Raw genomic sequence first — 144,179 nt, forward strand, 5'->3', positions numbered from 1 at the left:
AAATTTTAAAGGTTATGCATACAGATTCTCTGTCTTCCAGTAAGTAGTCAAGCCAGTATTTCAACGTTAAATTTGCATAGGGTGCTTTGGTTTTTAGTTGTTAAGTGTTACCTGTGACCAGTTACCAAATGAATGCGGTGGCAATGTTACCTCTTTTGCTGGTACAAGGAGGTTTTCCCATTGACAAGTTAAAAAGAAAAAAAGGGGGGGAAATACCGTACTGTCTTTTGCCCTTTCCCCTTGTTTCCAGCCTAAAAAGAACAACTACCTATCAACATAAAAAAACAAAAACAAGAACAGATGAGGTAATGAACGAAGATCTGATGTTCATATATATCTGTTGTAAGGCCCTGTAACCCGCGTAAAGGCATATGGAGATGTGGTAACCGTGGAGTTTGTGGTGAGAGACATGGTCCTTTGTGCGAGAGACCTGATGAAACGCAGGTAGGTTGGCTCCAAATTTTCGTTCAGTTCAGCAGGCTCCCGCTTCACTTTTTTGCCATGCACTTTCTGAGGCACATAATCCGGACCGTACTTTTCGCAGTCCTCCTCTTTCTCCCTTGCCTTCTCCGCCATCTTTGCCTCCCACAAAGCTAGGCCGTGCTTTGGCTCGTTCATGCTTTTGTGCTGGTAGAAGACGAGCGATATCCTTGTGGGGTGGTTCCTGTTAGGGTTCTTCAGCGGGGTCGTCGCGTGGAGCTCGCGTTTTGCGCACTCTATGAGAATTGACCCGTGCGACGGGGCGACCGCCACGCCACCTATATCTGGATCCAGAAAGCTCTGCTCGTTGTCTGACCAGACGTCATCAGGATCTTCTGGCTGCTGGAGCACCTCAGTTTTATTTGCGCCTTCTTGGGAAGCAGTCCGATTGTGGTTAAAACCTGGAAGCATGTTTGACAACCCATTTTGGTTATTCTTGTTCTGGAGGTGGAGTGGATGAGCAGGGCCACTGAACATACCCGCGGCAGGGTGGTAGTCATGTGTTAAGTGCGGAGGAGGGTAGAGATGGTCGCCATTTTTAGTCATGTAGTCCACACTTGGATTATTTAGATTTGATTTCAGTCTAGAGGCGATATCCATAAAAGGACCATCAGCCTCATGTGTGGGGTAAGGGGGGAAGGAACCGGCATGCTGAATATTTGGTCTAATTGTGCAACTGTTGATCGCGTCTACCTGCACATTTTGGTTTCCATAATTCAAGTACCTGGGCCCAAAGTTCTGGTTGTTTCCAAACCTATGCTGATATAATGTATGAATTGGAGGTAGACTTAGCTTAGATAGAGAGTCTTGGCTCTGATACCTAAACAAGTCCATATGCTGAGGCTGAGACGAGTAGGAGTTGTAGTAGGAGGAACAGTTCTCCAGAGGCAAGTTTCCATTGCATTGATAATGGGGATATTGGTTATTTTGACCCAAGTGTACAGAATAGGGATTCACAAGACCAGGAGAATTCAAATATGCTCCTGCAGTTTGCGAAGACGTTGGGTAGATATTCATGGGGCTGGACCCAGCATAAGGATCTGAGGCATGTGAAGAGTTTGGATATGGATTGGCTGGATTTGGCAAACCCATGTAGAGGTTTGTGGGACCTGAAGCAGTGTATGAGTTGATGTGGTTTGACTGAGGTTTAGTAGGGAGGGCATGATGTGGATGTTGGTAGAGCTTCTGCTGTGACATGGCTGGTCCTGAAAGACGTAACAGATCTGTGGAAGGGGAAAGAGAGAGAGAGTAAGAAATAGCTTTAGGAGGAAAGAACACCAATTATCACAGGTACAGGAATCGTTTTCTGGCTTCTTGTGTATTAGGAGAGGCACTGCTACTCCAACCCCTGAAAGATGTTGGTGCAGCTCAGCACAGGAAAGTTTTCCCCTGCTATTAAGAACATAAGTAACACCATCATGGGTCTGTCCAAAGGCCCATCTGCTCCAATATTTTGTTCTCACAGTGGCCAATAAGATGCCCGTGGAAATCCCACAAGCAGAATAAGGAGACAATAGCATTCTCCTACTTGTGCTCTTCGGTGACCGTTATGCAGGAGGCGCATGCGGTCTCAGATACTGGAGATAACATTTCACCATCATGACCAGGAGCAACTGATAGCCTTATCAGTGCATCTAAGGCTGTGCACATATTGCCAGCTCTCTTTAAAAAAAAAATTTAATTAAAGATTTTCTTCGTTTACAAAAGTGCGTGCATTATCTCTTTTTCAGGTTGTGTTTCCTACATTTGTTGTGAGACATTAGTGTTATATGCAGTATAAAGTTGGGGAAGAAAAGGGGGAGGGGAGAAAAAGATACTCAGTTGAGAAGTAGATGGCCCTACTGAACATCTTTTTCTCAATTCTGATCGAAGCTGATTTAAAGAGAATGCATGAATATGCAGAATTTCATAACAAACATCAGGATAGCTACGGATTATGGCTAGTGTCATGCACAAAGCACTTCCCAAATCAGCAATGAGAGCACACTGGTTATAAAGAGCAGTGTGTACACAGCCCAATTCCCTTTTAAACCTGCTGGTGGTTGCAATCACCAAATCTTACATTCGTTAATTCCATAACTCAGCTATATGCTATGTCAGTGGTTCCCATTTAACTAAGTACTGTTGACCCCTTGTTTTTCAAAAGCCAAGCTGTGGACCCCCTACTTTTGAAATATCTATGGCTGTTTTTGTTATGCAAATGGTGCCATTGACCCCCTGAGTGTGTTCTGTGGACCACCAATTGGGAACCACTGTGCTATGTGAATAAGTACATTCTTTTGTTTGTCTTGAAGATCCCAACATTCAGCTTCACTCTGGATTCTAGCATTATGAGAGTGGGAGAAGATCCTCCTAGTCATTTTCTCCACACCACTTCCTTTGACTTCCTTTCCTTGCTTTCTTTCTAAGCCCAAACTTGCCCCAAATGAGCAACATTTTCTCATAGGTAAGTTGTTCCAGACCCTTGATAATTTTGGCTGCCCTTTTCTGTGCCTTTTCCCATCTATTGAAGAGAAAACAGGGATGCTGCCTCTTCCCAGCCCATCCATAAGAACGTAACATAAGATCACCCTTTGCCAGGTCACACCATCTATCCCAACATCCTGTTCCCACAATGGCCAGCTGGATGCTTATATAAAACCAGCAGGTAGTGCTTGGGCCCGCCATCTCCCAGTTCTCAGGGGTGGTTTTCAAGGACCCAAGGAGGCTGCAGGAGAGAAGAAAGCCCCACTGCTTGCTTTTCTCTGGAATGAACTGTCTGTGACCTCCACAATGTAAGTGCAACACAACCACCCCAAACCCTCCTGCCTAGCAAGTTGTTAAGTACGGTTTGTCTTGTGAGAGTAAGAAAGTAAGCAAGGAAAAGTTGTACAACAAGAACACCACTGTTTGCATTTCTCCGTGCTTGACATGGCTAGGGAAAGAACATCCTTAGGAGATGCTTTTTGCAGCTTATGTCTTGTTTGCCCACATAAAAAAGTAGGAACCCTGAAGGCTGTAAGGGCATTTCTGCACACTAAGAGGTTGTTCAGTCTTCATACTTATTCAAGAGGCCCATTCATTTAGAAGCCTAAGGGCCAACCTGGATATGTTAAATGCATTGTTGCTATTCTCCCCCCTTCTGCGCACTTTAGAAAATGTAAATGGCACCTGGGGTAGCTGTAATAGGTGGGGATGGACAACATAAACCTTAAAAGCTCCCCTCTCAAATGACGCTACTTACATTGGAATGAAAGCTCCCACTATATGCATTTTTAAAAAAGTATATATATTTAAGATCACAGTAAGATTGGCCCTAAATAACCTCTTGAATTATTGATTTCTAACATACTTTTCACATGCTTTATCAAGGAAAAGGCAGTGGAATTGTTGGTTAGCCCATTGGCTGCCTCCATCTGCACACCAGGTGAATGTTTCAGGAAAGCTGCTGCCAGTCAAAGTAGGCATTATTGGGCGATGTAGATGGACACATTGCCTGAGTTGGCATAAGCAAGTATGTTTAAACAACTATGGGTTGAGGTCTATAGCTTGAATCAAATACCGCTTTGGTGTAAGGAAAGGCAGTATACGAATACCTTAAGTAACTGAAACGCCGTCTACATATATTCTGAACAAAATAAAAAAAATTCCTTTCAGTAGCACCTTAGAGACCAACTAAGTTTGTTATTGGTTTGAGCTTTCGTGTGCATGCACACTTCTTTAGATACCTTCAGATATTCTGAAGTTGTTCACTAAAAGATGACACTAAAAGCTGAACACATGCATTGCATTCCACCTAACCTGCCTCACCCTGATCTTGAGTGTAAGTAATACAAATGGCACAGGAAACAGAACCATGAACCATGGTGCATACTCATTACAAACAATACCTGCTAACTGTTTTGCATGACCCGATGCGTCTGAGATGGCCTGCTTCTGGCGTGCTGCGGTCGACTTCTCTCTCTCGTGTTTGCTAGACCCATTATCCATAGCCGCAAGCTTCTCAGTGGCTGCTTTCTTAGCTTCCAACTTTTTTTGCCGGCAAGTCTTAACTGGCTCAGAAAGCATCCTTACTTTTCTCCGGAAGGAGCTAAGGACCTGGATGCTGCCGTTCCGTTTTTTCTCTTCCTGACCTTCTGCACTTCCGAATTCGTCCACATTGGAGATTTTATACAAAGGGAGCACATGCAATTGCTCATCTTCGGGCGTCTGGCCAATTTCACGATTGTCTTCTCTGGTGAGCGTACAGACCTGTTAAAACAATAAATGCCCTCTTAGCATGACAAGAACACCAAGGTCTGTTGTATGGCATGTGTTTCTAATGGGCTTATTTGCTTTATTATCCCATCCTTTCTGCAACAAAGGCAAGGTGGCATTCTCTCAATAGCCCTGTAAAGCAGGTTAGACTGAGAGAGTGGGGGACACAACAGCAGGGGCGTAGCAAGGGGGGGCGGAGGGCCCCAGGCAGCGCCACTGCTGGGGGTGCCCCCTGGGCTTCCCCCCTTCTTTTTAGGTTATTTTCAGCACTGCCAGGGTGGAGCCGCAGGGGCAGCCAGCGAGGAGGGGTGTCACCCCCCCCCTCGCTGGCCGCCCCTGTGGTTCCGTCCTGGCAGCGCCGAAAATAGCACCCCCTTCCAGCGGTGGAGCTCGGCATGGAGGCAAGGGGCGGGCCAGCGAGGTGGGGTGCCACCCCCTCCTCGCTGGCCTGCCCCTTGCCTCTATGCCGAGCTCTGCTGCTGGCTGGCTTGCGGAGCTGGAGCATGGAGAGGGGCGGGCCAGCGAGGAGGGACCATTGCTGGCCCATCCCTCTCCCTGCCCCGACTTGCGCTCCACCAAGGGAGCCCGGGCGGCGGATTCGGGAGTATTTGCAGTCCACAATGACTCCCGAATCCACTGCCCAGCACCCCTTCACGCCGCGGCTGCTCACGCAGGCACGAGCAGCTGCGGCACGAAGGGGTACCGCCGCATGGCACCCCCGGGCAGCCAAGGGGCTAAGAACGCCCCTGCACAACAGCAGTAGTGAAATATGACCGATCTTCAGGTGAGGCAGAAAGCAAACTGGCATCCAAGAAAGGGGATTAGCTCACATCCAGTCAAGGGTGACATTTCTTCAAATGACTGAAGCATAACAACACATTTATTACATTTATATCCCACCTTCCCTCCAAGGAACTGAAGATGGCATTCATGGTTCTCCCCGTCTTCATTTTAACCTCACAACAACCCTGTGAGGTAGGAGAATGTGTGACTGGCCCAAAGTCACCCAGTGGGGATTTGAACCCTGGTCTCTTGGGTCTTAGTCCAACACTCTAACCACGACACCACCCTGGTTGTCTTTAGAAGGTTTACTTAGGACCCGTAGTGATGAAGGGAGAGAAGGGACACTGGATTAGTTGGCATACCCAAAGCATGCTGTTGGGAGTTGAAGCACACTACATTCTGAGAAAGTCCTTTGGTTTTCTCAGCTTTAAAGGAATGTGCTTCCCTCTGCCTCCAACTGGGATCTTAAAGAGTCTCAGGGTTCAAATGAAGATGTCAGATTCTGCACTTTTTGCAGGTTAAACTTTCCATTCAGGAGCTGATTATAACCACATAGCTCTTGAGCTCTCCTCGTCTTACATTGTTTTGCTGTGTAATAAAAGCGAGGCTAGGAGCAAGGATTTTAAGAATGAACCCTGGGAATCTCCATCATCTTTTAATTAAAAGTCTGGAGGGTTTCACATTCCTCTTCATATAAGCATTTCGCCGTTCTCTCCCCCCACCCCCAACCCCCGACAGCCATCATGTGCCAATTTAATAGAAATACAGATTATGAAAAAATAATGAACTTAATAGAGGAAATTAGTTCTGCATGAGTACGGCTGCATGCATCACTGACTTACCAGTGTGCTGCCATTCTGCATATTATGCAAGTCCCTGTGAGCATGAGCACAGAAATCCAGGCAGGCAGTGACACCTGAGAACGGACGGCCTTCTTTTAAACCCAGACGGCACTCAGGTGCTCTGTGTTCATATTCAATCTGAAACAAAACGTGTTCGCACATGCATTACTGAAATATTCTAATTTAAAAATGCTGTATTATCCCAGAGGAAATCATAGTCTCAGCTGTGTTGATTATTATTTTTTTGACCTAGCTGGATTATTTTGATTTGTCGTGCGGAGTGCAGGGGCCAAGCAACCCCTCTGGGGGTATATCCATTACAGCGTTGAAGTCAAAACCTTGTAGGGCAAAGACAGTGACGGAAGACCGCCAGACTCCCTAAAGTCAGCACTGCTAATGAGCTACCAAGTATAAGATCTCAGGGATGGCCCAGTGAGGAGGCAGAATGAGACAATGGTGTCAGGTGTCAGGCATATGGAAGTGGCAAACTGGCTCCCTTGGACCTCCTCCTTACTGGGCAGGTAGGCCTGGCAATGCATTCTGGGTGAGGTGACCTGCAGAATTCCAGTGGTGCTGCTTTCTGTAGCAGCAGCTAGGAAGCCTGCTTAAACTTTTTTTTTTTTAGGGTACTTGTTGCAGCTTCCAAGAACCTTTAATTTTTGTTCTAAGGTTAGTGGGCTTTCTAGATGCCATGTCAGGCCTGAGGAATCTCTCCCTCCCCTCCCGGTGGTTCAAAGAGCCAGGAGAAAACAAGAAAGCTTTTAAATACGATTTATTCAGTCACTGCGGTAACAGACATAGAATTCCAGTCTTTATGCCATGATGGAGTTGCTCACTCTGGCTCCTCCTCCTCCCCCCTTCCCCCAACAGCATCAGGTCCTACAGAAGCCTCCCATTGCCAAATGTCGCTGCATACAATGTTCTTGTACTCTCAATGACTGTCGCGTCTTCTACGCTGTCTAGTGGCTGCCGTCCCCCTCCCTTAATTCTCCCAATTCTGCATAGCTTGGCTGCTCGCCTGTCTGTACCTTGTTATCTTCCTCATAATTTGGCTGAAATTCAAAGCTGTCTCTCCCCCCCTGTCAGCTACAGGAGAAAGGGGGTGGGGAGAGATCCCCAACAGCCCTCTGCTTCTTCATTTGAGTCCCTAACATGCCATGACAAACTGTGACAGCGGCAAGGGCACTCTCTGGGCCACCCCACCTAGGGACCTCCATGGCCCCTTCTCAGAGGAAGGTTAAGGCAAGGAGGAAGACAAGGTGTCATCAAGACCACCCATGTTGCTGCCACTGCCAACAGTGAAGCTAACTGGTAGGTGGCAAGGGTGAAGTGGAGGATACCACTGCTGCCACTGTAAAGAGGAAGAAGAGGGAGGCAGAAGTGGCATTGCATTCTTCTTGTGCCTACTACTTTTGACTCTTGGGGAAAGTGATTTGATGGATAACACCAAGGTCCATCTAGTCCAGCACTTGCCATCGGTGGTGGCCAGGCAGATGCACAAGCTGGGGTGATGGAGAGAGCTATTCCATGTCTTTAGCCTTGTAATGTGGATGCCACAGGCCTCCAATACATACTCATAGCAAATTCTCTTGATTTTGGAGCTTTTCGAAGTCAAAATGGCACCACCCAAGTATAGGAGGAAAGAATCAGCAGCATCAAAGAGCCCCAATCTTTGGGTTCCCACATTGCAAGGGTGCCAACTTGAATAAAATATTGAGGGGCCCAGGTAAGCCCTGCCTCACATAATCGAACACGGGATGTGGTGCACGCACACCACTTGAATGGCAATGCACATCAACTCTGGGGCAGGGGCCTCAAGCCCCTCAAATATTTTAGGGAGGGACAAAGGGACCTCGGCCCCTAGGAGTTGGCTCCTATGCCACTTGTGCAGAATTTGGTGGATTTTTAAATATATATATTTAATAGAGATTATGGGATAATATGGTGCTGGAGGAGACTCTTGAGAGTCCCATGGACTGCAAAAAGATCAAACATATCCATCCTTAAAGAAATCAGCCCTGAGTGCTCACTGGAAGGGCAGATCCTGAAGTTGAGGCTCCAGTACTTTGGCCACCTCATGGGAAGAGAAGACTCCCTGGAAAAGACCCTAATGTTGGGAAAGATGGAGGGCACAAGGAGAAGGGGATGACAGAGGATGAAATGGTTGGACAGTGTTCTCGAAACGACTGGCATGAGTCTGGCCAAACTGCAGGAGGGAGTGGAGGATAGGGGTGCCTGGCATGCTCTGGTGCATGGGGTCACGAAGAGTCGGACACGACTGAACAACAACAATGGGATAGTATTAGTGTTGTAATCAATGTATTGGGGCAATTCAAAGTATATAAGGAGCATCTCATGGAGTGACATTATACTGTGTGAAATGAAAAAATCCCAACCTAAGTTTACTAGCAGAATTAATTTTTTGGACCACTGCAATCAGTGCCATGCAGAACACACAAGACCAACTGCTGCCAGAAGCTGAAGAATTCTGGTGTGGGAAAGATCTGAACCCTGGGAAGTCCTGGGAAATTCTTTCTTGGGGATTCAGCCTTTACTTTCAATACACGATCACAAGAGGTCCCAAATAACTTCTTAACATATTTCATCCATTGTTCGGGTTCACATAATTAGAACTAATTTTTATCCCACTTTCCTCCATTATGGTAAGTACATTTACAACAATTCTAATTTGCATTAGTCACAGCACACAGTGCTCTTAGGAGTGGTAGCTATTTCCAATTAATTACTTTAAAATAAGAAGCACGTGGTATTTAAATGCACTCTAAAGATGTCGTTCAAGTTTTTTTTTTAAACTTCAGATTCCCAAGGTCTCTGCCAAAGACTTATTATTATAATGAAACTTAATGTGATTGCAAAATAAATCAGGTTGTTTTAGGGTTGATAACTAGCATCCCACCCATTTTTTTTAGCCTACCTGGTTGTTATACGCATCAGGTGCCAGTTTCTTGTAAGTGGGTGCCATCAGAGTCGAGAGAGTTTGCAAATTGGACTCCAGCTTTTCTTCCTATTTTTCAGTAAAGGAATGATTTCGCATGTTAACATTCAACTGTATTAAGTTTACATTGTAGTCCTAATTCTCCATTACAAGCCAAAAAAGGGGGAGATGGAACAGAGATATTGCAAGAGATTAAGTTCTTACAGATACAATATTCAATGCTTGTAAATTGGGAAATACAGTTAAGGTTATAAAACAGAGGAATTTTGAATTTGCAAGTAAACCAGGGAAACTGCTGGGTTGGCAGCTTAAAAAACGAATGAAGGGGGAATGAAGTGGAGAAAATATGAAAAGTGTGTTTCTGTGCATGACAAAATCGAAAATTCTTTCTAGTAGCACCTTAGAGACCAACTGAGTTAGTTGCTGGTATGAGCTTTCGTGTGCATGCACACTTCTTCAGATACACTGAAACAGAAGTCACCAGATCCTTAAATATAGTGGGGGAGTGGGGAGGGGTATTACTCAGAAGGGTGGTGGGAATGGGTGATACTTTCTGTGCATGTGTGTGAGAAGCGGAAGGAGGGAGGGAAAGGGTGATCCTGCTCACTTCTGGCATTGACCCCACCTGAATTCAGGCCCTGCCCACTTCCCCCTCTTCTGCGTCAGACAGAAGAGGTAGATGGAAACACTTGGAAATCAATACCATTCTAGGGTACCAGTGTTGTACTTTGTCAAAACTTAAGACCATCATCTGACACTTGGGAGTCCTTTTAAAAAATGGAGTCTTATCATTCATTCATTCATTCCCGACCCTTTTCCCTGACAAAGACTCAAGGCAGCTTACTGATAAAAACAAGAACAGCTAAAATCATTGGGGGGACGGGACACCAATAATTTTAAAACAATTAAACATGGATAGGATATAATCTATTAAACCATGCAAATGATTACCATAAGAAAGCGCCAGCCTTTGTATTCAAAGCAGTCAGTTCCAACAAGAACACCTGCACCTGCTGGCAGAAGGACAACGACGAGGGAGGCAGTCTTAACACCTCTAGGGTGTGGGTTCCAAAATCTGGGAGCAGCTACCACAACTAGAATAGAAACGCTTCAGAGAGTGCCACACATGCCATCTATTTAGCCCCTACCTCTCTTGGATCATCCCCCAATAGTTTAAACTTCCTGGGAATCTTGCTTCTGGCAAACTTGCACCCGTTGTAGTACATACTCCATGAGCAGCCGAAGGAAAAAGATGCGCCACAACTCTCGGGGTCCAGGCCTTGGCATGCGCAAGTTCGCCTAAGAAAGGAAAGAACTGCATTTGTAGCAACCTAAAAGCATAGTGCGGACACCTGCGAAGAATCCCTGCCTGGAATGTTTTTGCAGCTATATGCACTAAGCCCAACTTCTGCACTCCCCGAAGAACCTTTCAACAGGCCTTTAATAAAAGTTTGTTAGAAAGGAGAACCACCATTTGGCCAAGTGTCTAAGGAAGTCTTGGCCATGATGTTGTTGCAACCAGAGCAAGCTGCAGCCTACTAATCATCTTCTATGAAAAGCCTTTAGTAGTACCAAGAGTGGTTGTAAGTGAAGTCAATTGCTTGTGTTCTCACTTTATCTATAGATATTTGATACAGAAGGAAAACAACAACCTTCTACACGTTTGTGTGTGTGTGTGGTTTCCTTATAAGCTTCTGAAAACCAGCAGTTCACATTAAGGTTGCAATTCTATACATACTGTGAAGAAGTACCACTCAACTCAATGGGACTTCTTTCTGTGTATTCATACATAGTATTGCACTGTAAACAATTATTTTATTAAAAAATGAAAACCAAAGGAAGGCACCTTAGCTTTGAATTATATTGAATAGGTCCAGAGATCCCATGAGTGGTGGGACACTCATGAAATGCTCCAGCTGATAGAAGGAGGTAAGGTGATGTCTACTGACTCTCCTTCCTGCAACACCTCCACTTCCCAAATTTAATCCCAGTGGTTTTGAGAGATACCCAGAACATCATGGGCACAAGCCTGCTGGGGGGCTGCAGAGGGAAAGAACAGCCAAAAATTGCCTCCATCTCTTTCTATCTGCAGGAGGATCTGCAGATCAAAAGACCCTTCTGCAAACAGAAGGAACTCACCTGTTTGTGGAAAGGCCATGCTGGAGCCAATCCTACGTATTCACAAAATTCAAATACAGCTGGGACAGTTGTGCAAACCCGGTACACTATTTTTACCATGCCTTGGAAAGAGGTACCTTGCTATAGGGTATTTTTATTGGTCTTCTATGGTCCTGTCTTCGTTGGTATTGCAATGGGTCTTGTTAAAAGCCATCAAAGCACATGGCCAGATGAGCCATACAGTAATCCCACTTGTCTCACTAAAACTGTGTAGCTATTCAGGGCATTGAAGATGTATAATAAATACGTAGTAAGGGCAGGGACATCTTAACCATTGAGCCTACTGGCGCAACGGCCTGGAGGGTGCCCCCCGCCCTCCAGCCCCGCCGGCAGTGCCCGCCGGCAGCGTCCTCCGGCTGCCCGGCGGAGCATGAGAGCGGGAGCTGGCCGACCGTGCCGTGCCCTCTGGCTGCCCGGCAGAGCACGGGAGCGTGAGCCAGCCGGCTGCACCACGCCCTCGGGCTGCCCAGCCGCGCTGCACCCTCCGCGCCCGCCGGCAGCGCCCTCAGGCTGCCCGGTGGAGTGCGGGAGCACGAGCCAGCTGGCCGCGCCACGCCCTCCAGCTGCCCAGCGGACCGCGAGCTGCCCCCTCCGGTTGCCCGGCGGAGCACGAGGGGGCGAGTTCGCTGGCTGCACCAGGGCACCTGATATGCTTAAGACGGCCCTGAGTAAGGGCTAATTTGGAAAGACAATTTATGTCTATTGGAATACATTTCCATGAAACCATATGAGTTCCTTAGGAAAAGTGGGAGGGGAACACTCAACAGGAAGTTGTCTTCATAATATGACTGGGGCTGCAAAGACACAATACACTAAAAATACATCCTCCTCCCACAAAGAACCCTGGGAAGTGTAGTTTACCCTTCCCAGAGCTACAGCTCCCAGCACCCCAACAAACTACAATATCCTTTTTTGTGTAGAGGGGGAAATGTGTTTTAAATTTATGACATGTATGCAGACTGGGTAACTTCATTGAGCTAGGCACCACAAATGAAGCTTGCTCTCTATATGGTACTCTGTGTACTGGGCAGAATTTGTTGCAAGAACTTTGATGCAGAAAGGAACATTAACAGAATCATGGTAGAAATGGAACTAGACTCCAACCACTCATGCATATTGTCATGGCACAGTCCCAAAAGGGGTGTGCTGCAGAACTGAACGTGATGGGAACTGTGGCAATGATAGAAGGGAGGTGAAATGGGCTCTCTGTTAAACAAAGATGACTTTCTTGGTTACTGACAACATAAAGACAATAACTTCAGTGAGACCGATGACTAATGTCAGCTAAAAACATGAAAAGGAGAACATAAGATACATGACTTTAGTCGGAATTATTGTTCCCTAAATCTAGGCATTCAAGCTATAGCAAGATCACATTTTGAGAGAAACAAGTACATACTTCACTTACTCTTCATTTAGAGCACAGCGACGGTTTGTTAGCGTGCCATACTTCCTTAAAGTTTCAGAGAGTTCGGAATACAGCTTGTCTGCTAGGCTCCGAGAAATTCCTTCCCACACCAAGATAAGCACTACTATCACTGCTGCTTCACAGCTGTGGCCTGCACGTTCCCGTACCAAACAAAGGAGTTTTTCTTCAGTGCTACTTCTACGAATCACCTGCAAATACACCCCCCAAAATAAGTTTTCTGGTTTTTAGTGAGATGCAAAATATGATAGAACGTCAGCATTTACTTTTTTGTCTGTTTAAGGAAGACATTTATGCTCATATCCAGTCTGCCTGTAGCACAGTTTACTGCAGTGTTGCGTGCAGAAGGTTTTAGGTTCAACCCCTGTGATCTCAAAGTAGGGCTGGGAAAGACCCCTGCCTGAGACATTAGATAGATGTCATCCAGAACAGACAAGACTGGGTTAGATGGACCAGCACCCTAAATAAATACAAGGCATTTCCCAACTTTGGGAGGCCTTTAATTGGAGGTACCTTTTCAAAATATTCAGGGGCATAGCAAGTCTCTGCGCTGCTGGGGGCGGCGGCAGCGCAGAGGCACCCCCCCTGGGGGAGGGGCACGATGCGTGCGTCATGACGTCATTGTGACATCACGGCACACGTGGATGCCGCTGAAAGGGGGAATTTCCCCCTTTCCGCAGCTTTTTCTCGGTGGGGGGGGGAGGCCAGCGAGGAGGGGGGGCACGCTTGTCACTGGCATGACGCCCCCTCCTCGCTGGCCCACCCCTCGCACAGAAAAAAAGCCGCTGGAAGGGGGAAAGGGGGAGGCAAAGCAGGCGCTTGAACGCACCTGCTCTGCTTCCCTTCCCCCCCAGCAGTTTTTTTCAACAGGGGTGGGCCAACGAGGAGGGGGTGTCATGCCAGTGACAAGCGTGACACCCCCTCCTCACTGGCCCGCCCCCCGCCGAAAAACAGCCGCGGAAAGGGGAAAAAGAGAAGCAGAGCAGGCGCTTGAATGTACCTGCTCTGCTTCCCTTTCCCCCTCCCAGCGGTTTTTTTCAGCGGGGGGGTGGGCCAGCGAGGAGGGGGTGTCATGCCAGTGACAAGCATGACGCCCCCTCCTCGCTGGCCCGCCCCTCGCGCCAAAAAATAGCCGCTGGAAGGGGGAAAAGGCGACATGCCCCCGTTCGGGGCCCGCCCGCCGGGGCAGGGTGAGGGAGGGGCCGGCCAAAGTGTCACCCCCCCTCCCCTGGAACTCGGGACACCCCCTGCTCCCTTGCTAAGCCCCTGAAAATACTATACTTTCCATGGCTCAGTCCAATACTATTAGTAGGTTACATTTCATCTTAGTATACATTTTGTTTTGCAAATTTTGCATGATTGGGCAGCCATGAAATTTGAGATAACAGTCTGTGTTTAGGTATTTTTATTTATAAACTCATTTCAAGGTTATAATACCTCTTTTGACATCTATCCTAGGTCAGAGGCTTGTAATAAAAAAAACCAAATGGTAATACTCTCTTTTAAAATGATCTGCATATTTACAGCAAACAAATACTGGTATTCTTTGTTAAACTTAAAAAAAGGCTTACCCATTTAGCTATAGGACACCCTTGGGCACTTTTGCCTTCTTTCCCCGTATAGACAATCCGTTCTATCCTTATGGCTTTGCCTTTCTGTCCATACCTTTAAAAATCCAAACAAATGAATAAAAGTAAGTATTAACATTTGAACTGAGCAACAGAGATTCACATGCAGTATAGGTAAAAGGTAAAGGAACCCTGGATGGTTAAGTCCAGCCAAAGGGGACTACAGTGGTATCTCGGGTTAAGTACGCTTCAGGTTAAGAACTCCGCTTAGGAACATAATTGTGTTCTGGCGGCGCAGCTGCAGCAGGAGGTCCCATTAGCTAAAGTGGTGCTTCAGGTTAAGCACGCTTCAGGTTAAGAACGGACCTCCGGAACAAATTTGCCGCTAGATGAACGAAGGCCCCCTTAAAATATGGGAAATTTGTGTTGAAGAGAAACAAGACCTAGAGTCCAGAATTCAGCTAATTTCAATTATGTGTGCCTTACATATAATGAAATCTCATCTGCACATAGCATTTGTTTGGCTGCCACTTGATTCTAAAAACACAGAACGGGGGGGGGGAACTTGGCCCTCCAGATGTTTTGGACTACAATTCCCATCATCCCTGACCACTGGTCCTGTTAGCGAGGGATCATGGGAGGTGTAGGCCAAAACATCTGGAGGGCCGCAGGTTGGGGATGCCTGCTTTATGGAATTCAATGGATGGTTCTAGATTCCTTAGTGTAAAGCAGCAGAAGAAAGAAGAACTCTTAATTGTGTTGTGGTTTTTGTTTTGTTTTGGTGGGGGAGCCTGCTTGAGGTTTTCTTTCCTTGAGCTGCATGTGCTTTTTGCCATCTCCCCTATGTACCTTGGCATGTGTGGTGGCCCGACTGGGAATGCCAGGTCCCTTCCTGCTTTTGCAGTCAATGCCAATTCGCTAATTTGGCAGGCTGACCCTGTTGCTGGCATCTGCCTCAGAGTGGGCAGATAAGGACAGCAAGCCAGCTGACCTGTCAGATGTTGTGGTCCTCCAGTGAATAGCACAGTGCCCTGGGTTGGCAAAGCAGGAATAGCCAGTCTACCAAACAATTACTTGGGAGTCTGCAATTGTGGTCTTCTTTGTGTGCAAAGACCGTGTGTGTGTGTGTGTGTGTGTGTGTGTGTGTAAATCCTGACATGCACAATGGATAAATTTCAATCTGCCGTGTGCCTTAGCAAATCCATTACCGTTCTTCCATTATTTCTCTAATAGCAGCCACATTAGGGCCGGCTCCTAGATGGGTGTAGAAAGGGCCTTCGTCTTTTTCGATAATCTGTTCTGTTTAAAAGAAGACAGAAACAAACAAACAAAAAAGGTTAATGCTGTATGCTTTGGAAGATGTCTTTCAAAGATATTACATAGTAAAGCATGGGTTCACCTTACACACATACTTTGCTCACTTCAGGAAAAAAAATTCTAAATGAAATCTGTAACAAGACCTGTATGCACTAGACCAGGGGTCAGCAACTGTTTTCAGCCGTGGGCCGGTCCACCGTCCCTCAGACCATGTGGTGGGCCAGACTATATTTTTTTGGGGGGGGGGGAGGGGGAAATGAACTAATTCCTATGCCCCACAAATAACCCAGAGATGCATTTTAAATAAAAGGACACGTTCTACTCATGTAAAAACATGCTGATTCCCGGACCGTCTGCAGGCCGGATCGAGAAGGCGATTGGGCCGCATCCAGTCCACGGGCTTACCCCTGCACTAGACATATGAGTAAAACCGACCCCAAAGACTCTTGGCAGGTCATCTGTGCACCAGATCATTCATGGACTGATAGCAGGACTAGGGGAAGAGTTACTTGGGAATAGTTTTTTTTTAAACTTTTAAAAAGCAAACAAATAGGGAGTGATTGTACCAAACAAGAGAGTGAGCAACATTTGGGGCAGTTCTAATGCATAATGCCAGACGAACAATTTTAAAAAATAAAATAAATAAGGCATGGTTAATACAGTTACTGTAATAGGGGCCAATTAGGATTTTCTCTGTTCCCGTTACCATCAGAAATCAATGAAAGTTATTGCTGTGGAACAGCTAATGGAAGAAAATCAGATAGGGCATATTCTCGACTTTTGATATGTCAGCACCTCTGCTTATTGCTTTTTTGTGGTGCAGAAATACTAGAAGGTAAAATCCCTTTATTACAGAGGCAAGAAACCTATGGCCCTCCATATGTTGCTGAACTACAACTCCCTTTCCCCCTGACCATTGGCCACACTGCCTCGGGCTAATGGGAGCTCCAGTCCAAGAAGAACATCTGGAGAGCCACAAGTTCCCCATTCCTGCTTTATTACATCTGGTTCGACCATAAATAAAGGTTGGAAATGAGTCTAGATTTTCATTGATAGTATTAGCCTTTTAGCTTTGCAGCAGTTCCTGCTATCTATATATGCACCCCAAGGCCCAGTTTTTAAATTAATAAAAGGTAAATTGGGGTTCAGATAAATTCCTTTAAAACCATCTGTTGAAAATGCAAATGTCTCCGTGTGGCCGGTTCTATAAAGGCAGAGCAAAGTTTTGTACAAAGCGTTGAAAGATTCTCATGCATGTGTGTACACTATTCTCATTATGGTGCATACACGGATGGCAACTGTTCAGGCCCAAACTGCATGCATCTTGAAATGTTTCAAATGAAATGGGGCAAAGGGGGGTACAGTAGAAGAGGATGCCAAATGTCCTGCTGTTCTTCTGTACTCCATAGCCAGATGCCAATACAGAGAGAGAGCCCACCTGGAGAAAAGGGGGAGCGGCTGTGAAGGGAAGAACCACAAATGTAGGATTCAGTACCCTCAGACCATGCCCTTATTTATTACATTAAATCACACCTCTATCCCTTTGCTTTACACGTGGCTAGGCCAAAGGTCTTTTATGAAGACATTATCTTCCATTATGCGCAATTTGGGCTTAAGTCAGTGATGGCCAAACTTGGCTCTCCAGATGTTTTGGGACTACAATTCCCATTATCCCTGACCACTGATCCTGTTAGCTAGGGGTGATGGGAGTTGTAGTCCCAAAACAGCTAGCTGGAGGGCCAAGTTTGGCCATCACTGGCTTAAGTCATTCTTGGGTTGGGCGAAACAAGGTATTATCCCAGAATCCTTGTTGTGCCATACCTTCAACTTTTCCATCTGATCTGATATCTATGTACATACAAGGAACGTTAGAATCCTCAAAGCAGTGATACATGGAACATCATAAGATAAGCATACCATTTGTGGTTATTGCCAATATGCCAATTTAGGAACTGAATGGACTTTATCTCCTGACCATCCACTGGACTTTAATTTCTCTTGATATGTTCTGTTTGCATGATGGTCTATGGAATTACACTTTGTGAGATATTATATGTTGAATTGTGTTTGAAATAGAAGTTACATAGTCAAAAAAGCCTGTTACGTTGTGTGTGTTGTTACCAGGATTGTATTTACATAACCTAAGGTTTAGTAGTGTTTTGCTTAAGTCATTTTGTAACAACGCTTTTCCAGTGTCCCAATTCATCTTCCTCATTTTACTTGCACAGGTTATTTCAAAGATAGTTTTCCATTCTGTTCGCCTAGGAAATCATCTTGCATTTCTGGCCCTGCTCAGGCGATACCTTGAGAAGAGAAATCATACCTGCAAGAATCTCAACTCCACATGTGCCTTCACCTTGTCCAATCACACCCATATAACATGCTCAGAATGTAACAAACCAGTTATCTTTTTTATGCCCATATTTGATTGTGGGGAAATCTAGACACCATAAACCACTCCTAGAGAAAAGTGGAGAGTGGATCATGGAGTCAGGATGATTCCCCAGCCAACCACATGTTGTATATAGCCTCATTCAACTCACAGTATTTTCCATGAAGGAAGCTGAAGGACAGAGTGGCTGGAACTACAAGAGCCTGAGATACTTATAATTTTATGGAAAAGAAATTCCAACCTGCGAACTGAAAAATGCAGTATGGGACATTTGCCGTATTTGAGAAGACAAGGGAAGTCTTCCCTATAGTAGAAAGGGGAGCAGGGTAAAGTGAGGAAGGGAGCTGGTTAGGCTTGGAAAATTATAGCAGAATGGTATTATCCTATTCATTTAAAAACAAACTCTGAAACATCAAACTCAACTCACCAACACAGCTACATGATGGGAAATCATACTGAGTTTTGATAGGTGTGTCCAGTAGGTTTTTCACAGGAGTATCTAATAACTTGGAAGGTGACTCTAAAAAATGATTGAGAGCTGTTCCAGCAGCCATTCTTTTGGTTGGTGTTTTTTCACTGGGATGAATGGGCTGTTGATCTAAAGAGGCTGCGTGGCTGTTGAAATCTGCAGCGGTGGAATTCCTTGACAGAATAGTGATGGGTCCCACAGTTTCAACTTTCACATGTTTTGGTGATTTGATAGTAAGGGACTTGTGATCAAAGGGCGTTCTGACCTGAAACTGTTTCAGCTGTTGCTCCATGGTTTCGATTATACTCTTTTGTTGCATGTTCTCACAACCAAAGTGCTGAATCTCTTGTTTAATTGTTTTTTTCCACGCTTTGTTCTCCAGCTGCCCAGCTGATGGAGGGGTGCAGACATTCAACTTGGAGCCAGCTTCAGCTTTAATAGGCTTGTGTCCCACACCGTGACAGGTGTCAGATTTGTTTTGTTGTTCTTGCCTGTTTAAGATGTGACACCTGAGAGCAGCATGCTTCTGAAAATCCCTTTGAGGTTGAGTTGGAAGATGGCAGCCTCTCTGATCAACTCCTGCATGGGACGCCGATTGCTGACTATAGGGTACGTACCTTTGCTGAATCTGGGCAGGTTGCGGGCTACACATGTTGCTGGTCAAATTAGAATATCCCTGTGTTTGCTGGAAGGGTAGTTGTCCAGCTGAAGTTGGTGGAGACTGGGAAGCTTCTTCCTGAAAGCAATGGGCCACATCTTGTTTGGGGGCCATACTGTGTGTGTAATATTGCATATGCTGTAAGTCATGAGTTACATTTTCTGCAAAGAGCTCCGTGTTCATAGGATTTTCTTTTTTCTCAGAGACTAAGTGCATGTTGTTCAGGTAGGAATGCTTCATAACAGTATTTGCTTTAAAAGCATGATTGTAAAGGGAATCTTTACTGTTCATATCGGACACCAGACCTGGCCTGACCTGGGAGTTTTGCATTGGGAAGTCAGTTGATTTGAAGTAATTGTTTGCAGTTTCAAAACATTCTTCCAATTTAAGCTGACTGAAAGATGCCCCTTCTGGCTGCTGCTCTTGTCTGCTTTGGGAATGAGGAAAGGTCTGAGGAAGTTCTCTGCTCTTCATGTGCAATGATTGTTGCTGGGAGCCCATGGTTAGCTGTGGACTGTGTGGCAACTGTGTTGGCTGGGTCTGGAGCATCTGTTGCAATATATGTGAACGGAGGTATTGTTCATTTTCCAGTGGTGGAAGATTTAAGTGCTGTGGCTTTATTTGTGCCTCCAGGGACTGTTCAGTGTGGTGTTCAGCTTGCGGCTGAAAGTGGAAGTGCTTTGCATTTTGCTGCTGTTCGTGGGATTTTAGCAAAGTATCCATCTTTGTAGGCTGTGGTGAGTGCTTTTGGAATTGCATTTGCTTCTCAGCTGTAAGATGAGGTGGCAGCTGTGTTGCCTCACCCTTGTACAGTGCTGGTATCTGCTCACATTGTGTGATGTTCTGGTAGCAAGTCTGCCCTGTAACCTCCTTTGATGCATTGGGGCTCCCAGGATATTGTTTTGGATGGTTCTGATCAGCTGAATTTGACTGAAGCTGAAGCATTGTCCTTAAGAGCACCTCATTTGATTTTTGGGGAGACTCACTGGTGCGAAAGTGAGGGGAAGATATTCCTGTCCAAGATGTTTGCAAGTGAGGGTGTGACTGATGCATCTGATTTTTCACCAAGTCTTTTTCATTGCTAGTTATGGTCTCCTGGTTAATTTGGCCTAGGAGATGTTGATAATGTTGTTGCAACTCTTTACTGCTTCCTACTATTTCTGTGTCTTGAACCTGCGGCTCCAGTTTTGACGGCAGTTCATCAGGATATTGTTGCCTGATGCCTGATGCCATTGCGGAAAGCATCAGATCTCTTGTTTCATTGACAGTCTGTTGTGAAACCTGAACCTCTTGTTGAAGACCCTGTTGAGAACTAAGTGCTTGCTGGCAAAGGCCAGGAATTTGTGCTGCAAGCTCCCCCTGCTGCTGCTGCTCTCCATTCTTCTCTTTCTTCAAATGAGTCTCTTGACTTTGGGTCTCATAATGGTTATGCACTTCTGAAGCACTCATAGAAAGAATGCTGCTTATTTCTGGAAGAGGAGAAGAAGCTGAAACAGGAGGTGGGCTGAAATAACTCTTCTTGAACATAGGGTCTTGTTGGAACAAAGCACCATTTTCCTCTGCTGGCTCTGATGGTCTCTCTGAGCTATTGTTATGAGCTTTCATATTGCTGTTGGGATTTTGTGAGATATCTTGACTGGGTAGTGAGAAATCTTGACTGGGAACCTGCCCGATGTTTCCTGGAACATCCGTATTCTCTGTAGGGGACTGGCATGCATTTTCGGATTTTTGCTGCTCCAATTGCAGTTCTGGTTTCTGAAAAGTGTAGCAGGCTGGCAATATGGATATCTTACTGGCGTCTTCTGTGCTGTGGACTTCAGTGGCCACAGAATCTAGCACCTGAGGCAGCTCAGAGTTTGAGGTTTGTGGGGAGTTGATCTGCCCTGAGGTATGGGATGAATGTGGTGTGCCACAAGTCGATTCATTAGTAGCCTGTGTGTTTATGGCATTTGTAAGAGATGTGGTTTTCTGCATTGCAATGGACACATGATCTGGATTATACTGAGACAGCGTTTTCTCAAGGAGTTCACCATGCATGTTTTCCATAGAAGAGGCAGAAACTATAGCACCATTAGGCATTGACACCGCCTTGCTCTTGTAGAGCAAGGCAATGTCCCTGTTGTGGCAATTCATGTTTTCACTCTCCTGTTCATTCTGAACCTGGGGAGCAGGAGGAGTTTCTGAAGCACCACGGTTGTTTTTGGAGGACTGTATGAGAACTGAAGCTGCATCGTCTTCCATTCTAAAACCCACCAAGTCCTCCTCACTGCATGAATTGGGGACACTCGGTTGATCACTGCCATCCAAAAAGGTTTCTTTCCCTCCTTTTGCTTCTTCATCTTGTCTAAGCTTTTTGTTCTGGTGAAGCCCATACAGAGAAGGCTCACTGAAAGTGCGTTTTATCCCACCATTTTGCATATACCTGCCACAGTCTCTCTTTTCTTGCAGAAGGTCTGGGCTTATTCTGTTATTTGCATTTCCTCTTACAGCATGCTTCATTCCATAGTTGGCCTTGAAATGCAGCCATGTGTGGTCGCCATTGACTTCAACCTGGCCCTTCTCTGCTGGTGGGCTCCCATTCTGTAGCTTCACTGACAAAGGCTCTCCCTGGCAAACATGAGAAGGATGTGGTATTAGAAATGGGCTCAAACTACTGCCTTCAACATGGTTGGTTCTATCCTGTTCCATCTGGCCTACTCTGGGGCCATCCACAAGGCTGCCCTCCTATTGTATCTGAAAGAGAGAATGGGGGAGGGAGGAAATCCATGTTTATTTGATGCACGCTACACAAATAAGCACTTCATCTAATGCACTTCCCCTTCCTAGATCGAGAGCCTTATTGAAATTGTGACAGTGCCTAAAAGTGCTGGGATATATGTTATGTCAAAAAAATATACGCCTGTGCATCTTTCTTGGAGAACAGCAATGTGTATGGGAAGACTCTAGAAGGGGTCAAAGAATCGCAAGCTCTCTTTCCAAAAGAGATATATTACAATCAATGCTATAATGGAACTCAGCAGCTCTGAGACTGAACAGATGATTTAAAAAAAATATACTCTCTCAAAAGCAGTGAACACAGCTGTACAGATGTTTACTCTTTCATCAGGGGAAAAGACAGCACTAAACAGTTTTGAGCATTCTGAGGTTCCAACACCAAAGCTTACATCAGCACCCACAGAGAATTCGGAGTCCCAAGTATGGGAATCACAGTTGGGGGGGGGGCGGAAGCACTGCTACACTCATTGGACTGTAGGCATTGGAAAGGCCACTGTGAGAACAGGATGCTGGACTAGTGGACATTTGGCCTGATCCTGCAGAGTTCTGCTTATATTTAGAGGTCTGTGAGCTCCATCTCGGGACAAGCAGAGTTTCAAATCATGTGAAGTTTGTCATTAAAAAACACTGCTGCTAGTGAAATGGGATGTGGATGCTTCAATATGATTAATTAACACCTGCGTGTGAATTATTAAAACAGGATATTTGCATGCAATGATTGCTGCAGCAAAGCCACTCTTTGAAAATGTCACCCATTACACAGACTGCAGCAGTAGAACAAGATTGCTTGCTCCCTTTTCTGTGTGATGTTTGAATGCCGTGCTCCACTTTCCATGGTTATTTCTGCCTTATAAAACAGAAATTCAAATTTTTGCAGTTATCTAAAATTACCACATGTGAAGAAAAAACCAAAAAGTCTTAGAAAGTCCTCTGTATTAGATCTCTGCATTTAATAAGTGAGCTGGGGTGAGGCATTCTACACACTCGGGGGGGATTATTATTTTTCATTTGTGCCCTTTATCTAATATTGGGCCATAAAGACAAACCATAGGTGGAGGTGGAACTGTAAATATCCAAGGTATGTCCCTCTGCAAATGCAAGCTTTCATTCCAACAATTCCCATCCAAGCCCAAAATTCTGAATTGCATTCACACAGTGCACATCTAAAGTATGGTAAGCACAGCAATCCAAATTAATCCTAAATAGATCTCCCCCTTTACTGTCCTCCATGGGACAGGAAAGCAGCTGGAGGAGGAGAAGTGGGCAGAGGCCAGAGAAAGAACAGTGAGTGGAAGGATGTTATTTTCGCATCCTTGGGACCCCCTGGGAAACTCACTAGGCCTGCAGGACCCAGGTATGGAAAGTGTAGCTGACTGCTGAATAGGACACAGCTATAGGAAGCCCCATCCACCCCAAACACCAACGCAAGAGTTAGTGATGTTAACAGTTTCTAGGCACCCTTTGTGAGATTTTTGTGGGTGAGCTATGGGTTTGTTTGGGCCCTGGGTGGGTGGATAGAAACCAGGCGGCCGAGAAGGAAGGCATGTCAGAAGGATGTAAAATTGATTTTGGTTTATATTTATTAATAATTTCATATTTTTATTAATGCAACTGTATTTTTTAGTATTTGTTTAAGTTGTCTCATGTTTTTGTTGTCCATAAACTACTTATAGTGCATGCATATACATGTGTGTGTGTGTGTGTATGCGTATGCGTGTGTTTACACACATGCGTGTGTGTGCACACAAACAAGTAAATAATAAATAAAATTCTGGGGTTGAGAAGGGGAAGGATTGTACCAGTTTTGGATTTCCATATCAACATCTGCCCACCATTCATGGTAGAACAACTGAGAGAGAAGTTAGCCAATGCAAAAGTCAGTTGGCTTATTCAACTGAGTTTGGGACATGGCTAATATGTCCTTTAGAAAGGAAGAAATCACAGCCAACTTGAAGGTCATCTAGGGATTTCTGTTGGAGTTGGGTCACTACCATCCACTAAATTTTTTCCCCCTTTCCAAAATGGGGAATTAGCAATCTGGAGATAGCTGGACAAATCGCTCTCCCTTTTGTATGAAGTAAATTGTACCTCATCATCATCATCAAACCTTTTATTGGCATTACATACAAACATCCATTACATATCAATACAGAGTTATCGTACAGAACATTTACCAAAAAAGGAGAGGCAGAGCAGACTATTGTCACATCACTAGGTCTCCAGGGAGATCAGACATCTGCAATGTGTTTCGACGACAGAATGCTAGATAAAGATATTTGGCCACTAACTTGGTGAGCTCTTGATCATTCCCCAATAGTACAAAATGTATGACCTCCATTTGGGGATACAGAGTTGATCTAGGAATTGCTGGCGGAGACCAGCATATAGTTTACATTTAAGAACCATATGTGTAAGAATTTCCACCAGGAGGTCTTCACATGGGCAGATTCTTCCTTCTTCCACCATGCCCAAAAACCTTCCCCAAAGGAGGTTTGATGGATTTGAGTTGAATCTGGCCAGCGAAAATACCTTTCTTTCTTGAGGGTTAAGCAGAAATTCGAGATAACTGTGGTTAGTTTCATGTGCCCAGGAGAGTTGAAAGTAAAGAGGGGAGCATGTTTTCTCTTCTGCTACTGTTAGTTCCTGGTGTTCAATGTCCCACAACCTAGTTTTTATTATAGCCTTGGCAGATGGTAGGGACATTGAACGCAGAAGTTCCATTGACAGCCCAAGTTGCTGTACCTTTGTGTTAAACTGTTGTAGCCCTGGGGAAAGAAAGGGGTCTAATAAAACTTCGCTGGGGGGGGGATCTTTATCTGTTGTAAGGCAGATGTTTAACCAGCATAGAAGAAATCTCGTCCAAGCAACAGTCTCTACCTTGTGTTATCCTCCCTTTAGACACAAGACTGCATAGGGTACACAGCATGGGACGGCAAAAATCTTAAAGAGGAAAGCTGCCTGCACTCATTCTACCATCTGGGTAAACCCTGGCAGCCAGATTGGAATTCCATAGAGCAATTGAGCTATAATTTTGGCGTTGAAGACCTTGAGGGCAGAGGGAATATGTGAATTACCTCTTGTTGTGAAGAACTGCATTATGGCCTGCATAGACAACTTACTGGCATTCACTGCCGGTAAATTGTACCTCTTCCAAAGCAGAGTCTTTGCCCAAGTATAGTAATTTGTATTTCCTGCCCTCTTCAGTAACTGAACTCCAGCCAATATACTTATCAGCTTTACACACACACACACACACACACACACACACACACGACCAGCCATAGTTTATTAGAAATTCAAGGCACATCAGTAGCATCTGCAAGACGATTATTACATCTAGGACCAATTCTGCAGTCTAATCCATCATAATTATGACCGGCCTCTTTGAAGATGTCATGATGCATGACTTAGAACAGCACATTAGCGTGCAAAAGGGATAGGGATCGTATTTGTCCAATATGAATTTTAAATAATTCCACCCACACCAATTGACACTTTGTGGAACATGGAAATGTTGATATATTACTTTTCTCATATGGGGCATAAACTATTGCCAATTTAGACGTATGCTGCTACTGTTGCTTTTTAAAAGATGCCCAACATCTCTTTTCATGTGCCTTCAAGTGCACCACATTGAGAAAAATGCCAGACACTACTTTTCAAGGAGGGGGCCGGGACCCCTCAAAATTCTGTGGCGGCTGTGTGGACATGCTGTGCGATGTGCTCACCTCACTCACACACTTGCTAAATGACAGGGGCAAGCTGGCGTGCTTGCCCAAGACAAACAGATGCCAACAACCCTGACATTTTACTTCTGTGCATCTACTACAATTCTCTGTCCAGCTGCTCCAGAGAAGTGGACACGGGGCAATGGATTCAAACTACTGTACAAGAAAGAAGATTCCACCTAAACATTAGGAAGAACTTCCTGACAGTGAGAGCTGTTTGGCAGTGGAATTTGCTACCAAGGAGTGTGGTGGAGTCTCCTTCTTTGGAGGTCTTTAAGCAGAGGCTTGACAGCCATCTGTCAGGAATGCTTTGATGGTGTTTCCTGCTTGGCAGGGGGTTGGACTGGGTGGCCCTTGTGGTCTCTTCCAACTCTATGATTCTATGATTCTATGCTCATCTAATAAAGTAGGCTGTTGCCTGTCAAAGTGTATAGCATGGTGTGTCATGAATTTGCTATGGTGACAGGGGGCCTTTTGGTTTCCCTACTGTTACAGAATAGTGTGTTTATTTGTCTGGAGTTTCTTACACATTATTCATTTGCTATATTTATACATTGCCATTCAACAGACGGTTTTACAAGAGGACTACATAGCAAAATTGGTCCATACTCTAAAACATCTTAACTGTAAGATCCTTCACTACAATTTCTCTCTCTCTCTCTCTCTCTCTCTCTCTCTCTCTCTCTCTCTCTCAATTCAATAACCTTAATTAGGCATAACAGACTAGACAATTTCAGAACAGACATTGTATATAAAATATTTAAGATATAAACTCAACAAAGTAAGGCTTGTATTAATAAAATCTTTAGCACTAAAATTCACTACTAATCCATAAAAATAACTTCAAACTTCTCATAACAAACCTTAGTTAAAACATCAGTTGGTATAAATGATATAACAATATATCAATTCCGCATTACTACAGTCATACCTCGGGTTATGTACTTAATTGGTTCCAGGTCACTGTACGTAACCCGAAACGTATGTAACCCGAAAAATGCACAAAGCGTGCAGAACGCTTCTGCGCATATTGCGTGCGCAGTGGGTTACACTTCCAGGTTACGGGAGTTTGTAACCCGAAAAGTAAGCAACCCAAAGCGTACGTAACCCGAGGTATGACTGTATTTAATTAAGATCCCCTAATCCTCTTTGTGATGGCTTAATCTTTCTGCATGGACTGAGCTTAAAAATTGGCCACTATTGAAGTAATTTTATCATTACTATCCAATAGTAGTATTTGAATAGTTGGAAACGTAGAGGTAGGCCTGTCCATTTGTAAAGCATTTAATAATTGACTTCTAGCATTAGTGTCAAAATTACAAGAGAAGAAGATATGGTCCAATGTATCTTTTTTTTAAAAAAACAAAACACAAAACTGGATATTCCTTACACCATGTAGCTGCAGTTGGGAAGGTGGTATTGGTGGGTTTTGGTGAAGTGGTTACCTGAAGGATTGAAATGGCCACAGGGATAAAAAGGTCTCCCTGGAAATATACTAAACTCTCTTCTCCTCAGGAACATTCCAGAAAGGTTGGTGAAACCAAGACAGCATTGAATGGCATAAGCTGCTTGCTCAAAACACACTTGGGAATACATATCGGAGGGAACAGGTGCCTAATCTTTTTATGGAAACATTGTCACAGCAGCATACCAAGCATGGCTCCCACAGATAGAGAAACCATTCAAAAGTGTGATCTTAAAATTAAGTCCAGCAACAGATGCACAGAGCTGCATAGAAATTCAACACTGTAAAGTAGTAAAGAGGCAACGAGCCGGAATACCAGAGCCAGTTGATGTTCTAGTCTGTCTCCCTTTTCCTTCCAAAAGGCCTGTATCTGAAAATGCATACACTTTCAGTACTTATCACAGTAATAATACATATTATACTTTCCATTTTATTAGTCCACTCTCTTTAAGGTCTCGTTATATTAAAATGGCATGGGGGGGGACCCTGCCTACATCTGTACATGGGCATCCATGTGAATTTTTTGGTGGGCGTGGGTAAAGTAAAGCACTGAAAAGGATGGAGCAGGCTGGATTCCTTCATGCACACAAATGAGAAGAACTATACCTGTACATTTTTACTCCTATCTCACATTCAACGTATGCTAGAAACTTTTTCTTTTTAAAAAATGAAAGCTGGGAATTATTATTCATCTGGGGTGGGAGCATCCCCCCCCTCGCCAGATACGCATTCATCTGAAAGAAATCAGTCGCCCACATTTCACTGCTGGTTAGTTCTAGTCTTCGCCAACTAAGGCTTGGAACTACAATTTTCGAGCAGTTCCACAGGGGCCTTTTGTACCCCTCTCCCTCACTTTCCTTTTAAAATGTTTTCAAAGCTTTGAGAATGGCACGTTTGACTTTGTTCTGGCAGTTTGCCATCTACTGCCAATTCAGTTTCAGCTCCTAATCTTCCAAAGTACCTAGAAACCCAATTAGATTCAGTATAATTTTAGATGGCTGAAGGAGTACTGAGTTACTTCCTATATTTTCAGATATTAAGGGAGACATACGAAAGGTTAATGAAAAAATGACCCTCTGTCGATTTTTCCACAGAGTTCCCCTTCATAGTCTGCCAAAAGCCAGTCACAAGATGTTATTTCACAGATTGGTAATTGTCTCCCAAAAGCATGGATGTAACCATTGGTTCACAAAAGCACCAGTGTGGCTAAAATGGATTATTTCGAAAACAGGAGGGTTTTCCTGACTTTGGTTTGGGTGCTGAATGAAGCTTTTATGGACTCTATCCTGATAGCAATGCTCCTCCCCACCATTTTTAGCAGGTCACCAAGGAGCTTCATAAAGGGTGTTAGGATGAATAGAAGCATTAATCTTATACCTTTGCTCAACCATGGGAGTGAGGAAAAGATGTTGCTTAACTGGCCTTTTCTGAAAGCACTGAAATACTCTTGATGCTTTGAGACCCTGCAGATATATGCCTGGATTATAAAGGGTCTGGCCTTTATGGCGATGCATTTATAGAATATTGGTAGATAGGCTATGATTTGGCTAAAAACTAAGGGGAGTCAGACAGTAGAGTTCATCAAGGAACTCTGTACCTTTCCCCCTATAATCTGAACACTGCTTTGGAAACTTCCAGTTTATAGTTCACAACGAACAGGCATTTCTGGGAATAGCACTTTTCAAACATACCATTTACTTAACCTGGGGATAGAGATAGGCAAATACATCTACCTTGGTTTCTCATTTTTCCAATCTTGTTTTCAGTGCATCCCATTTCCACATACATCTACAATTCTTTTTCAAAGTCTACATGAATATTTGAATGCACTTTCATGCAACCTCTTCCAATAGACACATTTTTGTATGCAGTGTTGCCTAGTATATGCATTCGTGCAGGCAATTTACCCATAACAGAATGTATTTTAGCATGCACTTCACTTTAACATACACATTTTTGAGTGCACATGTCTCCTAATATGTAAAGCAAACAAATGGCTGCGTCACCCCTACTCTGGAGTACTTGTTTGAAAATCAATGAAATGCTACCATAGATTGCGCTGGTAGCTATGGCCAAAGAATGTACTAGTGTGGGATTTCATGAGTCTGATGAAGCCGAGAAAATATGTCAAGATTAAGAAATCTTAATTCCACAGGTGTGTGTTCAGTTTGAAATCTTTTAAGGCTGTAGCCCTGAAAGAAATGTAGCAGCAGCTGTTACAAAATAAATGAATAAATAAATGGATGACTCCCAAGCTGCATTTGGTAGCAAAGAGCCTTTGGAAAAATGAACAGCTGTGGATGGAAAAACATGAGATAGCCACAGAGACCAATTATTAATTAAATCTAAAAAGCCACTCCTTTAAATTGAAATGCATTGGTTTCAAAAGCATGTAGGGATTTGAAGCTGGGTTTCCTAAAGCCCAACTCATTACAGCAGTGTTCACGAGTAATCTTTTTTTAGGTGGGGGAGGAAGAGAAAAGAAACACCATTAGTACATGTTATAAAGTAAAGGGTAAAGGGACCCCTGACCATTAGGTCCAGATGTGGACGACTCTGGGGTTGGAGCACTCATCTCGCTTTATTGGCCGAGGGAGCCGGCGTACAGCTTCCGGGTCATGTGGCCAGCATGACTAAGCCGCTTCTGGCGAACCAGAGCAGCGCACGGAAATGTCATTTACTTTCCCGCCGGAGCAGTATCTATTTATCTACTTGCACTTTGACATGCTTTCGAACTGCTAGGTTGGCAGGAGCTGGGACCAAGCAACAGGAGCTCACCCCGTCGCGGGGATTCAAACCGCTGACCTTCTGACCGGCAAGCCCTAGGCTCTGTGATTTAACCCACAGTGCCACCCGCATCCATGTTATAAAGCAGGCTTACAAAGTGAATGGTATTTTTTTTTAAGGTTACTAAAACATCTTGTGTGACCTTCCACCAATTGGCCCCTGCACCCCAACATTTTCCATTATTTCCTTCTTAATGTCTGATTTCCCTATCAGAGGGAATTTTCATGCTTCCATTTTGTGCGTTGGTCCAACTGGTGCCCCTCAATTCCCCTATGAGGCAGCTTCCCTATGAGGAAATATGAGGGGCTTTCTTAGTTTGGGAAATGGTGAATAAAAGAGAACGTGATAGAGGTGTATGTTATGTATCTCATAATACTATACCTCAGTGTCATCCAATGGAAGGCTCAGAAAAGACAAAATATTTTTCCACAGTGTATAGTTAAATGACGGAATTTGCTCCCATAGGATGTAGTGATGGGCGCCAGCTTGGATGGGTTTAAAAGAAGATTAGATCATTTCATGAAGGATAAAGCTATCAGCGGCAACTAGCCACAATAGCTATGCTTTGCTTCTACGGCTGGAGGAAGTATGTCTCTGAATATAAGTGGCTGGGAATCACAAGTAGAGAGAACTGTTACACTTCTCATTGGCATTTGGTTGGCCACTGTGAAAACAGGATGCTGGTACTTTGGACTGATCCAGCAGGGCTCTTAATATTTTGTTATAGAAGCATCTAAGAACGCTTCCCCTGCCACACTACAAAATGCTCAAAGATTCATTGCTTTGTGTTGTTCAACTCAATTATTAAGTTCTCCCAATTTACTTTAAACTGCCCACTGCATGAAGATGTATGTACCTTCAAAACAGCAATGTTCTTATGATAAGAAACACCCACAGAGGCTATCTCCACTTCTAAACTAATGCTTTAAAGTGCAGTAATTCAACCATGCCGCAGGCATCGGAAGCTGCTGTACTGAGCAGGTATTTGGACAAAACATTAAATGAGACTGATCACATCCAGGCTGCATTAGGAAAGCGCAAAGTAGAAGTAAACACATCATAATGATGAAGGGCTTCAGTTATAATCAATTATTGGAATCACTGGCAAAAAGAGAGCGAGAGATACCTATCCCTGGAATATGACCACCCCTTTTCATCTAGAGGTGTTCAGCAGAGGTTGCTGTGGACAGTGGTACTGACATGCTGAGCAGGTTTGTATCATAAGTAAGGCACTCAAATTTTAACTCTGGCCCTAGTTTTTAACGTTCTACATTATGCTGCAGGTGAACTCAGCAATAAAACAAACACTGGTGAGGGCTCATGACTGAGCCTACCTGGTGACAGTGAAGGCAGCATAGAAGGCAAACTATGCTGCCTCCATTGTCTGGTCCAAAGGAGGTGGTAGAACAAAGAGTAGCTCACTGAGACTGGTTTGCAAAGCACTCCCTCCGAAGGCGCAGGTACATAGCTTACAGGTACTTCTGGATACTTTGCTGTCACTTGAGACACAGAGTGGCTTCCATCAGTCTTGGTTGGTGGCCCAGCTGCACTCCTATCTGGACAGCGGTAGACTAACTATTGTTCTCTATTCTCTGGTAACCTCTAGGCTAGATTACTGCAACATACCTGTATTATACATAGGACTGCCTCTGAAGATGGTTTGGAAACTTCAGCTGGTGCAGAATTTGGTGGCCAAGTTGCTCACCAGGGCAAGACTGTTTGAGCACATTACACCGATTCTGGCCTGACTGCACTGGCTGCCAATTAGTTTCAGGGCCCAATGCAAACCATATGAAACAAAGCCTTAAGTAGCTCAGGACTGCAATACCTCAAGGACTACCTCTCACCATATGAACCAATCTGGATGCTGCAATAACCATCTGAGGCCCTTCTTTGTGGGCCTCTTCTATGAGAGGTCTGGGGGTGTCCACATGAGAATGGGCCTTTTCTGTGGTGGCTTCCCATTTGTGAAATGCTCTCTCCAGGGGGGCTTGCCTAGTGCCTTCGTTACATGTATTTAGGAACCAGGTGAAAATGTTTTTCATTAGCCAGGCCTTTGGCAGATTAACATTCTATGGCTTTTAAAATGTGTGTGAGTGTGTGAGTGGAGGGGAGTTATTGGTTATTGTATATTTTGTAATGTAATTTTGTATTTTTCTGTTGTGAACCACCCTGAGATCATCGGACGAAAGGCAGTATACAAATTTGATTATTAATAACGATAATAAAACTTGCCATGAAACCCAGACCAACATGTGACAAGCACACTGTCTGCTTATCACATGTCAGTGGATGACAGAAAATTGTACAACTGTGAAGAGTTTATACTGTGGCCATAAACAAGTACGCTGCTGTAGTCTTTTTAGCAGACAAAGAGTATCATTTAGCTGTAGAAGAAAAGGAAATTTATCAAGAAAGGAGAACTGAAAGAAGATGGCATTTTCCAAGATAATAATGCCCACTCAAGAGCTCATAACCCACCTACTCTCAGCAGCCAGACACTAGAGAGACATCTCAGGAGTAAGCATGGACCAATGGTATCGAATAGTATGGGTAAAGGTAAAGGGGACCACTGACCATTTGGTCCAGTCGCGGACAACTCTGGGGTTGCGGTGCTCATCTCGCTTTATTGGCCAAGGGAGCTGGCGTACAGCTTCCGGGTCATGTGGCCAGCATGACTAAGCCGCTTCTGGTGAACCAGAGCAGCACACAGAAATGCTGTTTACCTTCCCACCAGAGCAGTACCTATTTATCTACTTGTACTTTGACATGCTTTCAAACTGCTACGTTGGCAGGAGCAGGGACTGAAAACGGGAGCTCACCCCATCGCGGGGATTCGAACCTTCTGATCAGCAAGCCCTAGGCGCTGTGGTCTAACCCACAGCGCCACCCACGTCCCTTAATAGTATGGGAAACAGCCTTATTAGAAAAACTAACCAATAAACTGTAACTGACATGGGGACAAATAGAAGAAGCTGCCTTCACCCCAGTATGGCTCTCCTGTATCACATACACAGCCCAACAAGACAACAACAAGAATCTGCTAAATCGGGTCCTCCATTAAAGAGGGCATGTGTTGCAGTGTGACCTGGCCACCTGACCCAGTGTTGTGTGTGGGTAATCCTGGAACAGCCACAACCCCTGATAGGTGGGTCCCACATTGTTTGGGTGCAATCTGGCCAACGGGATGCCTTGAAGAAGCAGCAACGCGGGACCTATATAAACCCATGCGAGGCTTACGAGCTTCCTCTTTGGGGCTATCGCATCAGAACACCCGCCCACCTCTCCCTATATTTAGGGCTTGCGCTTGACCTTGCTATGCCATCGTGTGTCACCTGCTTTTGGGGCAGGAGCACGGTAGGAATTTTCCCCACTTGGCTGATTGGCTGGTGCCATTTGGGTTTCGCCTGCCGTGTAGCAAATCGTCACAACTTGTAAGGTTGCAGATAGGCTCTGGTTCAGGTGATAGGCGTGGCACGTGACTGTGGCCACGCCTATGCAATGACAGGATATTGCATAGTCCTTGGTAAAGGAATCCAAGGACTCACTGGTTTGGCATTCCCCAGAAGGGATTCGGCCTGCGCCCGAGTCCAGGGGATATCAGGGAGGCTGTTTGGTTTCCCTCCATCAGCTGTCCCTGGTGTTCATCCATGGCTGTCCTACGAATGTGGCTCTGGGACAGGGCTGTCTGCATGGGTGCAGGGAGATAGACGAACCAGAACCTATGCAACCACTCACTTGATTGTAATCAATAAAGTTGTGGCCTAAATTTCAGCCAAAAACTAAACCAAATATCAGATTCCTGTGTGAATTTATTTCGGGGAAAGGTAAAAGGTCTAAACACGCAACAGTATACAAATCAATCTGGCTAAGCTGATTCACACACACCCCACTCACACATGAAAACAAAGTTCATCACAGCTAATCACGAACAAACAACCCATACCCTAGGCCAACCCCAACCTATCTCACCACCAAAGGAATACAAGCGAATAGTAAAAAGAACCTGCACAAGCGACGCTGACACAAAACCCCACACATACATTAAGTAGAAAAGAAGAATTGCCACCCCACCCCAACCCCATTCACCATGTCCCCCTCCACCTCTTCCCCCCTTTCTTCCTAATGTAATACTAATGTCTCAGCAAATGAAACTGATCTGTAGAAAATGTAACTTGAAAAAAGAAACATTGCACATACTTTTGTAAACCAAGAAATCTTTAATAAAAAATGTTAAAAGAAGAAGAAGAAGAAGAAGAAGAAGAAGGCACTTATCAATATTCTGATGCAAGAAAGAAAGAAAGAAAGAAAGAAAGAAAGAAAGAAAGAAAGAAAGAAAGAAAGAAAGACATATTTCAGATACAACAACAACTGCTGCACTTTAGGCTGCAAACACACTAATCAATTTATAACACAAAAAATACAGTTTTCCCCAATCTGGAATAAGTCACGCTCATTCACAGCCTGCTGCTTTCAATCTAGTTTCCAGTGCCTCCCCTTGATTAGGCCAGACATGTTTTCTCCTCTCTGTTCATGCCCAGACATACATGAAGAAGGAAGAGAAGATTGTGATCCTAGTAGCTGAGACCACCTACATCTATTTTCAAATGGACACACTGAAGTAATCAATCTAGAACACATTTTAATTTCTGTAATGAAACCAGTCTCTTAAGCACATTTCAGGGGCAAAAAAATACGCAATAGATCTAGTTTGTGTGCGGACTACATAGAAAGTCTCCATTGATTCTCATCGTGTGTACACAACCGTACTATCAGTATTAGAGCTGACTGCATAACATTGCACCTGTTGGCGTATCAGGTACCGAATGGGTTACCTACTGAGATGAGGTCACCTGGAGCTGGACCAAAATGCCCTTGCAGCAAGAGACCACTACAGGGTAAAAATCTGCTATTTTGGAGGAAGTGGGCAAACTCTGGCTGAATGTGCAGTGTACACAGCAAAGTTTGGGCATAATTATTTATGTTTGGATAGATGAATTTTCACATAACAAGCAGGCAGATAGCAGGACCTGTGTGTATCATGAATAGGTACATTACGAGGAGCTGTATTTTGGTTGCATGAACGGATCCTACTTTTGTGCAACCTGTAAATGATGTGTTGGGTCTGTTCACACAACCAGCTAAATGTGACCACGTCAGGGGCAAAGCAAACCTCTCTCCTCAACACATTAATTGTACCTAGATTGAACATATGAACTGGGCTACTGCTGTCAACACTGGAGGGGGGGGATATTCAGAATTTTATTTATTATATATATATATACACCACAAAAAAGATATAAAAAGTGGCTTACGACAATTAGAACATAAAACCAAACAGTAAAGACACAAAAAGTTGAAAACAAGTTAAAAACAAAAATCAGAATGAGGGCAATTGGTTTTGGATGGGATCACCCTAGGAAGCAGTCCTTAAAAAACAAACAAACCCACAGACGGAGCCGTGAGAATAGTGACTGAAAGCACCCAAAAGCACCATTTTCCCGCCCTTTGGACATGTTAATGGATGAACAGTTAGTGCAGCCCTAATTACAGATAGCTTTTTCTAAAAATGAGGTGGAGGGAGAATGACTTTCTGTATTTTCATTATGCCTGCAGGCTGAGCCAGTCAACCTAATATTTTTCAGTTGCTCAACAGTTTCATAAAAGCAGCCAGGTGGTACGCCTTACAAGACGGCTGATGTGAAACTAAAGCACTGCCCATAATGAAGACAGAAACGAGAAAGTGTGTGCACTCAGAGACCAGGGAAAGAACAAAGATGCAGATTGTTTCATTGGTCCCTTCTCATTTTAATTAGGGTCTTCTTGGTGGGGAAGATTGAGATTCTTTCCAAGGAAGTCCCTGGTTTTTTTTACACATTCTCATTCGCTCCCCACAGAATGAATAATCACCCTCCTGCTTTTTTTGCTCTGTGCTCATATATATATATATATATATATATATATATATATATATATATATATATTTACAGAAGACACCCACAAAAATCTAAAATCTGCATTGTTTTACAATTAACATGCTGAGTAAATGCAGCCGCATTCCCAAAGGATTTTGAGCGATGCAAAATGTCCTTTCACTGCGAGATACAAAAGCTGAAGCTTGTTAACGTTAAAGAAACCTGTGCTCTTTGAAGTCTGGAAACACTGAGTCTGTTTTCAGTGAGGGACTATTCTTCCCAAGGCTCTCTTGTTAAAAAGAACAAAAGGAGAGAAAAGCGCTTCCCCCTTTCTCAATGCGCTTTGGAGAATCTATTAGCTTTTGTGCAGAAGCATCAGCGACTGGCAGAAATTGCCTGCCATTTTGATTGGGCTGCATTAAGATACATTAATTGGTTGCCCACCGTCTCAAACCTCCCCTGTTTTTCTCCCTTTTCCCATCACCATCTCACTCCCATAACTCAGCTGTCAGAGATGCTTTCAGCACTTCTGCTCTTGTTGCATCTTGCAGACAGGACCCCCCCCCCCCCAATCCCTGGAAGAAAATAAATCCTTGTACATAATACACCAGAGATGTGAACCGGATATGGAAGACATTAAAATGGAGGGTATTGTTGTCCAGGCTGCTGCTGAACTCAAATTTTAAGAAGAAAAACGATTGCTCCGAGTCAGCTTTATGGCTTTCATGAAAAGGAAATAGTTTACACTTCCTCTGGTTTGTTTGCTTGTTCTTTCACCACTCAGGAAAGGGAGTGGGGAATCACAGAATCATCGAATTGTAGAGTTGGAAGGGCCCTTGAGGGCCATATAGTCCAACCCCCTGCAATGCAGGAATCTAAACTAGATCTATACATGACAGGTTGCCATCCAATCTCTGCTTATAAACCTCCAAGGAAGTAGAGTCCACCACCTCTCTTGGGAGTCTTCCACTGCCAAACAGATCTCAATGGGTGGACTGTGTGGACCCCACCCGTTTACCTCTCAGAGTTTTCACTCTCTCTTGAACTCTCTCTTCAAAGTCACTTTCAACTTTCCCTTATGGTACTTGATGACTATCAGCCTCATGAAGGAGTTAAAAGAAAGAAACTCTCATGTCTGGGGAAATGAAACATTTATTTCACCCGCCTGTAAGTTTTTGCCAGCCAACCCTTATGATGAAGACCTATGAATCAGGAAACAACTTTAAAAAGTAGCTAACTCTGAATAGTTTACTTTGGGCTCCGATAGGTGATCACTGTACAATTTCCAGTCCTCGTGCAATAGACATTCTTCACAGAGTGACTGTTACGTTGGAGAAATAGCCCTACCCTAACCCCTTAACTACAAGGCCTGCTACTGCGGCTTCTTAGAAAACTTTATCCTCCCTTCTCCTGTTCTTCTGTTGTTGCTGTGGAAATTCCAGCTGCCTTCCCGCTTGAGCCCTGGCTACCATCATTGCTCCAGGTGCAGGAGAAGATGGGGTTTTCCCCCCCTCCCAAAGGGCAGATATATTAGACAGAAGCAGGGCACATTTTTACAAACTGAAACTGAGAAGACTTTCCCCCACCATTGCTGCAGCAAGTCCAGCTGCTCGTTAAAGGGGGGAAAATGAGGTGAAATTGACAAATGGTTTCTCTCCAGGAATCCATAGAACAGAATAGCTGTGTGAAAGGCTGCCTACACCTGGGGAAATTGTACAGCTGTTAAATTTCACTAAAAGTTAGGTTATCTGAGCTCTGAAGAGAGGGTGTGGGTGAAGGAAGCTGAACATGGAAAATCTGCAAGGTGTATGACACCAGGCAAGCACCCATTAATGGCGAGTGAATAGAGAGTGGCTATTCAGTGTCAATATGCAGATAAATCCCAGATCTATTTCTCCATGTCACCTGAGACAGGTGAGAGTATGCAGGCCCCCAGAGCAGTGATGGACTGGTTGTTGGGCAATATTGCAACCAAGTGACAACAAGATGTAAGTCCTTTGGGATGGTGTTCCCAGTTCTGAGAATTAGATAATTTTCAGTCAGCACCTTTTAACACCACATATCCCCCCCTGCCTGGCAATCTGTTAATTAGTGCCAACACTTAGCCCACTTCTTAAAGAAGTTATTGTAATCATGGAACATGGCCTAAATAAAAAGTGCTTTACCACAAATCAGGAAGTGCTCTAGGAGAAATTGAATATATACAGGTGAAACTCAAAAAATTAGAATATTGTGGAAAAGTCCATTTATGTACTGGTAAGCAATTGTTTTCATTAGCTACTGGAGTTTAATATATGAGATAGACTCATGACATGCAAAGCGAGATATGTCAAGCCTTTATTTGTTATAATTTTGATGATTATGGCGTACAGCTGATGAAAACCCCAAAGTTGAAATTGTTAATTTGGGGTTGAATAAAGGCTTGACATATCTCGCTTTGCATGTCATGAGTCTATCTCATATATTAATTTCACCTTTTAAGTTAAATTACTTAAAGAAATGAACCTTTCCATGATATTCTAATTTTTCGAGTTTCGTGTGTGTGTGTGTGTGTGTGTGTGTAAAATAGATGAAAGCAATGGCATATTCAGGTGAAGTGTCCCTTCCCAGACTGCATGGCCATACCATAACTGCTTATATGGACAGGAGAAAGAGGGATATACAAACTGAAAAGAGCACTCTATCCCCAAAGAGCGAAGAGTCAGTTGCAATTCCACACATAGCAACAGCACCATAGAAATCATTAGCAGTGCTAGGAGCTGCCAGTCTGGAAGCTATCGTGTGCACAAGTACCTGAGAGAAGGCTACATTATAGAAGTGCATGAAGTTATTCAGGACACAGAAAAAGTGCAGAGAGAAAGGTTTTTCTCTTCCCTCATAACTCTAGAACTCGTGGAGATGCAATGAAGTAGAATGTTGAGGGATTCAGGAACGACGAAAACACCTCCTCAGGACATAGTTAAAATTATGGAGCAGTGATGGGCAACAGTTTGGATTAGAAGTAGATTAGACAAATTCATGGAGGTAAAGGCTATGAATAGCTACTAAACATGACCACTGTGCTCTGGCTCCATGCCTGAAGCAATATGCTTCTGAATACCAGGTGTTGGGGTTTGCAGGAGAAACATGTGCTGCTGTGCTCTTTGGGACTTCCACAGGTTGGCCACTGTGAGAACAGGATGCTGGACTAGATGTGCCATTGGCCTGATCCAGCATGCTGTTCTTATGTTCTTATAAACTACTGAATCCAATGGTATTAATTTGAGAGTAAATATCCCTAGTAGTGTTACTTGGGACCACCTACAATTGGATAAATTACTGTGAAAGATAAGGCATACACGTACTGCAGTTTGCATGTGCAAGTGTAATGTGTTCTTGAAAAAGTTTGTGTATACATGCTGGGGTTGCGGCGCTCATCTCGCTTTACTGGCTGAGGGTGCTGACGTTTGTCCGCAGACAGTTTTCCAGGTCATGTGGCCAGCATGACTAAGCCGCTTCTGGCAAAACCAGAGCAGTGCACAGAAATGCCGTTTACCTTCCCGCCAGAGCGGTACCTATTTATCTACTTGCGCTTTGAAGAGTTTGGATTTGGAATTGATATCCCGCTTTATCACTACCCGAAGGAGTCTCAAAGCAGCTAACATTCTCCTTTCCCTTCCTCCCCCACAAGAAACACTCTGTGAGGTGAGTGGGGCTGAGAGACTTCAAAGAAGTGTGACTAGCCCAAGGTCACCCAGCAGCTGCATGTGGAGGAGCGGAGACACGAACCCGGTTCCCCAGATTATGAGTCTACCACTCTTAACCACTACACCACACTGGCTCTCTCTTTGACGTGCTTTTGAACTGCTAGGTTGGCAGGAGCTGGAACCGAGCAACGGAAGCTCACCCCATCGCGGGGATTCAGACCGCCGACCTTCCAATTGGCAAGCCCTAGGCTTCATGGTTTAGACCACAGCTTACCGGGCACCAATTCCTATGTTCTTGATCGCAGAGTAAATGAACCAGACAGTAGAAAATGGAGGGGGAATTCAGCCATAATACTGTGGGGGCGGGGGTAAAGAAACAGTGTTTTGTTTGACTCAGTCTGTGTGCTCATCTTCCTTCTCTGAGCTAACTTTCAACCAACTGCATGACAAAGTGAGAATGCGGTTTTGCATTTCCTGTGGTTTGCTTTCTGAGCAAGATCTAAATCAAGAGGCAGTGAATGCTGTGGTCATTAATGCTCTAAAAAGCATGTGGATACAGCAAGGAGGCTGGAAAATAAATATCATAAGGGTGGCCTGCCCATCACTTCTTGTGTCACCTGCACCTATCACCACCATTAAGTACAAATGGCTGCTTTCCCTCTCTGTCCGCTCACAGTGTGAGCTCACCCGACAGTCAAATATGGGAGAGCTCTGTGGCTACCTCAGTTCTGGCACTTTCATTTTTTTCTCACTGTTGAAGACAGAAATGGGAAGGGCGGGGAGGCAGACCACAGAGGCAGCAGCCATACCACATTGCTGTGTTTCTCCCAGACAGAGAATTCTCCAAAGCACGCTTTAGGTGGAATCTAAAAAGGTAAAGGACCCCTGACAGTTAAGTCCAGTCACAGATGACTCTGGGGTTGTGGCGCTCATCTTGCTTTACTGGCCAAGGGAGCCGGTGTACAGCTTCCGGGTCATGTGGCCAGCATGACTAAGCTGCTCCTGGCGAACCAGAGCAGCGCACGAAAACGCTGTTTACCTTCCCACCAGAGCATTACCTATTTATCTACTTGCACTTTGTGTGCTTTTGAACTGCTAAGTTGGCAGGAGCTGGGACTGAGCAACTGGAGCTCATCCCGTCGCGGGGATTCAAACCACCGACCTTCTGATCGGCAACCCCAAGAGGCTCAATTGTTTAGATCACAGCGCCACCCGCATCCTTGGTGGAATCTAGACACATACAAAAGCTGCTCTGAAAATACATTGAATTTTCCATAAGGCTCACCATCGCCATCTAGTGTCTCATTGCACATTGCACTTAAAACACACTTAAAACTTTTTATAGTGGTACCTCTGGTTATGAACTTAATTCGTTCCGGAGGTCTGTTCTTAACCGGAAACCGTTCTTAACCTGAGGTACCACTTTAGTTAATGGGGCTTTCCGTTGCCTTCGCCACACCGCCACTGTGTGATTTCTGTTCTCATCCTAAGGTAAAGTTATTAACCCTAGGTACTACTTCCGGGTTAGTGGAGTCTCTAACCCGAGGTGTTTGTAACCCAAGGTACCACGGTATTTGCAGCTGCATAGCTGAGTCCTTAGTCTCAGTGTTCTCTGCATAAAGAAACCAACATAGGTACCATCCTATTCTCAGCCATCTGGGTCTGCCCTGCCTCTGGTCAGCTTAGCATGGGTCTTTTTCTCAGTGGACTATCACAGCTTCATCTGCACAAGCAGAATCTGAATGTGGTGTCATTTCTAAAAGGTCATCTAGGAGACAAACATGGGATTATCAAGGGAGGCGCTTCTGTCAATTCTACCCTCACAGGCACATTTGGTGGGGATGCGGGAAAGGGCCATCTTGGGAGCTGCTCCCAGATTCTGGAACTCTCTCCTTGGAGCAGCTAGATTGGCTTCTTCTTTGTTGTCCTGGTGAAGACGTTCTTGTTCTGACAGGCTTAGGGGAACTGACTGCTTTCAATGAAAGGACTGGTGCCATGCTGCTTTTATTGTAATTACAGTGGACCCTTGGGTTACGTTACCTTCGGGTAACGTAACTTTCGGGTTGCGAATGCGTAAAACCCAGAAGTGTGCAGAAGTGCTCTATCATGCTGCGTGCGTGCTCAGAAGAGGCACCTCTACTTGCAGATTTTTTGGGGTACGTACGGACCCCTGGAACGAATTACATTCGTATCCAGAGGGTCCACTGTATTTGTATATTTTGAACAAGATTTTATATATACATATAGTTTTAATTAAATCAGTGTTTAATGGTTTTTAGTTGATTGTTTCTTCTATGTTTCTAGCCATTTTTGTTTTTATATGTAAGCTACTTTGAGTTCCGCAGGGGGAAAAGCAAAGTATAAATAAATGTATCACCACCACCATCATCAAATTTATCTAATAGAATAATTATAACTCCCCACTTCTGCTAGCAGGACTCTGTGAAGCAGTTGAGCTACTGCTGCATTCACAGCCCAGCCACTTGTGAAGGAGGACTTTCACACTTTTTAAAATATAAAATTTCAAAGTAGTGTGGAAATGTGGAGAACTGAACTTAAGTTTGGAAAAATGAGAAATCAAGGGAAACTGAAAACAAATTCGCCCAACCCTACTCATAGTTTGGCAATGTTGCCGTATCTGAAAAGAGATGTTTGCTCTTTTGTCTTGATGTAGACGATACGCAGAAGTGTGTGTTTGTGTGTGTTTTAAAAAAGAACAGAACACAGAATATAAATGTTTGGGGTGATGAATCTGCTCTCCTGCAGATACTGTTGGACTACTATGGACTGATGCGAGTTCGGTAACAACCTTTAGAGGTTAGTTACCTTCAAGGTAAATGGTATATTCACAGGTTTCTCCCCCCCCCCCAAAAAAGTATTCTGATCATAGAAGATATTTTGGCAGTTGCTTTAGTAAAAACGTGGATAATAATTCATTACCTTGAGTGGAATGTTGGCCATTGTAACCGCCCTATGAACGCTCTATTGGAAGTGCATCAGGTACAGATCTAGATTTGCATGACTTGGACCAGCAGTTGAAACACAATTCCGTTTGTAATTGATGCACAAGTTTCTTCAAAATCAGATAAGGCTGACTGCAGGCTAATTCATTAAACAGTGGCTTGGACAAAGAAGCCTGCCAGGTTCAAGTAAGGACAGAGAAAAGTATGTGTCGTGACTAAAATGATAAATGAGGTCATGTGTTATCAAGAGGGAGGTCAGCAGTTGCATAAATCAATCCCTTGAAGCATCGACTCATGAAGTATCTTTTTTGGTTGCAAGTCTCCAATTCCTGCATGAGGAAATGGACGCGTTCCAAGCCGCCTGAAAGCAGGTCAGTTTATCTGCCAGTCTAGCCCAGTATTTATTGTTGTGACTGGCAGCAGCTCTCTGAGCAGAGGCTCATGCTTTCCCATCACCTGCTACCTTTAGCTGAAGATGTCACAAGTGACCATGACAAGCACGAAAAGCATCTGCCTTGCCACTGAGCTATGGCTCCTTGCCCGAAAACATAATTGGGAAACTATTAGTGTCCTGCACATTCACAAAAAAAAAAAAAAACCAGGGATGGCTCAACAAGTAGTGAGGTTTTTGCCCAAACAGGTACACTATATGAAGTTTATACTGAAATCCAAAGTTAAGATCAATGGTCTCATTTCAGTATCCATTCAGTGATGTCATCAGAGTGCTGTTTGGGGAAGAGGTCCAGGGCCCTGCAGCAGAACTGGCTTACCATAATTTGAAGTAAGTGAAATAAAATATACCGCCATCTCCCTTCCACACACAGGCAGAAGAGGAGGGAGAACATTTCTGCTTGTTTATTTTCTTAAACTCTGTGCAGTTTCACACTGGCATTTCCAATTCTTGCTTTTGTCCTCCAATAGACTTTAAAACTTGCGGCTGGCTTAAATGTTGCCTATGAAGTTGTGATGAGCATTGTTGTTGTTGTTGTTGCTGTTGCTGTTGTTGTTGTAGTAGTAGTAAAAGCAGGACATCATAGGATTAAAAATAAAATAATAATAATGAAACTTAACTTTTGAAAAACAACAACAACCTGATATTGTTTTCAACAACATGAATTAGAATGCTTCAGTGCTGTGGGGGCAACAATTTTTGAAAGTCTCGCTTTTCACAAAGCTCATGGACCTAGAGAAACACAGACACATAGGGAAAACATAGAGCTATTAAGTTCAGAAAAACACAATGCTTTGCGGACCCCTGATCTGACTGGTGGAGTTAACATCACACTTCAGCCTGGAAGTGTGGGAAAGACTCCCCAGTCACAATTCACTTGATTATTGAGCCCCCATACAGAGCTGATGTGCACCTCAGTAAAGGAGAGTCTTGTTCATCTCTGAGTACAATTTTTACAGATTCAGCTGTGCTTACAGTGGTTTGGATGTTTCCTTTAAAGTTGCTTTAATTGAATAGTTCTGCTTTTCTAAGCAGCACATCACAAATAGTAATGTGATTTTTCTTTTCATTCCAAAAGGTTAAACATAGGTGGATATTTTACTCTTTTCATTTGGTAATTGAGATTCATGAGCCAACTTTCCATTCAGGACAAAATTGGTATTCTTAGGATATCTGTGAATATTCTTGCCTCATATTAGTTGTCCCCTGAAGTGATACACGATGCAAGAGGTGTCAGATAAGCTTTTTAACTGTGACTTACGAGCAAACTTCTAGACAGGACACTTGCCTCATCTAAGTTGTTTTATTATTTCATGAAAAAAAACACTGCCAGAATATGAGTGCAGGAAATATTAAGAGTTCCAAATAATGCTCCATCGGATTCCTCATCTGTTGAAGTGAAAACAACGACTACCTTTTTTGGAATTTGTCCCAAATAATTTAGATTCTGGCATTTAGCTCGTCATCTGTAAAAAAATCTTCATCGGCCTTAAGCAATAAGAAAATATCCCCCCCCCCAAGTGTGTGTCTTGTTGATATTCTTTCTTCAAGCATGACTTGAGACTAACAAGCCATCCCCATTGAAACGAGGTGTTCTTGTCTTTCTGCACCCAGTGGATTTTGGATTAAGCTATCTTGTGCAACAACAAGAACTGCGTTTCTAACAATGAGCAGGGCTATATAATATCAAAGCTATTCAGAAAGCTAGATAAAGTCGTTAAGGTGGAGCCACGATTGTCAAGTAATTCAGTGAACCTGACTGGAAGAAGGTTTACAGCAAACAAAAAGAAACGTTCCTTAATGCAATTCACACTTCTAGCATTCATTGCCACAAAATACGTTGATTCTCACTATCTTCAATGGCTTTTTTAAGAGAAAAAGACCAAATCTGTGACATCTTAAAATAAAAATACTAATAAATAACGAAAACAATTATGATTCGTATCAGAGTATAATTCAATGTACCAATGTAATAAGGTGCAAGAAAATTCAAATCCATATGCTTCATTGGAAATTTATTTAATTTATTTATTTATTATTAAAATTTCTACACCTTCCTCCTGGTAGATCAAGGAGTTGAAGAAATAGAGTAGATCCTGCAAGCCTGTCCCTCTGTAAGCTGACTCAATGGAATTCCTACAGTAAATGCTCCAATGCTAATGTGTGAACATCCAGACTAAATTTCCCTGCTAGCTGCAGTTAAATCGGGTTGGGAGGCAGCACATGTGTGACGTCATGCATGCACAACTGCCCCCCAATGTTGGGAGCAACTTGGCGCATCTGCCAACACGCCCAAGAGCCCTCCCTCCACCTTCCCAAATGGGGAGGAGGAAGGAAGGCTCCAGAATCCTGTCAGAGCCCTGGCTCCTCCTTCTCAAAGCTCGGGAAGCTTCTGCCTGACTTAGGAAGGGAGACGCGATGCGTAGATATGTAACGTCAGGATGTCACGAGTACAACGTCACACCCCCCCATCACCCTTGCAAGCTGGCGCCTGTGGCCCTAACTGTTCTCCTGCCAAAAATTTCACCGCACACCACTGCTCTCAATCCACATGAAAATCTAACATCGATGCTTCTGCAGTGCAGCTGTGAACTTGACCACAGTTCAGCCTTGATTGCAGTATTGAGGCCTTGAGGTTAAGGTGGGATAAATTGGTGGTTAGCAATGAATCTAGGGGTGGGGAAGCCTTCTATTCTTCTGACAAGATGGAGTCGGTCAAAAGCAGGGCTGGTGATTGATGTGGCCTGAAGCTCCAAGCACAGCCAGAAAGCCACAAGTATTGTAGACGTGAGAAAGCCACCTTAGCCAAGGAACTCTTTATACACACCATCTACACTGCATGTCCTTGTGGTCACAAGGGGTGCTATTGTTAGCCTACTCTCCCCACCACAGTCTATCACTGGTGCAGATAAGCACGGATCCAGTTCACAAGTGGTCTCTTGCAAACCCCGGACATGTCTTCCAAGCCATGTTAGTGACACCAAATGAAACAAACAAGCCACAACTGATTATCTGAAGTCTCAGAGTCGGAAACTGCTTTCAAACATGTGGTGCCTAGCCCAATATAATCAGCTTCATTCATCAAGATCACAGCAAACAAGTTTTAAGGTAATCTCCAGGAAAGCACAAACTGTTCATGAAGCAGTTTGCCCCCAGTGCAGTTGTGCCAGACAGCATCCTGTAGATATACTGTACAATGAGTGTAATGATTTCTTTGGTGCTGGCACTAAAATGGCATAGTCTTTTTTTTTTTAACCCAATGTATGCAGCACTGCATGGGCTTTGTTTAATTACCTGCTTTCCCACTTCGTTCACACACCCTGTGTCGCCTAAAGAGAATTGTGCCAATGAAAATATGCAAGGTCTGGGAGCAAGCATCTAGATTCTCAAGTGAAAGGCAAACCTTCTTTTGCCCAGTCTTCATTCACAGATGTGCTTTGGCATTGTAAAGTCATGAGAGCTGTGAATTAGATCTATGCTGTTTCTTCCAGTACATGTGTAAGAATGACTGGTGTCTTAAAAGGCAATCATTATTATCCCTTCCTCCAGTTTCTCAGGATTTCATTGGTAGGATAGTAAATGCTAGCAGATGCCCTTGTATCCTAGTCACCACTCCTAGTTCCTGAAGACTGAGTGTGCTAGGACTCCTCTTTTGGGAAACAATGGGATATTGTGTTCCAGATCCAAATCTTGAAACAAACCTGCAAGTACAGGAGTTTCTCCCCCCACCCCAGAAAACAATACCCATGTTCAACTGCAGTATCTACATTGCCAATGTTCTCCTGCCCCTACTGAAGATTGAATTATACAGCCCATAATGCACGTACCACCAACATACCATATAATGGCTTGAAGTTTCTTCATACTAAGAGTCATGGATTTCCCACACAATAACAACAGATGTGCCGTTTCATACACACCTATCTCAGTACCTCCAGTGATCTCAGTCTGCAGGACAGCAATTAATTCTGCAAATGTGTGCATCTTGATCATGGATCTGAAGTAATCTGGTGTCTGTCAGCAGATACAAGGCTGCAGACAGAGTAATCAGGTCAAATTGAATCCAACAGTCAGCAAGCAACAGCAGAGGCAAGTCAGCAATCCCTGTCCCTTCCCTACCATAGTTCCCTACCACCCGTGCTATAGTAAGTTTCTATGCAGAAGTCAGTGTTCCATAACCTTCCAAATAAAGTATAAGATGCCAAATGCGCCCTCCCCACTTCATATTGGTCCTGTCTGGGTGTTCAGTTCACTTGGGTGAAGACTATCACATGAAGGAGATAGTCTAGGTTCTAAGAACTTAGCCATACAGCTGCAAATACAGTGGTACCTCGGGTTACAGACACTTCAGGTTGCAGACTCCGCTAACCCAGAAATAGTAACCTCAGGTTAAGAACTTTGCTTCAGGATGAGAACAGAAATCGTGTTCTGGCAGCGCGGTGGCAGCGGGAGGCCCCATTAGCTAAAGTGGTACCTCAGGTTAAGGACAGTTTCAGGTTAAGAACGGACATCCAGAACGAATTAAGTTCTTAACCTGAGGTACCACTATATAAAGTTTTAACTGCATTTTAAGTGCATTATACAAATGTGACACTAGATGGCGATAGTGAACGAATGACACACACACAAACACATATATATGCACATTTTTTTAAAAAAATGTATTTTCACAGCATTTTTCATATATATGTAGATTCTACCTAAATCACTTGGGGAACCTCCAAAAGTACAGAAATCTCCTTGCTTTAGAATGCTGCCCTGCAACTCATGGAAGGCTGTCAAGGACTTTAAAAAAAATGCTCTGAATATGCTCTGCAAAAAACCATTGTAAAGCTCACAATTGAAAATATCATTGAGCTGTGATTTCATCTCTACAGCGCCATTTGGAGCCAAAGTGTTATAACACATTTTTAATGCTGTATTTTGACTAATGTAGCCGAGTCGAAGGAGAAAAACATAAACTGGAGGATAAGGGAATTGTCAGCATGTTGCTCCATGCGGTAGTCTTCAATTAAAATATGAACTGAACACCCAAACAGGACTACTGTGTACAAGATTAAATGGAATATAGAGTTATTGGACATGCTGTTTGTCAGACCTAAACATGGGAAGTTATGGGTGCACATAAACTAAACCTGAACACTCATATTTACTGTAAGGATGGCCAACAATATTTGTGGCCCATTAATAGGCAGTACTGCTTGCTATGGAAGTGCCCCCACATCTTCTAACATAATCCCTAGAACCAAGAGAGTTTATATACTGAATTGCACTGAATTGTTTGACTTGCAGTCCTAAGGTTTCCTGGAGAGGTTCTTCCTAGTCTTGGCATTTGAGCAGCTAGAGGAGCCAAGGATTAAACCTGAGATCTTCTGCATGCAAAACATATGTCCTTCCAGCCAGCCCCTTTGCTGTGTTTGTAAGGCACGACAACAACAGGAAGAATGGATTTACTGCTCTTTCCTTCATCCCTTGGAATTAGGGATGTGTATGCATGTGAAGAATTTGTCCAGCTATTATACAGTAAAGCATCAGAAACAGAACAGAGCTTTCTTTAGAATATCAGTCTTACCTCCACTCATACTCCACGTAGCTTCAAGGAAATCCTTAGCAAACCACAGAAAAATCAACTGTCCAGCTCAAGCAGAACGCACTTAAAATAAAAGCTTCCATTCAGGTGGGCATGTTATCTTTTTATTCTCCCTTATACCACTTCTCTGAGCATCTGCTTCAAGAGCATTTCAGCTGTTTAGTAGGGAGACCACACATTACACAAACCACCGCATTCACAGCACAGTTTCCATAGTAACCATCTTATTAAAGCAGCCATCTGCTTTAAATATTAAACTTCATAAGACCATCATGGCTTTAAAACAATATCACATGTTCATGAAATATTAAAACAGGGAACAAAGGGCTGCAAAGAAGTACTTCTCCTGATTTTATTTTTTAAAAAAGTCTGATGGGTTATCCTGGAGTTTGTTCTGACTCTTTAGAAACATAAATGTGTAGATGTATAACAAATCCATAAATATACCTACTGCAAAAGCAGTGTCTCTCTCTGTGTGTGTCTCTCTCTCTCTCTCTCTCTCTCTCTGTGTGACTATTATTTTTGCATATTCACAGAGCAAGCAAACAAAAACTACATAAGTAGGGACTTTCCAAGGTTTTTTTTTAAAGCAAATTTAAACACATTTCATTTTAATAATCATTCATTCTTTATCACTTTTTAAGTACCATGAGCATTGCAAAAGAAGTGTTTGAGACAATGGGGAACAAGATAGGTGTCCCTCTCCTGCACTGTTATATAATGAATAATTTTAAAGGTCTCATATTGTGTACAATAAATTTACTAGGAGATCATCTGTGAAGGACAGAATTACAACATAATGTCAAGTCTTCTTTCCAAATAAAGTATGAGGTCTGGAACCTTGAATACTTTACCAGCAGCAATTCGAATTCAAATAGCAACCTGCTTTACTTAATGGTGACTTCAAGTTTAGATTTTATTATTATTTATTGAATTCATATACCTCCCTATACTCGGAGGTCTCAGGAAGGTTCACAGAAAAGATCAACATAAAAACCACAATATATATAATCAAAATAAAAAACAACCCAATAACACACTCCCCCCCGAAAAAGAGCCACATTTTAAAGGGGCATAGGATGTCCATCAGATCAACCAAAGGCCTAGTTAAAAAGGAACATTTTTGCCCGGCGCCTAAAGGTGTATAATGAAGGCGCCAGGCGAACTTCCCTGGGGAGAGCATTCCACAGACGGGGAGCCACTGCAGAGAAGGCCCCGTTCTTGTGTTGCCACCCTCCTGACCTCTCGTGGAGGAGGCACACGAAGAAGGGCCTCAGAAGATGATCTCAGGGTCCGGGTAGATTCATATGGGAAGAGGCAGTCCTTGAGGTATTGCAGTCCTGAGCAGTTTTATTTCACTGCATTTTGTCTTCTCTGCTTAAATGTAGTCATTTTGTTCACTGACATTTCATGCTGTTTGGTTATTGGAGGATTACTATCAAGTTTTGTTTTGTTTTGTTTTTTAAATACCCATAGAAGCAGTGAGTGATTTCTACCCTAGCCCCCAGAAAGCAATGGCACATAAGCAATGGGTCCTGCTCTACACAGTGTTTATCAAAGCCCAGCAAAAGGGTTCCTTTTTCAGTTTCCCTTCTTTTCTGCCCCATTGCTGTTCTTTCCCCACCCTTTTCTTTTGAAGTAAGGTTATCTAAGGCAATATATTCTTTTCAGAAAGTCAGATGCACCACTTCTTGAGGACTGCTCTGGAGTCATTTGGCAGTGAAGAACTTCAGAAATAAGAGGTTTACAACTCAAGACTGCTGTATTCCAAAAAGGAATCCTCTCTTCCTCTTGAACTCATTCTCTGTTTGAAGTCACAGGAACTTTTGCTTACATCAGTCAAGCAACTCAGAGGCCCATGAACCAAAGGCCACTGCTGTGTCCTGTCATGCCTTGATGCACTTTCAAGCAACATTCTTCTACCGATACAAAATTACAAAGTAGTCTCTCAATTCTGCCCTCAAATACCTAAGATCCACTTCTTCAAAAGCAAAGGAGGAATTATAATTCAGCTCTTACCGTAGGTGCGGCTTCTGCTAAACCAGCTATACAGGATTTCTCTTTCTTCTACTGTTTAGATGACAAACCCATGACAGCGTCTGTATTTATTCTGAGATATTAATCTAAACTGACACATAGTGCTTGCCTTCCGGCAGAAACCTATTTCCCAATGTCCTGCACATCTACCAATCCTATTCTCTAAAAATTAAGCTCTGTAGAATCCCCAACAATCTCCAAAGCATTCTGGCAGCTAAGTCCAAGGGGCAAAGTCCTCATGAGCATATTATTATTATTATTATTATTATTATTATTATTATTATTATTACCGCCTCACGTTGTTAATCAGGCTTTGCAATAATGATAATACCGGTGAAATAATAACAAGCGGTCTGTAACACTTCAAGCGAGGGCTCCCACGATTCCTTGATTCTCTGTTCTAAAACACAGCACACAGAAAACAAGTTGCCACGCCTAGTCTTCTCCCTGACATGCTACTCTTCTACATGTAGGGAATATTCTTCCCCATGCAGAAACAGCCATCCATTCAACCTGCAGATTGTATCTCAAGTCACAACACACAGAAATATATTTACTCAAAGAAATATGTTTACCGTCTCACCTGTTCTTATACTCTCAAAACAGTATGCATTTCTTTTGTAGTACTTTTGCGATAAAAACTGTCAGGAACTGTATCTTGCTAACCACATTGTTTCCCAATTAGCAAACTATTGTAGTCTTCCTGTTTTTTCAAAAGCCAAGCCACGGACCCCCTACTTTTGAAAATGTTGATATCACGGTGGCAGTTTTGGTTATGTGAATGGTGCACAAAACTGGGTTGTGTGTCTTCCAGAGCCATGTGAGAGCATGATGGTCCCAAAACACATATTTTTGGGCACCATGATCTCCCATGAGATGCACGTCTGGCCGCAACGTCACACATTTTTGGGCACTGTGCTCTCACATGAGAGCATGCCCTCTGAAAAATGGGATGTGACAGACAGTTGATGGGTATCTGTCATGTACCCCCTGGGTGGGTTACACAAACCAACAATTGGGGACCGCTGTCTTAGTAGATTCACAGCACAATCTTAACCATTTCTATTCAGGAGTAGGTCCTACTGAATTCAATTAGGCTTACTCCCAGATAAGTGGGCAGTCCTTACCATTCCAAAAACTTGTGCAAACAGTTGGGATTCTGGACACCATTGCATTATATGTAATTTTAGCATGCAATGTTAACACATGTTTTTGGCAGAATAATGCAATAGTAGAGTTGGAAGGGAGACCTGTTGGAAGTCCAACCACCTGAAATGCAGGAATCCTGCCCACAGCTCAAAACACATACCTTCTGGATAACGGCCAGACCAACTGTCCCACTGCTAAATTGTTTTTAAATTACTGGTTTCATGTTGTTGTTGTTTTAATGTAACTTGCTTTTAATGTTTGTTTTTATATGGCTTTTGTAAAGTGCTTGGAGTTTTTCTCCCTCAAGTAAGCAGTATATAAATTTAATAAATAAATAATTTTAACAAATAAAAATAAAATAAAATAAATAAAATGGTGCCCCTTCAGGCAAACATATTGTCTGACCATGGCAGTCAGCACTGTAGTAACTAACGTCAGACCGGGGGTGGGGTGGGGGTGGAGAATGGTAATTGGGTCCATTCATATGTCTTGAACTGAAACCTGTCAATTACATGAAGATGTTTTCAGGTTGTTTGAGTCAAAGTTGAAACTAAAGGTTTGGGTTTTTGTTTGTTTTTTAAAAAGAGAGAGAGAGTCATACCCTGGGAGAAGTACGGTACTTCAGGAGTTCCTTCACACATTTGAATGGATTAAGTGGAAAACACTTTGAGAAGGATGCAATTCTTTCACAGAACTGAATTCTGTATGCCAGTTAATGCCAAAATGTAAAGCTGTGTCTCCTCAGAAGTAAGGCTCATTCAGTTCAATGGGGCTTGCTCTCAGTTAAGTGGGCAGGGAACTGCAGCCTTGGAATTTCAATTCTGTGCAATGGCTTGCTGCTTGTTTTATTCCTCCTGTCTCTTTCTTAAGAAAACAGAGTATTTTTTTCATAAGGGTTTGGCTGTGGTTTTAGTCAGAGTGTATTTTTAAAGAGAGTGTAGTGAGCAGAGTACAGCAGACAGCATTTAAAATTAGCTAAATGCCAAGGGGTGGCAATAATTAATCTGCCACTGGTTATCTGATATCTATGAAACAAGAACTGAAACACATTAGCAGCCAACTCAGTTTCAGGAGGTGAACTAAAAAGATGCAGCGCAGATGACTGGCAGTTCCAAAGCCTGTATACATCTAGAGAATCTGAACAAAGCAAATCTGGAAAAAAGAAAAGATAGGTAATGAGAAGCAATTTCTGACAACAGAGCCATAGCAGTTGTTCCCAATTATTATTATTTTTTAAAAAAACCTTGCTTCACTTACATCCCAAAGTGTTACTTCTGGCTTGTTAAGAGTAAAGACTGTCAAGATGTGGTATAATTAATAACTGCCCACTCTCAAGAGTGTTTCTGGGAATTTCTTGCATTGGACATGCAACCTTCTGGTGATTCATGTAATCAACCAATGGGCAGCCTCCCAGTAACCCTTGTGCTCAGTGAGTGATCACCATTGATTAAATGAGGAGGAGGAGAATTATGTAGGCTGCCTGGAGCTCCTTGGAGAAAAAGGTGGGGTACAAATGTAGCAGATAACAAAGCAAGAAAATCCATTCATTCATCAAGGGACATGAGAAGTTCTATCATGGGCACCATCAGTTTAAGGATTATATATGCATCACATTCTTAACAGAGCTGCGAAGTAAAATTCTGCATTCACTTCAGGGTGGGAATCCAAACAAAATGTGGTCTCACGAATAGCTCATCACACACTCTTCATTGTCATCCTGCATGCACTGAGAAAGCTCAATAACTACTGTTTGTCTAATTAAGGACCCATTTTGGCCAACAGTTTCGTCATTATCTTACACACAGCAGCCCTGATGCCCCCACTGTTTGTTTTTAAGCCCAGCAAAACCACTTCTATTTACCCAAGCTTTTGGTCCTTAATTGGAAGGGTAACTGGCTAAGTCTGTGTCCTTTTATTTTTTTTACTCACCCCTTTAAGTGGGGTGGTAGGATTTGTCCCCCTCCCCCTACACACACCGCTTCCTTTTCTAAGATATTCGTGGCACATTTACAAACTTAATGTATGGCATACTGAGTGGTTGATTAGCCTGAGCAGATCCTACAGTCTTCATAATTAAAAATGGAAGTTTGCAAAAACCCTGATACCCACAACTGATATTGCACAAAGATAATCACACGGCTCCATGCATATAAAGCCTTCTGCACATGAAATCCATATATGGAACTGTGGAATGACTCTTTTTTTTTATTTCCCACCAATACCCGTTCTTTCCAAAATGCAATTGTAAAAGTGGCAAACGGATTCTAATAAAGAATCTGAGACAAGTCCCTTTCTGAAGAATATGTCACAACACGAGCTCCTTTTATAAAATGTTCCAAGTCACTACACACTTGAAGAAACGGAAGCTTACGGCGATGAAGAAAATGCCATCAAATTTATTCTGAATTGCATGAAACACTTATTCAGGCTAGTCAACGGCTGCGTGAGTGAAGTTACGTGCTCACATACCCAACGTGCATTTTCCTAGCATGTGTGTTTCCCCACCTCCCGCCCAACTGCTTTGTTGAGTCTACGCCAACATCCGTGATCCAGGTCATTTTAGTGAGCCTGACACAGCACTTGCTAGCTGTTACATAACTGCCCTCAGGAATTCTGGGATCGTGTTTGTAAACACTACAGCCATGTGCGCACAGCCACGTTGCGAGACATCAGAATGTCCTGGAATGCCTGCTTTCGAGGTAAGCCCTGACACTACAATGTTTGTACATCCGAGCTGCGCTGCAAGGCGAAGACCAGCGTGTTCCAGTCTATTTTGCCCTAGCAAGTTTCATCACCGGTGCCCGCAAATGGCCCACAAATGTCAATCAATTCATGCTGCCAGGCATTTTTCTCCCAGAGAGAACTTCAAGGCAAGGTCTCTTCAATTCAGGGACCAAGAGCAGTGCTTTCTACTTCCAGCGTTGGTTGATCTGATATATACAATAGGCAAAGAGGTGATATGAGAACCACAAGGATACACAGACATTTAACAGTATAAAAGCAGCACCACAGAACCAAGCTTTCGGTGTTTAAAGGAGGAGGCATTTAACTATTTCCACTCATTACAATTGTATGGAAAACACACAAACAAAGCTCTATCACTTCCCCTCTTTTTTAGAGAAGCTTTTCTTTTGAAAAACAGCTGAAGGGGTTCACCGAAAATGTTATTCATAACCATGTACATTAAATGTTCTACTAATGTATCCAGGCAAATGGAAAGAAGGGGGGGGGAGTGAATAGATTTGCCTCTGCCAAGCTATTTGAAATGCAGCTGCGAATCCCATTTGCTTTTGACCTTTACTGCAAGAGGAGAGAAAAGGATGGAGTTAAAACGTTGCTAAGCCCTGCTGAGTTTGCAATTCTTCAGACCGTTTAAGCCAGGAATAAGAAGGAAAATAGGCGAGGCCCGCCCCAAACGAAAACAAAGGGAGAACCTTAGAAAAGACAGCAATATTTTTTTATTTTGCAGTAAGGTAACATGTCATTTGGAAAATCAAAGAGAAAACAGTTCTGTAGCTCTCAGCAACCAAGAAATAAAGTTTCAATAGAAGAGATATAAAAAGTGTGGGGTTTAACCATAATGAGACACAACCTCAGCGTACACTTACTTGGAAGCAAGGCCCATTGAATAAGGGTGTTCTAATTAATGAATGAATTTGTTAGTTGCTTTATCTTGTCCAAGGCAATCCAAAGGGAATTACAACCAACCCACGAAGCAGACGAAAACAACCCCAGCACACATAGATGCATCAAAACCAGCGGGAGGAAATAGATTTTTAAAAATCCCACTCAATTCAAAATTATAACTCTCATTTGCCCACAAATTCTTGGAGAGTCTAGGAAAGTGAAAACAGGGGGTGCCAAGAGGAGGATGGCAAAAACAAACAACAACAACAACCACCACCACCACCTTTGGTAAGAGAATTTCTTTCTAATGCAAATATTTATCCAAGAATTGCTTGGATCCTATGAGTGAGCCTATGTCTCCAACATTCACAGTTGCTTCCATCCTTGAGAAATATGGATCACTCATGAGATCCAAGCAGTTATCAGAGAAAAGGAGAATCACCTTCCCAAACTGTACCGGGTATTGCTTCATGAGAACATTCCCACAGACCTCCAAGAAATTAAAGACAACTGCAGCCACTCTCTTCTGAGTAAGCATGCTTAGGATAGCTGCATGATAGTCTTTGCGCCTGTGAAAAGCGTTTGCTAATGGATGGCTAAAATGAATATGTTCTGAGGTGGGTGTATGAAATGGGTGTTTGAAAGTTAGTGCCGCCATATGTGACACACTGTTTCGATCTGTGACAGCACACCCTGCTCAAACAACTATGAATGTGTAGCAGCTTGCTCACCTTAAAAAAAAAGGTAAAGGACCCCTGACAGTTGTCCAGTTGCGAACGACTTTGGGGTTGCGGCACTCATCTCACTTTACCGGCCGAGGAAGCCGGCGTTTGTCCACAGACAGCTTTTCCGGGTAATGTGGCCAGCATGGCAAAACCAGAGCAGCGCATGGAAACGCCGTTTACCTTTCCGCCGGAACAGTACCTATTTATCTACTTGCACTTTGGCATGCTTTTGAACTGCTAGGTTGGCAGGAGCTGGCACCAAGCAACGGGAGCTCACCCTGTCATGGGGATTCGAACCGCCGACCTTCCGATCGGCAAGCCCCAGGGCTCAGTGGTTTAGACCACAGTGCCACCCGCGTCCCACCCACTCACTTTACCACACCTCAAACCTGTAAAGCATTAAAAAAAAAACCATGCTTACCTTCAACCGTAACAAGAAAATCACTGCAGTAGCAAAAAGTTTGCCTGCTCTTTTGGTTGGAAGAGTTAAAATGTGTAGACTACCATTCTGGACAGCTAATCTGCTACAGCATGCTCTTCTGTGGGATTTACGCAGTCCTACTGTGTGTATGCATGACTGCAGTCTGGGTTAAAGACTGCTGATTGGATTGTTTAGCATTCCCCCCCCCCCCATAGATCCAAATAGCAAGGACGCACCCAGCATTACTTTCATATGTTTGCAGTTGTCTGCAGACTATTAGTCCTTTTGGAAAGCAGAAACTACGTCTACTCCCTATGGCACACAAGGTTTGCACTGCCCGGTTCCAGTTCTTTGTCAAGCGGTGAAGCTTCTATTTTTGGCTCACCGCAGATGACCTTGTTGTAAGCTACAGAGCTGAATGTCGCCAAAACAAAGGAGATTATTAAAAAAGAAGAAGAAAAAGCAGGGAGGGAAAAGAACCCTGAGTATTGTGGAATACTCCAACCAGCCTATAACAAGGTAATGATGGCTGTGGGCGATAGTAAAAATGGAGGAGAAAGTAGACCATTGCGGGCGAACGCTGCCGACTCGCGTACTGTTGCACCCGCCAGACTGTTACGCAACAGCTCTTGGGAATTCTGGGAGGGTGTTTGTAAACAGTCAGACATGTGCGCAAAGTCCACGTGGTGCTGACTGAGGCTGGATCGGAATAAACTCTGAATGGAAAGAGCAGCTCTGTCTGCAACATTGAAGGGAAAGCAAGCTGGAGCCATGCATCTCGGGGCCTTCCTGGAGAGCAAAATGTTGCAAAAGTGTGCATCCCATCACAGTGGCAGATATTTCCCAGAACAGTTAGCTGCTTTCTCCAAAGCAAGGCGAAAACCTGTGCCAACTATTGAGGAAAGAAATCAGAAGGAACTGTATGAGGAGTGAACAAGCTACGATGTAACTCTCTGTAACTCAAGTACAGGCAAAGGAACGTTAGCAATAGATTTAAAACAGGTAGGCTTATGAAAATAAAGAACTGATATACTGACTGCTGTAATGAAGATACTGAAATTTATTTTCAATGTTTCAGCTTTCACACAAAAGAAACTGTGGTTTCCAATAGGGTACCTGGTCCTATCTGCATTAATTTCTAATGAAGTCCCTTGTGAGTTCATGAGTATTTATTTCCACTTATATAGACTTGATGGTTGCAGCATTTGGGTACAGCGAGTATGAAACTCTGCTTGAATATATTTTGTTTCTCCATCCACTTTACCCAGAAACCTGGAAGGCTGCAATCTCAAACTGCTAACTTGAAAGTGACTTCAGTCCAACAGGGCAATACTTGTCAATATGATTTGAGCAATGCAAGAAGTCATGAACTCGTCCTATCTTTGAACTGGTAAGCAACCTACAGATGCCAAGTCTGAAGTAACGAATGGCCTCATTGCATGTGGTAGGTGATGTACACAAGTCACAGGTTTAATAAAAGAAACCAGAGCCCCTTGTTTGTTGAAGTGGCATGCCACAACCTTATCCACCTAACTGCTACTTTTAATTGTGGTTATTACTTCATAGTACAATTATTTTTGATAGAAGCATGCAGAAATATTGGCACTTCAAGAAAAAGACAGGTTGGGTTGAGGGCCCCCCCCCGATCTGTTTGGTGTTCTTTTGGCTTCAAGTCTTGCATTCATTCATCTGCCATTAAAAAGCCATGGCCTGAGGCAGCCTTACCAATGAAATAAGTTAAATATTTGGGATTATTCACTGAGCTATAACAGACAGAAATGAAAATTAAAGCTGTAGTGTGGAAATCTAATTTCAAGAACTAAGGCCAGTTTACCTGGCATCACAGATTTGGATTAGCAATGTTGAGTTTTTTTAATGTATGCATACAAAGTCACCAGGTAATATTTTCCTGTATAAAGTTATTGGGCTTTCAGTTTCTGCCTCTAAAACAACTTATTTCAGTAGGCTAAGCACTGAGTGTTAAACCTATTAGAAATCTGCAGTAGAACATTATCTATATCTACATCTACATCTATATATCTCACAACACATTTTCAAGCTGAGTTATGGACATTTCACTTTTCAAGGGAAACCCCTTTACACCTCAGTGGACCAGCTATGGACTCCTACATTCTGGTACTTCCACATGCTAAGTTTTTTTTACCATGATAGTAGCATTCTTGTGCAAGGCAAGGCAGCATGTCAGATATCCATAAAATAAAAAAAATTCCTTCCAGTAGCACCTTAGAGACCAACTAAGTTTGTTCTTGGTATGAGCTTTTGTGTGAAGAAGTATCTGAAGAAGTGTGCATGCACACGAAAGCTCATACCAAGAACAAACTTAGTTGGTCTCTAAGGTGCTACTGGAAGGAATTTTTTTTATTTTTTATTTTGTTTGACTATGGCAGACCAACACGGCTACCTACCTGTAACTGGAGATATCCATAAGTTAGACAAATAATTCATCAATACCAGTTAGTCCAAAGGTACCAACAAGGTACCCTGCTTGGCAGGGGAGTTGGACTGGATGGCCCTTGCGGTCTCTTCCAACTCTATGATTCTATGTTTAGCTCATGGGGACCAGCAGCCTTGTGCAATGCCAGCAATGGTAGCTCCAAGCCAGCATGGTACCAGGTCTCTCTTCTGTTACCCACTTCCTATTTCACTCAGGCTTGCACCAGTCAACAGTGGGGAAGTGGATGCCCAAGAACTAGAACTCTTTCCTTCCACTTTCAAGTTCAGCAGTTTGGAGCAGGCCCTAGCTCCCATGTGCAAACAACAGGGTAAAAATATAACACAAACAATCATTATTCCCGGTTAGTACTGCATTCGAGCCCAGATTGCCTTTCATCTTGAGACATAGCTCATGCAGCCTCCACAGCTAGCTTTCCAGTGGGTCCCTTCAAACACAAGGATTTTGTGGAACAACAAAGCATTGTAAGCCACCCAAAGAACTCTGGTTCTGTGATGGCACAGAGTTGCCATAAATACCGGTAAGTAAACAAATGAGGGATTATTATAGGAGCAGAAATATGCACAATCTAGCATTGCTATTCAATCTTCTCTAGCACAACTATTACTTTGTTGGATTACAACTATCTTTTTGGATCTCAGCATCTCCCTTTACTCTATTCACCACTTCCCATTCTATATACTGTACTAGCTTAGTGAAAAGGAAGTGATGTAACAGGAGTGAGTAATCTATATTCCTCCAGATGTTGTTGAAACGCATAATCCGTTACCACTGGCCACATTAGCTGTGGCTGTTGGGTATTGCAGTCCAACAACATCTGGAAAGCCACAGATCCGCCCCCCTCCCTGTTTGTATAGACCATTAACTATTCTCTCAGTGTGATCACCCCCCCCCCCAAAAAAAGTGCATTTAGGCTCATTTTACAAAGCACACTTTCTGCACAAGACTCTAGCAAAAGCTTCACAATTCAATCAGAAACTCGAGACCAAATGTCTATCTAGACCTCCAGCTGACTATATGTGCAGGGTAAAGGAATCATTCCAGAATTTTAGACAAGAGAATTAATTATCTGTGGCTGCAAACAAAATAACTTTCTCCCATATTCTGCTGCCTGCTTGGCAACTTATTCTCTGTAATACATTGTGCAAGACCTGAACTAAACTGTCATTTGGGGCAATTCCAGCCAAGAGATGTATATTTACTGTAGGTTCCTCACCTTCACCCCGGTGTGGTTCCCCTTCATCATACACACAGCCCAACAAGACAATGACAAAAATGTACCGACAGCATACAAGTCAATATGGCTAACCTGATCAAAAACACTCACCCACCCCACTCACACAGGAAACCAAAGACCTACGGTAATGTCACAGTTCTTTCAGATGAACAAATATCAAGCTCTACACAAGAGTTTCTTATGCTAGAGCAGAGAACAGAAAATGTGCAAGTGTACACTATCACAATAATAAATGCATTGGTACCAGTATATCCAGTTAAGTAATAAGCCCTCTCCAGGCCAGTACTCTTCCTCACCCTTCTACATTGCAGAGATAATTTTATTTAGCATTTCAGGAAATTCTCCATTGTAGTGGTTTTACTATCCTGATCTGCGGTGTATGTTACATACACTGGAATCATTACACAATCAAGGGTGGGTACAAATCGAAAGAGAAATTAAAACAATTCATCAAACATTTCTAAGGGCAGGTTCATATAGGCAAGGACATCACTTGGTTATGGGATGCCAATGAAAGTATGAACGGACTCCATTTAGAAACACTTATGTACCTGTTATATATACACACATCAGTGGTTGATTCACACATGCCAGTCAGACCACCCCTGATCATGTGAACTAGACCTAAGAGTCCATGTCCATAGATCTCCACACTGCATGTCCTCTATTCCACACTTCCTTCTGTGAATAAGCAGTCACAGCTGTCCAGACATTATTACCATTACAGCTATAGGGGAACCCAATAAAATCTGTTTAGTTTGCTTGGGGGCAAAAATGGCAGGTGATACACCTTTCTTGACAGAAGAACTACAAGGTGTAATTCAAAGTCTCCTGCACATGTAAGTATTTTTAATGCCTGGCAATGGCAGGTGGTGGAGCTCTGCAAAATGTGTGGAGCTTTGCCTTCTCCATTTACATGATGTATATGGTATGGCTGTTTATGTATTCAGGGCTATTGCGTAGGATTTCAGCCACAACCTCCATTGTTGCCTATTATCTGGAGTTTCAGCAAAACTGGATTTCCTTGCAGATCTGCTTTAAGTCCCATTTTCCTTATGCAGAGGAAAACAATTTCAAATGCCAACGATTAAGAACAAGAACAGTTCTCAACTGTTCTAGAATATATCTACAATATTGGCTGCATTCACACACCATGGTAAACCGTAGGACAGGGGACACAGGAAATGTACTTTGATTGCTGAAGCTCCATGATTCAATCTCTACCATCTTCAGGTAGGGTTGGGAAAGACTCCTGTTTTATACCTTGTAGAGTGTTCAGATAAATGCTCTACTTAAACTGTTGCAATCCTTCCGAGAATCCAGAAGGCGGGGGAGTAGGAAGAAAGGCTTACATCAGTGGTATAATGCATATTTTGCAGGCAGAAATCCCACGTTCAGTCCCTAGGAATTCCGGGCAGGGCTGGGAAATATTATTGCCTTAAACTCTGGAGAGCCACCACCAGTCAGTGTTGAATGCTAACCTAGATGTCCCAGTGGTCTGACTTGGTTAAGGCAGCTATCCTATGCATTTGGGCTGGGGATGAGGCCAAGGGAGTAGTTTGTCAGAAGCCAATTCATGATTTTAGGGCAGGGTTTCCCAAATGTGAGTCTCCAGCTGTTTTTGAACTACAATTCCCATCATTCCTGACTACTGATCCTGCTAGCTAGGGATGATGGGAACTGTAGTCCAAAAACAGCTGAAGACCCAAGTTTGGGAAACCCTGCTTTAGGACAATAGCAAGGCTAAAATGGGGGTGGTCCCAATTCATAGCACAGTATCTTCATGAGTAAACTAGACATGGGTTAAATCAGTCACCAGCCCTTACAATTTAGGTTTCTTAAATCTTACACTGATTATTAGAATCTTCACAACTACATCTATATCTGTGAGATGTTTTGCTATTTCTATACCATCTTCAGTTAGTGAATTTTCAAATAAATTTAAAAGCCTTCCAAGTTTCCAGAGGTCAATGAAGTGGATTTGTTGTTACCTGCAGTTCAGATTAAAATTACAACAGAACTATAATAGGTATGTTCAAATCTCTCTTTAGCTTCTCTCCATCTCTGATTCACACTGCAGTCAGTTTTTTTATGATTCATAATGCATCCCACTGCGTTTCAGAACCAGATCAAACAAATAGCCTTTCTAGATGATGTCATAACATTAAGGATTGGCAAAATGCCTTCACAGCAGCCAGGGAGAACAAGACAAATCAATAGTTGATCTTGTTTGGCAACTACAATTTGAGATTGTGTTTTCCAGCATTGTTCAAAAGAACCACCAATTCTTTTCAAAATTTGAGATTATGTTTTCCAGCATTGTTCAAAAGAACCACCAATTCTTTTCAAAACTTAGCAAGGGCTCAAAAAGTGGACAAAGGGGGGAAAGAGTGAGAAGAAAACAAAGGAGAAAAACAGCACAGATGGAGTTAGCATTGATCTTGTACCAAAGCTGACCCAGTTGTGGCACTGATTGTTATTAAAAGGCTATGCTACAGCAATGGTAGTTGTGAAGAATGCTTTGAAAACTCCAAAATGCCACCACATAGAATTCTTCTGGGTGGTGACAGACACAGTAAATCTAGAGTGCCTCTGCCCATAAAGACATAAGTGCTAACTTCTGAATTGGATTAAATGTCTATCTAATCTAATCCACTTCTGACTCCTAGAGCTCTCAAGCAGATGCCCTTGGGAGGTTCACGAGCATGGTGTTCTGGGAACAGCCATTAGCCATTCCTTAAAATTTGGCTCCAGTATCTAGTAGTCAGCGATATTTTACCACTGGGTATGGCACAATAGGCATATTTAGTTGTTATGGACAATAGCTAATGATATATTTACCTTTCATGAATTAATCTAACACCAGGGCCCACCTTGCCACATGCAGAGGCTTTCAAAAATACCTCTGGGTGCTTGAATTCCATAGACATATCCAAGCTCAAGAGTGCCCTGGAGAAAACAGCCGGGTATAAGTGAAATAAACATGGAGAATCTTCATCCCAGAGCAGCCATGAACCAAGAGGCCTTACAGATTTCCAGTTCCTAGAAGTTTAAGTTGCAATGGCTCTACTTGGTGACATGGACATAACAATCCCTTTCAAGCAGATTGAAACAGAATAGCCACTCTGTTTCGTGCATGTAACCTAACAACTTTGTAACCAAAGTGTTTATTACTATAATGCCATTGGCAACCCCTTAGGAAGTACAGTCGTACCTCGGAAGTCGAACAGAATCCGTTCCAGGGGTCCGTTCGACTTCCAAAACATTCGGAAACCAAAGCATGGCTTCCGATTGGCTGCAGGAAGCTCCTGCAACCAATCAGAAGCCCCATCGGACATTTGGCTTCTAAAGAACGTTTGAAAACCGGAACCACTCACTTCTGGGTTTTGATCGTTCGGGAGCCGATTTGGTTGTTCGGGAGTCAAGGTGTCTGAGATCCAGGGAACGACTGTACAGAGAATACAACATGCATGCAGCCCACATCTGCATGGTGGGAAGTCACTAGCAATATATTACATCCATACTGCATCATCTGCATGAGCTTCCTACTGATTTCAGGCCCAGTCAAGGTGACAGTTTTGACCTAGAGTCTCATGTATGGCTTAGTAGTGTCATGCCTGCATCTTATCATGATCCTCAACTATCATGGGGAAAACTAAGTTTAGCAACTAAGTTTAGCATCTCACACAGAGAGGCATTTTTAGCAACTGCTTCTCAGAAGTTGCTCAGCAAAGTCACAGTTTTTCTTCATCTAGTTGTTGGGGAGTGTGGGAAATATCTGTTTGAGTCTCATATACCGGTATGTTTACCTACCCTTAAACAATTGACTAGCCCACAAATCTACTGACAGCAGCATACACACATTCCACTCCAAAAAAGTAAGGTTCTGATGAACCACAGAATCACAGAATGTGGAACAAGAAACTTATGTACATTTGTCTGATGGAAACATGAAAAAGATCTCTTTGCTCTCTTCAAAATCAGCAATATTGCTCTGTATAGTTAGCTTATCCTTGCAGGGAATTAAAAGTGAATGTACTCCCCATCACTTTAAGGTTCCATTCCTCCTTTGTGCATTTATTATCAAGAAAGAAATTATTTCTCAATCTTCCATTAGCATGTGAATGCTCTAGAGTTGGCACGGACAGTGAACAATCCCATGGGCGTTGGGGAAAGTTGTCTTGTTTTTTAAGTAGTCAGTGGTTTGATCCCAGACTAGCAGTGAAGTTCTACATGTGTCTATACACGAGTAACCTTTAATTAGTTCAATGAGAATTACTCTCAGGGTAATTGTGTTTAGGAACACAGTCTGTTAGCTGAACTTGGGTTCCACTGAAATCAGTGTGAAAAGTTAGCCATAGCCTAAACCTCAACAAGTTAATAGAAATAAAGCACAACTAACTATGGGTTGGTCCAGCCCATAACTGGACTGTGACGTGTTATTGGTTATAACTGCACTGTGTCAATCAAGTAGCATCCTAAGTAAAACAGCAAACCCAGCAGAACAACCACTTAGGCAAGCTGCAACAAAATAGTGCAGTTTGCCATATGTACATTTATGAAATCTTGAGGACAGAGATGCTTTGAGAAAGGCAACCAGTTTTAGTTGGTCCTGCAGGAATAATGTCCTGATTTCGAATGGCAATTTCATTGCTACACATTATTTTGAAACTCAAGACAATCAGTGTGACTCTAAACATGTTTACTTAGAAGCAAGCCCCACTGAGATTAGGATTGCAGCCAACAGTCACTTCACATTGCCCTTTTGCCATTCAAAATTGTGTAACAATTGAACAACCATAACTATTTATCAGGGCACAACACTTTTGGCATAAAGAAGTCTAAGACTAGGAACCTCATTTCAAAATGAGGTTTGTATATGCATAACAATACAGTAAGTGAAAGGTCCTAAAAGTAATAACAACAACATGCTTTAATCTCTAGAAGGGCAAAATTCTGATAAAGTTGTTCACTGTTTATTCTGATGATATGCAGTAACCTAGAACTCTCATTGCATCCACTAGGATGTTCAACATGGAACTTTTAAAGAGACAAAAGTCATTCAACTCTATATATTATGTATACATGTTGCTAAGCTAAAGGTTTTATCCTACAAGTTACACAAGTAAAGATTTAAATACTTTTGAGGCAGGATCTAGATGTGCTTACGGGCCTTACCCTTACTAAGTGCTAGATGCTACAGAATCTGTCACAGAACATTAGTAATGTATTTATGGTAAAGGTAAAGGTAACTGACTCCTGGATGGTTAAGTCCAGTCAAAGGCGACTATGGGGTTGCAGCACTCATTTCGCTTTCAGGCTGAGGGAGCCAGAGTTTGTCCACAGACAGCTTTCCAGGTCGTGTGGCCAGCATGACTAAACGCTTCTGGCACAATGGAACACCATGATGGAAACCAGAGCACACGGAAACACCATTTATCCTCCCACCAGTGGGTACCTATTTATCTACTTGCACTGGTGTGCTTTCGAACTGCTAGGTTGGCAGGGGCTGGGACAGAGCAAAGGGAGCTCACCCTATCGCAGAGATTTGAACTGCCAACCTTCTGATCAGCAATCCCAAGAGGCTCATTGGTTTAGACCACAGCGCCACCTGCATCCTTTACCATATTTATGGACTACATGATGTGGCAAATGAACTTATGAACTGTGCTGACTTGTTACCTGCTTTCCTAGAAACCAGTGTCATGCTGATACTCAGTGATCCTAAGCCGAGATACATTTGTGTGCACCAATATGCATGTAGCCCAAGACTGTAATTTGGGATAGAGACCAATTTCACTGACATGCAAAGAGAAGATGAGCCCACTTCCATATTGTGAATGGAAGCTGTACTGGATCCCCAACCAATCTGTGGTGTGGAGTTCCCAGCTGAGAAAGAGAATCTGTGTGCAGAAGCTGCTTTTCAAAGGTTTATGATTATGGAGCAAGTTTTCCCATTGCAGAGAGAGAGGTCTGGTAGGTGGATAGTGTTTCTTTAAAGAAAACAGCTATTTTCCACTGTACTTCATACGTGTGTCACTAACTTAATAAAACAACCAATTATTATCTGGGAACATATCAAGCAGCACATGAGAACAATGCATACTGCTATTTTTATTATTACTGAAAAATAACAGAACAATGTGAGGAAATAATGAACTTCTTAAGCTTATACCAAAAAAAAAAAAAACCAACCCTCTGCTGATGTAACCAGAAAAAGTCCAACAAAGCACATTAACCTTTGAGGGTAACGTGGGAGTGTTGCAAACATCCCTTTCACTTCTCAAAGCAGGCTGCAGCTTGGACACAAGCTAATTGAGTGAATTTGTTAACCTCAGAGATAAGAGTGGCAAGGGAGTATCAACAGGTTTGTGTTGGGGGAGGTTAGGTGTTTTTTAGGTTTTTGTTTAAGACCAGGCATGCATTGGGTATGGGGTTGTTTCTGCCTTCTGATCACCCCCCCTCCAATAACTGAAGCCTGCTAATTATGCTTGACCATTAACAACCATCTGCTGAATTTGTTTTTACAAATAAGCTCTGTTCTATTGGCTTTAGTTCTCAATTGAAAGTGCCATCACGGAATACACATGCAATTCCACAAATGACTGTAAGGCTATTGCTATTCCTCCTCTCCACCCCTCTTCCTGGAGTGTCAGCCTGCCATTAAATGCCAAATACAATGGCCTTATTAGCTACCAAACAACCACCCACTGACCTTCTTCTACAGAGGGAAGGCATCTTTTCCTTCATTTTAAACAAATGCATTTGTGAATATATAACAGCCAGACCAAGTCCTATTCTACCATTGTCACCAATCTCATGGTATCAGGTTTTGTATTTGCATACTCACCATCGAGGGGAAAAACATATCTCAAATGAGATCATCAGAGTGAACGTTTCAGTGGAAAGCTGCTAAGCTCCTTCCATCCCCACCACAATCAGTTTACAAAGGCAAATTTTATATAACATACACCCAAGTACTATTGCAGAAAGCCTGCTAAGTGGCAAAAAAAGAAACACCTCCAATTCGATTAAAGCTCCCATTACAGATATAAACATATGACCTATGGGAGTGATTGGAATTAGGTTTAATGCTAAATAATAAATACAAGAAGGCACAACGTTTTGCATTTGACTGGCACATTCCTGGTAGATTATGGTTTTAGGTAGCCTTGATCTCGTTAATGGCAATTATTTTTAAAAGGGCATAAGGAAGCTTCCCCCGTCGTCCTCCCAACCCCACCCCCCACCCCGCACACCCACCCACATTGAGTAACTGGCTCTCATCACCGGATCCAGCAATTACGAAGCCAAGATAGCACAGAGAATTGCAAAGGTGGAGAAAAGAAGCTGGGGAGCAAATGTCCTCTCCGATTCTCTCTTCCTTCCCCAGGATTGGGGGGGGGGGGGCTTCACTTTCCTTCTGCGCCCCTGACCTTGCCGTCCTGAAAACTCCACAGACCCCCCTCTCTCTTGCCCCCCCTCCCGCCCTCTCTCTTGGACTGCGCCTGCCTTTGTGTCTGCTTGTCACTCACCGGTAAACCAAAGAGAGCTGATTCATGAAAAGCACAAAGCCGAAAAAAAAACACTTTCACACTTAAAAAAATCTCTCTCGCACGCACGCACGCCTCTCTAACCCGCTGGGTCCAGGCAGAACGCCCCTGCCCTCTATGCAAGGCACCTCTCATGAAAGAGTTTGCTTTTGCCCAGAGAGATCACAAACCCTCTTCCACTTTATTACTATTATTTTTTAATAAGGGCATATACTCTTAAAGTTTTGGTCACATAACCCATACCATCGATTTTTATTTTTATTTTGCAAAGCGACCTCCGCAAAATTGCTTCCCCCAAGTCCACTTGGGAGTCTCTGTCCAGAATAAAGCCCGGGACCGCGATTAAGAACTCCGCACGTGGTAAGCGAGAAACACACGTTTTAAAGGGCGCTGCAATTGGGGGGGGGGGTAGAGTGGAAGCGAAAGAGGAGGAAAAGAAGTGCAATTTTATAAGAAAGAAAGACAAAAAAACTTAAAGCAGACGACTTCTCTGTCCAGCAAGCACAAAGTGGGGGGGGGACCTCACCCACCCCAACCCACAGTAGCCTAAAACAGCAAAGTCACAAGGTCCGAACGCTATACACATACAGGGGAAATAGAGGGGGGAAGGAACCCTAAAATAGCTTCGAATTTTTCTATTTGTCAGCCATGTTGGCGAAGCTGCTGTAATTTTCTTTTCCATTTGGACCCGCGGAGAGTTGTGTGTGTGTGTTTCTTTCCCTAAAAGTCACACCAAGGAGCCCCACGGGCTACTAAAGGAGGTCAGAAAATGGAGAGCGTTTCGGAACGGCGGGGAAGGGAAAGAGACAGAGAGAGAGAGGGAAGAAGAAGGAGGCAGAGAGAGAAGCGCGCCTCTGACCTCTTTCCAGCAGTCCCCTCCGCCTCGCCGAATCCAGCCCCGAAGCAATCTGCTCTCCCTGCTAACCAATCCTAAAGGGCAGCCATCTTGCTTCCTTCTGCTCCTTTACGAAAGCAGCCTAGCCTCCGCATCAATATTCATAAGGCCGTTTTGACGTCTGCTCCCTCCTCGCTCGGCGGAGCCCCAGCGTCGCTCCCAGCGGCGGACGTGACTGCCATCCGAACGAGGGCGGGAGAGGGGGAGGCTGCTGCTGCTGCTGCTGCTTCGCCGTCTCCCCAACAACGCCAGGGTGGGCGGGCGGGCGAGCGAGCGGGCTCGGGCTACTGGCAGGCAGAAACGCGAGCCTCTCCCCCACTGGGGACTTTCCCACACAAAGACGTGGGAGACTTTTTTTATTGGGATATATACATCTATTGGGTTGTTCTAACAGGGGAGCCGGATAGGGAAGGGTGGCGTTGTAACGAGCGCGGGGGGTGTTTGGTGGATTTTTTTATTATTATTATTTTTAATCACTTTTTCGGTGCTAAAACCAGAAGGGCAGGAAATGCCAGAAAGCAGTCGTGTGTTTTGTGTGTGTGTGTGTTTTCCACCCCCCGCCCTTTTCTTTGCTGCTGCACTGCAGCCCCGATAATGTGACACAGTTGCAGACAAAGGACTCAAAACAAGGAGCTGTCATTCTTAACAGATGTTGTTTCCTGGTTAGGGAGGGAAGGAGCGCGCGCGCCTGCTCTCTCTCTCGCGCGCGCATCCCACTCCCGGGCCCTTTAAGCAGCAGGAGGCTCTTCTTCCCACAATGGCTTGCTTGCTTGGCAAAGCGAACTTCGTCTCGGGCGCAGGCCCCGCCCCGCGATTTGCATATTCATCACTCGCTCGGGCGCCATGGCTGGAAGCGCGGGCTCGGCGGTGCTTTTTAAAGGGCTTGCTGCGCCCAAGTTCTCCAAAGTCCGCGGGTGTTTCTCTCGCCGCCGCCGCCGCCCTCCGCCGCCGCCGCTCAGGCCCACTCCTGTTTACGCCAGGCATGTGAGCGCACGGGGAACAGCACGTGGATGGCACCGATCAAGGTCGGAACTCTTTGGTGGTTTGTGTTTTGCTGCACACACAGAAGAATCCGTTGGCTCAGAGAGAGTCATGAGGGATCAGCCCAGTCCTGGCGATCAATGGGTCCGGGGCATGTTTTAACTGGACTGCATGTGCAGCATATTCATTGAAAAACCACCCTGCGTTTATTTTCAAGAAGTTGTAAAACGAGAACAGACTGGTGTATCTGAAGAAGTGTGCATGCACACAAAAACTCATACCAAGAACAAACTTACGGTAGTTGGTCTCTAAGGTGCTACTGGAATGAATTTTTTTTATTTTTTTATTTTGTTTAGACTGCCTTTTGTTGCACTTTAAAAGAAAAAAGGAGGAAAGAGAGAAAAGTTTTTTTGGAATGTCGTCAATGTGTGGTCACAAAAAGGGATGGATATAGAGCAATATCTTCCTAAACCATACTCGGAGTAAACCTATTGCAACCCATAGGCTTAAGTTCCACCGAATGGAAATACAGGATAACATGGCAGATGTTGTACAATTGAAACATGTATTGCACAGAAATACGCACAAGCATTAGATACAAAAGAGTAACACTGAAGCAGTACATGACATGGAGATAGTTTGTTGCTTTGAAACTTTATTTGCACATTTGTACTGATACAGTTTGTGTTAATGAATTGTTTTGGTTTAAAGCATTTGTATTTTGCTGTAGAATATAACAGAACAGGCATAATAATAATAATAATAATATAATAATAATATTTTTATTATTTATACCCCACCCACCTGACTGGGTTTCCCCAGCCATTCTGGGCAGCTATACAATATATATAAACAGCAGGTGGACTGTCATTCTTAACCATATTTCATAACCATACTGAATAGTATCTATATACCCATATAATATGATATATGATATGTAATAGGATGTTATATAATGATATGGTTATTATTATGAACTAAGAAGAAGAAACACATGAGGGTGTTGTTGTTCAGCTCGTTCGGTCGTTGACCCCATGGACCAGAGCACGCCAGGCCCCCCTATCCTCCACTGCCTCCCGCAGTTTTGGCCAAACTCATGCCAGTCCCTTTGAAGACACTGTCAACCATCTCATCCTCTGTCGTCCCTTCTCCTTGTGCCCTCCATCTTTCCCAACATCAGGGTCTTTTCCAGGGAGTCTTCTCTTTCATGAGGTGGCCAAAGTATTGGAGCCTCAACTTCAGGATTCTGTCCTTCCAGTGAGCACTCAGGGCTGATTACTTAGGATGAATATGTTTGATCTTTTTTGCAGTCCATGGGACTCTCAAGAGTCTCCTTCAGCACCATAATTCAAAAGCCTCAATTCTACACATGAGGGTTAGATGTACAAAACACTGGGCTTCACCACTTTTCTATTGATTGCATAAACTAAACTGACTCTAAAGGTGCAATCCCTAAATCCACTTACCTGGGAATAAACACAATGATACTTCCTTTTGAACAGATGTGTATAGATAGGACTGCACTCTACAAGGAACAATCCCATGCACCAGAATCTGGTTTAAAGTTGCAACAGATCTAGGACCCATTCAGCAGTGGGGCAGATGCTGCTGCTGTTCTGCATAAGCCTGGCAGAGGGTAAACAATCTTTTAAAATAGTGTGTCATACCGGGTTGTCAGGTCAGGATGTGACTGAGGAGAATGGATTTAGGATCCAGCCGAAGTACCCCCTTTGTGGTCCTGTCTCTGCCACTCCCCCAGAATGCCCCTTTGGAATTTATATTAGCCTCAGCCCTGCCACCTTTGGTTCAGCTGGCTGAGTCAGAATAAGCAAATTACATCTGCATAAAGGTAAAAAAGGTAAAGGACCCCTGGACGGTTACGTCCAGTCAAGGCGACTATAGGGTGTGGTTGCTCATCTCACTTTCAGGCTGAGGGAGCCGACGTTTGTCCACAGACAGCTTTCTAGGTCATGGGGCCAGCATTGACTAAACCGATACTGGCACACAGAGGACCGTGGCGAGTGCCAGAGCGCACAGAAACGCCATTTACCTTCCAGCCGCAGCGGTACCTACAGTATTCATTTACTAGCACTGGCATTGCTTTTGAAACTGCTGAGCCAGGGTTGGGGAGTTAATGCTGGCTGGGTCCCAGCTGAGCTGGAAATCCCAGGAGATCTTGCAATAGGATTGCCCTTTGGATGTGTGAACATAGGGAGCAAGTCTTTCTTTCACAGAACCTTCGGAATTCCCTTTATTTAAGGAGGCCTATGTGACTTTCATTCAGAGCTGCATGGCTAAAAGGTGCAGAACCTCCTCCGTTCCTTTCTTTAGAAACTTTCAGAGACGTTGCATGATCACTTCCTCCTTTGACAATTTATTCCACTGCCTGACTGTTCTTATAGTGTCTTGACAGGATTATCAAGACCAACCCCAAGACTTGGCCCTCCAGATGTTTTGGGACTACAATTCCCATCATCCCTGACCACTGGTCCTGTTAGCTAGGGTGATGGGAGCTGTTAGTCCCAAAACACCTGGATGGGCGAGTTTGGGGGTGCCTGATCAAGACAATCTAGAACAGGGTGGTCCAATCTGCAGCTTGCAGACTGCTTTTGGCAGACCTTGGCAACATTAAAAAAAATACATCTTAAAGCCTTTAAAAAATTAAGCCTTAAAAAATTAAGTCTGATTACTTGAAATATCATTTAAAAATATTAAATATATTAAATGTGTATTTATTATGCATATATTTAATTAACTGTATTGTGTATATTAAATCATATTAAATATATTGCCAACACTTTAATTTATGGTGTGGAAATATATTTCAGCTTGTGGCTCATGGGATCTGTGTCAAAGTACTCCTGTAGTCCACTTGGTGTGAAAAGTTGGACCGCCCTGATCTAGAGCAACTTGGTTGCAAAAAAGTGCTGTTTTAACCTGTTTTATCCAATCTGAAAACTGTTACTGTATCCTCCATCCTTTAATCACTCTTTTTTCTAAATTACATATAATCAGGCCATGATGCTATGCATGTTTGCTTGAAAGTAAATCACACCGAGATCAATGGGGCAAATGTGGATAGATTAGTACGCACACAGTTGTAATAAGTGCTGGTTATGACCCCTAAAACCCTATGTGGCTTGGCCGCAGGCTACCTGGAAGATTATATCTCCCTATACAAACCTGCCTGGCTGCTAAGATCCTTCGGTGAGCACCCATCAACATCTGAGGCATAATTGGTGGTGACATGAGAGATAGGCATTTTCTCTTACCACAACATACAGGAGGAAGCCTGATCAAAGATTATGGATTGGATCCATACTTATGCTACAGTCCTAACCCAGTTATTGGGAGTCAGTCCCATTGAATTCAGAAGAACTTACCTCTGAGTCGACATGGTTAGGATTGCACCGTTAGTCATACATATCACTTGGCCATTGAATAATGAGGTTAACATGACCAGCTTAAGCACCATTGGTTTAATGGTCTGCTATCAGCATGACTAGTCCTCACCTGACTATAAACTAAAGCAGTATGGTACCACCTTAACAGTCCAACTTCCCCTAAAGAATCCTGGGAACTATAGCTTGTTGTGGGTGCTGTGAGCTGATAGGAGTTCCCCTATTCCCCTCATGGTGCTACAATTCACAGAGTTCCCTGGGAAGTGGGCTTGATGGTTAAACCACCCTTATCATCTCACCACATACCTGTATATGCTTTGTCTGCAAAACTGGCACTGTTACAGGTGCCACATAATACCCTTTTCCTGGGATAAACCAATCTTTTAGTGTGGCAGCACCCACATTTTGGAACTCCTTGCTATGGGCATCAGGCTGGTGCCTGTCCTGGTTTCTTTTTCAATATCTACTCAAAGCATTTTGTTAGCAAGCCTAAACGTAAAAGTTGACAAGTGTCTTAATCTGGTTTTCAGCTTCTTGTTGGTTTTAACTATTTTTTAGATGGTTGTTTCTGCTGCTTTTTTTTACAGATAATTTTATTGTAAACCACTTGAGAGGTTTCTTATTTCATTTTACAACCAAACAGTATATGAATTTTGTGGAATAAAGAAATCAAAACAATGCGTTCACACGAGTGGCTGCACAGTCCACCCCCTGCCCTGCTTTTGCCCTCATGCAGCAGCAACACAACTAACACTCTGCTCTACTGTTATTGCAGTGGATGGGCAACAGTGCCATGTTGAATAGGAAGCAACCTTGGTTGCTTCGGCGGGGGACTGCTGGCCACCTTAGTTTACTCAAAACACAGTGCCTATAGATGCATGGAACTAGGCTTCTATATTTACGCACATTATGTTTAGTAAAATGATCCATAAGGTCACCTCCCTTTTTCATTTCTCTATAAGCCTCTCCATGCCCTGATCTGTGCCTTCTATGTTATAACAGGTGGTTCTTGTCTGCCTGGAATCTTCTTTGGCTTTCGCCCAGCTTGGAAACAAGCCTAGGCCCCTTCCTTGCCAATGTTCCCCCTCTGTGCTATGACATATGTTCTCTTCTCGCTCTCTCTCTCTCTCTATCTCTCTCTCTCTCTCTCTCTCCTCTCTCAAAGAGAAGTGCTTCTTAGCCCCCACCAAAAGAAGCAGCTGCTGACCTGAGCAGCCTGAAGATCATAAAGAAACATGTTTTCTAGGAATACTTTGCATGCAGCTTACTCGATACCCTTTTCTCTTGTTATATAGCATAGCAAAAGAGACACACAAGCATGCTTTGTTCTCTGAGCTGCATGTAGTAACGAGGACATTCTTGAAATGCTTACTTTTCTAGGTGCGGCATGGCTATTTTTGAGGAGCACTCCAGTATGCCCAACAAGAGATCTTATTTCTTAACAGCCTTGATAAAACCAAGAACAGCAGTTCAAACAAAGCAGCAGGATATCATTTCACTACAGAATGTACCCTTGGCTACAAAATGTCTGCCTTATGTTTTTCTGAATTAGCTTGGTCTCCAGGGCTGCTAATTGACACCATGGCTTTCAATTAACATATTTAAATTTATTTCCCACCCTATCCACAAGGGCTTGGAGCAGGTTACAATATTACCTAAGTATTGTCCCTTGAAGCAACCTAGTAAGGCTGTTACTAGGCCGAGATTCTTACTCCTTCAACCAGAGCTTCAGTGATGGGAAAGGATTCAACCGCAAGTTCTTCTGTGACTGTGCAGAAGACTGTATGCATCTTCTTGCGGTGTTGCTGTGGGTATTGGAGGCTGTAGGCAATTCACAAACTTTAATTACCACAGCCCACCATGCATAGAGGCTGCATGCTGTGGCACAGTGTGAATCAGGTCAAAATCATTTTAAGTTCAAATTTGATCTTCCTTTTTCAAACCATTTCGAAATGCTGAGGGAGTGAATGAAAATGTCCTTCCTGAAATGTACCGTATTTTAAGCTCTTGAAATTTATGCTGAAAATGCTAAACCTGTAAAACTTCTTGCACCTGCTCTCTGCCTGTCCATGACTGCCAGGTGGTCTTTTGCTAGGCAATGAAAAACATTGCCCAACAGTGCAGTCTGGTGCATGTTCTACTCATAAGCCCATCCCATAGACCTCAATGGCAATTACTTCAAGATAAGTACATATAGCAATTGCAGCTTTAAATAAGAGACCAGACCAGTTTGCACACAAAACTTAATTGGCTAAGTGTAAATGGGCAAGATTTTAGAGGAAACTTGTGGCTTCTTTGCTCCTCATTTGGCCCTGCTGCAGCCTGTGTTACCCAGAGCTAAGCTATGGTTTGTTTAGCATTGCGTCCAAATCTGGGCTCATGGTTTGTGTGAACTTTAGCCGAGGCTTGTTCATAGCTTATCACTTGTGGTTTGTTTGAGGAATATAAACCATAAATTTGGACATAATGCTAAGCTATATATGGCTTAGCGCTGGCTAGTGCAGTCGCAGAAAGAATAAAGTGCAGAGTGAGTAACCAACCACAGTCTCACACTCATTTGCACTTAGCCATGGCTTGAGTTATGTTCAACCCTGCCACTGGGTCTTTTAGGTTAAACAAATTGACCATTTCTCACACGATCCCTGTCAACTTCTGAACCACTTGCCTCATGGAGACCAACTCTTTGCTCTTAAGCTCTCTTTGAATCCAATAAATAAAACTGCCAATTGTTTTGTTTCAATAATTCTTTGTTTGCTGCTACATGGTTTTCAGCTTAATGACTGTAATGATTGCTTTTGTATCTCACATAATGTGCATTTTGTGTATGTTAAATCTATGGTATATTTAAAGATAAATCAATAGAAAATACTTATATGGCTATGTTATCAATGCTTCAGCATTAAATATCCATGCCCCTCTCCTCAAAGACCACACTTGAAACTGAAATGTAAATTAAAAATTCAGGTTTGACATCATTTTTTATAATCATATCATCAGGGAGCTTGTGTGTGTGTGTGTGTGTGTGTGTATGAGATAGAGAGAGAGAGAGAGAGAGTTAAAGACATAGTATGAAGGAGCAACCTGAAAGTTAGAAACACGTTTGTGTTTGATTTTTCATGCTTGAATTAAATTTCTTATTATAGGTTGCTGCAGACAACAAACTACCAAGGACAAACTTAGTTAATCAGCTATCTGGTTGCCTGTAGCAGCTACAAATGCAGTGAAAATTTCACTACAGCTACACATCTCTAGACTTATTAAAAGAGCAGGTGACAGTAAAATTCTCCTCATCATGTGCATGGATGCTACAAATAAATGTAGTTTTGTCTACACAGTGGTAAATTTTCCTGTCAAGAATTATCATCCTATAAACTGCTTAATTTAAAAACATCATGTGAATTAGGAAAACTACTTCCAGGATCTACTTCTGTTCTGGGAGTGACCTCCAGTTAATTTCCTTATATCTAGTAGCAATGACGTTTTCCTAGTATTACTCACCTAGTATTACTCATCTCTCAGAGCCCCCTTTGAATCAGACTAGAGTGGAAACCTGAAAATTTCCCTTCCAGGTTCCTATTGCTATTTCCTGGCAGTAAAAGCTACCTTGTAAACACAGTGCCTGGCGTGCCTGGTGTGCTCTGGTCCATGGGGTCACGAAGAGTCGGACACGACTGAACGACTGAACAACAACAAAACACAGTGCAAGATAAAACACAAAAGCTCTGAAATGATTCCAAGAGGGTACAGCTGCTAGGTTCAGGTTTGTAGTTGTCCACTACTCCACTTTTTTGCATGGTTGTATTGTTAAGTGTGTGGGAGATATTGCAGTCAAAGCTAAGAATGCATGTCTATGCTAGTTAGTAAATGAAGGGGTTAAGGATCATAGAGCTGTAAATTTCTAGATAAGGCACTATTAGGTCACACCCCTTCACCTTCAGGGAGGCAGGAATAAGGCTTGTTTCCTGTTTCTCCCTCTCTCGCTCTTGCACCCCTCAACCATGTAACTGGCCAGACACATGAGCCTGGAACTCCCAGGACCAGACTCCATGTTTGAATATACTTTTTGTGTTTTGTACTCAAGAATAGGTTTTTACCTGTGTTGTTTGTGCTGTAGCATTAACTGATGTGTGAGGCCTCTATTTATTGTAAGTTAGCATTTAAATTTAAGTTTGTGGTCTGTTCACTGTGAGAGAGGGGTAGAGGTGTGGGAAGCACCTTGTGATCGCTCAGTCGTGGCATATTTAAAGGTCCAACAACCTATATTTCATGTGTTTTGCAAACATTGCATATATTCCAGTTTAAAACTCTGCTGGGGGCACTTTTGGCTAGACAGTGAGCGAAGCCCTGTGCTCTTTGAATTCAGGCAGTCACCCATTTTTATTTTTATTTTACTTTCCCACATATGTGGGACTTCAGGATTAATTGGCATTCCCCAGTTATTTCCTAACAAAGTACACATTACACAGGGCAGTAGGACTGATCCCAGTTCAAGTTCCTCTGGCACCACATACAGTGTGTCTTTTGGCCACATGCCCTGTCTTCCTCCCTAAACAGGAGAGTGACAAGGCAGGCTATAAAGAACACTAGGAACTGATACTGGATTCCTGGAGGCTATTGCAGCTTTAATGTGATGGCTAGCTTGAGCCAGAAAAAGACTTCAATGTGGTGATGTTGCCACTTTGTGTGTCTCCAGGCCATTTCTTTGGCTACTGCTGACATTGCTGACCCTCTAATATTTATTCCTTGCATTTATTAGTTGCCTGTTAACCTCTAGGCAATACACAACACAAATCAAAGTATACAATAAAATATCAAATAAAATAAAATAGCAATCATAAACATGTACATAAAAAACATAAAGGACCATAATAGTTCTACAGAAGTTCAATTAAATGCTCAAATGCTGCAAAAGTGAGACTAAAATTATAATCTATGCCTCTTTTAATTTATATTAAAAATCTTAAAATTTAACAAGACTGGATGAACAGAAAGGTCTTCCTGGTGCTCCAAATGTCACTTGTAGGCACCAAGTAGACCTCTGAAAAGGTTCTTTCTCTCTCTCTCTCTCTCTCTCTCTCTCTCTCTCTCTCTCTCTCATATTGCCACACTCCATTCTTTAGACTTGCAGAGGCATCTCAGTTTATTAGCTTAGGACACAGTTAAGTCCTCATGGGGAACGGCATCTCTTTAGGCCAGTGGTGGGGAACCACCAGCTTGCAGATCTGATTTGGCTTGTGAGGCCAAATCCTGCCCACCTATCTCACACTGGCATTATAAGTGATGTCAGGTGGTGTGTGGGTAAGTAGAAGCTGCAAAGGAGCAATGGGAGCATAAAACGCACTGGGTTGTTCTTGGCAGACGGGGCTTGTGGCAGCAAGCTGTACACCGGGATCAGCTGTGCCATGCAATTCCCAATTGAGAACTCTCTTGTGCAGCTAATGGAACTCGTCCCTTTGACACATTCACCTGCCATTGTAATAGTCACCCGCCTGTCAAAGTTGGCACACAGGGGAGTGGGGGAGGCCTGCCAGCTGGATCCAATTCTCCACTCCTGTTTTAGGTACTGAGGTCCCAAGCTGTGTAGGGCTTTGCAGGTCAAAACTAGTTGTTGAACAGAGACCAGAAATGAATCGGAAGCCAGTGAAGGAGCGAAAAGGCTATTGAACACAGGAACAGGAGGCTATTGATTCAGAATATTGGTCTACCTTTCTCAGTAGGCTACTGTATTGTCTGCACTGCTTGGCAATGGCTTTCCAGGGGCTCAACCACTCAACTAATGTCCTTTCCTCACTGCCATATTCTGCACCAGCTAAAATTTCACTTGATCACATCTGTACAGGAATATTGAGTAGCCTGTGAAGAAATGGCCGATTCTTAAGAGTCAGTCAAGAGATAAACGAAGGCATTGAGGAGGAGACTGTGTGTAGGTTCTCTGAGCTCCTACTGGTGTGGAAGGGTAGCATCAGGACTGGCACGATGACAGAAAGCAGCTTACAGTCAGCTTCCACGGGGTCTCTCTCTCCGCAGTATACATCTGTTTCAGTTCATCTTACCTCACAGGCTCCTACTAGCAGCCGCCTAATGAGAAGAGCTCACAGACAAATTTTATGTTGGAGCAATTCCATGGACTCAAAGCCACGATTATAGAAAAGATGACCTCATTGCACACAACCTGTTTCCATCTATAAACTGGAAAATGCCATCAGAAATGCCATTTACGCACAATCACACCTTTCAACTTAATTGAACGTGGAATAGCTGCCGTCCCACTGGCTCCAAGCTCAAATGTACATTTGCACATTGAAAAACTAGTGTGCCAGCTGCACCCAATCTGGGATTGGTCATGGTGATGCATGTCTTAGTTACATCCCAGTTGGATCACTGTAACTTGCTGCGTGGGGCTGCCTTTGGAAAGCGTCAGGAACTTCAGGCAGTTTAAGATGCTGTGGCCAGATTGCTGACAGGAGCTGGCTAAAGGGGGAACAGAAACTTCTTGTTACAACAGTGCCACTGGTTACCCATCCATTTCTGGGCAGAATTCAAAGTGCTGGTTATGACTTTCCGATGCCCTATATGGCTTGAGTCCAGTTATCTGAAAGACCATAGTGCCCATATGAGCCTGCCTGGGGCTTTGAGATCTTCCAGGAAAACCTTTCTCTCTGTCTCATCACCTTCATAGGCACCTTTATTGAACCCACAAGTTTTTCCCAGTGCTGTTTTAAATAGGGTAACTTATTTAAAAAAGTTTTTTTTTAAAGTTTTTATATGGATTGTCTAGTTTTAACTGTACTGTATTTGTTTTAATTCATGCTGTGAGCCACTGTTGGTCCTATACTGAGAGAAAGGCAGGACTTTTTATAAAACAACTAAAAATAAATAAATAGAAGTTGTCACTGCAAATTAGAATCTCTTTTCCACCCATAAGAACACAGTGAAAAGCTGGGCTGGGGGAGACTATGAAACACAGAGGGGGTCAAACTCAGACATTTCTGAATGCAATACTGTATCTGCCAATAAGCACCAATGAACTAAATAGGACTTTATGAGTAGTTATGTGTAAGGATGGTACTATTGGTGCTCCAAGTGAAATACTAAGATGCCATATGGGTTTTTCTCTGTCTACTGCAGTCTTCCTTAGTCTTCCTTCTGTCCAGGTCCTCTGTGCTTAGGCTCGACACTCAGGTTCAAATTATATGTGACATTGATCACATAAATTGGCCTTGAGTTGTAGCTCAGTGCTAGAGCATCTGCTTTACATGTGGAAGATCCCAGGTTCAATCATCAGCATCTCCAGGTAGGGCAGGAAGAGCAATCCTTGCCTGAAACCCTAGAGAGCCACTGGCAGTCAGGGTAGACAATATTGAGCTAGATGGACCAATGGTCCAAACTCTATATAAGGCAGCTTCTTGTGTTCCTAATTTCCAGCAGCTCAGAATTGGTGTTTTTTCTCAGTGTTGCTTTGATAATCAGCAGTTCTCTCTGGCGTCATGTGGTGTGCACATGGTGTGACTCTTTCCTCTATCAGATGTGTTTGTGAAGTCTAGCAGAGGGTTGTGTCATCTTTAGTTTTTGTGTGGTTGCTTTCTTTGATTTATATGTCAACCCCCCCCCCCAGCTCCCACAAGAGAAGGGCCTTGCACACATATCTGATGCTCCGTAAGGCTGTCAAACTCAGTAAAACCAAAAAAAGGAACTGACAACTGACAGGGGAAATCCTAGATGGGAGGTCTCTGTGACCTAGATTCCCCTCCCCACCCGCCTTTAAACTGTGATGTATTTTTGAGACCAGATAGTTTTTCTCAGAATTGTTTTCATTTGCACGGTTCAACTAAGAAGAATCCCTGTGTCTGATGCCTAATTTGCCTTATGTAAAAAAATGGTTGAGCTGGAACCGCAGGTTTCATTCACCAAAAAAATCAGGCTTTTCGTTCTATGACTATTTTCAGAGGGGCAGCCATATTAGCCTTTTGCAGAAAAATGCATAGGAAGCTGCCTTATACTGAATTAGACCATACTGGTCTATTTAGCTCAATATTGTTTACTGATTGGCCGTAGCTCTCCTGGGTTTGAGGCAGCAGGACATTCCTAGCCCTTTCTGGAGATACCAGGGATTGAACCTCAGAGCTCAGACCTTCTACATGCAAAGCAGAGGCTCTGCCAGTAAACTATGGCCCTTGCATTAGCTTCCTGGATGAAGAGTCTTTTGGAACCTTAAAGTGAACATACTGTCCTACTCTGCAATGGATTCAAATAAACAGGGCACAGTGTATCATTGGAATTAGTGGATAGATGTGTTGCATATTTGCAGAGTTCTGTTGACTGTTAATCTAACAGAAAACTAATACAGCACAAGGAAGAGAGATGTCCATTATGCAATGGCCCCATCTTTAGGTTTAAGGCTATAATTAGTTTTAAGTTGACTTTCAGAGATCAAAGTTCCAAATGAGAGTATGTGACCCATTTTAGCATGGGTAGCCAACCTATTTGAGGCCATGCAGAGTAGGGGAAGGACTCTTTGGGCACACTTGTGCCCATTGCATAATAATAATAATAATAATAATAATTTATTTATACCCCACCCATCTGGCTGGGTTTCCCCACTCATTGCACAATGCTGGTGGCCCCTGTAAAATATCACTCCAAGACAAACCTGGATAAAGACCCAGCGTTGTGTAGCGGTTACAGTGTCGAAATTAAGACTGGGGAGCTCCAGCTTCAAATCATCCCTCAGCCATGAAGCTCACTGAGTGTCATTGGTCCAGACACATACGGTACATTTGCAGCCTTGCTTACCTGACGGGGCTATTTCAGGAATAAAACGAAACTGGGAAAATTACCGGTATGTGCACCATAACTGAGCTGCTTGCAGGAAAGGCAAGAGATAAATGTAATAAATAAACAAGAAACTGTGGAGAGAGCAACAAAAAGTGGTGCACTATACTCATACTTAGGGCAGATCTACATCCAGTGATGTGACTAGTTATTTCAGGACAAAGCCTGATCTTCAGACTTCTCCCATCACTGTGATTCCTAGCAATGCACACCTTTCCATTATGCTCAGATGCCTCCCCTCTGGCCTTCTGGTTGTCCCCTCATTCCCCTAGATCCCCTAGCACTTTCTGGCTCCAGTGGCACCTCTTTTATCTCCAAGTGATTGGCTGAATTGCTCTGATGGAATATTACATAGCAAGCTGCCTTATTTCAAGTCAGGACAAAGACCACTCTTGATCCATATTGTCTACATTGACTGACAGCAGCTCTCCAGGGTTTCAGACAAGGGGTCTTTACCAGCCCAACCTATAGATACTGGGGATTGAACTTGTTTTGTTTCTGCATGCAAAGAAAGTGCTCTAGCACTGAGCCAACTCATCAATCAATAGAGCATTTTTTTTTTGCTATGTAAAAGCTCTTATTGCAGTACAAAAGAGATTTTGCTAAAAATGACTCAGTGCCTCAAGTTGGTAAGCATTGTAACCCATCATTTGCTCCATAGGTTACAACTGGCAACCTGCCTCCCCCCACCCCCAATAATGAAGAAGTTAAGAAGAAATGTCCTGGGAAGAACAAACAGAAATATCATTAAAACACATGATTTCCACACCCCACAAGAAGCCCATTTTGTCTGGCTAGCATCCTGCCAAAGCTGGAGTGCGTGAGAGGAAAGACGAAAAAAGTAGGACACTCCTTTGTCATGCATTTTAAAGAGGGGTTTTAAAAGCCAGACTTAAGAAAAGAGGGACCGTGATTATTCTATAAAAGAGACCTTTTTAAAAAATTCACACTTTATTACCGTTTTCATGCCGTTTTCTATTTTCCTCTTTATTGCATAGTTCCCAGGATATAAAGCATTCTTTGCATACCCTTAGGGGAAATTTTGAATCATTCTTAACACTAGCTGTGCTGGCAACAGAGAGAGACACAGACAGAAGGAAAACCACACAGTGTTATTCAATTATGTTCTGCATTTCAACCTGTAAGGTAGCAGTGACTTGGTTATAGTCATTTACACATAGATTCAAGAAGCATGCCCAAGGTTAATAATCAATCCCAATACAGCAGACATGCATTGGGTTCTATGGGACTTATTTCTAGCTGAAGTGAGTATAGAATTGTTTGATGCCCAATACAATGGGACATTTATTCCATCTTAGGCCAAAGATGTAATTATAGACACAAATTTATCATTCCTTCATTATGCCTCTGAGTACCAGTTGCTGGGAATTACAGGTGGGCAGAGTGCTCCTGTGTTCAGGTGCTGCTTGAGGGTTTCCCACAGTTGTCTGGTTGGCCACTGTGGGAACAGTATGCTGGATGGGCCGTTGGTCTGATCAGCAGGTGTGCCTTATGATCTTAGTCACCAAAGACCTGCTATTGACTTGACTCAGACATCATGGTAATCCAAACTGTTTCCTCTCTCACCTTCTCCTGCCTCTCCCTCCTCTAACCCTCTATTGCTCTCTGGACCTTTCTTTCCATCTCTCTCTGGCCCACCCCTCTCCGCGGATCGTTGTTGTCTTTTCATCTCATCCATACCTCCTCAGTCAGATCCAACCTTCCATTCATCCTCCTTCTGCAGTGGAGTATTTGATCCTGTGCATTTTACTTAAATTGTCATATTGTTAACAAAAATGGAGACTGCATGACAGGATTTAACAGATGTGCATTTAGCTGTCTGGATAGGAATGCAGCTTAATATGTGATCAGGTCAGAACAGGCACACCCCCCACCCACAAATGAACACACGAGGACTGAGCATGATCAGTAGTCATGGAACGTTGGATGTCAGTTGCGCCCCCTGATACCACACCTTTAAAACACTGTGATACCACGTTAAACAGCCATGGCTTCCCCCAAAGGATCATGGGGGCTGTAGTTTATTAAGAATGTTGAGCATTGTTAGGAGAACTCCCTACTGAAGGGGTAGGCAACCTAAGGCCCGGGGGCTGGGTGTGGCCCAATCGCCTTCTCAATCCGGCTCGCGGACAGTCTGGGAATCAGCGTGTTTATACATGAGTAGCATGTGTGCTTTTATTTAAAACACATCTCTGGGTTATTTGTGGGGCATAGAAATTCGTTCATCCCCCCATATAGTCTGGCCCACCACATGGTGTGAGGGACGGTGGACTGGCCCACGGCTGAAAAAGGTTGCTGACCCCTGCTCTACTCCCTCACAGAGCTCCAATTCCCAGAGTTCCTTGTGAAGAGGGATTGATTGTTAACCCACTCTGGGAACTGTACCTTTCTGAGGCAACTAGGGGTTCTCCTTACAACTCTCAATGCCCTGAACAAGCTTCAGCTCCCAGACTTCTTTTGAGAAGTGGTGGCTGTTTAGAGTGGTCTGATACTACTTTAAATGTATGGTGTGCTTTGAAAGAGAAAAATGGAAAGTGGGAAGGGTGGCATTTACAGCTAATTTCCAGGAGGTTGGCTGGCTGGCAGGAACCCAGAGCAGGTTCACTCTTGTGTGGAGGTGAGGTTGCACAGCAATGTCTCCCGCCCTGTCCATTCCTGTATCACTTGTTGGTTCTGTACTCTGGCAAGTCTGAATCAAAGTAAGTGGCAAGTCCCTTCTGCATCAAATGTCAGTGCTGGGACTGTGAAACGCTCATATGCCTCTTAAAAAAAATAACAACATACTGTTTGTAATCCATGTTGAGTCCTAAAACAGTAACCGAACAACATACAACACTGATCAAAAGATGCCATTACTCAGACTCTAGTAAGCATTAGAAGATATCTGTTGATTCTAAAATTGTTTAAGGCTGCAGCTCTAACTCCATTTACCTGGGAGTAAGCCCCATTGCATTTAATAGGTTTTACTTCTGTGTAGGCGAGGCTAAGATAGCACTGTTATAGCAAAATACCATAGCTTTAAGGCATAACTTCTTTTAGTACTCCCATATTTAAAAGCACACTTATAATGCAATTCTACACATGTCTATTCAGAAATAAGTCCCACTGGGTTCAATGGGGTTATTCCCAGGTAAGTGGTTTGTCTTACTCATCTCTCATACCAAAGACTCAAGATATGTAAGCTGTCAACTGTGACAGATGTATTATTTCCTGCAAGGTTTCGGTGCTATGTTTCTCAGACACTAAGTTGTTGATCGGATTGGCTTTTCAGGTTTGAAATGGCACAGTTGACTGGTGTGGGGGTCCCCCCCCCAAAGGGAGGCAAAATCTAAATTAAAAATAAACCTTCCTTTCTGAATGAATCTGAGGCAAGGATTGGTGCTTTTCCTGCTGTTAGCAAACACACAATGGAAACTAATCTTTCCTTGTTTACCTTGTAATTGCCTGTTGTTCTTCAGTCGTACTCTTCGTGACCCCATGGACCAGAGCACGCCAGGCACGCCTATCCTTCACTGCCTCCCGCAGTTTGGCCAAACTCATGTTAGTAGCTTCGAGAACACTGTCCAACCATCTCATCCTCTGTCGTCCCCTTCTCCTTGTGCCCTCCATCTTTCCCAACATCAGGGTCTTTTCCAGGGAGTCTTCTCTTCTCATGAGGTGGCCAAAGTACTGGAGCCTCAACTTCAGGATCTGTCCTTCTAGTGAGCACTCAGGGCCAATTTCCTTGAGAATGGATAGGTTTGATTTTCTTGCAGTCCATGGGACTCTCAAGGGTCTCCTCCAGCACCATAATTCAAAAGCATCAATTCTTCGGCGATCAGCCTTCTTGATGTAATTGCTTACAAACAACAAAAAGAATACACAAGTGAACAGAGTAGGTTGAAATGACTAAAAAAGAATGTTGCCTTCACATGATTCCCATTCTTTTTAATGAAGTTTGCATTTGAGGGGTTCCATGTAAATTTTGCTTCTCAGCATTTAGGTGAGACCACAAGTATAGCTTGGGCTGATGAATCCGTTGGGTGCAATTAGTGAGTTGGTGGAAATAGAGAACTCTTGGCATACTTATTCATTCCCCCCCCCCCTGTTCAGCTGTCCAGTTCTCTTGACTTTTTCTGGGGGGGGTATGTGTCTTCAGCTGCATGTACCGAATTTCAGCATACTGTGTGCTGTGGAATAATCTTAACAATGTTATAAGGCCCCTATTTCAAACATGGAAAAATAGCATGTGATACAGTCCTTCCTGGGTCATCTCAGAGTGTAGGCAGATAATGCCATGTTTGAATGCTCCTCCATGTTTCTGCAAGGGGAAAATTAGCAGAGCAGAGAGGAATTTATCAGATGCTTTTTTTCTGACACCCTAGTTTTGCACGTGCAGAAGGTGGCACATTCACACATGCAATTCCCCACCTACATATAGAAGTAGTGCATTTGAATTAACCTTTACGGAAAAAGACCCAAGTAGTGTGTGTGTGTGTGTGCATGCATGCATGCACAATATATAAAATATCACACTTCAATGACAACCCTTCCCCTAGTATTCAATAGAAAGAGTTTCTCTCTGCATATCATGCCAGCACAAATAATTGTTAAGTCATTAGCAAAGACTGTGAATGCCAGTTATCCTAATATTAAGCCTTCTGCTGCTCTCCCTGGAATTGTTTGACTTGATTGCATCCCCGTTGCACTGACAATCTGTTTTCTGTTATCAGCAGATAGGCTGACAGCCATTTAAATTCCCATTTAGAAAAATCCAAGAGCACTTGCTTCTTTGCTCCCAGAAGGATGAATCACTGAAACCAATGATTTACACCGAACGGTATAAATTAAGGGAAAAGTGGGGGGGGGAGTAGTGAGTTTTGTCAGCTGAGCAGAAGCCCCACTCCTCAAAACTGGGCTATTAGCTGGATGCAGGGAGTGGGGTGTGGAGGAGTTCTTACCCTGGAAGGATTTCCCACACGCTGAAGTTTGTTTGGAACTTCTCGCCAGTTTTGATAGCGATCACTCTCATGATTCCATGCAGAAAAGCAGCATTCTTTCCAGTTTTGAGTCTTCCTTCCCAATGGGTTTGGTCTTTTCAGGGACCCAGGCATTCTGATTATCCATTCAGGCAGTCAGACATCCATCTGGTGGAGAGGAATGCCCAGACTCCACTCAGACCTTTTTAGCAGGGCTAACCAGAGCCATGACTGTCCTCTTGTCCATTTGAGTCTTTTCCTGGAGTTGCTTTTCCACAGAAGCTCCCACACCACCCACTGAAGTCCTGAACATGTTGAGGAGCCAGAAAACTCACTGCTGAAATACACAATGTTCTGCCTGTTTGAGCAGAAGCAAGCCCTTAATGGAGGTATTTAATCAGAGACTGAACAACCATCTGCTAGGAATGCTGCCATTGCACCCTATGTTTTAGATCCTGAACTGGTGTTGGGGAAAAAAATCCTTCCAGTAGCACCTTAGAGACCAACTAAGTTTGTTCTTGGTGTGCATGCACACTTCTGTAACTGGTGTTAGGAAAGATTACCTCCAAGGACCATTCCAACTCCATGATTAGGGAAGCAGACCGTTGATAACCTGCAGTTTCCACCTGGGATGTCTGCTCCATGCTTTGCAAAATCTTCCCTGCAATTTACAGCAATGGCCTTGCCCATGCAGAAAAGGCACACCAACCCATCTCCTTCAAGAGCACCCTCACTACATCTTGCAACAGATGGGAAAAGTTCATTTATTGCAATTGCATCAATCACTCCATTATGCATATGCTGCCATGGTGTGATTTTCTAATATAGGAAATGATGCACAATTGATTACCACTTCCACTTACCCATACAGTACAGCAGCGCCTTCACAGTGCTACTGCAATATAGCAGCAACAACAACAAACAAACTTTATTTATTTGCATAGCCCACAGGCCGTTGCATCAAAAAACAAAAACAAAACAAAACACATATTACAGATACAATACTGATAAAACCATATATAACCAATAAAATGAGCTGAATCGGGATTCGGCACAATTAAAACAAGAATAAATGAGATCTTAATTATGAGGGGGCACTGTTATTCAGCTGGCAGCCCTCAATTTCATGGCCCTCTCAACAAATCTGGCTACCTTCTCCGTTGTCTGGGTATTCTGGTCTGCCAGGAGGAAAAACAGTATGTCCTCGGGCGAGCGGCCTGAAATGGCGAGTATGAGCGGCATGACGATCTCTTCCCTCAAGTCTTTATATAAGGGGCAAGACAGGAGTACATGTGATACAGTCTCCACATTACCGACTCCACAGGGGCAGAGTCGATTATGGAATGGTGTTTTTGAAAATCGGCCTTCAAGAACAGCGGAAGGTAGCATAGCAGCAGTGCTTCAGCCTCGGCGCAGACCAACACCTTGATGGGTCTGCCTATGTGGGAAAGTATGGGGAAGGGGTGACCTCATATATGGGAAGGGATGTGGAGACGAAAAGCTCTGAATCCAGGCAGCGACACAAAGATGCAGGGAATGAGCTTCTCTGGCTTAGGGCACCGTTCTCCACAAAACACAAGAAATCAACTGCAGCATGTGGGATGGCATGTATTGGAGTTTCCGGCAGTGGTTGTGGTGGTGGTGGATAACGATTTACAAATAATAATTTACAAACTAATAGCAATTTCCTCCTTTATTTAAAAGTATTTATATTTAACCTTTCCTCACCTGAGCTCAAAGTTGCTAATAACAATAAAAACAACCATTATAGTATAATGGTTAAACACTTACTCACTCACTCATTCACTCACACAAAACAAAATAACAGGAGAATAAAAAGGAGCTCCTAAAACCAATTTCACCAAAATAGTTTCCAGCAAGTTAAAACAAATAATCAAAAGTGCTTAAAACATTAATGACCCAGTAGCATTCCTAAAAAGGCAGGTTTTAACAATTCAGTGGAGGGCCACTGAAAGTTAGGATGCCAGTAACTATTCCATATATTCTTTTATTTTATTTTTGATGGCAAATAGAACAGAATAAAATAACTTTGACAGTTCTGCAATGGGATCATTAGATTTCAGTTTTCCCCCAGGCAATCAAGGCAGGCCTGCATGTTTAAGAATAAGGTCAGCAGAACAGACAATCCAAATAAAAGATGCTCCAGCTCTTCCCAAAACACTTCTCTGTCTGCCCAGGCACATTCTATTCAAACAAAAGAATTACGTGTATGAATTACTGTGTAGTGGGCAGTATCCAGGCCTGAAAAAAATGCCTTATCTCCCTTGGCTGGTTTGTAGCTTTTTAACTGGTTGGGAACCAAGGTGACATTCAATAAAGCAAACAAGGGCACTGGAAACGGGACTGCCATGCAATTCAGGAGAGAGATGGGTCCGTCATACATCAACAACAGATGGCACTCAGGTCAACAACAGGAAAAGATAGGATTCGGTGTGTACAAAATGCGAAGGCCTGAGGTTGCATCGAAACAAGATACTTGCCCACTCCTACCACTTTTGCTTGCAATTGTCTGTCCCTGATGAAAATTTAACTGCTCAGTATCCAAGCATATGGTGAGCTGATGAGCTGAGCTGTCAAAAGTAGAAATTAATAGAAGCACTTCTCAACTGCATCGTGGAAACCAGGGCTGGCTCAAGACATTTCCCCACCTGATGGTTGCCCTGTTCAACTTGGAGGAATAGTGGAATTAAAACAAAAACCTTACTAATAGTTCCAGTTACAGGTGGGTAGCCGTGTTGGTCTGCCATAGTCGAAACAAAATAGAAAATTCTTTTCAGTAGCACCTTAGAGACCAACTGTGTTTGTTCTTGGTACACTATGAGCTTTCGTGTGCATGCACACTTCTTCAGATACATTGAAACAGAAGTCACCAGATCCTTAAATATAGTGAGGGAGTCTTAATACAAAGAAATTTCAGAAATAGACTGGAAAGAGAAGTGGCTGAATTGCAACTAATCACCAAACTTAAAACCATGGAGAAACCTGGTCTGAACAAAGACATTGGATTCTTATCTCATTATACATAACAAAGCTATCTTTAGCCATCTCACCCCCTTGCCTTTCCCTGCAAGACTAATTGCAGCCGTAAGACAACAGGTTTTCCACACCTATCAGCTGATCACCCATTCCCTCCACCCTTCTGAGTAATACCCCTCCCCACTCCCTCACTATATTTAAGGATCTGGTGACTTCTGTTTCAGTGTATCTGAAGAAGTGTGCATGCACACGAAAGCTCATACCAAGAACAAACACAATTGGTCTCTAAGGTGCTACTGAAAAGAATTTTCTATTTTGTTCTTACTAATAGTGAGATCCAAAAGCAGCCAGATAGATCTGTGGAATGCACAGGTTTTCCTGTGAGTGATGCGGGCAAGTCCCACTTTGCAGGTCGCAGCAGAGAGCGGAAAAACAGAAGCACAAGTCAGCAGCCTGGTCTTTCTTTCCCTGCTTCGCACGTGAATGGGCTCCTACACTGTGCTTGGTAGAATGTGCTGTAAGCCTAAGAGTTGGCACATGGTTGGTCTTGCTCATTGTAATCACTTATCTGAATTAGAAGCAGGTGTGGCAGATTATTTCCAGAATCATTATGACTTCCATTCTCAGATGCTCAGGTTACAAGTGTTAGCATTTCCCCCACTGTAGATGAGTCATCTGAGTAAGCTGACATTTGTAACAGAGACAGTCTCAGAGTCATTGTCTACTGTGGCCCTTTCTGCTGACTCCTACTCAAATGTCAGAAGAATAGCTCTGCTGGTCTGTGAAGCAAAATTAAAGGGGTCTGGTCGCACCTTAAAGGCCAAGCAGCTTAGTGTGGCATGAGCCCAGTTCATCAAATGCATTAAGTGGGTTGGAAACTTAATGGATATAGCCCCAAGAAGCTGACCAAAAGATAAGTGGGATGATGTCACCACCATCACAATCCTAGCTCCAGATCATCTCCACATATAGCCTCTATGTTGTAGGGCAGGGGTGTCCAAACTTTTTCCAAAGAGCGCCAGATTTGATGAAGTGAACATGCGTGAGGGCCTACCAAAGTTGTTGAGCTTTTTTAGGGATTTTACCCAAGGAAATAAACGGAGGCCAGATTAATGCTATTAAACCCCCAAGCAGACTTTGGACATGTGCCTGTTTTAGGGTAAGGTGACCACCTGCACTTTCTTGTAGTGTAAAATTGCATACCCTCCAACATTTCTCTGATGAAAATAGGGACTTCCTATTCCATAATAATATTATTCATAATAATTTTACTATTTATACCCTGTCCTAAAGATTGGGTTGCCCTAGACACTCTGGGTGGCTTCTAACATATATAAAAGCATAATAAAACATTACACATTTTAAAAAAACTTCCCTTTACAGGGCTGCCTTCAGAGAGCTGTTGGGTCAGTTAACTCCATACCATCCAACATTCCTCTTATGAAAATAGGGACATCTTAAGGAAAAATGAGACATTGCGGGATCAAATAAGAAACCAGGACAGCTTCTGTAAATCTGGGACTGTCCCTGGAAAATAGGGACACTTGGAGGGTGTCAGTCAAAATTGTCAGTCAAAAAGAGGACAAAGTTTTGCATGAAATTGGCATGTGCCAATTTATATGCACATTTATAAACCACTGCTAACGTTAAAATACAAACAACACATCTTTGCATAGTGGAGACCAGAAGTGCTGTGATCAGTATAGATTTAAAAATATTTGGATGGCCCTAATGTAACAATCTTTGCACCATGGCTTATCTGTGAGTTAATCTCAGTAGGAGAGGGTCCATTTTTACCTCACCCAGCTCTTAGAGTAGCTTGGAGTCACTTAAGGTGTAATTGTAAGAAATATATGGAGATCTCCCTTCCTCTTTCACTCCCCAGAGTGAAATGATGTGAAAAATGGAAAGCAATAATCCATCAGTAGCAGAGGATAGTAATAAATTATTTGCACGCTCTGTAACATATTGCCATTGAGCAAATCAGGAGGTCTCATCTCAATATATCTGTATCTATCTCTATTTTAAACTGCAATGCTTTCCAATCCTGCCCAATTAGGCAAGACATTAATACAACAAACTGTTTATTGGTTTGAAAGGAAAAAGGAGATTGTGGCAAGAGTGGATTGTTCTATTAGCCACAGCTACTTCTAACACCCACTTGCAGGTTCTGAAAACCTTCCTCCAATCTAGAACTGAGTTGCTATTTGTTATGATACATTTGTCTAAGAAAAGGTTCTGATCTTTTTATTTTTACATAGATGTGTGTGCGCGCGCACGCACGCATACACACACACACACACACACACACACAGAAAGAGAGAGAGCAAGAAAAAAAGAACACCCCTTTTCTAGGGGTGTGCACAGACCTCATGATTCCCTTTGTATTCTTATGTTTTAAAAAATTCCAATATGTTCCTGAGTCACTCTGTGCTTTCTGTCGTGAACTGTAATTCAGGTTCTGACCTGCTCTGCATAAAATCTAACTCTGATTTCCACATATAATGGGGAATCTAAATATGGCTATAACTTTTTCAGTTTTTGGCCAAAGCGGATGAAATATACAGGCACAGAATCTCCTCTAGACTGAATTAAGCGTGCCAAACTGCAAACAAATATATTGAGGGGCTTGTGTGTGTGTGTGTGTGTGTGTGTGTGTGTGTGTGAGAGAGAGAGAGAGAGAGAGAGAGAGAGAAATATGCTTTAATATACTGTACTCTATAATCCTTTATGAAGAGGGAGGGGATTGTCTCTTGCTCTTTCTTACTTTAACATAATTAAGAAGTAGCCAACATTTTTGCATGGGCATATTAAAAAGAAACTTTTCAGCTTCACACTTATCTTTCCTTTATGGTGCTTATTTGGGTTCTATGGCAGGCCTCAGGTAGGTCTTGCAACACGAAGCTGTCCAAAATGTTGCCTGCAGAGGTCCAAAGAACCAAGACTTTAAACTGAATGCAGAAAATTTGGAAACTAATGTCAGTTTTCCCTTTACAGAAATCTAAGCTCTATTCAGACATCAGTATCCATGAATATGTATATGAATGTTTCAGCAAGGATGTATGTGGGCGCTTGCCATAATACATCTGTTGGGATACAGTGAGCCCGGCCCAACACCAACTGAGAAGCAGTACCTCTTCCAGCGCGAAAGCAGCCACACCTCCAGTGGGGAGGAAGGGGAAGGGGCCAGCCGGGAGAGGAGAGGGCTTGGGGGTATTGAAAAGAGCCCCAGAACCTCAGCGAGCCAGAAGTGGCAAACAGGGAATCTGGTGGGCAGATGGCTTGGGGATGTTGCAGAGACCCTGCACTCACCTCGCTCGGCTGGTCAGGAGGGAAGCATGCCATTTCCGGCACCCCAATTGCGCAGAGGGGTGAAACGCAAAGAGGGTAGGAGGAGATTTGGGGTGCCGAAGCTCTTATGCTGGGGAAGGAGCTGGAAGGGGCCACTCCCGGATTCTGCTAGTGACTGAGACAGACATGTACTTTGTAGCTCTGCACTGTAAATAGTTTGCACAATAAACCTGTAAAACAGACAGGTTGGGCTCCTGCCTCGTTACTCGTGAGTCACCACCACATGGACCTTACACTAATCTTCTCTTCAGCAGTCTCTTCTTAGGTTCTTAGTGATTTTTCACTTTTGGTGGCATCAGTTGTCTTCAGCCTCCCAAGGCCCCCATCAGTTAATGAGCTGGTCAGGGTAGGATTTCATCCAAGGTTTATTTATTATGTTTATTAGGCACTCCATAATTCAATTTTCTTTGGGCAATGGTCCAATTTAAGATCACAAAAAACCTGAGCAGACAACGGCACGCTACAAAATGCAGCCACAGAGCAGAGAGATGAATAGCCTACAGATTCAGCCATAATAATAAAATAAAAAACGAGGAGTGCCACAGTTTGGGGCTAACACTCAGGCATACCATGACCCTGCAGTAAATGTGAAGCTTAAGTTGTTAAAACTGCGAACCAATCTGCAAACAGATTTTAAATGTTTATTTGGATTTTATACCTTGGTTCTAAAAGATGCAAATAGCACCACTGTATGTTGGCAGGGGATGATAATGATTTGTATCACAGACTGCATGGAGGGGGAATTTAACCCCTTCCTCCCACACTGGAGCACATTAGCACCAGCGGTGGATCCCCCCCCCAAGCAAACATCAGCTTCAAAGGAAGGGCTGTCCTCAGGAAAGCAGCAAGAGAGGAAAGCATAACACTTTCCCATCCACACCTGTTGCAATCTCCATAATTATAAAAAACCCCACCCAACTAATGTGATTTGCATTAGAAACCAAGCCAAACTCTGACCCATTAAATGCAGGGCTGCATTTAACATCCCCTCTATTTTAACCATAAGATGTACTTATTTAAATGAAAAGTATGTATGAGTGGCTTCATGGGACATGATTACTGTCTAATAATACAAGGACCATAAGAAATGGAGAGGTCTAGAACAACCTGTTGGTATACAATTTCCCCCTTGGTGATTTTGGCAGGGTAGAGGAAACATTGTATTGTCTTTTCAGTCAGCCATAGACAGGTTCCCTGACTAATTTTTTCAAGCCTCACTAACATTAATTTAGTTTTTCTACATCTCTTAATTTAGAAGAAAGAGGGTTGCATTTTTTTTAAAGCAACACACTTTGTTTCTTAAAACCCATTTGACTTTGCCTCAAAACAGACAGACAGTTAAGAAAGCATTATAACACTCCATTACTCAAAATATCTTTCCCAACAGATGTGCTTTTCCACTAGATACTGTTTCTCAGTTTGCGGGTGCCTTTCCTTTCCCTATCTAAAAATAAGACCACCAGAAAAGCCAGCTTCCTCCCTCCCCACTTTCCTAATTGAATGTGTCTGCAGAGTGTGAAGGTGCAATCTATTGTAATTAATGCTAATTAATTATTACATGGTCAAATGAGCAAGTAATGCACAGCCAGATTCTGAAAAGTTAATTGTATGAAAATTGGATAAGCAATTGCACGTTTGAATGCACGCACACACAAGCGATCCGAGGCTTGGCATGGTTCTTCATCTTGTGTTTTTCCCTTTAAAGATCAGTGGAAGGTTTTTTTTTGTTTTTTGTTTTTTTAAAATAAATGCATGAAAGCAAACCATTTCCCTAAAACTCTCCTGACTGTATGGGAGAAAAAACAAAAGGGAAAGCAAGCAAAAGCTGAAAAGGAAAAACAGCCGCCACCAATTTCAACAGCCCATGCCTTCAAAGAAAAAAAAATTTATATTCAGTGGTGTGTACAGGCATCGTCGTCATAATCATCATCATCAAATGGATGTAAAGGTTGTGAATTTGGTACCTGAATTAAGTTTTGCTCAATTCTGACACCATATGTAAGGTTATTCAGCGATTGCTCATGAGTAACCAGCCTGACGCCGAGGTTTCTGAAACTAGGTTTCTTTATTGTGCAGATATGTACAGTGCAGCTAACAAAGACGTCCAACTTATCCTTTGGCAGAGTCCAGGATTGACCCCTTCCGGTTCTTTGCCCAGCATAAAAGCCGCGGGATGCGGAACCCCCGCCTACCCCCTCTGCGTCTTTCCCCCCTGCGCAAGTGGGGAGACGGAAGAGGTGCCTCCCCCCCAGCCTCTGCTTGGTGCGCGGGCTCTCCTTCCCTGTCAGAGCCCTGACTCCTACTTCCCCGGTCCCATCTCTCCCTCCCCACTAGAGGGATCACTGTCTACCTGACTGGAGGAAGATGAATTGCTAAGCAGTTGGAGTGGGGGCTCGCAATACCAATAGAGCCAGTGTGGTGTAGTGGTTAAGAGCGGTAGACTCGTAATCTGGTGAACTGGGTTCGTGTCTCCGCTCCTCCACATGCAGCTGCTGGGTGACCTTGGGCTAGTCACACTTCTCTGAAGTCTTTCAGCCCCACTCACCTCACAGAGTGTTTGTTGTGGGGGAGGAAGGGAAAGGAGAATGTTAGCCGCTTTGAGACTCCTTTGGGTAGTGATAAAGCGGGATATCAGATCCAAACTCCTCCTCCTCTTCTTCTTCTTCTTCTTCTTCTTCTTCTTCTTCTTCTTCTTCTTCTTCTTCTTCTTTCTTCTATAAAGCCCTGGCAACTCCTTGCCTTGAGGTGAGGGCAGCCCCCTGACACCATACTTCAATGTTCTTTATAACAAGACAGCACATAGTTAAATCTATGGAATTTACTATCATAAGACGTAGTTATGGTCACCAACATGGATGGCTTTAAAAGAGGATTAGAGAAATTCATGGAGGATAAGACTATCAAGCACTACCAGTGCTCCTCTTCCACTGTCAGAGGCAATATGTCTCTGAATACCAGTTTCTGGGAATTGCAGGTGGGCAGAGTGAGTTTTTTTTTTTGTGGGCATCTGGTTGGCCATTGTGAGAACAGGATGCTGGACCAGATGGGCCTTTGGCCTGAACCAGCAGAGCTCCTCTTATGTCCTTATTAGTTTGAGCTTGTTTGTTCCTCTTGAGTTCTTTCACTGTACATGTCTAGTGCAGGGGTGCACCAGATGCTGCTGGACTCTAATACTCATCTTTCTTAGCTAGCATGTTCAATGGTCAGGAGGATGGGAGTTCAAGTTCAACAAGTCCTGGAGGACCAGAGATATCCCCATTCCTGCTATAGATCTAGAACCAGCCAGTGTGGTCAAGGATAGTGAGAACTGAAGTCCAGGGACACCTGGTGAACCGGAGGCTCCTCATCTCTGCTACAAATATTTGGGAAGAGTATTACCTCCTTACACGTTTAACTTTCACTAAACAGTCTTCTCTCTTGCCATACTAGAACTGATATGTATTTAATTTCTGATTCCCATTACAGATTTCGGGGGGGGGGGAGGGGAACAAAATTGAGGACAGGGACATGAAAGGTGAATTGAAAGGGAATATGTGATGTGTATTTTAAAAATCAAACCTTGCAAACTAATGGTAATTATCAGTAACAGACAGGGCTGGTCCACCCATGGGGCAAGGTTAGGTAACTGCTTCAGGTAGCACGATCCACAGGGGCAGCAGATCCAGCCTCCAAGGAATGCATCACCTGCTGCTGCCGTGGCAACAACAGCTGCAATGTGCTCCTTGGGTGTGCTGCCTCCCCAATGCGCCTTTACAGTGCCCTCTTGGTGAATAGGAGGCGCTGCCATCACTCACTCCCTTCTTCCCTGGTGGGCAGGAGGCACAATTTTGTGGTTCGCCTCAGGTGGCAAAAGGTCTTGGGCCAGACAAAGCCAGGGCTTTTTTCAACCGGAACTCATGGGAACTGAGTTCCGGCACCACTCATGTGGGCACCATTGCCATTATAAGAGAACAAGGGAGGTGTTCATGGTGAGTTCTGGCACCTCTTTTTCTAGAAAATAGTACTGGATAAAGCTAATAATTCCTTAAGCAATTATGCATGCTAGTAAATAATGGGTTAATCATATAAATAGTGTAAGGAGCAGCTTTAACTAACACATTTGAATAATTTGCTTTTCTGCAAATTATATGTCTTCCTAGGTTGTACCTGCCCTGTCTAGAACCAATAGCTTATAATTTGGCTCAGCCTACTACATCTCATGATGAAATCTTTGGGGTGGCATTCAACTAAGTTTACTCTGAGTAGACCTGTTGAAATTAATGAACATGGCTTCTGCTGCTCAGGATCAATTCCCGTGTAAAACTTCAAGATAGCCTTGTATGTTATACAGACAAATGTTACGGGCTTTATTTCACATTTGCACTCTATCCAAACGGCTCAAAAGGTTTCTAGGGTCTTAGGAGGTGAGTAAAACACAACTGCCTTCTGCAAAGTGGGCTGGTGGGTGAGTAATTAAATACACAAAATTGGGGTTTCTCCCTCTTCCATAACACTAGAACTTGGGGTCATCCAGTGATGCTGAACTTTGGATGATTCAGGACAGACAAAAGAAAATACTTCTTCACACAGCACATGGTTACAAAATAGCTACTTCCCACAGGAAGTAGTGATACCACCAATGTCGGTGGCTTTATAGGAGGATTAGAGTTGACAGATTCCTGGATGATAAGGCTATCAATGCCTAGTCGACTTGATGGCTACACTCTCTTCCCACTCTTGGAAACTCTTGGGTGCAGTTCCTCTTCTAAGGACTTTGTGTCTGATACCAGTTCAGAGCTAGGCATGTCACACACATAGGCTGAGGTGGTCCTTCAGATATTGTGGTCCCAAGTAGCCACTGAAGATTACAAGAAACTGGAGTCATGGGACTGTATGTTATATACATTCCCATAAAACTGTTTTAGCTGAGCAAAGCATCCTACCTTTTCTTCATCTGCTATAGATGCTTGTTGCCTGTTCTAGAGAATAAGAGATATAAAATAGGCCATTTTTTTGTAGGACCACCATCTGACCAAATATACAAGTACACAGAATCTTTCCAGAGGAAGCAAGAAACCGAAACTGAGATGAACCGCTGGCCGTTGGGGAAGAGAGCAACAGGCTGCACCTTCTTTCCCTGGCTCCTTGTAATTATCCTTCTTTTTCTTTTTGATCTCTGCCGATTCAGCATTATAGTAATATTCATTTGTTGAGTTGGCAATACCCCTCTCAAGCCCAGCAACATAAAAAAACCATTTTGCGAATGCATACAACTTGTGAAGATTCCTTATTAATCAAGTTGAACATGCACAAAACAGCATGGGACAGAAATGCCCAGGGATTCCCATGAGCCTTTCCAACCTTTTCAGATATTAATGAGTCCAGTTGTGAACAACAATTACTTTTAATTAAAATGAGCTCTTCATGCCTTACCCCTTTGATTCCTTCATCTTGGATGCCAGAATCTTTGCTCATTCATTATTATTCCAGTTGAGAAATAGCAAGACACCATGGCACCTGTATTAAGACTTTTTGTTGAATGAACTAGGTCAGGTATGGGGAACCTTTGATCTTCAATACTGAACTACAACTCCCACCAGCCCCAGCAAGCATGGCCAATCACCAGGGATTATGGGAGTTGTGCTCTAGAGTAGTAGTTGAACTAGGGTAGTCGGATTTCACATTCACTGATGATGCCTATACCTGAAACATTGAGAGGTTTGGCTGCTTTGCCTCTCACCCAGCTTCTCCATCAATTACATTGTCAATATCTTTTTTAATGTCTTGTGGCCCATAAGATTTGAATTTTCCACCATGGCAAGCATGGGCATATGTATAAAACCAGAAGATATTCTACCACTAATACTAGTAGCTGCCTCCATGTTGGCTGTGCTGTAGCCTCCACAGCTGGAGGCAGCAATGCTTCTGAATGCCAGTTGCTGAAAACCACAACAAGGGAGTGTGCTGAAAACCACAACAAGGGAGTGTCATGCTTGTGGGTTTTCCACAGGCTTCTGTTTGGCCACTTTGAGAACAGGATGTTGGCCTGAACCATTAGGTTCTTCTTATGTTGAAAGTGCTTTCCTGACATCATCTCAGTAATCCTTCCAACTGTCCAACCCCATAGTCACCTTTGACTGGACTTAACTGTCCAGAGGTCCTTTACTTTGTACCTCAGTAGGATGCAGGTGGCTCTATGGTCTAGACCACTGAGCCTCTTGGGCTTGCCGATTAGAAGGTCAGCGGTTTGGATCCCCACAACGGGGTGAGCTCCCGTTGCTCTGTCCTAGCTCCTGCCAACCTAGCAGTTCAAAAGCACGCCGGTGCAAGTAGATAAATAGGTACTGCTGTGGCGGGAAGGTAAATGGTGTTTCTGTGCGCTCTGGTTTCTGTCACAGTGTTCTGTTGCGCCAGAAGTGGTTTAGTCATGCTGGCCACATGACCCGGAAAGCTGTCTGTGGTCAAGCGAGATGAGTGCCTCAACCCTATAGTCCTCTTTGACTGGACTTAACCATCCAGGGGTCCTTTACCTTTTTCCTTTTTACCTCAGTAATCCTTCCAACTGACATGTAAGATAGGCTGGTATTATTATCTCCATGCTGAAGAATGGGGTGGAGAAACTTTGAGAGAATCACAGCTACTGCAAGTTTCTAAGTGCTAGCATTAGAACATCCAATTGCTGTTATGCTACACTAGATTTCATGGGACCCCAACACACTGTCCAGCACCAGTGTACCGGTAGTTTTGTCTAGGTGTTGCCAGTAGTGTGCCAGTTAGATGAACAGGGAATAAATTACTAATAAGCATTTGACATCAGTTATCAGTTCTGGGAGATTAAATAACAAGACATACATGAACTCACTTAATAATTAGCTACCACTATAGCAGCTTGATAAAGGAAGGCTATTACGTATGCCTGACATGGCACTAAATAGAACCTTTTAATATTTAATTATTTTTTAACCTGGAAGATTAAGATAAAGCAACTGCCAAGGATTATCCTGTAACATCTTCTCAAAGACTTTGAAGTACAGAAGTTTATTTGTGTGCTGCGGGGGTGGGGGAAGCAAAGTCAGAGGCTAATTGGAAGTGGTTAATGCTGACTCCAGGTCTATCAGGATGTATTTGACAAAAGTGTGAATGGAATCGCACACCCCTGGGAAAGGGGTTGGATACGAAGAGCATCACTGTATTTCCACTGGGGGAGAAAAAACATGCATTAGGACCTGGTTAGAAATGGAAAGGCCGTCATGCATCATATGCAGCTTGTCTTCAGATGTACCCTTTATGTGTGTGCGTATTAAAATATTTATAAAACCACCTTTTCCAAGGGAGTCAAGGATTGTGTATAATAACAATGGATTGTATCCAGTGCTAGCTCTGTTCAGACTAATGAACGTGACTAGGACTACTCTGAGTAGGACTTAGTTGTCTACAACCAATGCCACAATACAAACGGACATCAGTTAAAATGCTAGTTGTTAGTTCTCAGAAAACCACTGCTCCCCTGCTTTTCCGGTGTCCCCCACAACAGGTCTTTTTTTGATTCACTTACTTAGAGGCTAGCAAATGGAAATAACATGGAACATTTAAAGCATCCAAGAAATTCAGGATCGGCTGCAAAGAAAACACAGTCACGGGAATCAATCTTTGTTTTTGGGTGGTGAAGGTTTGGCAATTTAGGATTGCCAAATGTCCAGGAATTCCCAGACATGTCCAGGAATTCCCTACATGCCTATCTGGCGTGGGGGGGATTTCACATTTTAAAGCAAATGTTCTGGATTTTGGGTAAATAATAATAATAATAATAATAATAATAATAATAATAATAAATAGTGCGTGGGTGACTTGGGTTCTGGTTCTGGCTCTGGCCAACCCTGGGCTCTGGCTCTGGTGTGAGTGGCTCGGACTTGGCAGTGGCAGAGGGGTTATTGGGCAATTGCCCTAAAAGGGGTCAACAACTTTTTGTGTTCAGATTTCTACCTCTTGGCAACCCTATCTGAAATTGTAGAACTTTTCAGTTAAATATACAGTATAGGCCCTTGTTAAGACTTTGAGGAGCTGGAGGACAAATGTTCCTCTGAAGGGTCCCTTCCTTTTCACTGATTCTCCCAGCCAGTTCTTAGTAGGAATATACTGTTGACCAACAGGAGATGTGGGCACGATGAAGTTATTGGTGTAGACCAGAATTAATAGGGGTGTGTGTGTGTGTGTGTGTGTGTGTGTCTGTGTGTGTGCAAAAGATCTGGTGGTCCAGGATGCTTTGAGTTGTAGTCCAGCCACATCTTGAGGGCCACAAGTTCCCTATTCCTGATTTACTGCTTAAGGAAAGGTTGTAACATGTGGTCTTGGAGCAATTATGCATAAACCACTGGGCCTTGGCCCAGTATACCTGAAGGAGTGTGTCCACCCTCATCGTTCAACCCGGACACTGAGATCCAGCTCCAAGGGCCTTCTGGCAGTTCCCGCACTACGAGAAGTGAGGTTACAAGGAACCAGGCAGAGGGCCTTCTTGGTAGTGGCACCCGACCTGTGGAACACTTTCCCATCAGATGTCAAGGAAATAAACAACTGTCTGACTTTTAGAAGACATCTGAAGGCGGCCCTGTTTAGGGAGGTTTTTAATGTTTGATGTTTTATTGTGCTTTGAATTCTGTTGGGAGCTGCCCAGAGGGGCTGGGGTACAAATAAATTATTATTATTATTATTATTAGGTTCCCAGTTCCAGGGGAAGACAAAACATACCAAGGGAGTGGTATTGACTGTGTCTTTCCCCCAGCATATTCTATAATGGAGAAGTGGGGATGGTAATGGCAGAATGGGGGTTGTAACCTACCCTCCGCAACTGAGAAGGATCAGCTGAGGAGGGGGCTTTTTGCTTGTGTGTCCTGTGTGAGCGTGTGCACTCATTATTGGCATACAGTTCTCAGAGAGAGTTGACTAATGGTGAATGTGACCAAACAAACTTAGCCACCCCTGGTTTATAGAACCTATTTTTATTGGATCAGCTTTCTAAACTGTGGTGAAAAGGGGGTGAATTGACAGTGGAAAGAATTAATCAAAGGAGTGAGATCTTGATGGTAAGTCTTAATTGTTATTAATTCAACATTTCACAGATTATGAAATTAGTATTGACCCAAAACATTAAAATAGCAAATTACTTATAGGGCAGGCAAGACTACAATAGGGATGATTAAATTAGTTAATAAATCAAAATTAAATGATGGCTGGGCTAATTATATTCATGAGTGCAACTGTACTCTTTACAGATTTCTAAAGCAAAGTCCATGAGAATGAGTAGGGACATTTTCCCTCTAGCATTCTTATTCAAAAGGGGAAATTTCCTAATTTTCTTCAATATGAGGTTTAAACAAGTATTAGTGAAACTCTTTCAATACGTTGCAATACCACCACACTTTATGTCTGCTTCTAGGTCACGTCTGAGGCTGTTGAGGCAGTTGTCTCCTACAGCCTGATTAAAACGACAAGCCAACCAATGAAGAACATTGCAGTTTACTCATGTAAAAACACGCTGATTCCCGGGCTGTCTGCGGGCCGGATTTAGAAGGCGATTGGGCCGGATCCGGCCCCCAGGCCTTAGTTTGCCTACCCATGTCTTAGCTCATGAAGCATAGTGGTTAGAATGTTGGACTAATGCCTGGGAAACAGGGATTCCAGTCTCCATTCAGCTATGAAGCTCACTGGGTGACCTTGGACTGGCCACTCTTGTTCAGCCCTCCTTACAGGGTTGTTGTGAGGATAAAATAGGGAGAGGGAGAACTATGGATGTAACCACGATCTCCTTGGAGGAAAGGTGGGGTATAAATGCAATAAATAAATAGTTCTTGGGGGAGAAGCACAGACATCCTAATGCAGTAATGAAGAAATGGAAACTTGGCGGTTTTGCTTTGTATGTGCAGAAGCAGAGATTTATAATGTTGCTGAGCCCAAGCTAATCAAACTGGACTAATGCTGGAGGGCAGTAACAGATAAGGAAAGAAATAAGTCTCAGAGTAATGGTAATTAAAGATAGCTGGATGATGTCAGCCTGCCTTCAAGGCTGAATCATAAACAGCTCAGAACCATTCTTGAAATACTCATATTAAATGGATAGGCTCACATTTTTATACTGCCATATGCATGTTTATTGTTTATATGCGGGCAGGAATGCTTGCAGAGTATTCAGCATCTCATGCTGTTTTTGAGATAGGAAAAGCCTCTCATAAGGACAATATTATTATTACTTGAAAAAAGAGTGACCAGGCCACGCCACGCAGACAACCACCAATAGATTAATAATTTGAGTAGGGTGCACAATTAGAACAGATTAATTTGGCTGCTCTGATTTTCTTCCTTTAATTACTTAATTGCACTGGTAATTGCCTCCATTCCTTTGAACTTGGGGGGGGGGTGGGTCTCAGTCTTTGTGGGATAACCTCTTTTTTGTTTTGCTGTCAGACAATATAGGAAAAGCTGAGTGTGGGGTTTTTTGGGGTAGTTTTTCTTTGCTTGATGCCAAAAGTGTTCAGCTTTGTATATGTTTGGGCCAAAACAGACCCCACAGGCTGGAATTAGGGATGGGGTGGAAGCAACTGCCAGTTTTGGTTCTTTCATTTTTTTTTTATTTCATGACATTCACTAGTAGTAATAACAAGCTTATGCATGGCATTTTTGATGTAGACTCCCCCCCCCAAGCAATTTACCCTCTTACGATGCATTTTTGTGTGCTATTTTCACTAATAACTTCATTTTTAGGCATACTTTCCCCTAAAATATGCATTTTTCTGAGCAATGGTTGGTTCAAGAACTGCACTGCAGACTTTGGAGGATTTTGAAAATGGCTTTGTTTCAGTTCCTATATGTTTTGCAAAGTGTGAATTTGATAGATAGTTTAAATCAGGGGTAGGCTTCTCAATCCAGCCCGCTGACGGTCTGAGAATCAGCGTGTTTTTACATGAGTAGAATATGTCCTTTTATTTAAAATGCATCTCTGAATGCAGACTTTCTTATTTTTAAGTGTTTTATTGCATTTGTACCCCACCCTTTTCTTCAAGGTACTCAAGGTGGTGTACATGGGTCTTCCCCTCCTCAATTAAACCCCACCACAACCCTGTGGGGTACGTTAGGCTGAGAGGCAGTGACTGGGCCAGTGAACTCTGTGGCTAAGTCAGTGGTGTAGCGGGTGGCTGGGGGCACAGGGGTGGTTGCCCTGGGTGCAAAATTGTTGTTGTTGTTCAGTCGTTCAGTCGTGTCCGACTCTTCGTGACCCCATGGACCAGAGCACGCCAGGCACGCCTATCATTCACTGCCTCCCGCAGTTTGGCCAAACTCATGTTAGTAGCTTCGAGAACACTGTCCAACCATCTCATCCTCTGTCGTCCCCTTCTCCTCGTTCCCTCCATCTTTCCCAACATCAGGGTCTTTTCCAGGGAGTCTTCTCTTCTCATGAGGTGGCCAAAGTACTGGAGCCTCAGCCTCAGGATCTGTCCTTCCAGTGAGCACTCAGGGCCGATTTCCTTGAGAATGGATAGGTTTGATCTTCTTGCAGTCCATGGGACTCTCAAGAGTCTCCTCCAGCACCATAATTCAAAAGCATCAATTCTTCGGCGATCAGCCTTCTTGACGGTCCAGCTCTCACTTCCGTACATTACTACTGGGAAAACCATAGCTTTAACTATACGGACCTTTGTTGGCAAGGTGATGTCTTTGCTTTTTAAGATGCTGTCTAGGTTTGTCATTGCTTTTCTCCCAAGAAGCAGGCGTCTTCTAATTTCGTGACTGCTGTCACCATCTGCAGTGATCATGGAACCCAAGAAAGTGAAATCTCTCACTGCCTCCATTTCTTCCCCTTCTATTTGCCAGGAGGTGATGGGACCAGTGGCCATGATCTTAGTTTTTTTGATGTTGAGCTTCAGACCATATTTTGCGCTTTCCTCTTTCACCCTCATTAAAGGTTCTTCAATTCCTCCTCACTTTCTGCCATCAAGGTTGTATCATCAGCATATCTGAGGTTGTTGATATTTTTTCCGGCAATCTTAATTCCGGTTTGGGATTCATCCAGCCCAGCCTTTCGCATGATGAATTCTGCATATAAGTTAAATAAATTTAACTCCAGCAGAACTAGGAAACAGCTCTCACAAAAATTGTTAGGGGTGCAAAATTGTTAGGGGTTAGCAAAATTGTTAGGGGTGCAAAATTTAAACACCCAGTGCTGCCTCAATACGGATGTGTGCTTCTGTTTCTGGGCTCCGTTGAAAACGGCTTCTCCATGTGAACTAGGAAGTGACATCTCCAGACAATGAAATGACTCTACTTTTCTTATATCTGCAGCTGCAATCTCCTGGGTGACATGGATGCTGTTAGGAGGTTGAAGGCACATGTGTACTCCATCCATTTTCATCCATCCTCCCCGACTCTCTGCATGGCCCTGGGCACTGACAATCTACAATATGCCACTGGGCTAAGCGGGGAATTGAACTCTGGTCTTCTTGGTCTTGGTCGCACACTCTAACCACTACACTGGCTCTCAAACTGAATTGAGAATTTCCTCCACATCCCTCATCATGGGACTGAAACTGCCTTGGTCGCACTGGTCGATGATCTCTGACGAGCTAGGGACAAAGGTGAGAGCTGTTTCCTAGTTCTGCTGGATCTCTCAGCAGCTTTTGACACCATCGACCATAACATCCTTCTGGACCGTCTAGAGGGGTTGGGAGATGGGGTTGGGAGTGGTTCCGCTCCTTCCTCCTGGGCCGTGTTCAGAAACTGGTGGTGGGGGCTGAGTGTTCAGACCCCTGGGCTCTCACTTGTGGGGTGCCTCAGGGTTCTGTCCTCTCCCCCATGCTTTTCAACATCTACATGCAGCCGCTGGGAGAGATCATCAGGGGGTTTGGGCTGGGTGTTCATCAGTATGCGGATGATACCCAGCTCTACCTCTCTTTCAAATCAGAACCAGTGAAGGCGGTGAATGTCCTGTGTCTGGAGGTGGTTGGAGGATGGATGGCGGCTAACAGATTGAGATTGAATCCTGACAAGACAGAAGTACTGTTCTTGGGGGACAGGAGGCAGGGAGGTGTAGAGGACTCCCTGGTCCTGAATGGGGTAACTGTGCCCCTGAAGGACCAGATGCGCAGCCTGGGAGTCATTTTGGATTCACAGCTGTCCATGGAGGCACAGGTTAATTCTGTATCCAGGGCAGCTGTCTACCAGCTCCATCTGGTACACAGGCTGAGACCCTACCTGCCCGCGGACTGTCTCGTCAGAGTGGTGCATGCTCTAGTTATCTCTTGTTTGGGTTACTGCAATGCGCTCTATGTGGGGCTACCTTTGAAGGTGACCCGGAAACTACAACTAATCCAGAATGCGGCAGCTAGACTGGTGGCTGGGAGTGGCCGCTGAGACCACATAACACTGGTCTTGAAATATCTACATTGGCTCCCAGTACGTTTCCGAGCACAATTCAAAGTGTTAGTGCTGACCTTTAAAGCCCTATACGGCCTCGGTCCAGTATACCTGAAGGAGCGTCTCCACCCCCATTGTTCTGCCTGGACACTGAGGTCCAGTGCCGAGGGCCTCCTGGTGGTTGCCTCACTACGAGAAGCCAAGTTACAGGGAACCAGGCCCTTTGGAACGCCCTCCCACCAGATGTCAAAGAGAAAAACAACTACCAGACTTTTAGAAGACATCTGAAGGCAGGCCTGTTTAGGGAGAGTTTTAATGTTTAATGGATTATTGCCTTTTAATGTCCTGTTGGAAGCCGCCCAGAGTGGCTGGGGAAACCCAGCCAGGTGGGCGGGGTATAAATAATAAATTGTTGTTGTTGTTGTTGTTGTTGTTGGAATTATCTTGCATTTTGCCCTTGTTTATTCATTTGCATTGGTGTTTATGGATGAACCCTTATTTCAGGGGGTATGTGGATCTCTGATTGGCCTCATTAAGTGAGTGCTGGCCTTTTATTTGGAAGCAATTGTTTCCTAATTTCTGGTTGATAGAGCCAGGCACACTGTTCTTCTGCTGAGAAAGAAAGTGAGCAGAGAGCAGGGGCATTAATATCCTTAATGGCTCATGGGGTTTTAATAGTTGTACATGTAATTGCTAGATAATTGTGATTTTTCTTTTTACCCTATGTGATGTGATGTGACTTATGTCGCCACTGTCAAGAGTTAAGTTTAACATCATCTTGTTTAATGATCTCTGTGAAGAACCCCATTCTCATTATCATTAATGTGCGACTGTCAAATAAAGCAACGCTCACTTTCCTTTTAATATGGCTGCCTTCTAACTTTGTTAAGTTTGATATGGGGAATAGATGCTCTTAAAAAAATTAATAGAAAGCTGTTGTGGGAAAGGGATGTATTAAAAGGAATTAGCATCATCTTTAATTTGCAGTAAGTTGTTATCTGCATGTCCTAATGGGAGCAGTGATGCCTACAGAGCTATGATTGTTCTAAAATTATCCCATATGCACACACTTAATATGGGGCTGTTGTGATATTATACACACATTCTTCTGCTGCCCCCTTCTGATGGGTGTCTCTGAACTCTTGCAAAGCCCTTTTCAAATCTATATTATTGTTGTTTAGTCGTGTCCGACTCTTTGTGACCCCATGGACCAGAGCACGCCAGGCACTCCTGTCTTCCACTGCCTCCCACAGTTTGGTCAAACTCATGTTGGTAGCTTCGCGAACACTGTCCAACCATCTCGTCCTCTGTTGTCCCCTTCTCCTTGTGCCCTCCGTCTTTCCCAACATCAGGGTCTTTTCCAGGGAGTCTTCTCTTCTCATGAGGTGGCCAAAGTATTGGAGCCTCAGCTTCAGGATCTGTCCTTCCAGTGAGAAATCTATATTAGTGATTATCAATATGATCTTCCTCCACCCAAGTAGGATACTTGTGCTCCACTACGGTACAAAAAATGAAGTCATTTCTGAGGAGGAGGAAAACAATGGAGTAATGAGAATATTGTTGAATGCTTCCTGAAAGTCCTTTGACTTTCATGAGATATGGGGATAAATTCTAGGCGGAGCTGTACTGTTCAAATACAAATATCCAAATCTCCCTCCCCTCCTGCAGCTGCATTTCAAACATTGTACTAAGTCAGACTATTAGCCCATCCTGCTATATACTGGCCCTTTTGGCGGTGGCTCCCCAGTGTTTCAGGTAGGAGGTGTCTCCTATCCATACCTGGATCCATGCCTTCCTCAGTTCACACACTCCGGCATGTCCCCAAACCACCCCAGGCACACATCCTTTTTGACCCAGAGGTCCAATGTTGGTCGGCAAGGGTCATGGAAGTTTTCATAGCAGTGGGGAGGGAAAATCCAACACTGAATATCTGTCTCTAAGCTTGCAGCCTTTTCTCTCAGGTACCAGGAAAAAAGCTATTATGAGGAAAATTGCTGTTGAAATCCATCTGTCTCAGAAGACAGTGGGACACCTTTGAGGGTGGTATCAAACTGTTGGAGAATTATAGCGCTTGCTGTGACTGTAGAGACCGATACGGGAGACACATGCTTTGTTGCAGCTGGGACAGATGAAGGCTGTGCTGATGGAAGTGTACCATGGCATTTAAATTTTAAGCATAGTTCCTTTTTAGAAGGTGTGCAAATGATTCTTAAATGGCTCAGAGCCATGTCAAGATGTTGAAAGACAGGCTTCCTTCTAGACTGGGGTTTTTCCAACACCTTGTGTGTGCTGGCGTTTTGATCAAATATGAGACCTACAGGAAATCACGGTTTTAAACATTAAGAGTTTAATTTCCCCTTTCTCCCTTGCATTTATAATGACAGCAATGAAAGGAAATTGTATGACTGTGAGATGCCTGTCTATAATTCCACAACCAAAACACCCATAGAAGCCAATTAAGAGGGAAAGGTTAACCATGCAAACCTGTTACGCCATGCAAATGACAAGCGCGTTGCTATAACTAACACTAGTACATCACATTGCTATAACCGCTAGACTCTATACCTCTACAGGGAACACCTTCCAGTTTTGGCAGGTAAATGCAAGTCTGTTCTGATTTTGTGTGTGTGTGTGTGTGTATGGTGGTACCTCTAGTTACAAACTTAATTCGTTCCAGAGGTCCATTCTTAACCTGAAACTGTTCTTAACTAGAGGCATGTTTTCACTAGTGGGGCCTCTTGCTGCCGCTGCGCCGCCGGCACACGATTTCCATTCTCATCCTGGGGCAATGTTCTCAACTCGAGGTAACTCTTCCAGGTTAGTGGAGTTTGTAACCTGAAGCGTTTGTAACCTGAGGTGTTGGTAACTCGAGGTACCACTGTGTGTGTGTGTGTGTGTGTGTGTGTGTACGTACCAGGGGTCCCAAACTAAGGCCCAGGGGCCGGATGTAGCTCAATCGCGGCCCGCAGATGGTCCAGGAATCAGTATGTTTTTACATGAGTAGAATGTGTCCTTTTATTTAAAATGCATCTCTGGGTTATTTGTGGGGCCTGCCTGGTGTTTTTACATGAGTAGAATGTGTGCTTTTATTTGAAATGCATCTCTGGGTTATTTGTGGGGCACAGGAATTCGTTCATATTTTTTTTTCCAAAATATAGTCTGGCCCCCCACAAGGTCTGGGGGACAGTGGACCAGCCCCCTGCTGAAAAAGTTTGCTGACCCCTGGTGTATACCATTGCTGATCTTCCTTCACTTCAACTATGAGGTGATTATAGCAAAGGTGGATTGTTGACAAAGCTCTGGAGGCTATCCCAACCTTCTGGGGACTATTTGTGTGGCACAGGAGATGTGATTATAGCAGAGGTGGATTGTTGACAAAGCTCTGGAGGCTATCCCAACCTTCTGGGGATTATTTGTGTGGCACAGGAGATGGTATATGGAGAGAAGAGGAAGGTGAAATTTGACTCTTCAGGCAGAAGTCTGTTCCACTTGCACATGGACACATGTGGATAATAATATTTGTTAAGCTAGAAATGTTCCAGAATTTTAGCAAGAGCTTTGCTGCTTATTACCATCAAAACAAATACCAGAATTCCTTAATAACTGAACCTATGTGCAGAGAATGGGTTGGGAGCCTGTGGCCCTCTATATGTTGTTGGACTCCAACTCTCATTATCCTTGAGTGTTGGCCATGCTGAGTGAGGCTGAAAGAAGCTGGAGTCCAATAATATGTGGACAGCCACAGGTTTCCCAATCCCTGATTTAGAGTATAAACTGAAAAATGTGAAAAGGGTTCTAAGAGAATCACGTCTCAGTTCAGTCACCAAGAATAAAAGCCCTGAAATAGCCACTTATCTCAATTCCAAGAGACACACCCGTTGTTACAGGTCATTAAACTGTTAGGCATGTATAGACGTGCTGCTGCAGCTCTGCTCCAGGCCTGTGCGATGTCTCCAGTTCTTCTGCAGCAATGCTCTGAACAATAAGAAAAAGCTAAGCTGTCATTTGTAAATTGTGCAGTCGTGATTGAGTTTTGGCTAAGCTTCAGAATCCTGTTTGATAAAGCACCGGCTAGATCATCTAGGAGCATAGGAAGTTGCCTTATACTCAGCCGGACCACTGAGCCATCTAGTTCAGTGGAGGGATTGGCTGCAGTTCCCCTGGATTTCAAGTAAGGGGACATTCACAACGCTATCTGGGGATGGAACCTGGGACCTTCTGCATGGGAAGCAGGTGCTCTGCACTGAGCTATCGCCCTACCCCACTCTAGGAATACCAAAGTGAATAAGGCTATCTATGGCTTCCAGCCACAATTGCTATGCTCTTTCTCCACTGTTGGATGCAGCAAGTGTCTGAGTGCTAGTTGCTGGGAATCACAAGCCGAGAGAGTGCTGTTGAAATGAGGTCCTGATTTCAGTACAGTGGAACCTTGGTTTTAGAACAGCTTGGTTTATGATAAGGTTAACAGATTTTTTTCAATGAATCCGGGGACACTTTACAACTTCAATGGATTTTGTATGGGGACTAATGTATAAATCCGGGGACTGTCCCCGGGAAATGGGGACGTCTGGTAACCTTAGCTTATGAACAACTTGGAAATAGAACGCTGCAAACCTGGAAGTAGGTGTTTCGGTTTGTGAACTTTGCCTTGGAAGCTGAACATGTTCCGCTTCCTGTTGAGTGTAAATTGAGTCCCCCGCTGCTAATCAGAGGCTTCCTGTTGAGTTTGTTGGCTGTTGAGTCCCGAGCACCCACGCAACACAGAGGTGATATTTGCAGCTTTAGTTTTTGCTATTTTTTGCGTTTTTGTTTGTGTGGCTTTTTCATTTTTTCGACTATAACTTGTTCTTTGTTTTATGGTACTGACTTGTGACTGTAGCTTGCGACTTTGTTTTTGTGACTGTGTGGAACCCAGTTCAGCTACTAATTGATTGACTGTGTGACTGCAGAAATGGATAAAAGTCCCCCATCCAAACAATGGCTATCATCATCAGTGCATGTAAGAATTATTTTAAATATAATTTTTATCATCTACAATACTGTCTTATTTATTTTATAGTACAGTACATTGATTATTGCTTTCATTTTATGGATCAATGGTCTCATTAGATAGTAAAATCCATGTTAAATTGCTGTTTTAGGGGTTCTTTTTAAAAGTCTGGAACTGATTAATCTGTTTTGCATTACTTTCTATGGGAAAGCACGCCTTAGTTTTAGAACGCTTTGGTTTTGGAACAGATTTCTGGAACGGATTAAGTTTGGGAACCAAGGTACCACTGTATTCCAATAAGCATCTGACTGCCACTGTGAGAACAGGATGCTGGAAGAGACGAGCTGGGATGATTCTTATAAGGGTTGCCAGGTCTGCTTCCAAAAAATAGCGGACAAGCGCATGGGGGGGGGGGTTAAATTAAATTAAATTATATATTTTCTTACAAACATTTTAACATGTATTAAAATACCTTTTCATCATAAAGCTTTTGAATAAAAAAAGTCCACTATTTTGTGAAAAAAATAGTGAACATAATGTGAAAAAGTGGACTGTCCACTCAAATAGTGGACACCTGGCAACCCTAATTCTTATAAGAATATCACAAAGAGAGAGGGGGGAGAGGATGCCCTGTCCACTTTGGCCCCACCCCCACTGGCTTTGCTCCACCCACTGCCAGCATGTGGACACCGACAAGTTCACAATGAGGAAATGCAACCCTCAACAAACAAGCATCAAGCACCTCCCCCCCCCCTGTTTTATAGGGAAGTTGGCCTGTGGAAGAATTCTTCATGGTGCAAGACACACAAGACTCAATTGTATGCTATTTTCAACCTTATTATTTGAGAATCTGCCATTCTTAGAAATTTCAGAAATATTTCAGCGCACGCAAGATGTATGGAAACACAGTGGTACCTCGGGTTAAGAACTTAATTTGTTCTGGAGGTCCGTTCTTAACCTGAAACTGTTCTTAACCTGAAGCACCACTTTAGCTAATGAGACCTCCCGCTGCCACTGCACTGCCAGAGCACGATTTCTGTTCTTATCCTGAAGCAAAGTTCTTAACCTGAAGCGTTATTTCTGGGTTAGTGGAGTCTGTAACCTGAAGCGTCTGTAACCTGAAGCGTCTGTAACCTGAGGTACCACTGTAAACAAAATGTGTGTGTGGGGGAATCTATTTATTTATTTTTAAATGACATGAAAGTTGACTCTTTTCTATTTGGGGATGTCTTTTTCAAATTGACTTGTTATGAGAGTTAAGTTCTTTTTCTACTCCAGAGTGTGATAGATAAGAGATTTAATTTCACATGAACTTGCCGAGCTTCGGCAGAAAGATGTGATTGGCCAGACACTTGGCATGGCACTGCATTTGCTCCATGATTGGATGATAGTGTCTCAACCCATTACTACTTAATCACCTGTTTAGCCTTAAGGTTTCTAGCAGTTGCATTGATTTAAATTCCATATTCGCATAGTCACTCACTGCGCTAATGAGGAAGGGTGTGAAAAAGCACCTCTGGCACTGAAACTCTTTAAGGCTGAATCTGTGGATAAACAGGACTAGAAGTTGTTGGGTTTGTTTTAAAGAGACACAGAGTCAGGTCACCTTAACCTTCCCTAAGCTTTTCTCTTGAAAAGAAATATAATCAGATTCGTCATCAGGACCTAGAAGCTAAATTGACCTTCATTCTGCCATTCTGACAGGGTAATTATATACATTTGCAGTTCTAACTGAAAAGCCTACAATTTTTTTTTTAATGTAATATATTCGCAATCCCAACTGAGAAGCTAGAATTTCAATTGCAGGTAAGCTGCCTGTTTGCTGGTACTCAAGTAAGAGGTTGGAGGATGCTGAGTCTTTGTTTCTGTCAACCAATTCCTCATCCTAAGTATTCCCAGTACAAGGTCAAGTTCCTGCGTGTGCATTTCCAAATATACCTCATGCAACTAATGCAGTGCAACAAATCTTTTCTATAGTTGCTTTTGGGGGCATATCTTTATCCATAAATAAGGATGGGAGGAGAGATTCTATTCAGGGTGCATTTAAAGCCAAATCTATCAAATCTGTACTTTCCGAATTAATAGTAGCACATATCTGAATATTGCAATTCAGTTCTGCAACCAACCAATGTTTGCGAAAATGCACATTTTAAGGAAAAGTGTGCGCAAAAATAAAGAAATTAGCGAGAGTTGCAAACAGAAATGCATTATGTTAAAGGAAATTGCTTGCAAAAATATATACATCAATCAAAACTGCATATAAAAATGTGTTTATTAGGAGAAATCTGCACTTAAATGCTGGTGAATTTTCATAAGTATTAAAAAACACACACACACACACCACAAATTGCTGCAAGAGAATTGAATTTGAAATGGGAAAAATGACAAACTTGAAATAGACAGATCCTTGCAATCTAAGGAGGGGAATTCTGCATACTTTGTAGACAGAAGCTCCCAGGGTCAGACCTGGCATCTCCAGTTAGAAGGATTAGATAGCAATTGATGTGAAAGACCTCAGCTTGAGATCTTGGAGATCCACTGCCAGTCAAAGTAAACAATACTAAGCCAGATGAAGAAATGGCCTTCATCTTGTGCATCATCTTGTGTTCTGCTTAAGGATAATAACAAGACAAAGCTGGTGTTGGTTCCCAAGACAGACCTTTTAAAACTAGTTCAGATCCACATAATGGAATGACATAGTCCTTATGCATGGTCTGTACCACCTCAGTTTTTATACAGGTGGCTGTCAAATAAAAATACCTTCCTTTTGGGAAGGAGGCAGGAGGACTCTAGGACTCTGTCAGATCCCTCACACCTCCTTCCCGAAGCTAGTACTTATTAGGCTCTGGAAAGGAGGCAGGAAGGTGCCCTCTTGGCTTGGTGCCCTATGTGAGGGAATTGGTAATGCTGCCCTGATCTTAGATGTGAAAAAACAGAATGGCTGAAAAATGGCAATTATGATTGTTTTTTGGGTAACTAATCTATGATCATTTACGCCATCATTTTACCCCACCCTTCATCTCAGGGAAAGTGCATCGTTCTTCTTCATTATAAAATATTTGGTGAGACCCCACTTGGAATACTGTGTACAGTTCTGCTTGCCTGACCTCAAATAGGACATTGTAGAGCTAGAAAAGTTTCAGAAGTAGGGCAGTCACAATGATCAAGGGGGTTGCTTTGAGGAGAGATTACAACTTTGGGGGCCTTCTAGTTTGGTGAAAGGGTGAAAAATGGGGGACTTTTTAGAGGTATATAAGATAATGTATGTTGTGGAGAATGTGAATGGGGAGAAAATTTTCTCCCTTTCTTATAACACTAGGACTCAGAGACATCCCATAAAGCTGAATGATGGAAGATTCAGGACAAAGGAAAGTACTTCTTCATATACACACCAAGCATATGTTGCAGTCTCCCTACATGCCTATGATATTAGGAAATGCTCAGCTAGCCAACACAGAAGCTGTGTTGCATAATGCTCTGTATTTCTTCAGTTCAGCATATTTGGATATGGCCTCTGGTGATGTTCCATGATTTCTTTTTAAGGAACAGCCCGGAACATTTAGCAACTATAATATATATATATATATATATATATATATATATATATATATATATATATATATATATATATATATATATATATATAACACAAGTCTTCTAAGTGGAGATCTTTTATTTTATCCCATTTGGTATTTGAAACTGTTTTTATATATGAATTTGTTTTATATATGTTTTGTTGTGTTTGTTACTATGGGTTAAACCACAGAACCTAGGGCTTGCTGATCAGAAGGTCGGCGGTTTGAATCCCTGTGACGGGGTGAGCTCCTGTTGCTCGGTCCCAGCTCCTGCCAACCTAGCAGTTCAAAAGCAAGTTAAAGTGCAAGTAGATAAATAGGTACCGCTCCGGCAGGAAGGTAAACGGCATTTCCGTGCGCTGCTCTGGTTCACCAGAAGCGGCTTAGTCATGCTGGCCACATGACCTGGAAGCTATACGCCAGCTCCCTCAGCCAGTAATGCGAGATGAGCGCCGCAACCCCAGAGTCGTCCACGACTGGACCTAATAGTCAGGGGTCCCTTTACCATTACCTTTTTTACTGTCCTTATTCTTTATTGTTAAATCACGTTGACGATCTTTATAGGAATCAGTTCATAGATTACACAAAATAAATACTGAAAGACTGGTAGGAAATCTCTCTGTGTGAGAGAGACCTCGAGGGGAAAATAGGTCGGTGTACGAAAGGTTTAAGCATCCTTTGTCATCTACCAATTCTCTCTCACAACGTTTCTCCCTGCTGCTCCTGCATAGGATTGTAAAATGCAGGTTTGGCATGCACGTTTGACAAAGGGACATAGGTTTTATAGGCTCAGGTGAAAGCCCATTGGCCCCTTCAGTCATATGACATCGGTTGCGTTAGTAAACGGCAGTAACCTCTTTTTGACCAGCAGCTCCTTCTGCTGGCAAGCCATCAGAGTGCATGCAGAAGAGACAGCAAATTGTTTATGGCTTGCTGCCACAGTCATTGCTTCAAGAGCCTGTCTGCCTTAAACATAACCACTGACAGGGTGAGAGAGATGCACTGTTTGGATAGGAGCAACAGAAAGGAATCAAAGGGGCATTGAACATGCAGGGCCAGCTGTACCATAGGCAGAATGAATCACAGGATAATAGAATCATAGGACTGTAGAGCTGGGAGACAGGTGCTTCAAGGGGCAGGCACAAAGGATTGTGGAGTGGAGAGAGCTCTGTGTGCCACCTGTACCTACCTCTTCAGCTACCTTCCACCATCACCAGTACTGAACTAAGTTCCACGTGCTAGTCTGGATGGCTTCTGTACGAGGGGATAATTTTCTTCTTTGCCTCAGGCAGCAAGATGTCTTGGGTGGGCCCTGTTAACACAAGAGGCCTATCAAACTTATCTGCCTGAGCAGCGAGCCATATGGGGAGTATGGGTAGTTCTAGGAAAACAAGGACCTGCTGCAGGTGTGGGTCTGGACTATAGGGAATCATGGTGGTTGGCTGCCAGGGGACAGGAAGAGGGGATATCTGGACAGGATACTGCTAGATGGAATTGATAGGAACTCTTTCCTCTCTACATGCTTGGTATTCATCTGCAGAGGATAAAAGTTAGGGGTGGTTACACTTCATCCATTCTATTTTTTGGTCCTGTTGGGTCATTCTGCCTTAAGGTCCACTTCTTTTGAATTCCAGTTTAACTAGGAGAATTTCTAAAATCCACCCTAGAATTGGAACGTGCAGCTTTTAGTTCATTCACAATGTGCGCAAAAGTTCATTAATAAAACACTGCCCCCCCCAAAAAAACAGTCACCTGAAAGGAACTGGAAAAGGAGCTATGTGCACACAGATCTCTGCACAAAATTTGTAATTTAAACATCAATAGCAGGATTAGGGAAGGCAGCTGGTGCATTGGTTCCACTTCAGAAACAAGTCCAAGTTAACTATGAGATCTAAGGAGAAATGCATCTTCTTGAAACATTGCCGTGATGACAAGGTGCTTAAAGCTTTTCGGGTGGTGACATGCAAGACCCTGCTTCTGCCTTAATTCTGCATCCTCTGTGTCCTGTAAAGATGGGATGAAGCTTCCCTTCACTGCACTGTGCAGTTTTGAGTGTCCAAGTGCCACTGCACTCACAAGAATAAAACAGCTTCTGCCGAAGAGGCTCCCTTGACCACGCTGATGTCAAACCAGTTTTATCTGTCTGCCAGCAGCTTAGCTTCCTTTCATCTGATAGATACAGGACAACAGAACCAGTGATGAGTCACTCAATGGAATGCTCCATGCTGGAGCCCCCTCCCTCTGTTTTGGTCCACAGAACAAAGATACACTAACGTGTTGAAAGGGTAATGAGATATTGGGGGAGGGAGGGATACCGCTGTTAACAAGCTTATTATGAATGCGACTGTTTAAAATTGTTTGCGGAGAGTGTATTTACATAAACCAATAAATTAGGACCGAATAAACACATCTGAAAGAAGTGAAACAACTGCTTTTTCAGTGATTAGCTGTGAAAGCAATTTGCATACGGAAAATGATATCTGATTTCTTCAGTTACTGACGGCAACATGCTCTCTATGGAACACAGGGTTTTGTTCTACAGGGTGCCCCTTCAGTGGCAAAGCCCAGAACCCGTGAAGAGTGTCAGCAGAGAGCTCAATGCTGCCTCATTTGCAATGCCTCTTCAGTTCCACATCTTCTCTGAAGACACTGGCTCAAAATTATTTGACTCTTGAAAAGAATGTTGTTATCGGTTTAGAGGGTCAGCCTTGATGATACATGTAGGTACCTTCCAAAGTTGTGATCCTGTGTGTGTGAAGTTAGGTTTTTTAAGAGTAAACCTGCTGAACCAGTCAGATCAGTGTCTTTGCAAGATAATGGCCTGAACTAGCCAGTTAAGTACTGCCATTTACATGTCTCAAGAGGTTGCTGTGTTGCCATAGAGACAAATGGGCGGGCCTTTTCCCACCTCATCTGGCTGGATGCCACATCATCCCAGGATGCAGAACAATAGTGTGTGTGTGTGTGTGTGTGTGTGTGTGAGAGAGAGAGAGAGAGAGAGAGAGAGAGAGAGAGATATGTTGGTTGATGCTGTAAGCTGGAGACCTTCCCATCTTGAGAGACCACCTTATCCCTTATACAGTGGTACCTTGGTTTATGAACTTAATCCGTTCCGGAAGTTCATTCTTAAACCAAAACTGTTCTTAAACTGAGGCACACTTTCCCTAATGAGATCTCCAACCACTGATGCCCTTCCACTGTTCAGATTCTGTTCTTTGTTGTTGTTGTTCAGTCGTTCAGTCGAGAATGGATAGGTTTGATCTTCTTGCAGTCCATGGGACTCTCAAGAGTCTCCTCCAGCACCATAATTCAAAAGCATCAATTGAAAAACAATTCTGTTCTTAGACCGAGGTAAAGTTCTCAAACCAAGACACTATTTCCAGTTTTGCAGAGTTTGTAAACCAAATTGTTCTTAAACCAGACTGTTCTTAAACCGAGGTACCACTGTATGCCCATTTGGTCACTGCAGTCTGTGGATATCAGAAGCCTGTTGCACAATAACCTGGAGTAGGGCTTTCACTGTGGCCACCCCTGTTCTGAGGAAAAGCATTACTGTCAGGATATGACAGGCACCCACTATCTGCTCTTTCTGGAAGCAATCAAAGGCATTTTTTTTTTTTGTTCCAACAAGCTTTCCCTGATAGATGTATAGGTCTCTTCATGTTGTTTTTAAAATTTACCTGTTGTCATTTTCTACATTGCTTTAAACTGTTTTTCAGCTGCCTTTATTTCATTTTGCACATCATCTTGAGGCATGTGTGTGGAATGCAATTAATATATAAGCACCAACCTTCTCTTCTATTGGTGGTTAATTTATGTGCAACTTTCTTCTATAGATGTTGTCTTTAAAGTAAATCCCACTTGGTTCACTGAGACTAACTCCCAGGTGCAGCTTAAGATGTCTCTTCCACTTTACCTCGTGGACATATATACAAAGATCACAATTTTGAACTATTTTGAAACATTTTATATGTGGAATTGTTTTTAGATGTATTGCTTTTTATATATGGAATTGTCTTTAATTGTCTTTATGCTTTTTTATTGGTTGTATCCAACACAGCACCAATACAGATCTGCAAGCACAGCAGCACCTTTCTTTCCTCTTCCTCCCCCCATGTGCCCCCCAAATCTTCTCTGGAGGGTTCCCCAAACTTCCAGAGCTGATTTTGAGGGGAAGCAGGGTCTTCAGGGAAGGGGGGGGGGAGTTAATCTCTGCTAGCGCAAGTCTCTTACATTAGTGGAATGGGAGCACAGGATACCGTCGGATGGTTGTAACTGCTTTATTTGTTTTATAATTGCATGTTCTATTATTGTAACCCATCCTGGACCCTTGTGGCAAAGGGTGGGTAAGAAATCTGATAAAATAAATATATTCAATGGAAAAAGAGCCCGATAATTTTTGGTTTTAACTTGCAAACTAAGGATCCTTTGTTGCAAAGAGACAATGAATACTAACAGAGCAACATTTCCCTTCTGGGCACTAGAATACCTGTGTGTCTGCCTCTTGAAAGTTTTGGAATTCCAATGGAACATTTCTGATTTCATGAGAATCTCATTTCCAATGTGATCTAAGCAGTGCAGAAGAGTCCTAACCAGACTATGTACCGGCAACAGATGGTATCTGCATCATAAATACAGAATGGTTTTGGTTTTTTTGAAGGGAGGTATGTCTTATGTGAACCCAATGTACTTGTGGCTGCAATCCAAGACACACAGAGCGATCCAAAATGACATGGGTAGGGAGAGAATTGGAGGCAAACAAACCACCAGATTCAAAGCCCTGACAGACCCACACTGATGGGATGGAACATAAGGAGTGCTTCCTCCCCAGTTTCACCCTCTTTTCCATGTCCCTGCCTCCATGATTCCTCCTCTTTTTAATCCTAATGGAAGGAGTACAGAACACCAACTCCATAGCTAAAGGCCTGCAGTGGCGGAGTAAGGCTCTGCGGTACCCGGGGCGGCAAAGGAAACGCCCCGGGGGTGGGGCGTCGTGACATCACATTGTGACGTCATGACGCTCCGCCCCCAGGGCGGTTCCGGGGGTGCCGGCGCCGCTTCTGCAGCCCTCTTTTAAGCCGAAGAGCTCACTTTTAAGCTCTCCGGCTCAAAAGGAGGCTGTGGAAGCGGCGATCCGATGACAGAGTGCGCCTGTGCGTGCAGGCGCACTCCGTCGTCGGGCCGTGCGCTGCCGCTCCCAGGGTGACGGAGGGAGCGGCAGCGCGTGGGAATGGTGGGAGGGGCTGCCTCTTGTCCCCCCCACGTGCCGCCGTTCGCTCCGTTGCCCCAGGAGCAGCAGCACCGCACACACCGTGCGCTGCTGCTCCCGGGGGGACGGAGCCAGCGGCAGCGCGTGGGGCTGACAAGCGCCGGCCCCTCCTGCCACTCCCCACGCTGCCGGTCACCCCGGGAGCAGCAGCGCTGCACGGACGGGGTGCTCCCTCAGCCGTGCGCTGTTGCTCCTGGGGTGACGGAGGGAGCGGCAGCGCTTGGGAATGGCGGGAGGGGCTGCTGCTTGTCACCCCCATGCGCCGCCGCTCGCTCCGGTCGCCCCGGGAGCAACAGCGCATGGCCGAGGGAGCACCCCATCCGTGCAGCGCTGCTGCTCCCGGGGTGACCGGTGTTGCCTGGGGAGTGGCGGGAGGGGCGTCGCTTGTCGCCCCCACCCGCCGTTTGTCGCCCCCACCCGCCGCTTGTGGCCCCTGTCGCCCGGGGGCGTACCGCCCCCACCGCACCCCCTAGCGACGCCCCTGAAGGCCTGATACTCACATTGTGGAGAAGGGATGTCCTGGTCAGCTAGTATCTGCAGAAGAACCTCAGTTGCAGAGTCCAGTGACTGATTGGGTATATAAGGGGTGAAACCTTTCAGATATCCTGGTCCCAAGCTGTATACAGTCGTGCCTTGGAAGCTGAATGGAATCCGTTCCGGAAGTCCGTTCGACTTTCAAGGCACAGCTTCCAATTGGCTGCAGGAACTGCCTGCAGCCAATCAGAAGCTACAGAAGCCCCACTGGACATTTGGCTTCCAAAAGACCATTCGAAAACCGGAACACTCACTTCCAGTTTTCAATTGTTCAGGAGTTGGAACGTTCAACTCCCAAGGCATTCGGGAGCCGAGGCACGACTGTACACCCAAATCAGCACCTAGGATTGTGGCGTAAGTGTCCAAATTATTTATTTGCCCCACAAATTTCTGCTTTGCAGATTTTGATGGTGACTATTTTCTGAATGTTCTGCCCAAAAGTTTTAGGCATAGATTTCTCAGTAGCAACTTATATTTGATAGTGTCTGTCAGCTAGCTAGGACCAGCAGACCTACATCTGATGGTATCTGACATGTAGCAGTTTGCATTTGACAATATTTGCCAGGTGACACAAAGCAGTAGTCAGGATTTGACAGCACTTGACAGCTGGCCTGCAGTAGCATTCTGTATGTGACAGTTTACTTGAAATAGAACTTAGTAAATTTTATATTAACTTTGCCCAGTCAAACAGGCATTTTGTTATTTTTAAAAAATGTATTAAATTTTAATTTCAAAATTCAGTTGTTTAATCTTGCCGTATAACTTGGGAATGCAGTGTATTGGTTACACAAAAGGGGTGTCATCATTTAAAACAGCTAAGTATGACCCAGGTGACATCCAGTTTTAACCAAAACAAAAGTGTGCATGCAAAAAAAAAAGGAAGCAATACTAGGCTACTGAGAAGCAAGAAGCCCCCCCCCCCAAAAAAAAAACATGAAAGGGAAAAAAAACTGGGTGTACATTTCCAAAATATAAGATAAAAAACAAATAAAATAAAACCTACATCATTTTAAGTTAGAGCTTAATAATTATTTCACTATTAATATACTTCTTAATTGTATTTCAGTTCAGCAATTACTTTGATAAAATACATATTTTGTTATGTGCAGATGGCTTCAGATACCTCTTAGGTCCATAAATTACCGTATAGCATATATTCAACACAAAAAAGTGACAATTTGTTGTTGACATAGGACAAAGGGCCCCATTACCTTCAGTAGCTTAGGGCCTCATCAAACCTAAATCCGGCCCTGCACCTTGGATGCTTGGAATAAGATTGAGAGATAAATGCAATTAATCCTACACATGCATTTACTCAAGGTATGGATTGCGCCTTGGGGGACTTACATGCATTTGGGTAGACAGGGACCAAATACATTGATGTTCCTCAGGTAGTTGACCCTGGCAAGTCTTTTCTTTCAGAAATTGTCAAGGTCAGACTCTGATCCAGATGAGGACTTGATTTAGTGGGTAAGTGACTTTAACTCTTTGCCTCACACTGCACTTGCAATTTGCATTGGGGAAAAGAGCTCCCATTTGCTCCAATAAATATGTAGGGGCCCTGATCCAGTCTGGGACCATGGGGGGGGGTAGGGGTGGTGAAAGAAAAAGCTACTAGAAGTGTAGGAAGCTGACTTTTAACAACTCGGAATCATAGAATTGTAGATTTGTAAGGGACCCTGAGGGTCCTCTAGTCCAACTCCTGCAGTGCAGGAATCTCAAATAAGCATCAATGACAGATGTCCATCCAACCACAAATGAAGGGAGTCCATTCCACTGTCAAATAGCTCTTACTATCAGAAAGTTCTTCCTGATGTTTAGCCGAAATCTCCTTTCTTGTAACTTGGATCCATTGGTTCGGGTCCTAGCCTCCAGAGCAGGAGAAAACAAGCTTGCTCCATCTTCCACATGATATTTAAAGATTACTTTCATATCTCCTTTCACTCTCCTTTTTCTGGATTAAACATACTGTACCCAGCTCCCTCAACCATTCCTCATAAGGCTTGGTTTCTAGACCCTTGATCATCTTGGTCACCCTCCTCTGCACATGTTCCAGCTTGTCAACATCCTTGCAGAAAGGCCCTCCTTTGATAGAGATGATGAGACTAGTTCCGGTGATCTCTGTCAATCATTTTCAGAGATCTGATGGCCAATTGAGCTCTGGGCTGGTGTGAATTCCTTCATCCGCCCAAGCTGTTTGGGGGCAGCTATCTGCTGGTGCCAATTCAGATGCATACATGAAGCCAGGGAGGCTTTTCTTCAAGTAATGTTATTGAGCCATGCTGGATCAGGACCAACTTTGATGGCTGGTGCCCATTGAGATTGGAAGGGCAGAAGGTAGACAAGTCAGCCATAGAAAGGGCCAGAGCCAATGACAGACAAAGCCTGTCTAATTCCCACCCACCCCCATCTTCCTCCTTGCAAGGGCAACACTGAGATTCAGGAGGAGGAATTGCCTCTCTTGGACTGAATGTAAGGGAGAAAGCAGACAGGCAGGCAGGATGTGGCTGAGGAGGACAGAATAAGGTTGGTAGGACTAACCTATGGGACCATCCTCCCCTGGGGCCAAAGGCCCATGTAATCCGGTATCCGGTTCTCACAGTGGCCAACAAGATGCCTAAGGGAAGCAGGACCTGCTCCACAGCACTCTCTCCAGTTGTGATTCCCAGCAAGTGGTCTTCAGAGGCACCCACTTTCTGACAGCGAAAGCTTAGCATAGCCACCGTGACTGGTAGCCACTGACAGCCTTATCCCCCCACAGAGTATGCAGAACTGCAGGCTATGCTACATTGATTTATGCAATATCATTACATGATAGGGAGAGACTGTAAAAGCAAAGGCTTATGCAGCATTTATAGCCAGCTTTTTTTTTTAAAGGAAGTGATCACTGAAGCCTGTGCATAAAGGAAGACAAGGCACAATTATAAGCGAGAAGTAATTTTAAATGCAAATGCGCCCGCGAAAGCATAAAAGCTAATTGTCATTTCCACCCCCCCCTTCCGCCAGCCATTTCAAAGCCCTGCGTGTGCTACCTCCCTTAGGGAGTGTTGGCCTGCAGCTGTACTGCCACACTATGACCTTTCCTGTGAAATACAGGTGATCTGGATTTCTTTCTGTGAAGACCGAGATGCTAACCCTGCAAGGGAGCACCATAAAATCCCGCAATCTATTGCAAGTGGGCTTTTAATCCTCGCCAAAGGTGGGGCTGCAACTATATGCAGAAGCAGGAACAGCACACTAGGAAGGAGGTTTCAATGGCTGCGATTATAATATTTTGTTATTTCATATATTTATTGCATTGTATGACGTTCTTCCTCCTGGACATTCAGGTGGGCAAATACTGAGACATCTCAGGATCAGATTATAGGTTACATTGGAAATCTGTCAGTGGGATATTTTTTTGTTCACCAAAAAGCAGCTGTAGGAGTGTGTGTGTGTGGGATAGAGGTCCAACAGGAACTGTTATTACCTATGCAGAGGTCCCCATATATTCCCCCCACTCTGGTTAAGGGCAGCATTTTTTGGGTGGTGAGGTGGGGGGGTTTGGAATCGGCCAGGAAATCAGCAGTGATGTCTGGTCCATTAGGCCAAATGGGGCACTGCCTCACCAACCTCACTGTTCCTTCAGCCACCCCATACCTGCCTGCCTGCCTGCCTAGATGTAAGTAGTATCTAGTTGGAGAGGTGGCCCTGGCTGTCAGCTTCCACTTCCTTAGTCTCAGTGCTGCAACTGAGTGCTGCAACTGTAGAACTCAGCAAGCAGAAGCTAGAATTACCGGTAGTTCATTGCCTCCTTCAACTGTTGGGTTCTCCACCTTCTGCCATGCTAGTCCCAATGGGCAACACCCACCACTGGGAGTCATCACGGGGATAAAACCTGGTGTGGGGAGAGTAGAAATGTAAAATGCAGTGAGTGGGCTCCTGCAATGTATTACCGCCTTCTTGCAAAACATCGGGGTAGTGTACAACGATATACAAACATAAAAGCGAAGCTTCATGACTGAGAATCAGAGATGCCAACATGCATTTCATGAAATGTGTCCACTTCCCAAGCAATCATGACAGTGTCATCAGCATGCCCGGTCTTTGTTATCTTTCACGCCGTTCTAAAGGAGGAGTCTGACTTAAAGCCTCATAAACATATTTTGCTCAGTTTCTAAACCACATTTATCTCCCGGTATGTGAACTCCTTCCATGGTTAGGAAGATGCCTTTGAATTTCAACATGATACATTCCAGACATTCCAACAAGCCTCCGAGTTTTGAGAGTGAAGAGGGACAGCCATTTTAATGCCAGCCAATGAGAGCAATCTCTTTCACCTGGTATGCCCATGGGCACAGGCGTGGGCAGACTTCGGGTTTTGCCAAATCCCGAAAAGACCTACCAACTAGAATCAGGTGCAAAATGCATAGAAATTAAAAACACAGAGTGCCCCTGAGCATATTCTGAGCTTTAGGAATTGGTTTACCAGAACTGAACTGAGCTGACATTCTCAACAGCCCAGTCAACGTTAGCATTCTTATTTATTTTTTATACTTGTATGCCGCTCTCCCAAACAATGGGAAAGTGGCTGTACCTCAGTGGTAGAACAACTGTTTTGCATGCAGAAGGTCCCAGGTTCAACCCCTGGCATCTCCAGGTAGGACTGGGAGCCACTGTCTCCCAAGCTAACCTACCTCACATTGTTATTGTTAGGATAAAATGGGGAGATGGAGAACCATGTGTGCTACCTTGAGCTCCTTAGAGGAAAGTTGGGATATAAATGTAATAAATAACTAAAATGGGTTCAGGCCAGGCTGAAGGATTTTTGGGTTTTGGTCAGTTGGCAATCTTAGTACCCTCCCCAACTTTCTGCCATGTTCACCAACTCCTCCCTTTTGATCCAAGGATTGCTGTGAGATGAGGTGTTTTTTGTTTTGCTGGGGGAGGGGGATACTTTCAAGATTTGCAGCTCATTTTTGTCCCCAGCCCTACTTCTCCATCATGTTTGTTGAGGAGAAAGTAGAGCATTCCTCCCAGGGATGAGGTTTTTTTTTGATATGGATAGAAGAAAGCATGGGAAGCCTACAGAACTTTACAGCATGTGAGAATGAATCATTTCAGCTGCATGCACTCATTGCTAAATGTTTTCCTTTTCGCTTTCCCTTCCTTTTGAGACAAAAGTAATAATTAACAAATGTTGGGTGGGGGTGAGGGAAGGGGGGGGGCAATCCTGAAGCTATTTTCTTGCACACAGACATGGTGCTAGGCCTGAAGCTAGAGGATAAGAATTCCATAATTGCAGCTCTCTATAGTAATATGCCAAGAATTCTAAACCTCTGGCAGGCGTCATTTCAGAGAATAGAAGTTTCAGAATAAAGGAGGAATGTAAATATCTTTCAAGTGTCACAACTGAAAAAGGGAAGGAAATTTAAGCGAAAGTATTCTCTCTCTCTCTCTCTCTCTCTCTCTCTCTCTCTCTCTCTCTCTCTTTCTCTCGAATCATGAAACATTAACTTGAGTATAAGGAGAACCAGTCTGATGCATGGATAGAGCAATGGGTCTGGATAGGAGAAATATCCCTGCTTAGCAATGAAGTGTATAGTGTGGCCATAGGGCTAGTTCACTCAAATGCAGGTTGGATATTTGTAGATGCCTGTGGCAGGTATATGCCCCCTATTGTGTACATTATTTAACATATGATGTGCTGTGTACACATACTTATGCAGCAACCATAACACAACAAAGCCCATGATACAGTGTAACTGTGAATGACATATGCTTGTGGGAAAGCACCCTAGGTTTCTACATTCATATAGGATGGCACAAAAAATCCAGATGGAATCTTGGATATGATGTGAAGACAGCGATATACGTAGGTAGACTTGCTTCCCAGCCCGAAATTTTCTCCAGATTTCATTTTCACCAGAATCTGGCAGTAGGCCTGGTTTATATACGTACAGTAGCACTTTGTAGATCAAAATACTCATTATTTATCTTCTGCACTGGGTACCCTTTATTTCTATTTTGCAGAAAGAGAATTAGGGACAATAGAATTGAAACCCAGGAGGACCCTGGCTCAGGTGAATTTTGAGCTCTTCTTAGTCATTTTTGTAGCTCACTCAGATTTGTAGTTCATCCTCAATAATATATCACAAAGCAGCATTCCACTTGTATATATTTTAACATATGCAAATATACCATTACTCTTTTGCTTAAAGATGGAGGTGGCAACCCAACATGTCTGCCCACTCTCTTTCATAAGCAATGTATCCATTTCTTGTGATCACTCCAAGGGCAGCTCCTCTCAAGAATGAATTCTTTTCTGTTCAGAAATGAATTCACAGTAGGAAGCAAGAAATAACTAGAATAAATTTGATTGTAGTTAAATCATCTGCACTTCCTTGTTCACTGCTGTACCTTTCTTCCAGAGCAGGAGAGGGGAAACCAGATCTAAACAGGCCCTTGCTGTGGCATCAGACCCAGATTTGAGTATGTTCTTGCAAATGAAACGAATTGTTTTCTCTTCATATAATAAAAAATGTAAGAATGCTATCACGCAGTCCCCATTGAAGAATTTGTAGTGTCTCATCACAATCCTATGCTCTGACTTCATGCACATCTTCATGCACATCTAGGATTATTATGTGGCAGTACAAATCTTCTGATGGGGTCATTGTGATGACATTCTTACAGTGTTATTACATAGAATATTTCATTCAATATTTCAAGTCCCATTATGCTCCGTGGGGTTTACTCCCAGGTAAGGGTGTATGGGATCACAGCACAAATATATGAAATATGGCTTGGTAAGAGGCCTGCCTGCATTTGACTCAGGGTGAATGTAGGGATTTCTTGGCAGGTTTGGCATAGCTAGCTGCCTACAACCATTTGCCAAGGCTTAGGATAAAACCTTAGTTGCTGTAGCCTGTCAGTGCTTGCACTCTAGCCTATTACTGGCATCAGTATTCCTAGATCCCATTTCAGCAACTGGAAACAAAAAGCAGTTTTGACCAATGCTTCATTGGCCTTACTCTTACAGGTTTAGCATGAACCACTTTACAGCTCACATCCAGATTCTTCTCATCCCCTCCTGGCCACAGTGAACAATGCTAATTGAAGAATGGTGAGACACTCTCAGGAAATAGCACAAAGGCACAAAAACAACCGCATCTCCTCCACAACTTTCAAGTGGGCAAATGAATTTTTGCAAGGCTGACTTACTGATTGTTTCTTTTGCTCTGGCCCACTATTGAAGCAAATGCTATTTTTAAATACAATGACTCCCTTTTATAGCAAACTGTAGTAAGTGAGGATCATTTCCTGCGGGCTGGCAGAAGGACTCTCTTGGTAAGAGCACACATTTTAGCAGCTGGCATGTTAATGAGGCTGTTTTTATTGAAATCTGAAATGAGTGAAATAATATTAACATTTCTGGACTCTCCTAAATGGCTTCCAACAGCATTTACCAAACTTCAAAAAAGTGCTTTGTGAATATATATATATATATATATATATATATATATATATATATATATATATAGTGTGTGTGTGTGTGTGTGTGTGTGTGTGTGAAAGAGAGGAAGGGAGAGAAGTAGGGATTCCATAGAAACAGTGCCAATTGTTTGCAGACGGTTTCTCCCTATATTTGAACTGGTTTTTTCCTTTGTGCGGGCATATTTAAATGCACTGCAAAGGATGTTGCAAGCTTTTCTTTTTTGTGTGCCAGAGCAAAGTGCCTATTTCATATGCTTATAAAATCCAATTTACTATTGTAAAGTCTTTTCTGGTTATGGCCATGAGTTGACACCCCCCCCCCCGACCTTTTAGCTCAATGCATTCTAATAGAATAAAGGAATGCCTGGAAATTGAATAAATAAATACATACCTGGTTTAGGTTCATTAAAAAATAAAACAAAGCAGGTAAGAAACAGCGTTTATTCTCTTCTTTGATCGATGGACAGTTGACTTGTCCAAAATGTCAATCATTTTTAAAGGGCAATGATGATGCACAGGCAGGCTCAACAGGACAGTTCCATTTCGAGTACAAATAGGTGAGATTGGCAATGAGAGTAACTTCATTTCTTAACACAAATGCCCTAATGGAACTGGTAAATTTTACTACCATCATTACATGTGTGAAACAGCCTGACAAATTCCTGCCTTCAGAAATAAAGTACATTGGAGGTTTTGTTGTGGCTAATGACAGTTTCACGTCTTCCAGTTTCAACTGCTTGAGAAGCTCTGGTGAAAGAAGAGGGTTACTCAATAACTAAGCCCAATTCACCCAGCCAGTTCAAACAAGTTGAGCTCTATATGAATGCACCTTCTTCATAGATTGTATGTGTCCAGCTGTTTTTAGTAAGACTTCAATGAGTGCAACACATAGTCCAAACTCTTTGAAATATGAGCCAATACATGTTGCACTGTGTGCCGGGCAGCTTCCAGAGTTCTTCATTCTAGAACCCTTTACCCCGGAAAAGAGAATAATGATTGATCTTTTCCTCCCCAGGATTCCATTTCTAGTTGGACCTCTCCCCAGATTCTCAGGAGCTCCTCTTGCTCCTGGAGTGCTCTTCTCAGTATAAGAGCATCTGCTTTGAATGTAAAAGGTCCCAGGTCCAACCCTGGCATCTCCAGATAGGGCTGGGAATGTTCCACATTTGAAACCCCGGAGAGCTTCTGCCAGTCAGTGTAGAGAACACTGAGCTGAAATGGACCAAAGGCCTCACTAATAATAATGGTAATTATAATAATAATTTATTTATACCCCACCCATCTGGCTGGGTATCCCCAGCCACTCTGGGTGGCTTCCAGCAGAATATTAAAATACAACGATTCATCAAATGTTAAAAGCTTCCCTAAACAGGGCTGCCTTCAGATATCTTCTAAAAGTCAGATAGTTGTTTATTTCTTAACATCTGATGGGAGGGCGTTCCACAGGGCAGGCACCACTACCGTGAAGGCCATTTACCTGGTTCCCTGTAACTTTACTTTTCGCAGTGAGGGAACATCCAGAAGGCCCTCGGCGCTGGACTTCAGTGTCCAGGCAGAACAATAGGGGTGGAGACACTCCTTTGGGTACACTGGGCAACTTCCTATGCCCCTATGCTCACATTATGGCCTCTATGGGAGAGGAAAGAGAAAATGGAAATTCCTGCCAATTAAGTTCCAGAAAATAGATGTAGGGCCAATCCAGCTGCCCTTGGCTTCTTCTTCTTCCACATGTGGGAATCTCTGCTTACAGAAGTTCTGTTTACAGAGGTTAGCAACAGCAACCCATCTGCTGGGAAGCTGGTGTAGTGGCTCCATCCCACCTGGTGAATCACTCCTGAACATAAGCTGTAAGGAGAGTTAAACTCAGCATTCCATTTCCCCTTTCCAACTGATACTCAACATTCCATAGCTACTGAGCATGCTCAGCCCTCTTGAAGCTGTCTATTTGGTAGGGGAAGTTAGTAGGTGGCCCCCTTAATTTTTTATTGCTAAAGGTTTCTGTACTTCTGCAAAACTCAGGGTGCTCTCAAGCGTGCTGATACCTCCTTCATGTCCCCAGTGGCCTTATTTTGACTCCAATTCTGTTGATGCTCACCACCTTACCTTGCTGTTAGAGGGAGTGCTGTCAATGTAAATAAAAATGCCCGCATTTCCTAAAAGAGAAAGATTCCAGATTTTTATATCAACTGGCAAGAGTTGTCTGTAGAATTAACACAGATACCACCCATCTCCCTCTTTTTCTATTATCTCTTCATTTGCCCATTTTAATTCTACATGAGAGCCCAGGCTGTTTACATGAGATCTAATTTTGTCTGCTAGGAATAGAGAGGGTGCCTACTGTGGAAATCCTCCAACATAGATTTAATTCAATTAAGGAATTCTGGCCTCTCTCCTGGTAGTAGGGACAAGCCTAGAGGATTCCAAAGAGTAAGGAGATTAGAGCCAACAGGAAAAAAGCTCATTAGGTTTTGCCTGTGGTTGCCAGACGATAGTAACCAATCCAGAAACCACTTATTAAAATTGGAATTGTGCTTGATGGGAAAGCTTCCTGGTATTTGATGTATCGCAAGCGCTGTGCATTGTTGAAAAAAGCCTGGCTCTGAAACAGGCAAAGAGATGGATACTACTGACTGGCAGCAAAATGTTTAATTACAATTTATTGTGTGGAGGAACACAGCAACCATTTGGATCTGGCAAAGATTGCCCTAGAACTGGGACAGGTTAAAAGTATTTCCCCTCTGTGAGTCCTTATCTTAAATGAATGCCCTTTTTCTAATGGACAGAATAAATCGGGATAGTGTGACACAATTATAAGGAATTACCAGCGCCGAGTATCTTCCTGGACATGGCTCATCTTTCATAGAATCATAGAGTTGGAAGAGACCGCAAGGGCCATCCAGTCCAACCCCCTGCCAAGCAGGAAACACCATCAAAGCATTCCTGACAGATGGCTGTCAAGCCTCCGCTTAAAGCCCTCCAAAGAAGGAGACTCCAGCACACTCCTTGGCAGCAAATTCCACTGTCGAACAGCTCTTACTGTCAGGAAGTTCTTCCTAATGTTTAGGTGGAATCTTCTTTTTTGTAGTTTGAATCCATTGCCATGTGTCTGCTTCTCTGGAGCAGCAGAAAACAACCTTTCTCCCTCCTCTATATGACATCCTTTTATATATTTGAACATGGCTATCATATCACCCCTTAACCTTCTCTTCTCCAGGCTAAACATACCCAGCTCCCTAAGCCGTTCCTCATAAGGCATCGTTTCCAGGCCTTTGACCATTTTGGTTGCCCTCCTCTGGACACGTTCCAGCTTGTCAGTATCCTTCTTGAACTGTGGTGCCCAGAACTGGACACAGTATTCCAGGTGAGGTCTGACCAGAGCAGAATACAGTGGTACTATTACTTCCCTTGATCTAGATGCTATACTCCTATTGATGCAGCCCAGAATTGCATTGTAATTCAAGAACGTGTATCATGGAGATGTCATACAGAAAAGCATCATGAGTGCTGCACCAGAGACTTTATGAAAACTTCACTTAGCTCACAAAGCTGCTAATTGACACTAACTATTGGGACAACCTTTTGCCATCCCTTAAAAGAAACTCCCTAGAGCTCCTGGCTCGTTTCATAGCATAGTTCAGATTGCTGATGCTTAGCTTGAGGTAAACGGCTTGGAACCAGGTATGTGAAAGGTCACCTTCTTTCACATTGTTGTTGATGGCATTCGCCTGTCTCAAGAGAAAATGGAGTGTGCTTCCAGGGGGTGAAGTCAAACTTGTGCATTAGCAGCACTGAAGTGACCTCCCTGGGGCGCAAGTCTGGGTAGTGTGTATGGAGGTCCTGGGTTGTCTAGAGCCTTGAACCTGGCCTGGTAGTAGATAAGGTGCTATGTTCTGGCAGCATTTGCACCCCAAAGCAACATAGCTACTGTGTTACCAGCCGCTGTCTCTAAATCTAGACCAACCTCAGGGAAGCACCGCACAGTGTGCATTGCAGTATTCCAGCCTTGAGGTGACAGCTGTGGTCAGGTGATGTTGTTCCTAAGAGCCTCTGTTGAAAGCAATCAGTTAATGACTATTCTTGTTTCTATTTATACTTATCTGCAGACAAAAGACCTTGTCCGATACAGTATATCATATTTTTCCATGAGAATTGTTACCATGGAGCGCAACACATGAAAAGTGTTAGATCAGGATTAAAAATTGATACAGATTTTCCAGGAAAGAAATATGAGTAGGGCGGAACAGGAAACCCCTGTCCCCTTGTGTGTCTTTCTTTGGGGGGAAATATATGTTTTTTCAATCCCAACATAATGCTTTTCATATGTATTCCTCTAGGAGAACTGTTCCAAAATGATTCCCATAGAGGAAAACTTTACATCAGAAAAAGCTCTTAGTCTACAAATAGATATAATATAAAGCATTTCACAGGAGAGTAGAATAAGAAAGAACTAGACCCAAGACAATGGTTTTCAACCACTGGTTTATATAGATCAGGGGCAGCTTGTAAGCTGTTTATAGAAATCACAATCATGGAGTCCCATCTTCTTCTGTCTCTGCCTCCTTATAGGAAACTTGGGGTCATATGCAACTCATTTTGACTCAGAATAATTCCATTGAAAGTAGTGGACCCAACTTGGTCATGTTTACTAATTTCTGTGGGTCTACTTTGGGTAAAACTGAGTTGCATACTACCCCCTAAGACTTCACTGCTGGATGAGGGTGATGTGAAATACCAGATTCGCCAGTGAAACTGGTCCATTGGGGCAAATGGGGCACGGACCCCCCATGCCTACCATCCTACTTGTAACCAGCCTTGGGGGTGGGGTGGGCACTGGTCTCGGTATTGCTCTTGTGTAACTCAAAAGGGAGGAAGATGGGGACAGAATTAGAATTAATTGGCTCTGCCTCCACATTTTCTAGATCTTCTCGCTCTACTAGTCCAATGGGCGCCAGCCACCACTAAAATACCTAGTAAGGGCAGGGTGAGTTTGGCTTTCTCAGTAAGCCTAGATCAGGCTTTGAAGGTTGGTCCAGAGGCCCAGGGGAGATGAAAGTTCATCAAGGTCATAAAAACAAAGTTCATAAAAACTAGATCACATAAAAACAAGACCATACACATGCAACTTTTAAAATCATAATTAAAACAAATGGGATCAGATTAAATACTGAAGTGGTGCTGTAAATGAGTGACTCACCACACTTCCCATCCCTTCTGAAAGGCCTGTGCAAAGAGACTCATCTTCACACGTCATCATCAGGCTAGTTATCTCAGTACCAGATGCAGAGTGATGTTCATTCCAGAGGCATGGAGTCACCACAGAACAGGCCATCTCATGCCCCATTCACCCACAAATTTCTCCTGATGGTGAGACCACAAGCAGGAGATTCCCCTTCAATCTTAATGCATAGACAGGCTTTATACATCAACACAAGTACCTTGAACTGGTCTCAGAAGGGAATTGACTAGTGCAGTTCCTTAAAGACAGGTGTTATTTGGGTCCAAACGGCACTCTGGCTGCTGCATTCTGCATTAGTTGCAGCCTCTGGCCAGTTTCAACAGGACTTACTTTCTAGTAAGTGCACTTAGGATTGCAGCCTGAGTTACCAGAAGACTTAGATTTCTTCATCTGTATTTTGAGGGGAAAGGGGTCAAGAATTATGATTGCTAAACAGATTTTATAAAATGGAAATGATAATTAGAAGATCCCCTGCATCTTTCTTTCTACATTGCAAATTTTATATGACCAGCAGTTAAAATAAGCGATGGCCCCATAAATACCATGTTAATAGCCCAGTCAACAGTTTAAGCTTCTGTGGCCCTGGGTTTTCCATCTCCCCAAAGACTTTACAAACCCTTTTCTTGTGGATTTATATTGCTGCAGCAATGGTTGCCGGTTATTACTTACTTAGCAATTGGAGGATGGGAGGGGGGAAGGGGAAAAGGAGATGAAATGTAATTTGCTAACGAGAAGTGCATGCAAATGTCAAGGGAAAGGTCCACTGATTCATGTAGATGTATGACAGATAACTAGAAGAGGGGAATAAGTTCTTTAAGTTTAGCTATAGTTGAGGTGCTTCCAGGAACTAGGAGTCAGGTTTCTCTCTTCATTGGCGGATGGTGGGGAAGACTCCAAACCTGAAAGGAATAATAATAATAATAATAATAATAATAATAATAATAATAATTTATTATTTATACCCCACCCATGTCTCCCCAGCCACTCTGGGCGGCCTCCAACAAATACCAAAATACAATACAGAGTCACAAATTAAAAACTTCCCTAAACAGGGCTGCCTTCAGGTATTTTCTAAATGACAGGTAGTTGTTTATCTCTCTGACCCCTGATGGGAGGGCGTTCCACAGGGCGGGCGCCACTACCGAGAAGGCCCTCTGTCTGGTTCCCTGTAGCTTTGCTTCTCGCGGTGAGGGAACCGCCAGAAGGCCCTCGGTGCTGGATCTCAGTGTCCGGGCTGAATGATGGGGGTGGAGACGCTCCTTCAGGTATACAGGACCGAGGCCGTTTAGGGCTTTAAAGGTCAACACCAACACTTTGAATGGGCATGAAGAGCCAGCCAAAGAAGTGCTGCTATCAGAAGAACCTGTGGGGTCTTTGCAGCTATGCCAGGCTTGAGGATATGGCAGACAATTTCACAGAGAAGATGCAGAGGCTGCCCTGTGTCAGTAGAAGGTTACTGGAGAAGGCTGGGCTCCTTGAAGTCAAGCAGTAGCTTGCAGCGGAGGTGGTGCTCACACAGTCAGGCTGCACCTGCTGCTACTATCATGTCAGGGCTCAGTTCCAGCTTGTTCCTTGCTGCAGAGGCTGCAAAACTCCTGTGTTTCCCAGAGCACTGTGTACGGTTCTGGTGACCTCGCCTGAGAATGGATATTGCACATCTGGAAAGGGTTCAGAAAAGGGCAATGAAAACGATTGAGGGCCTAGAGCAAACTCCCCTGTGGAAAAAAAAAATACATTTGGGACTTACTAATTACCCTCTCTTGTAAAACTAGAATTCAGGGCTATTCAATGAAGCTGAATGTTGGAAGAATCAGGGCAGACAAAAGGAAGTGCAAACCGGAATTAAGATTGCTGGAAAAAATATCAACAACCTCAGATATGCTGATGATACTACCTTGATGGCAGAAAGTGAGGAGGAAGTAAAGAACCTTTTAATGAGGGTGAAAGAGCAGAGTGCAAAATATGGTCTGAAGCTCACCATAAAAAAAACTAAGATCATGGCCACTGGTCCCATCACCTCCTGGCAAATAGAAGGGGAAGAAATGGAGGCAGTGAGAGATTTCACTTTCTTGGGTTCGATGATCACTGCAGATGGTGACAGCAGTCACAAAATTAGAAGACGCCTGCTTCTTGGGAGAAAAGCAATGACAAACCTAGACAGCATCTTAAAAAGCAAAGACATCACCTTGCTGACAAAGGTCCGTATAGTTAAAGCTATGGTTTTCCCAGTAGTAACGTACGGAAGTGAGAGCTGGATCATAAAGAAGGCTGATCGCCGAAGAATTGATGCTTTTGAATTATGGTGCTGGAGGAGACTCTTGAGAGTCCCATGGACTGCAAGAAGATCAAACCTATCCATTCTCAAAGAAATCAGCCCTGAGTGCTCACTAGAAGGACAGATCCTGAAGTTGAGGCTCTAGTACTTTGGCCACCTCATGAGAAGAGAAGACTCCCTAGAAAAGACCCTGATGTTGGGAAAGATGGAGGGCACAAGGAGAAGGGGACGACAGAGGATGAGATGGTTGGACAGTGTTCTCGAAGCTACTAACATGAGTTTGGCCAAACTGCGAGAGGCAGTGAAGGATAGGCGTGCCTGGCATGCTCTGGTCCATGGGGTCACGAAGAGTCGGACACGACTGAATGACTGAACAACAACAACAAAGTTAAACTACGGGATTTGCTCCCACAAGATGTGTTGATGGCCAACAACTCTGATAGCTTTAAAGAAGCATTAGGCAAATTCATGGGGGGGGGGAATAAGACCATTTTCTACCTTCACTGTTGGAGGGCAGAAGCAAACAATAGACCAATGAATGGAGGTGGCAATTAGCATCAGTTGCACATGCTCTTTTGCACTGCCCCTGGTATGAGACAATTTGATCAGAGTTTATTATCAGTTGGTTTGTTAGTAGGGAGGGGCAAATGTAGCCTTCCATATGTTTATTCAGAGTGGGGGTAAGATGGAGATAGTAGCCAGGTTTCTGCAGCACACAATGAGGATTCGCGAATGCTATACAACACTAAATTAAGTGTCTGATGCAAGGTTTTTAATTTGATTTTTCAATTGTCCAGTAGCACCTTAGATACCAACTAATGAAGGTATAATGAACAAACTTAGTAGGTCTCTAAGGTGCTACTGGACATTTTTTTAATTTTTTAATTTATTTCGACTGCGTCAGACCAACATAGCTACCTACCTGGATCTAATTTTATTTTTACTTTTTGCTGAGTGGTTGGTGTTTTTTTTAATTGAACCCTACTGGAATCTTGTACTTATGCCAATAGCATGTCTTTAAAGAACAGTTGCTGGGAACTGCAGGTGGGGAGAGGTTCTTCTTGCAGGTGCCATTCACTGTCAATAAGGCATCTTCTTCAGCAGCCTTGCGGCAGCATTCTGCCCCAGCTGAGGCTTTTGGACCATCCTTACAGGAAGCACACAGAGCACATTGCAGTAACCCAGTCTGGAGGTTTCTAAAGCCTGAACCAGCATAGCTCAGCTGTCCCAAAAGTGTGCCATCTGGGCTGGACAAGAGGCAGGGGGGAGCCTCCATCTCCCTAGAATGAGAGGTCTTTGAGGCAGGACCCTGTGCAACCCAGCCGATTATACCACACACACTTTCTCTTCGGGTTAAACTGATGCGCACCTTGCCAGCCACTGCCATAAAAACACTCGAGCTATGATGCTCTGAAAATGATATAGGCTAAAAGGCTCCATATTGCTGAAGTTCAAATGGCCAACACAAACATGCAATTTGAGTAAGTGTGGAGGTGTATTGAGCCGTTCCTTGGAGAATATGGTGTGCAAAAGCACCCTTTGGGGAATGTCTTTTCAAAAGGCAGCCCTGCATTTTAAAGCCTCTGTCCTGCTCTAAAGTCTCCAGCCTTGAATATGGTGACAGTCACCTCATTTCCCCATTGCTGGGCACCTTTTAAATTACAGCTTTACTTTTACAGTTGCGAGAGAAAGCCACAAGTAGCAAGGGCTGCTGCAGCAAATGGGAAGCATTTAGCATCTCTGCACGGTGGCACAAAATGCTTACCCAGCAGAGAAAATGGTCATATCTACTCGCCACTTTCTCCTGGGGAAAATAATAGCTTTGGGGACACTGGCGTTGCTACGGCACAGTGAAACAAAGCACAGCCCTGGCTGTACAAGCTGAGAAGAAATCAGCTGGGTGTGGAATACAAATGGAATCAATTCAAAAGAGGCTCAAAAGAAACCATAATCTCACATCAGCATCTTTCATCTTGGTCCTTTTGCTTAATAGGACTGTATTTTAGCATTAATGCGTCTGGGGAGCCACTGTGGTCCACCAGGTCTGGAGCTGGACTTCAGCTGCTTGTGTCCAAGTCCCATTTCTGGTGCCCTCTTGCACAAGATGCTTGTCCTGAAATAGCCAAGGAGATTTGCCCATGGAAGCAGTCTTTTTTTGCATCCTTGGCTGATGCAGATGCAGAAGCACATCTGGATGTCTATGCACATGGCACCATCCATCCTGGCTTTGTGGACATGGTTGGAGGCATATTATTATTATTATTATTATTATTATTATTATTATTATTATTATTTTGCTGTGGATGGGAATGTGAATCTTCACCTGGGACCATTCTGTGCCACTAACTTACCCATTACTAGAGCTGGATTGGGGACAATATCCATTGGCCTAACTTCACCACATGGAAAGGCAGGGGGATGACGACGACTAATATTTACCTACTTCACATAGCTTTGGTGAGGATCAGCTCAGAAAGGAGTTTTGTAGAACTCAGAGGCTGGTGTAGAAAAACCTCTGAACTTTGCATAGACCCGAGACATGACGCTATGTTTGTAGGAGTTGGGGAGCTCAAACCATTGCTTGAATATGCTTTGATTTCCTCACAGAACAGAACTACAACAAGAAGTCATCTCCAGTGGTAAAATCACCTGGGAATTAAACAAACTAGTGCTGATGCAATTTCCCCACAAATCTCCTTTAAAAAATCCCTCTGCAGATTTGACACAATTTGACTGCTGATGTGCAATATTAGTCAATATTTGACAGCTTCTGACACACATCAATCAATATTAGATAGTATCTGATAGCTGACATGCGGTAGCATTTAGACTACAATCTTATACCCTCGTACCTGAGAACCCCATTGAACTGAATGGGACATAGTTCTGCGTAGATATTTATGTCATCAGGGAAGGGAGAAGAATTTGATTCAGTTGGCATTAAGAAGAGAATCTATATAATATGCACTTTCTGAAATGATGCACGAACTGAAGCACGGCGATCGTTTAAAATTTGAACATTGCTGAATTTTGCAGGGCAGTCCTTCAGCCAAGCAAAGTGTGCAAAAATGCATGTACTAATGAAAAGTGTGCATTAAAATGCAAACATTAGTGAAAATAACATACAGAAAAACATCATGCTAGGTAAATATAAATATTAGGGGAAATATGCTTTGCAAAAATGTGTACATTAGGACAATTTGCACACACAAAAACATGTAAAATAGCAGATCACACTAAAATCCTGATGATTTTTCATGTGGATTTTTTTTTATAAAAAAAATGCAAATGTGGTGAACTGAATTTAAGATTGGAAAAAAATGAGAGACTGAGAGAAACTGAGAGGTTCACCCAACCCTAAATTGTATTCAGATTTTGTTCTAATGATTTATTCATTGAACCAATAAGGTGGAAACAAATCCCTCAGTCAGGGGAAAACATAAAATCAGTCAAATTTAAAAGTTTGGTGAATATTGCATCCCTGCCTTTCAACAAGTATGATCCCTATTGTAGAATATGGCAACTTGTCAAAATTTCACCAGTACTTTAAATTTTGCTTCAGCACTAAAACAAAAACTGGTTCTGATTTAATAGAAAGGTGTAATCTGTTCCAATGAGGACCTTTGCCTCTATCTGTCCATCTGCGTTTCAATCTGCTTTGGCTATTCTTGGCAGCAGTTGTGGTGACCATTATTACCCTACTAACTGTATTTTTTTAAAAAAAACAAAAACAAAAAAATGAACAGGTTTCTGGAAAGTCTGCAGTACACAAGGGCTCCAGCAGGGGTCAATATGTTTTCATTATTCCAAGACAGAAGCTCAGCAAGCGAGAAGCAAAAATGTTGATCCTAATTGGAGCCGACGCAAGGTTCTTCTATAATCCTCTGACATCCTTTTCAAATAATAATTCTGAGGTGGGTGGTGAGCTGGTGGCTGCAACCGCTCTGCTGACTTCTCTCAAATGAAGCCTAACTATTGTCATTTATTTTTGATGGCGACCGGCTTAATGTCAGGGGCCTTCTTACAGTTTCCTCCTCGAACCCTCTGAAGGACACGCTCCTAATTGTTAATCTATATGGGATAAGCAGAATTATTACACCCCCCTGGCTTAATTTAGCCCTTGGAAAAATAGGCTATAGCTGTACATGGTGAGACATCAAAACAACAACAATGAAAATGACCACAAAATGAATCTGTAAAACGCCCGCGAATCTGATGATATTGAACTGACCCAAAGCATTTTAAAATGCCAGTGATTTCCGACCTAGTAAACAAACGTTTGAGGGAGGGGACGGAAAAGAGGATTTGTGAGAGATTCAGCTCCTAGAGAGTGAATAATGAAATGTTAAAACTGGCCATTTTATTAGCCAAAAGGATAAGCTGAATGTTATATGTGCAAACATTGGCCATAAAAAAATTAAAGATTATCGGAGCCGTCAAAGGCTGAGATTCCACCTTAAGCAATAAAATCCACTTATGTAGGATGAGTGAAGGGAAGAAAACGCCCACACCTGTCTGTCTATCTGTCTACCTGCTTATATATCTATTATAATTTTTAAAATGTCCGTTGAATCACACCATACCCCAATGCAGTATAGGGAGCTCTTTTTCTTAATTTTTTGTCTTGTGGACATCGCCAAAGTTTTTGGTTGCCAACATTTTTGCTGGCCCTGCTCCAGTGACTGACTTGCTGCTATGTTTTTTAACAGGAGGCTGCGATGCAGAGAGAAAGTGATGAAGAAAGCTGCACCTGTTTAGTTTCTGCATGCCAGCCTGCTGGTTTTTGATCAGGCAACTCCTGCACTCAAGAGAGAGGAAGACAGAGAGTGACCCCTACCCCTTTTAATTATATGTACAGATTGTAATAAGTAAATACCACATTAAGAGTTGAAAACAATAACAGCAAAGAATAAGGGTTGGAAAAGAAATATAACAGTACCCAAAAGGACACAGCAGAATTTCAGTTCAGCTTTCTTTCTTTCTTTCTTTCTTCTTTCTTTCTTTCTTTCTTTCTTTCTTTCTTTCTTTCTTTCTTCTTTCCATGTGATGGTGATGTCAGTTTTCCATATCAACAAGACTCAAACGAGAGACAATACTTCATTTTCAACCTTTTCTTTAAGCACAGCCCAATCTCAATGCTGAGCAAAAAGATGCTAGTTTTTTTTAAAAAAAAATTGCTTGACTGTATTCTCCCTCTTCACAGATTTTTATAACAAGTCCGTTCATTCATTAATAGAGGGCTGGACCCCGTTCAATTTAGTTGCAATCAGGTTCCATTGAAATCCATTGGTCTGTTTCTGGAGGTATCGGTGCCAGTTTAGTGAAGGACAGCCTCTACCCTTAGGTCAGGGTAGGTTCCATTGCAAGTCAGCACAGAGACTTAGAGACGAGCGGTAAAGTTGATTCTTTATTTAAAGAAACAGAATACAAACAGAGAAACCTACAGGCAAGTCTGGCCCTGGTAAAACAGCCTCAGCCCCCACCTCCTCCTCAGTTGCCTGTCCTATGTCTGCAGTGCTTTCTGCCTCTTTTTCCTCTCTCTCACTCAAGCCTGTTGCTTGTTCAGCATTGAACCATTCTGCCCCCCTTTCATCCTCTGACCTGCCTTCAGTGTCCCACCATTACTCCCCTGGCTCTGAACCTTCCTCTTCTGGAATTTCTCTAGCGGGCTTCTCTAGTCTCCCACCACTCTTCCTCGCCCAGCCAGTCCCTGACACCTTACATACAATATTAGGTTGTCTCACCCTATTGCGAAAAGTATCGGTTTCAGGATACTAATGAGATGGCCACTCCTGCTGAGCTTCACTCGCTCACTTCCTGTATATCAGGTTGTTGCAACAGGGACAGGAGTAAAAAAGTAACACAAAAGGTGGCAACTCTACTCAGGTGGCAGACATGCCAAAAGTCAGATTTTGCAAAGGTGAGGGGAATACCTAGGCAGAGCAGCAGGGGGGAAAGGAGGGCAGCACTTAAGAATGAAAAAGAGACCTGGAGGCTCTGAGTGGTGCTCAAGAGATGAATGTCTATTGCAACATGAACTGTGCCTTACGCATTTCAACATTTGACTTCTTCGGGGACCTACATCCTTTGCACTGTCATATTCCAGTGTCAAGAGTTATAGCATTCCACTCCAATGCAATGTGTTTTGATTCAAAATGCCTGGAGGAACATTCCCCAGTGCTGCCGCTCAGGCTTCTCCAACCTGGTGACCTCCATATGTTTAGCGCTATAATGCCCACAAGCAGAGACAATAGCCAAGGATGATGGGATTTGTGGTCCTCAGCATCTAGAGGACCATGGCCTACCAAACTTGATTTAGGTTGCATTTCAGATGCAGGAAGGGGAACTGTTATCTTAAAAATCTGGAGAGCACCGGATGGGCCTGCCCTAGCTCTTGACTGTGGAAGGAGAGTTCTTGCCCCTGTCGGAAGATGTAACAGGAACAAGGAATCTGCTGTATCCCAGATCAGACTATTCGTCCATCAAACCCAGCTCCAGCATCCCAGGGAGAGGACTTTCATGTCACCTGCTGACTTCTAAGTGCCTTCAACTTATTTATTTAAAATATTTATAGGCTGCCTTTCCAAGCAAAGCTCTGCTGAGGCAACTTACGTGATAAAAATGTCCAAAAGACAAGAATCACTATAAAAAAACAAAGCACAAAATCTATGAGTACCCCAGCTTTAAAAGCTAAATAAGCCTGCAATAATAAAACACTCATCCTGCCCAGAACAGAAAATCTAGTTTTCCAACTCATCAACAGTACAGCAAAAAAACATATGCATCACATCTAGGCCACCTGAAGCATTTAAGTGTTCAAAGCCTTTCTTAAAGGATGTGCTATGATATTCTTCCCTAATGCTGAAACCCATCATTTATCATAATACATTTTCATACTACATTGTCTCTTATTTGGGGGGTATGTAAGCAGAACCATATAACCCAGGTACACCAGTGGCAGGTGATACATGTTGTGAGTTTTGTCAGGTGTCCTTTATTAAATCACATAGTAAACTACACCTATGGAATAAAAAATAATAATAAAGAAATCCACAGAACTCTAAAAGACCCTCCTTCATTCCCATAATACTCACTGGCAGCTTCTGTGCTCCAATATGTGCACATGCAGATTTTCACCTTTGCAATTTACACACACGGCTCTTTGCTCGATCTTGCACAGAGGTCATCGCTGCAACAAGCACAGTATGTGTGCCATTGGCACAGAATGCAGAAGCTTCAGGAGGGCTTAAAAATCATCCCAATTGTTCAGCTTCTCCAACAATTATCATCTAATTTGCTCCAACATTCAGAGCTGTCTTGAGCATTTGAAATAAGTCATCTAAAGCTAATAAAAAGTGGGAGCTTTGACAGCCAGTCAGAACAAAGTCCCTTGACTTTTCATTAATATGTCTGGAACTGGGAGAAACAATTCAGGTCTCACCAGAGTGCCTCTGCCTTGATTTGGAGTTGCCATTTGCTGAGATATGTAGTAGGATGGCTGCTTATTAGACCAGATCTGTTTTCAGTGTGGTAGCTGTAATATCAGGATTGCAGACAATGGAAAACCAAATTATGGCTTACTGAGACCATGCACATGTAGAGAAGCTTGTGTCTGCTTTGCATTTCCCCAATCTTTTTGACTCCTGTGCCATAGTTAGATAAACCAATATTTGTCTCAGGCAAACCTTGGTTTGTCTTAGTCTGAACCTGAGTTGTGTAGCAAGATTTGTTTTTGGCTGAAGCTTGAGGTTAGTCAAGAGAGGTTTGGGTTTCAATAACACACTGAGCCAACCTTGGCTTAGATCAGTGCAGCATGGGAGTAAAAAATTATGGGAAGAAACAAAGTAGCTGGAAGAGGAGCCCACACATTTGTGCCATCCTGGTAAACCCTGGTTTGGCCCATAAAGTAACTAACAGGAATACCTTTGGTGACCATGGGTGACCAAGAGTATGCAAATGTCTGGGCTGCCTTTGAGATCACAAATATTGCAGCTTCAATGCATTAATTTGCCTAAAGCACAGATGGGAAACTTTCTGTCAGCAGAGGTGTAGGAACGTCAGGTGGTACCCCGTGCGAAAAAATTCTTGTCCCCCCCCATTGATTCTGCAAAAATGGTTTTA

The 144,179-nt window shown here is 43.4% G+C and overlaps 1 protein-coding gene across 1 annotated transcript; it reads right to left on the bottom strand.

The window, feature by feature from the left end:
• Positions 1-306: 306 nt before the first annotated feature.
• Positions 307-69,006, bottom strand: TET2 (tet methylcytosine dioxygenase 2). Its single transcript, XM_033160350.1, has 10 exons — positions 68,747-69,006; positions 18,606-22,038; positions 15,678-15,768; positions 14,473-14,566; positions 12,884-13,092; positions 10,446-10,596; positions 9,277-9,366; positions 6,342-6,479; positions 4,350-4,710; positions 307-1,703 (listed from the first exon to the last, which is right to left on the bottom strand). The coding sequence occupies exons 2-10, from the start codon at positions 21,991-21,993 to the stop codon at positions 328-330; spliced, it is 5,898 nt and encodes a 1,965-aa protein (XP_033016241.1). The 5' UTR covers positions 21,994-22,038; positions 68,747-69,006; the 3' UTR covers positions 307-327.
• Positions 69,007-144,179: the final 75,173 nt, after the last annotated feature.

Source organism: Lacerta agilis, chromosome 9 (genome assembly GCF_009819535.1).
Source record: "Lacerta agilis isolate rLacAgi1 chromosome 9, rLacAgi1.pri, whole genome shotgun sequence".
Lineage (NCBI taxonomy): Eukaryota > Metazoa > Chordata > Lepidosauria > Squamata > Lacertidae > Lacerta > Lacerta agilis.

What these genes read in the sequence shown, in the direction of transcription:
- TET2 (XM_033160350.1), bottom strand. Translation starts at nt 21,993, where the DNA reads ATGGAACAGGATAGAACCAACCATGTTGAAGGCAGTAGTTTGAGCCCA. An exon ending in CCCATCATGTAGCTGTGTTG is followed by an intron (nt 15,769 to 18,605) that starts GTGAGTTGAGTT and finishes TCTTTTAAACAG; the next exon opens with AACAGATTATCGAAAAAGAC. An exon ending in TGCAGAATGGCAGCACACTG is followed by an intron (nt 4,711 to 6,341) that starts GTAAGTCAGTGA and finishes TTGTTTTAACAG; the next exon opens with GTCTGTACGCTCACCAGAGA.